A 144,179-nucleotide genomic window follows, 5' to 3' on the forward strand; every position below is an offset into this window, starting at 1 on the left:
AGAGCAGCAGGGGTTAGTATGATTGAGGAATACAGAATTGCCCAGTCTGAGAGTCTGGATGATGGGAAGAATGGAAGGGCTAGTAGTAGGGAAGATGAGAAGGGAGATCAAAATTATGAATTTTGGTTTGGACTTGGGAGTTTAAGAAAACTATGAAACATCTAGTTGGTGCTAAGGGTCTATGGAGACTAGAAATGGGAATCATAGGGACTATAGATCTGGGAGTAATTTTCATAGACCTGATAATTGAACCCATCTGGGCTGATGAAATCACCAAATGAGATAGTATAAAAAGAGAAGATTAAATAAGCCCAGAAGAGAGCTTTGAAGGCTACAGATGATTTGTTGTTGTTGCTATTCAGTCATCTCAATTGTCTCCAACTCTTCATGACCATATTTGGGGATTTCTTGCAAAAGATGCTGAAGTGGTTCATCGATTCCTTCTCAAGCTCATTTTACAGATAAGGAAATTGAGGCAAACAAGGTTAAGTGATTTGCCCAGAATCACTAGTAAGTGTGTGAGGTCATATTTGTACTCAGGAAGATGAGTCCTCCTGATTCCAGGTGAGGTCCTCTCTACATTTTGCCATTTAGTGGTCCTATATACCGGATTAGTGTGTTGGGGGAAACCTTGAAAGAAGACAGCAATGTAGAAGATGATGAATCAGTGGTATTGTAGAAACTTTAAGGATGAAGAATGAGAAAAATCTATCAGATCTGGCAATAAAGAGATAATTAGTAACAGGAGAAATTTGTTTCAAATGAATGATGAAGTCAGAAAACAGATATCTTTCCTCAGTATATGTTATTTGTACTTAGCTCCTGATGTAAACAGATAAACTACCAATCACTATTATCCCAGAGATACTGTTGAAAAAATCCAACTCTCTGACCTTTGGAAGTGCATGAATGAGATCTTCTGGTCAAGAAGGTAGGTGAAAAGACTATGGTTCCTCTCCCCTCCCTTCCCCATTCCAGATTCCTTCCAAGGGACTTGGCTGAAAAATGCTCTTTCATCTCTACCTACTCTTTTGCACAAGAGACAGGTCCACAAGTATGGTAGTGTATTCAGATCTTTTTGAATGCACTGATCAGTTTTGCTTATTTTTTCCTCCCCTTTCTCTCTTTCTTTTTAGAATTCGTATTTTATAGGAGTCTTCAGTGATTAAAAAAAATACAGGGGAAAATTTAGGTGATGACTTTCAGGAAGTCCCCTTGCCTGAGAGGAAGGACTTTGAGAAAAAAGGATTTCAAGGAACTGTGAATCATCACCTCTGTCACAAGTATGCTGTAAGCTTGTGCTCACTTTGTCTTGGACTCTCATTATGCCTATGGGAGAGTGAGCCTCCCAGTTTGATGTAATGGTGGTATTAATTGTTTTTACTAAATCACCTTAAAATACTTTTCTAAAAAAACTAATTAGGCTTGTCAAATTAGTTGATATTAATTGATAATCAGTAGGGGAAGCACATCCATAGAAAATCATGAACTATAACACTACAAAATTTACACATAACCCCCCCCCCAACACCTACCTAATTGTTACCCATAAAACCCTGAGGAAATAGGAGTGGAGAGCAGAAACAGTTGGCCTTTGGGGATCAGACCTTCCAGGGACAGTAGGACTTTGGAGAGTAGCACAAAAACACCAGACACCAAATCCAGGAGGGGCGGGGAGAGAGTTGCCTCTTAGAGAAAGGAAGCAAAGAAATAACTCTGGAATAGTTTATAATCTGAAGTGTGGGAGTGAAAAAAGAGGAGGTGGAGGGGGAGGAGGAGGACAAAGAAAAACAACTCAAAGCAGTTGACAAAAGATATTTAATATTTCAGATGTGTGAGGAATATCATAATGTTTTCAAATAAATCTTCTAATTGTCCAGGTCATATTAGATACAATCAAAAAAGGCTTCACTGATAGGTACAAGAAACAAGTCTGTGTTTGAAGACCTACCAATAATCATTACAATTCTCTTATCTCTTATACAGTTTGTACAGTCTTTATCTCTTGAATCATAGACAATACAAGCATACAGTTCCAAACTCCTTACAAGAGACATTGGTAAGTCTCATTTCAGCACCAACTTCATATCAAAATAAAAAGAAAATTGATAGAATTTATAAGCTCATGTCAGGTATTGAATGTAGACTATAGATTTTCTGATGTTGGGCATTTTTTATGAACTCTATAGTCCACTCAGTTTCTCTAGAGCACATTTATGAAACAAGATTTTCTTCAAAGGCAATTTCCCTTAAAATATTTGTAAAGGTTTAATAATATGTGTTGTTTTACTTGATTTTTCATCTACTCAGACTCTTTTATAGGTCCAATTAGCACAAGAACACACTGCCTGCCAATACCCATGGTATTTTCTAACCCTCCACTATTCTTTTCAACTGTCAGTAGGCTTATATGTTTTTTTATTAATGGCCTTTATGTGTTTAGCTTTGTTTTCATTTTTGTTGTTGTTCAGTAGTTTTAGTTGTATCTGAATTGTTGTAATTTCATTTGCCGTTTCCTTGGTAAAGATACCAGAAGGTTTGCTATTGCTTTCTCCAATTCATTTTACAGATGAGGAAACAGAGGCAAATAGAATTAAGTGATTTGTCCAGGGTCACAAAGCTAGTAAATGTTTGAGAAGAGATTTAAATTTAGGAAGCTGAAACTTCTTACCCCAGGCCTAGCCCTCTATCCATTGCAGCACATTGCTGCTCCTTTTATGGTTTGTATATGTAAAGTTTGGCATTCTATATATAATTCTCACTTTTTTGGCTGAACTTAAACCTTTTTCAATTTGCCTCATCATCTCGTAGTCATTTTTGTATGTAATTATTTTTGATCAATGATTTTTAAGGAAAAAGTACATTACAATCTTAGGTGATGAAGAAACAAAATTGCCTTGCACTAAGATATACAGTCAGATGACAAAAAGCTTATTATTATCTACCCATTGTTCAGTAATCTCTCTTGGTAGCTGACCAAAGCCTCTTACACTTCTTGCCTTTAAACAAATAAAACAGATATAGGCCAAAAAGGTAATGGAGTAACCAATTTTATCTTTATGTCCTTTAGTGACTAGGTTGTGTTAAATTAAGAAATAGAGATAAGCTTTGGATTAGAGCTGTGTTGTCCTGGAATGGAGAAGGAAAGTAGGGATATCTTCATTTTCATTATCAGCAAGTAGCCATCCTCTACTGGCCACTACTGATTCTACATTAAGCAACTATTGAAGTCTTATCTCTTTTTGTCCCACCCCTAATCAGGTTATTGGTAGGAGTAATGGAGTGGCCACTGAGTGGCATTGTGTGTTGATCAACTATAATATAATCAACAATGCAATGATCAAAAGGCTCATGACAGAACATGCTAACCACATCCAGAAGAAAGAACTACAGAGTCTGAATGCAGATCTAAGCATACCATTCTTAATTTTTTTGTTTTTTTTTCTCATGCTTTCCCCTTTTTGATCTGATTCTTCTTTCACAACATGACTAATATGGACATATGTTTAACATGCATAACCTTATATCAGATTGTTTGCTTCCCTCAGGAAGGGAAAGGGGAAGGAGGGAAAGAGAAAAATTGGGAACTCAAAATCTTACAAAAATGAGTATTTACTTGTAATTGGAAAAAAATAAAATAAAACTATGACCTTTGTAAATAGAGAAAAAAGAATGCACTTACTTGGCATTTATTAAAGTGAAGTAGAAATAAAATTACTAAATTAACATCTGAGGATTTTTTTTTTTAAAAGGTGGAACTGAATACCAGTGTTCTCTGAGATGAAGCTGCTGGCTATCACCAAGATCATCATGGTGGAAGCTGTTTGGGTGCAGTGGCAGTGACTGGGATCAACATAAACTCCCTTATCTGCACACTCCGGTGTGGCTATGATTTTGGACATTCCATGAATTCTGAGGGCTCCTTACAACCTCTCTCCAAGAGCATATTTTAGCCTTCCACTTATCCTTAGGGAGAGGAGATCTCCATGGCTCAAGCAGATGAACCTCCATTTACATAAGCAATTATTCTGATTACAAAGCATTTGTTAAAGTACAAATCAAGAATATGATGTTTTTCTAACAAAAATGAGGAAACAAGTCAAAAACAACATTTTGTGATATAATTTTGTGACAATCAGTAACACAGTTCCAGGACTTTATGATGAGATAAAGGAATTGTAAATTGCAAAGATTCAAATGGAGTTAATTTTGAGAACAATCTCAATTATACCTGGTCTCAAAATAGAAATCATTCATGTTTTCTGGTACCTTATAGCCTATGGAATAGATTTGTTCTACTTGGTTACAGAGGGTAGAAATTTGAGAAATGGGTATAAGTTGCAAAGATATGCATTTAGGCTTATTATTAGAAAAAATTTCCTGACAAGTTAAATTATGTAATTGATACCTTGGGAGGTGGTGACTCCCTTATCACTAAATGTCTTTAAGTAAAGGTTAGATGGCCACTTTTCAGGGATATTATAGGCAGGATTCTTCTGTTCTTTTTGATATTCAGAGTCTGTCAAAATCTAAGGCCCTCCTACCTTTTTCAGTTTTCTTACCCATATACTCAGTCTGTGATCCAGTGGTTGCCTCTTAGATCTGGAACTCTCTCCCTCCTATTCTCTTCCTACTGATTTCCTTTAAGTTCCCTCCTATACCCTATCTTTCATAGGAAACCTTTCCCAAGCCCTCTTAATTCAAATGCCTTTTCTCTTTTAATTTATTATTTCCTATTTTACCTTGTATGTAACTTTCATTGAATGTATTTTTTTTTTGCATTTTGTAAGGTCCTTGAAGGCACACTATTTATGCTTTTGTTCTTGTTTTTTATAACTTTATGTCCCTAGAGCTTAGTACAGTGTCTGATACATAGTAGACACACTTTAATAAATGTTTATTGATTATTGATTGGCAGAGGATGTGTGTGTTTGTGTCTGTGTGAGTATGTATATATGTGTACCAGGCAGCTAAGTAATGTAGTGGGCATAGTGCTCAATCTGGAGTCAGGAAGATCCATCTTTCTGACTTCAAATCTGGCCTCAGATACTTACTAACTGTGGGACTCAGGGCAAGGCACTTATCACTGATTGCCTCAGTGTTTTATTTGTAAAAATGAATTAGAGAAAGAAATTGTAAAACACTTCTGTTGGGGGCCCTGCTGACCTGCGAGGAAAGAGTTACATGGCTGAAGGCTGTCTGATAAATGAAGAGATGGGACTTTGAAGTGATGGAAAAGAGAGTCTGCTTTATTGGGCCTGCACAAGCTTTATATAATCACAAAAAACCCACAAGGTCCTTTCTTTATCTAATCCCGAGAACACTGAGTACTTCCCTTGTTCCCAGGCCATGTTGTATGTTCTGGCATTTCAAGTGCATCATAACTGCATAATTGCTTATCTTCCTGGAACCATAGTATGCTTAGTAAGTAACTGCTTTAGCTTCCTGGGGGGGTCGAGAACTGATCCAGGCATAGAGAGCAGGCTCCTTCCTGCTGAGAGGGTCTGTTCAACCATCAGGGTCAGAGTTCCACTCACCTATGGTCCTCAACATCTCCCCCTTTCATTTGTTAAAGCTTAAGAAAGTGCAGCTCTGTTCCTATGGCAGTCAAGGCATGGCCCCAGCAACGGCAACATAGAAGAACGAAGGAACATGTGAGTACTAAAATGATCAAAGGGATCAGAGGTGAAACAAGAGTATAAAGCCAATTCCCAGGAGTCAAGGAATTCCAGAGATTCTCAACAATTTCATCTATATTTATATTATTTAAAGATCTATTATTCATTTGTCCAATGATATTATAGAATGCTCATATATCTAAAGCTATAGAGCTATTATATATAATATATATTATTATATAATATATAATAATAAAATACACAATATATAATAATATATAATATATTATTATATAATATATAATGCTCCCAGCGAATGGTTTTTAACTTTATCCCAACAATAATCTGAAGTATTATATCTTACTGGGGTAACACAAAGAAGTGCATATCTATAATTACATTTCATCTTTAATCTGTGTTCTAACAGAACAGGTTCATTCCCTTCTGCAAGCACTATTTCCTTCACACTATCAATCAATGCGAGGAAGTCCTTATTAATTCTGTCTTGTTTTTGTAATGCTTTAGATACATTTCTTTGCAATTCCATAACAAAGTCAGCAGTTTTTGCTCCCACCTGCAAAGATGTGACTGATACTGCAGCAAACATAGTTTCAGGTGTGTTTGATCACTCATGTATTTTTGGTCTCCTGCTTCTCCTTACAGGGCATCTTCTTCTCTGTCTCCACTGTAGCTGTAGTTGTCAGAGGTGCTCAGTACAGGTGAACCACTTTCTGTGGGACACATACTGCTGATTCTCCATTATCTGGGGAAACCCAAACAAATCCTTGCCCCCATGTTATTATTGTTCCTGGCCCCTGCTAGGCATTAGTGGCCAAATTTTTCCACATAGCGTGCTTGTTCCCAGGATCCTCAGGGTCATTTTTGATTCATAGGTTTGTTTCTTGTTCTCTACTCCTTGTTTTTTAACTACAAAGTGCCTCTCAGTAGGTGTAACTCCCAAAGCGTTACATGAAAGAAAATTTAAAGTAAATAATGCCGGATTCAACTTGTTGGTAGGAGTTACCCTTATCTCCTCCTTTCTTTTGTTTTTGGAGGAGTGTTTTAATATCTCTATGCTTCTAAGACATAGCTTGTCCTGTCGGATTATATGGAATGCTGGTGGTGTGAGTTATGTTGTAAGTTCGATAGAACATAACGAAAGCCCTTGAGGTATAATCTGGGCCATTATCTGTTTTTTTTGTGTGTGTAATAGGATTCCAACAGAAGAGAAGCAGTGTAATAAGCGTGTGACAACATGTTTAGTGGTTTCTCCATTGAGTGCTGTGGCAACAGTAAAGGACAAGAAGATGTCTACCAAGACATGAATGTATTGAGAGTGGCCAAACTTTGGTATATGAGTGACATCCATTTGCCAGATGTGATTGGGATGAAATCCTCAAGGATTAATAGATGATGCTGGTGTGGAGCAGAAGTAAATGGAACACATTCTATGCATTCCCTAACAATGTCTCTGGCTTCTTTCCTGGTGATTTGAAATTGTCTGTGCAAGTATTTAGCCAACTGGTGAAATTTACTGTGTGAGTGATGGGCTTCCCATGCTGTAAGTGTTGAGGAAGAATCTGCTAAGAGATTGCCATCAGTGAGTGGGCCTGGTAGATCAGTGTAAGACTCTACATGAAGGATGTACATAGGATGTGACCTCTGCCAAATAGTTTCTCGAACAAACTGGAATAATTGAGTAATATCATTGGATTGATTCTTTTTGATAGTTGTCTCTATCCTCTCACCTACACCCACCGCATGCTGGTTATCATTACAAAAGTCATTGGTTCTTGGTATCTTTGAGTAGCCAAAGCTAGAACATACAGTTCATTCTTCTTCGAGGAATTAAAGGGTATTTAAAACAAAAGTTTGATTGTGTTCTGGGCAAACAATTGAAGCCCTGTGATTCTTTGTGGCATCTGTGAACACAACCACCACCCCTTGAATGGGGATCCTCCTTATCACAGACTGATTAATCCATTGCCATTTGGTCAAAAATCAGGTTAATAGTATTGTGAGGTTATGAGAAAAGAATATGGGATAACTAAGTAATATCTGCCACTCAGTATCATATTGAAATAAATCATTAAGCTGAACCTGGGTGTATGGCACATGAATAGAAAGACATGTGCCTGAAAGGAAAAGACAGTGGTTCATAGTTTTTCTTGAGAGTGGTCACTGTGGCAGGGTAGGTAAGTAATGATTGTACTAGGTTGGGCAGGGGGGAAACACCATTTAAGAATGGTGTTTTCCTGGTGAATTGATGCAGAAGACACGAGTGTCTAGCAAATAAATTATTATAGCCTTTTGAGGTGAGAACCTCCCAGTAGTGGTATTGGTGATGGCATCTTCTATTCCCCTGAGCTGTTTTTCAGCTGCTTCTGTGAGCTGGTAGGGAGAAACAAGATCGATAGGACCTCTAAGAATATTGTAGAATTCAGTGAGGGTAGAAGTGGGAATACCCACATGACCCCTGACCCATTGAATGTCTCCAATCAATTTTTGAAAACCATTTAAGGTCTTCAATTGATCTCTTCTAATTTGTAACTTTTGTAGTCTTACTTGTCTTGAAGGGTATATCCTAGGTACTGATATGAGTCTGATTTTTGTACCTTATCACTGGCAATTTTGAGGCCAACTGAGTTAAGACACTGTACTGTCAATATTAGTGAAGCCTTGAGCTCCTTCTTAGAAGGAGTAGCTCCTGGAATATCACACACATAATGAATAATGAACACACATCCCTGGGAAGTGGTCTCTGATAGGCTGAAGAGCTTTATCTACACAGAGTTGACACAGTTGGGCTATTTTTTATACCTGGTGGGAGTACTTTCCACTGATATCTTTTTATAAGGACATTGTAGATTGGTAGATGGTAAGGAAAAGGCAAAACAATGGACATCTTGATGGGTGACAGGAATGGAATGAAAGCAATCCTTAATATCAGTAATTCAAATTTTCTATCCCTTGGGGGATCACATTTGGAGATGGAAGTCCAGGTTGAAGAGTACCCATAGGCTCTATTTGTGCATTGACCTGTCTCAGGTCATGGAGAATTCCAAGGGCTATTTGATTTCTCAATGTGTCCTTGTCCAAGCTATTCTTGGATTATATTAGTAAGGGCCACTGCTCCACCCATGTGAGTTGGTCATTTTTCCATGTTATTGATATTGGTGTGATTGATATGGGTATAAGATGTTGAGGCCGTAAGTCAGTGGCCCCCATCAGAACTCCTGTGTAGTGAGTGTTAACTTAATTGCCTTAGTATGTCAATGAACCCATAAATTAATAGGCAGGGTTGGTAACACATAAGGTTGTATAGTTCCTCTTTTTCCTTCATACTTTCATGGTAACTTCCAAGTGCTTATCTCAGAAGAAGGAGCTGTACCCTCCCCACTCATTTGTACATTATGGTGAAATGGTCAATTTTTTGACCATTGTGTCTTTCAAATGACTGTTTTGTCAGCCCCTGTATCAATAAAGCCAATGAAGGGCCTGCCCTGAATGTTAATGGGAATAGAGTCCGAGAATTTTTTACAACTAGAGTCCAATATATGTTGCTGTTTAAGGCATCTGTTCCTACTAATTCTTCCTTCTCTATCTTTCTTTCTAATCTAATCTGTTTCTTTTGGCAAATTACTGAGAAGACCAACGCTACAGAGTCATCTATACTTATTGTTAATTCTTTTTCTAATGGGTTGATAACCATTACTCTATGGATAGTTTCTCCATTCTTCCAAATCTGGGGGAACACAGTGAATCCTTCATATGCCACTGCAAGTGGAGGTAACAAAATTCCCATTGTATGTAAGGGAAGTGGAGTTATGACCTGCATGGGAGTACACACATACATCTTGAGTGGCATAAATGGGGACAGTTACCACATGGAAGGTGGTATTGGATCCCCCCATCTCTTGTCCTTCCAGGCTTTGTTGTTGGGAGTATTGCTGTTGTAAAGTAGGAAGAGTGCCTAGAACAGCTGCCGTTCCCCAATGTTGTAGGCAAGGCCTGGGGAAGGGGCCCTATATTCTGTTTGCCGACCTATACTCTGAAGCCCAGTGGTATCCCTTCCCACATTTAGCACAGGGAGTCTTAGGGCATGAAGTTCCTTTTCTAATAGCTTCCTCCTTGCCTCTTTTCTTTTATCTACAAAATGCCTGAAGGTATCCTGGCTTGCTGCAATTATAACATTTTCAGTCTTTCTTATTTCCACTTCCCCTTTGCCTTATATCAAGGTTCATAGCCCTGATATTTTCTCCTAATAAATCCACATAAAAGAAATTGGTGCCCACAGAGGAACAATTCTGAATCATGTCTTCTACTGTGATATCCTTTTTACTGCCTGCTAATGCCCTTTTGCAATTGTTGCACTTCTCTCTAGCTGTCTAATCAAAATGTCTGCAGCTGGTTCCTCCCTTATTGCTCTAAGAACAGCCTGTGTGAGTCAGGCAAGGAAGTCTGTAAAAAATTTTTTGTGCTCCTTGTGTTATTTTCATTAAAAAACTGCCCTTTATCCCCCTTCCCTGGAAAAGCTGCCCAAGCCTTAGTTGCACATAGAGCCACTTGTTGGTATCCAGCCACCTCATAGTACAATTGCCTGCCCACTGCCTGATACTGTCTTGTGCTGGATAATTGCTCAAAATTTACCACTCCAAACTGCTTGTTGTCTACACTGTTCTTGAAATTAGGAACACCAGAACATGTAATCTCCTGGTTCCAAACATGTCCCAGCAACCTGCCAACAGTCATAAGGATGTAAAATAGAATAAGCTATTTGGTCTGGGAGAGTTCTAACATATGTGGAGGCAGGACCATAATCAACAGAAGCCTTTTCTTTAATCTCCTGGAGCATTCTGATATCAAGAGGCTCATAACTCCTCAACCATTGTCCTGGATTGTTAGGGTTATCTATCTCTAAGACCAGATATATGTGGAGCCCTAGATCTTTGTTCTCTTCTCCCTTCTCCTGGGCTTGTCTAAGAATCCTTTCTATATTTTGTCTTGGCTTTTCCAGTGGAGATGCAGAGGGCTGTATGATGCTGTAAGAGGGGCAGCATGACAAAAGAGGAGCAGTAGGGCAAATAAGTTCAGTCTCTTTGTCACTATCTCCTATATCTTCTCTTTTGCCCTTTTTATTTGTCTCTGAGGCCACTTCTCTTGACTCTCCTCCTCCCTTTCTACCCGTATCCCTGCAGTGAATCTATGGACTTCTTTATAATGCGAAGGATCCACTAATTCATAGTTTTATGACATTATATAATTGGAAACAATGAACAGGGAAATTGTCAGATCCTACTCACAAGAAATATTCTGAGAGCTGTTCCCCAACTGCCTTCCACTTTTCTGGGTTCAAGTTTCCCTCCTTGGGTAGCCAGGAGGATGTGATCTCTATCAAATTTAAGAATTCTTTTATCTGGTCTCTTGTGACTATAAGTCCTCAGTGTCTCATCCATTTCAAAAGGACTCTCTTCTGTGTCTCTCCACTGGGCTTCTTAATATACACTTGCTCCATGTTTGCTACTTCCTTGCTTGGGAGGAAGGGAAAGTAACCAAAAAACTGCTTGTCCAAACCTCTTTACCTTATCTTGAGATCCTGGGTCATCTTCAGCCAAAATCAAGTCTAGCTCGTTACTCCCCACTCAGTCTTCTCTCAGTGTTCTCAGGGCCCCATGTTTGGCGCCAGAATGTTGCCCCCACCCCACCCATGGCAGAGAGAGGAAGGAATTATGTGATGAAGGCTGTCTGATAAACAAAGAGATAGGACTCTGAAGTGATAGAAAAGAGTCTCCTTTACTAAGATGTACACAAGCCTTATATATCCCAAAAATCAAGGTCCCTTCTTTATATGATCCCCTGACAACATTGAGTACTTCCCTTGTTCCCAGGTCATGCTGTATGTTCTGGCATATCAAGTGCATCATAACCACACAGCCACTTATTTTCCTGGAATATTGTATACTTAGAAAGTAACTGCTTTAGCTTCCTGGTGGGGGGGGGGGACTGATCCAGGCATAGAGAGCAGGCTCCTTCCACTGAGAGGGTCTGTTCAATCATCAGGGTCAGAGTTCCACTCACCTGTGGTCCTCAACAACTTCAATATCTTTGCCAAGAAAACCCCAAATGGGATCATGAGGAATTGCACAAATTAAACACCTACATACATGTGTGTAGTTTGGATGTAAACCCATATGCCAGGTGCTACAAGTGCTGGGAATAAAAAGAAAGACAAAAATAATCTAATTTCAGGGAGCTCAGAATCTAATGGAAAGTTCACAGTTTGAGATTATATATGAAATTATAGATAATGAGATTTTAATCCTGAGTGAATCTACATCTTGACTCAGATTTCCTAATTTACAATCATTGTATCTGATTAAAAGACTTGGTAAAATATTTACCAATGTTTTAGTAAATTTTAGTCTCAGGATTAGGAGTCCTTAAATTTTTCTTTTTCGGTTTTTCTTTTGGCAATGGAGTTAAGTGACTTGCCTAAGGTCACACAACTAGGTAATTATTAAGTGTCTGAGGCTGCATTTGAACTCAGGTCCTCTTGATTCACTGAGCCACCTAGCTGCCCCTTTAAATTTTTTAATGGATGTTATTGCTTCACTATATTTAGAAACAAACTCAACATTCATGCTTCTTGGTATTGACATTTTGCAGATTTTTGCATCATGATTATAATGATCACATTCTTATACATCACCTTTTTCTTTGCTTGGTCCCGAGAACTAAATGCAGTGGTGAAGGAATAGATGACACAGATGCAAGTGGAAATTGTGTCATTCATAGGAACCTTCTAGTGTTCCTCAGAGGACAGACTGTCTGGTGGTAGGGAGTTGAATGTCTGTGTGATTTAACTGACTGAGGGTTAATGGACACCTACCATGCCTCCCACATTCATTTAATGGATTTTATTTAGGCTTAGCTCATTCTGACTCCAGGTCTATTCTTACTTTAAGGAGATGGGTGGAAAAAAAATGGGTTCTAGGATGCATTAAGAAAGGAGGACATTCTGATTTGTCCTTGCAAATCCTCCAGGGAGACATGATTTCGGTAGTATGGAGGCTGATTTAGGTAGGATCTTAGGGTCCGTACCAAGCTCAGTAAGCTTTTGCCTTTCTGATTTTTCTAATCCTTTGGTGTTTGTGGGAGTCTCAGATCATTCCTTTGTTGCTTCTATCTAACTAGTGGGAAAGAGTCATCTGACCTTTCATCTGAGGGCAGGTACTAAAAGAAGGAATTCATTCTTGAGAGTTATCATCTCCCTGTACTCAGAAGACAATATGTTCTTGCAATGAATCTTGCCTTGCAAGATTATCTGAAAAGAATGATCTGATTATTTGAAAGAACTACAAGATCTCAGAGATACTATCTCACTGGATATGATTGACCACTTGACCTCTCTTTCTTTGTTCATGTAAGTTTTATGTCTTTATTTATGAGAGTCCAGGGTCAGGTGCTTTGCCTTGGTTACTGAACCAGAATAAGTTTTCTTGTCATTCCTGTTTTTAAGAAAAGTAAGACCCTATTGTCTGTGTTGTTAGGCAATAGTGGCTCATGGAGAACCAGCCATGATTCTGAACATTCACCCTGCTGTAATAAAAATGAATGAAATTTAATGACAATGGAGAGTTAAAAAGCAAAGTTTTAAGATTATAATAAAGTGAAAATAATGTATGGGAAGGATGTGCAGTATTCCAAACAGTGTACGTGTTGTTTCACCTTAACATAATATAAACTTTTATGGGTAAGCATTGTTTCATGAATGAATGACAAAACATTTTTTAAACCTGTACCATGTGTTAAGATGCTAGGTGTTGGTAATACAAATAGGAAAGGTGTTTCCTTAAGGAATTTACATTCTGATGAGGGGATTAACAAATAGAAGGGAGTGGTGGCCAGAAAACATGTTAAGTTTGGGGAGTCACAGGGATGGCCTATTCCCATGCCCTTTCCCTGAAGCAATTAACAGTGTTTGTTTTTATTTTTATTATGGAGGAAAAGAGTCAGGTATGACCATGTGGCATCAGTCAAGATAACCTGGGTGAACAGTTGGATTGGATGTGAAATATTATTTGGTCTGAGGTGAATTAGATATAGTGGGTTAGGTAAGCTTTGCCTCTGTCTTTGTGTCTTTGATATTTACACAATTCATAGTAGGGACTTCCTTAATAAATATTTGCTGATTGATTATCAGTTTCAGTTATTAGACTAATGTTCCATGACTTTTAGCCAAACCACATTATCAGAAGAAAAGTAATTATATCTTTGGAAGTAATTACATGGAGCCAGCAAGCACACAAATGAGTACAACTCCAAAGTTTCCCCAGATTAGGAGCTATTATTCCACACCTCTTCTCATTTAATTCAATTATCCAGAAGAGTTCCAGTACTATTAGTTTAAAGATTTTGTATTATCCATGGAGGAGTGATTTACAAAATCAGTAATTAATTATATCCTAAAAAAGTTAAAGACCAGTTCTTTTTTGCTTCTAGCAATGTCACCCCTCAGGGAATTTTCTGAAAGAATATCAGCATAATAGAGTATAGGAAGAAAGAAACATTCTCAGTTTTGGAGCTAACACAGGAAAAAGTAAAGATAATAAAAACTCTTGAAACAAGTATGCTGAGAAACTATTGAAATGCAGAGTTAATAAATGACTTTCTGACATTCCTCTTTAAAACAGCATTAAGTTGACCAACCTGTGATTTCATACCTTGTTTAGTAAGATTAAAACTTCAGGAGCTTCAAGATAAATTTCAGCCAGATGGTTGAAAGCTAACCTCATTTTTTATGGTGTAGCTTAACAAACGATGACAGTAGGTTCTGAAAATTGATGGTGTTCAAGAAACACAGTTTCACAAATTATAGCCTTCTAAAAGTCCTATTAACATGTTGTCTATGGTATTTAAACTAAGAAAATGGATATTTTATGGAAACTCCTTGCAAAAGTGTGATTTAACACTAGAAAGTGCTGCTGAGGCAATGCCTAAGCATTTTGATTTGTCACTTTGCTTTCACTGACTTCTTTTCCAAATTAGTAGTACAATTTTAGATTTCTGAAGTTAGAGTTCACTCAGAAATTACTTACTATCCTCTTATAGCATTCAATCTTTTATTTGTGGAGTTATACTTTCTTGCCATTTAATATGTTGCAAAAATGATACCACATACTTGAGTTATTTTCTAGCAGTGATGATAAGGTGTAAGAATGTCACAATGCAAACTTCCAGGGACATGTAATACAACTTATAAATAGATAAGAATCACCTTTATAACATACTTGACATAGCATAAAGATCTCTAATGAGAAGTTGATTATATTTCCATATAGAGAGAGATAATTGGTAGTGGTTAGAGCACTGGACTAAAGTAAAAAAGACCTGAGTTCAAATCCCACCTCAGATACTCCCTAGCTGTGAGCTGTGTGACTCTGGACAAGTCATTTAAGCTTTGTTTACCTCAGTTTCCTCAACTGTAAAATTCGGATAAGAATAGTACCTGTTAGGGTGGTTGTAAAGATTAAATAAGATAATATTTGAAAAAGAGCTTAGCAAAGCCTGTAGCACATAGTAGGCTTTAAAGAAATGATTCTTTCCATCCCTCTGGTTATTCACCCTTTTCCAGGTTGCCTTCTAGAATTTTAGGCACAGAATCTTAGATATATTTTCTCTGAACTCTTTGAAATCTGGTCTCTCAAAATCTCAAAATTTCATTTTCATTCTCTTTTTGTAAGAGTTGCTAGACTCTTTATCTAGTATTTCTTGACTGAAGTGAGATTAGCAGAGATTTAGAGTGTAATTGTCAGATATGAGGTCATCATAGCCCTAATAAAGAGAATTAATTTCTCTAGAACTTGATGGTTCTCAAGGCATTTTCCACATACCAATCTTGTGCATCAGCTAGACATTCAGCAATCAATAAGCATTTAATAGAAAGTGTTTACAATATGCCAGTTAGTTTTTGTGCTAAGTACTAGAAACCCAAAATACATGCAAAAAGAAAAAGAAAGAGCTCCTGAAGCCGCTGCCTTCACTGAACTAACATTCTAAAGGGTAAGACAATACACAAATGCTAATGCAAGTAAGATCACCCCCATTTTACAACTGAAAGAACAGAGGCTCAGGGAGTGAGTTGCTCAGGATCACATAGCTAGTTAGTATTGAAGTTAAAATTCAACCCTGAATCCTTCGGATTTGCTTCTTTATGACATTCAACTATGATTTCTTCAATAATATATAACTGGGATCTTGTGGTATTCTGATTCTTTGGTTAGAGTTATACAGTGGAGAAATCCTATATGATCGAGGGGGAAAGTACTTGTCTTTGGAATCAGATTAGAAGGAGCCCCAGACTCCAGGGCTAGCTCTGTCACACTTTTATGGGACAATTTAAGATTTAAGAGCACTTAAGTGCTTATGTAATAGCCACCCCATGAGCTAGGTAGTGCAGATAATATTCCTTATTTGATAGATGACAGAACAGTCTCCAAGAAACTAGATGACCTGTGTAAATAGTCACAGGGCTAGTAATTATTGGAGCTGGAGATCAAAACCAAATCTAGTAGACTCTCTAATGCACCCCTCTTGGTACAGGAAAACTCTCTAGTTGGTACTATGTTGCCAGATATATATGTGTGTAACAAAGATTTTCTCACTAAATAATTTTTGTAATACATATTTTTGCTTCAAAGGAAGATATATTAACTATCTTTAAACTATAAATTGTGCAAAGCTAAATGGAGACATATTTTGCTGGGCAAATATGAAAAAATAGGGAAATAAGAAACCAATGGATAGGATCAAAAAGGAAACTGGTTTGAAAATTCAACTGTAGGTATGACTCCAAAAAACTTTTGGCTCAGGCATGATAAAGACATTAAGCTTAGGAAATGTACTTTGAGTTTCTATTTTAATCTCAGAATAATGTCATTTATTTTTTACCACTGAAATAAATCTTTAGAGTAACATGATATAAAGGAAACTAAAATGCTTTTGTCTTTCCTTTTAAAATCAATAAATTTCAGTTTTTAGTACCCAAATATAGAATGTTATTATTTCATTCTTCCAGGAGAGGAAGAAAAAATAACATCTACATTATTAAGTGATGAGTAATTGCAAAAAGGACATTTTTGTATATCCTAAACTCAATATATAGACATATTTTTAATTATATCAGGACTGAAATATTTTTAAAATGATGATGTGTATGGGAAAAGCAAATAAGGGAAGGATGATATAACAAATAAATAAATACAAAATTTATCAGGTGCAAATGATGAGATATGAATTTCATATATACTGTAATGGACAACCCCCTACCCTCACAAAATTAAGGAAAATATTTAAATATATAAAACCATCAGGCCCATCTTACTTATAGGTCCATAGAACCCGACCATAACCTCTTAGATTGTGAATCAGAATATTCTCCAAATTTTAGTAATCAGTCAGAGAAGACAGTTTAGTACAGTGGCATTTAATAAACTAGTATGGTTATATGATAATAAAACATTCTCCCCATATGTCTGAAGCTCCTTTCCTCCCAAATGCATCCAATCTCCAAGCAAAAAGACTAGGCATGCAAATGGCTCATTTATGGGTCATATGCAGATGGTTACATGTGTAGCCAGGGCACTCACATGGAAGGACACACAAGCAGACTGAATGCATAGGCCAAGTCCCATGGGTTGAGAGGCAACTCAAGCTTCTGTGGTTCCAAGCCATTTTTGTTGTTGACCAAGATGTTGTCTATGCAGTCCAGACCTTGCCTTTGCAGAGATTTGTTTCCTCCTTTATGTTCAGGTTCTGATTTAACAGATGATTGTCCCTGACCCAGTCTTCTTTTTTCCCAACCCAGTCTTGTCTTTTACTCTAGTGCTCTCAGGGTTCAGACTTTATTTGGGGTTGGGATTCTCCCCGCTGGCTTGCTAGCTAGCTGCTGGTACCTCTTTTATTAATAAGTGTTGGGACCTGGATTGCACTGTGTCTAAAAACCTCCTGCTGGCATTCCCCACTCTCCTGCCTCCTGGACTTTACTTCCCCTTTCCTCCCAAAGAGACAGACCTTTACTGAAGCCCCTTCACAACGTCTACAATTGAAAACTTATTTGAATCTTCTCTTTTTCTTGGTGGGATCTGTAACGTGAGTGTCAGAGTAGGCTTCACTTATCTTTGGTAGGGTTAGGCTCTGGGAGCAGGCTAGCTTTGTGCTGCCATCTTGGCTCCACCCTGCAACCAGAGCCATTTTTAATGAATTTACAAAATCCACAAGGGCAAATGCAGCTTTACTTGGAAAAAATAAAAATATAGTGATTACATTGATTATATCCAACTACTCTGAGGTCCCCAGAGATACTTATTCAAATCAATTCAATAAATACATTCTAGGCACTGAAAAGTTCTGGAAATACAAATTAGAAAAAGAAAGAAAGGAGTTTATGATCTAATGAGGGAAGATAGTACACAGAAGGAAACTGGAAGGGGGAGAGGTCACCTCAGGTTCATTCTGTTCCTTGGAATTCAAACCAACCAGAGCTGTTGATGGAAAGTGGAAAGTTAACAGATCAAACCCCCTATAAAGGAAAGTTTTGGGAGGAGCTTAGTATTCCACCTAGAGACCTTCAGTCAAGAGGAGAGGAGGCTGAAGGAATTGGGTAGGTCATGAGTAGTCAAAGCTGAGTTAAACAGCATGATGAGGAGATATAAGGGGGTCAGCTTATCCTGGGAGGGAGCATTTATAATTTTTTTGTCAACATCTTTTACCATTCTTATAGGCACAAGTTGGAAAATCAGAATTCCAGTGTTAGTTTGCTTTTTAAATTAGTATTGAGTTTTGTCCAACTCTTCCTAACCCAATCTGAGGTTTTCTTGGCAAAGATACTGGACTGGTTTGCTATTTCCTTCTTCGGATTATTTTACATTTGAGGTTACAGAAGCAAGAAGGGTTAACTGAGTTGCCCAGGGTCACACATGTCTGAGACCAGAGTTGAACTCCAGTCTTCCTAATATGAGAATTTACCCTCTTTCCACTGCCACAGATTCTGTTCCCTAAATAAATACCCTTATTATCTATGCACCCAACCAAAAGCACAGGGGTTTCTGGGTAAATACCAAGCTTTCTCTGATTCTCAGAGAGCTGGCTTCTTCTCTTCCCTTAACTATGTATTACCCTCTCATGCTTTTCATCTCAAAGTTGAATAGAGTATTAAGTTCTTATCTGAGTTAAAACTGAGTACACTTCCTCTACATAAAAGAGCATTAATCATAAGATCATGTGAGAGCTCTTCTAATTTAAGTCACAGCACTAGAGAAAAATTCTATCCCTTAAATTCATGTTTCAAAATTAAAACAGCAGTAAATATTTATATTGTGAACTATTTTAGTTAATAAGACAAAATTGTTGCTTACCTCTACAAATGATCTATAGGTTTTTTAAAACAAATAATTATTAATAAAAATATATAGTAAACAAAACACTCTAGTCACAATTCCAGGATCGAGTGTGGCAGATTTGCAGCCAAACTAGATTAGGTAACACATCGTTTCTTCTTTCAACTTGGGACATAAATACTCTGTGTCTATTAACTTGTGTTTTGGCTTCCTCTCAGCAATGTGGAAACTTCAGCCTTCACATTTCATGCTCACAGATGAGGATTACTTTAAAATTCATCCTAACTTTTCCATTATGCAGTTAATTGAGTGACAATTCTGAATTAGTTAGTGTATTTTTCAAAGGCAAAACCAATAATAAAAATGATAGTGCTAACATGTACATTTATCTGATTCTAGGGTATCCTATTGGAGATGATACATTGCTTACACTGCCCATTCATGTCTCCTGCCTCACAAGGAATGTATTCTAACTAAGGACACTGAAAAGTCTTGATACAGTAGTACAATTTAGCTTAGGAACAAAAGGGGTCAAGACTAAAAGTAAACAGAAAGGATAGAGTGAGTGGAAGAAAGTATGTTTTAGAAATGAAGGTGTCAAAACTGAAGTAAATAGAAAGGGAGAGGAAGTAGGAGGAAGTACTTCAGCAAGGTTTCCTTTTTAAAAAAATTTTTTTTAGTACTGTTACTTTATATTTAATGGCATCAGTGTTTCCCCATTATCTTCCTTCCCCAACCACCTACCCCAAATACCTCTCTAAAGAAGAGAGGGTGAGGACATGAGGACAGATTTGTGGTAGTGCAAGAGTGAAGGTGTGAATCCTTGGAGACTTAGCACTGAAAATATAATTGTCATTCTGGGAGGCTTAAAGTAATCCTCTCGAGTTAATAAGAATGCTAAAGAGTAATATGAGGCACTGTGCCTTACTCAAAGTAAATGCTTAATAATGTTGATTTGGACAATCAGTCAACAATCATTTAATTAGCACTTGCAATGTATTGGGTCCCCATGCTGCTGGGAATAGAAATACAAAGAAAAAGAAAGATGATCGCTGTCTAGGAGGTTATCTTCCAATGAGGGAAGACAATACAGAATAGGAAGTTTAAGGAGGGAGAGGGGAAGGGAGAAGATAGCTAGCTGAGGATATGTTGGAGAAATCCAAATCTAAAAGAGTAACTCAGTGGGAAATGAGATGGTTGGTCTGGGTGCCCCCCTTATGTGGAGGTTCTGCGAAGAACCTTCCATTTTCCAATCAGAGGGACTGACTGAATGCCTGACAAAGGTTACCTCTAACTTTTGAAAAAATGCCATGATTATATTATGATTAGAAGAGTTGGGACAAAATTAATATAGAAGAGAATGACTGAGAAGTCAGTGGCAAGGAAGAACCGAGAAGGCTAAAAGTAAGTGAGCACTTCAGAATAGTAAGGGTCAGAGCAAAACTGCATCCAAGAGTCAGTTAGTCAAATTGGAGTCAGGACATCTACAAATAGCTGGTATCAGAGATGTGGCAAAAATCAGAAAGATGTAAACATATAAGGAAGTTGGAATCAAATGTCTGAGGGCAAAGCAAGATGAATCATCCAAAAACCAAAGGAAAAATTAGGAACCCGGAGGCCTCCAGTAGCTGCCAATGCAGGTTAAAGCAGACAGAAGAACAGATATGAGGTTTGAGTTTCAAGAATCAGTATAGAATTATAGTGTCTCAGAGATGAAAGTCAGTTTCTGTTGCCAGGCCTGGATGTCTGGTCTTTGAGGAAGAATTAGATGAATCACTTAATGCTGAAAGCAATGGGTCTTTTTTTTCTTGATGTTTAATGAAAAGTCCCCCCAAAAGAAGGCCATTTAGTTCAACTGAAATAAGATCCAAGGTTGTAGGAATGAGCAAGCAAGTAGCAAGACTCTTACATTCCTTTAAGGAACTTAAATTCTAATGGGAGAAACAACACATAAAGGGATGTTGGAAGGTGGTGAGAACTATGGGGACATGTTTTGGAAATGTCTAGAAAGTGATGTAGAGGTCTGGTGGGGTAAGATAAAGCAAAGGTTCACCTATCCAAGCCCATGATCCCTGGGTCTTACTCCCTGGGGAACTGGAAAAAATATTTCAAAGAGAACACACACACACAGACACACACACACACACACACACACACACACAAACATGCGGGAGTCCAGCCTCCGTGGGGTCCTTGGAACCTGATAGGAGGGATAGAGTCAGTGAAATGATTTGAGTCAACAGGGATTAAAGGCAGGAGCAGGTTGACTGACTATCAGCTGCTTGGATTTATTTTTATAGTCTCAGAATCATGTATACATCAAGCAAGCAAACTAAGATCATTTCCTTGGTTACAAAAGCATACAATTTTCATCATCAATCATATAATTCATGTGGTTACAAGTTTAATCATGTGATTACAAGTTTAATTAACAATCATATAGTTAATTGATTTTTTTATCCCTACTCAGACCATGATGACCTCAACCTATCTGTTACCTAGTTTATTACTATGTTGTATAATTGTTAATTCATTTAAAGTTATTAATTAAGCAATTCTTTTAATGGAAAGTTTTTTATATATTCTGTGTAAGTAATGTTCTTCAATACACTCTCTTGACAATCTATAGTGAGGGTCTTTATGCTTGTCCACCCATCCATTAACTCTTACAATAACCAATTTTCCTTTCAGGCCTTGTTGGTAGAAACCACGGTTACTGTGACTTTTTTATTCTTTCCCACGAAACTAAGGCTGTTAGAGTTCACATATGGGTCACCTATACTAACTATTCTCTCACCATCTTTTTCATATATTACTGTGTATGGTAAGGGGGGCAAAACTGTTAATCTCCCTGGAATTCTATCTGACCCATCTTGTATCTCTTTTCCCTGTACATATTCTGACATCTCCTTGGAATTCCCAGTGTTGGGTTTTCTGGAGATTTCATAATGTTAAAGCCTTTTGTATGCCTCAGGGAGACTCAGTCCTGTTAAATTTGGACAGAGTGTACAATCTGTTTTCTTCAAGGAATTTCTCTGAAATCCTTCCTTTATGGTCATTCCACTATTAGGGTAAGTATTGCAATCAATAATAGACCTATAAATATTAGTATGCTTGGAATCCCTATATATATATTGAAGAAGGAAATGTTCCATGAGGCGGTGTGACCCCCTTGAGTCTTCTTGCTGCAGCTGTGTCAAGCATCTTAGAGACCCTGGCTCCCAACACACACACACACACACACACACACACACACACACACACACACACACACACACAGGCACAGACACAGACACACAATTTTGAGTAGCAAAACAAAAAACAAACAAACAAGAATCCTTAGCAAAGGGGAGGCCTAATCTTTGTGAGGAGGTTGAAGAAAGACCAATGAATCTTTGGAGCTTTGGATGAAGTTTCTTTTTGATTGTATAGCAACAATCAGCATGGTGGATGGAGTACTGAATTTGAAGTAAGGAAGATCTAAACTCAAATCCTATTTCAGATGCTTATATATGCCAATCTGGGAAAATTATTTTACTTTTCTCAGTCTCAGTTTTCTCATCTGTAAAATGGGGACAATGAGAGCCCCTACCCCCCCCCAAGGTTGTGAGGAGGAAAAGAAGTAATACTTTGCAAATCTTAAAGTAGTATATAAATGCTAGCTATTATTATCATTGGGCATCTAGATGGTATAGTGTATAGAACACTTAGGCTTGGGATCAGAAAGACTCATCTTCATGAGTTCAAATCCAGCTTTAGATATTTATTAGTGTGACCCTGGGCAAGTCACTTAACCCTTGTTTGTCTTAGTTTTCCATCTGTAAAATGAGCTGGAGAAGGAAATGGCAAGTTACTTAACTATCCTTTCAAAAAAAAATGCCAAGTGGGGTCATGAAGAGTCAGACGTGACTGAACAACAACAAATTATTATCATTATTATTAGATGGGCTAGACTCTTTTAGGACAAAATAATAACATAACCCAAAGAAAGAAGATGAAGCTCCACAAGTGGTAATAGGAAAGAGACTATCCTGCACTGGGCAGAAAGAAGAGATGATACTTGGCAAATCCCTGCTGAGGAGTTCTACCTGTAGTCATATATTGGCCTGATGTGAATAATAGGGATGCAAATGTGCTGTAATATGCTGTCAGAGCTGGTGTCTCTACCTCACTTCTGATGATTCATTATGAAATCCTGGGTTCAATTGACTCATGACCTTAGCAGTGTGGCTACTGCCTCCAACGATAGACTTTTTTGTCTGAGTAAGTTTTATCTATGTCTTTTCACAAATTCTCCATTAAAGATCCTTCTAATGTGCCAGCAATTTTCTTTTATGTCTTTTAGCACTTCATGGCTTCCAGTGTTGTTCTTTGGTTATCCTTCACTCTTAAAAGAAAGAAGGGACTTCGAAAATGATTGATTATTTCATCAGTCACTAATTAGTCTTCTGGCCTCTGTTCAATCCATTCTGCATACCTTCACTAGATAATCTTTCCCAAAAAACCTCTCTTTTTAAAAAATAATTTCCTTTGGAAACTTTTTTTATTCCACATCCCTAAATCTCTTCTTATTTCCTACAGAAAAGACATTCAAACTTGACACAAACTGACCTTATACTTTTCCTATTCCCCATCTACAACAAGTTCAAAGAACTTGAGTGGAGGAAAAATACATCTTTATTTCAATAAAATTGGTATCCTTTATACTTCTATGGATTTTGTTTTACACATTTAAAAAGCATAATCCTGAGAAGGGGTTCACAGGGCTTTACCAGAAACCCAGATTGATACAATATAAAAAAAGGCTTAGAACTCCAACTTTTAAGAATTAGAAATTGAGGGCATGCCTATCAAGTGGAGAATGACTTCATAAGTTATGATTTATGAATATGATGGAATACTGTTGCTGTATAAGAAATCATGAATAGGCAGATTTCAGAAAAATCTGGAAAGACTTATATGAACTGATGATGATGATGAATGAAATGAACAGAACCAGGAGAACATTGTACACATTAATATCAACATTATGTGATGATCAACTATGATGGATTTAGCTCATCTCAACAATACCGTGATCAAAGACAATTCTAAAAGACTTGTGATGGAAAAAACATCCATATCCAGAGAAAGAACTATAGGGTCTGAATGCAGATTTAAGTATACTATTTTCCCTTATAATTTTTTTCTTTCTCATTGTTTTTTCCCTTTTGTTCTGATTCTTCTTTTACAACACAACTATTATGGAGATTTTTTTTTTAGGTTTTTGCAAGGCAAATGGGGTTAAGTGGCTTGCCCAAGGCCACACAGCTAGGTAATTATTAAGTGTCTGAGACCGGATATGAACCCAGGTACTCCCGACTCCAAGGCAGGTGCTTTAACCACTGTGCCACCTAGCTGCCCCCTATTATGGAGATATGTTTGACATGATTACATATGTACGTCCTATATCAAATTGATTGGGGGGGAGAGGGGAAAAAAGGAAGGAGGGAGAAAAATTTGAAATGCAAATCTTGCAAGAAAAAAAATGAATGTTGAAAACTATCTTTTCATATCATAAAAAAAATAGGAAAAAAAAGAACTCCAACTCAGACCTAGTCTAAATGCCAGCTGTACCAGAAAGTATTTTTCTGAGCACAACTTCTCTCTTGCTATGTGAAAGTGCATTCTTCCTCCTTAAGTTTTTCAAATTGCTTTACCAGAGGGTCTCCTTTGGAGTTATTTCACTGTCTTGGGCTTATATTACTTTTGATCTGGAAGGCACTGAAAACATCACTTGCCCTTAAGTATGGAGAGCAATAAAGATCAAGAACACTTCTCAAACTTATGGTCTTAGAAATTTTCTTGGGGTACTGAAGAATCAATAAATAATTTGCCCATGGTTACTTAACTAACATGTGAGAATCAGGACTTGAACCGTCTTTCTGCCTCTGACTGGTCTCTTCACTATCCCAGGCTGCATGGCAATGCAAATATGATGATAATTGCTTCAATTTTAGGTAAAAAAATTTTAATTGGGGTTACAATTTTGATAGTCTTTCATGTAACAAATATATTAATTAGATGTACTTGAATATTTTCCAACCAATTATTGCATGTGAATATTTCCTTTTTTTATTTTAATGAAATGAGAAAGGATTATATAAAGACTAAAAGATTCCAGGATAAGAGTCAAAAAAGTTGGAGTTCTAGCCCTGGTTTTGTCACTGTCTTGGGTCATTTTATACCCTGGTTTTCTCATCTAAAAAAGTGAAGACATTGGACTAGATGGAATTCTCAATTCTTTGATTCATTTTCTGTAAGCCTTTCAATCTTAAGATACTAAGAAGAATAAACATATAGCAAGAAATAGAAAAATACGCGACCCTTTCAATTTCTGTCTTTTTTAGAATATAGAAGACTTGAACAAGAAGAGAAATTTAGGCAAACTAAACAGAGAATGATTAAGTTAGGAGAGACATGGGAAATCAAAGGGAGTTTGTGTACCTATGAACATGTGAAGAAACCATTTTATTGTTGAAACCATTTCCATCCAGTTGTGGTGTTTTTTGTTTTATTTTGTTATTACTTTTTAATATATGTGGGAGGAGGTAGGAGAGACATAGACCCTTTGAGAAGTATTTTAGGTTTTGGTTAAATCAAGTAGTAAAAATGCAAATTTTAAAGCAGGGATTGAATTATCCTATTTGGGGAAGGTGCTAGCTTCAGGAGGAACCCCAGTGTGAAAAAGAGATATCCATGGGGACTATAGATCTATGGATTATGCCCCTTTTATATCTTTCCCTGTTTATCATACTCTCAGGAGCTAAGAGTTTAGCATTCAAGAAAGCAGTTATAGAGTAAGAGGATATTTTACCAATAGCAACTGATTAAAGGTTGAGTAAAAAGTTATGAGAACTTTTAATGCAAAGTCATTTTGAAGACTTGGGCCAAGACAAATTGAAGTGGGTGGAATAATAACATTTAAAGCTCTGGGTTCTGGATAAAAGTTGGATCCTCACTCACCTATTGAGCTGGTTATGTATGTGGGATTGTAAACCAAGTCTCCTGACTTCCTTCTGACTGTGTTTTTTCTATGACCTTATGCTGACATTTTCTCCTGGTTAGGAAACTTGGATAATTGGAAACTGTATGACAAACCCTGTCCTTATGAGTATGCTTAGAATACCTCTCTGATGCAATCCCTATGTGGACTTTGGAGCAGTTATAGGCATTTTGTAAGCAGCTTAATCTAGTGAGAGAAGAGAAACATTGTTGTTGGGAAAGGCTGACATTTGGTCTGATTTCTTTGTCCCAGCTTTTAGGTGAAGGAGATTGTAGGTCTCCTGAGTTGCAAAAGATAAGAAAAGTCACCTATTCAGAGGTTTGAGAGTCCATGCCAGAGTTTTTCAGAAAGCTGATTCAACTTTGAAGCTCTGAGAAGCAATCTTCTTTAAGGACACTGGGCCAGTAGTAGCTGAGTTAAAGATTTATTCAGTAGCAGTGTAGTATTTGGATTTGAACTTGGTAAGATAAATCCTTTGTAGAATCTGCTTTAGAACTGAATTTGTTCTCTTTAGAGAGACAGAAGTATTAAGAAGAAAATATTCCCTAAAGTGTTGAGGGAAAGGAAGAGGTTTATAATTTTGTTCGGATGTTTTAAAAATAGGTAATTTTATTTAAAAGCTCAATTGATGTAAAAGTTAGTTAATGTTGTAAAAGAGGGAACTCCTCCAAAATGAGAGGTTTTATTGGGTTCTGACCTGTTGGAAAGAAATATATGTTAACCTTTACAGAGTTTGTCCTAATCAAGGACAAAAGTTAACAAAGGTTTTGATGTTAAGAAAGAGAAAAATAGAATTAGATTAATAAGCATACTTAATGATATTTCTCTAAGTCAAAGACTTCTGAGGGAAGAGGAGGCTATCTTTTGTTCTTCAAATAGCTTTGTCTTTGGGAGGTGTGATCTGAAATGTCACCTCTGGCTTGAGAAGAGACACAAAGGACTGAAAGCAACAAATTACAGGAAAGGAGAAGCTGTTATCACTGTGGATACCCTTTGACTCCATTGTAATAAAGATGATATCAGTGAGATAAAATTTTATCACTGTATATAACCTTTGACCCAGCTATTGAAAAGAATGTTATCACTGGGCATAATCTTTGATCCAATGTACCTTGGAGGTATCTATGAATGACGTTTTCACTCTTCACAGTTGTTGAATTTCCCCTGAAATATTTTTTGAACTTGAACACTTTCCTTTATTGTTGTGACTGTTTTTCCAGACTATTCTAGACATTACATAAGCAGAATCTCCAAATACTCCAAAGTGTGTGCTTTTTTCTACAATAACTTCTATTTTATTTGCAAATTGTATTTTATTTTTTCCAGTTACATGTAAAGAGAATTTTCAATATTCATTTTTTATAAAACTTTGGGTTTCAAGTTTTTTTTCCCCTCCCTTAATTCCCTCCCATTCTTTCTCCTCAAATGGCAAGCAATCTGATATTGGTTATAGATGTGCATTCATGTAAACTTATTTCCACACAAATCATGTTGTAAAAGAAGAACAAAAGAAAAAAATGAGGTAAAAAATAGTATTTTTTCAATCTGCATTTGAACTCCATAGTTCTTTCTCTTGATGCGGATAGCATTTTCCACCATGAGTCTTTTGGAATTGTTTTGGATCACTTTATTGGTGAAAAGAGCTAAGTTAATCATCTACTATAGGTATTATGAGAAACTGTCTTTGGATGTTTATCTAGTTGGATAATCCTTGTCCCATTATTTAAATGATCTCAAACTTCTCTTTGAAACTAAGGTTCATTTGCTTTAACACAAATACTCTTCCCTGATAACATCATCATTTATAATATGTACAACCTTTTTATTCTAAATATAGTGTGCCTTCAATTCTTTGGAGACTACAGTGTTCCAAGGCAAAGGCACATTGTAGGTTGAAAGAGTTGTAACATATTACAATTGATGATGTTATCCACTGTGTATAGCTTTTGACTCAGTCATACCACTACTTGGCCTCTACTCCAAAGAGATCAAAGAAAGAAGGAAAAAGCCTATATGTACAAAAATATCTATATCAATTTCTTTAGTAGTAGCAAGGAACTAGAAATTAGGAAGGTGTTGATCTACCATGAAATAGCCAAATAAACTGTGGAATACAAATGTAGTTGATTCTTATGTTATAGTATCATAAGAAATGATGGGAAGATCTAGGAAGATTTGTATGAATTGATATAGAGAAGAACCAGGGAAACAGTTTATGTAATAAAAATATTATAAAGAAAAAGCAACTTGCTATCTCTGATTAATGCAATGACCAACTGCAGTTCCAGAAAACATAATGACCTTACAACCACCTCTTGACAAACATGCATTAGACTCAATAAACAGAATAAAATATATATTTTTGACATAGTCAGTGTGGAAATTTGTTTTTCTTGACTTATATTTATTATATGAAGCTTATTTTATTTTTCTTTTCCAGTGTGTGTGTGTGTCTGTGTGTAGGAGGAGTAGGGGGTAGGGCAGGAAGGGATAGGATAGCACCAACAAAAAAAGTAGGAAGAAAAAAGGATCATTAAAAGTTCTTCTTCCTATTTTTTTTTAAATGGAGGAAATAGAACAAAAAGAAGGCCAGAAAGAAAATTAGATGATCAGGACAGCTATGAAAATTATAGGTTGCTCAGAACTGTAAACTAAGTTGGGGTGGGGGGGAAATCAGTTGTGGAATGACTTAATGGATATTAAAGTAATGAAGGTAATATGAAAATAATAAGAAATGATGAAAGATATAGTTTCAGAGAAACCTGAGAAGACCAATGAATTGATAGAGAGTGAAGTAAGGAGAACCAAGAAAATAATTTATATGACAAAACTGTAAAGACAATTTAAGAACTTTGATCAAGGCAATGTCTACCCACAATTCTAAAGATTTCATGATAAAGAATGCTATATCAGCATTCTCCTTATGGAAAGGAGAAGGGAAGGCAGGGTGAAAATATTCTCCCTTGAGAGAGAAAGAGTGAGATTATTGGGCATAATTATATCCTACACGAGTCTGTATATCCTATCTAGGGAGAGTACTATCTCTGATTTAGACAATGAGGTATTAGTAAAGGTAGGAGGAGAATCTAGCTGACAGAAGTCAATGCCCAGTCTTTTAGTGTGACTAACTGTTGGACTTGCAGTAGTCCACAGCAGTTGAGAATTGGCCTTGGGTGCCAGTCTCCCTGGGTCCGGCCTAGATTCTAAGTTCCTAGTCAGAGGTGCACTGTGGCACAGGATTCAGGTCCAGAGGAGAGAAACACCAGTGGCATATGATTGAGTTGGTTCAGTGTGACTATTGTTTACACCAGTCTGGCCAGAATATTTTCCTGGAGAGTAGAAAATGTCTGGACATGTCTAGAATCAGGGTATATATATTCTGGACTGTGCAACTTAAAGAGATAGGTGGCTGAGACTCATGTGAGTTGTAATGATGGGACCTGGATCCCTTGTAAAGATTCACAAACTGGGGGACTTGTTAAGGGAAACTGTGGTTATGATTTAGTGTGGACTTGCAAGGAAAGTGCTGAAATGATCATTTGCAAGAAAAATAATTTAAGGTACATCACTAGGTATATTAGCTATTCTTGGGGTTGGTCCAATGGCACAAAATCAGGGGTTTATTTTGATCAGTTTTGGAGCCAGGAAGACCTATCTAAAGACATTGGTATAAAAACTTGCCAGTGGAAGGAGGTGCAGTAACTTTGGAAATGTACCTATTATCATAATGATTATATGGCCTATTGAAGAGACCACCCCCCCTTTGGAAGTAAGGATGAACAGTATTATCCATTTGTTAGAAACCCAGGAAACTATATTCCTGGAAGACCAACTAGCACTAGAGGGACATTATTGGATTTGTGGGACTACTACCTATACCCAGCTGTCCAAAGAGTTGGTCGGGGAGTTGTTATCTAGACTTAAGCACCTATTACTTGGGCACAAAATGGGAGTTGGAACTATGGAACCCCAAATTATATCCTGAATAGACTAGTAAGACTCCAAGCTATAGTGGAAATAATCACCTAGCAAACAACTAGGGCCTTGGACTTGCTGGTTGACCAAGCCATGCTAACAAGAGAGGCAATCATTCAACATAGGTTGGTATTGGACTACCTGTTGGCTGAAGAAGGAGGAGTCTGTGGTAAACAGAACTTATCATGTAGTTGTCTAAAGATAGATGATAATGAGCAGGTGGTAAAGGAGATAACCAGGGATATCTGAAATTGGCACATATTCCAATCCAAAGCTGGACAAGCCTGTTTAGTATCTCTTGGCTAAATTGGTTCATGGTGGAGACAGTTTCTGAGTATTTTATTATTGGCCCTAAGTGAGATAATCCTATTACTCATGTGTGTCTCCCAGTAAGATCCAGTTAATAACCTGAATAGTACAAAATTCTATCAGTAAATTAGGGTGGATGTACATCTCTAAAAATGGAGAGGTAAAAAATATTATAGAAAAAGTCAGTAGTCCTATCAAGGATGAGGATTGTGAATTAATTTGAGGAGGACACTGCTGGTGAAGTATGAAGACCAAGTTCTTATTAAAAAGAAAAGGGGGGGAGTTGGAGGAACATAGGGTGTTGTTGGTCTTCATAGGGTGGAGGCTCCCTTTGAAATCCATTACAAAGGGGGAATGGCCCCAGCCAATCACAAAACAGGAGAGTTCTAATCCCATTCCAAAAGTGACAAGCCCAAGATCAGAAGAATCTAGTCCTTAACTGGTCAAGAGTGATTTAGAGATCTTGACCTAATGCAACTGATTTTGTGTAATTAGGTATTGAATATTATCCCACACATCCTCTGTGATGATTGAGGTTCATGAATATAACATGTGTCATGTGATGGGGGATCATATTAGGGGCATGTCATGGGATGGGCAGACCTCTTAGTCTCTAATTTAAAATCTGAAAGCCTATGAAAATCCAGGTGGGAGGAAAAAGAGTTTCTAAAGACTACATATTACTTGATGTAATTACCCCACCTTGTGCCTCACACTAAGTAAGGCACCCAATATCCTGCAGGATTAGTGAATAAAGTGTTCAATTTTTCTCTCATTCTAAATAAAAAAAAAGAATGCTATTGAGGTGAGAGACTCAGACTGCATATTTGAGGCATATAGTTTTTGGAAATGGACAATGTGGAAATTTGTTTTGCTTGATTATAAATATTTCTTATAATATTTCTTATAACCCCTTATAAGGGGTTAATTTTTCTTTTTAGATTAAAAAGAAGGTGGGAAGGAGTAAATATAGGTTTTTATTAATTTTAAAAACAATGCTAAAGTTCAACTTGATATATAATTTTTTTAAAAGGGCAAGTATTACATTATATACACCCTAGCCCATCCCCTGTTACACTGCAAATGCCTATTCTATCTGGTGTTTGGAATTAGAATAAAACTTAATAAAAAATAAAGGATATTATTAGAGAAATTTAAAACATGATTTAGTCAAGAAGTGAAAGTGAGGGATTGTTGATGAATAGTCACTTGTTTCAATGATATCTGTGCATTGTCAAGAGAATGGCCTCCAGGATGTTGGATGGTTACCCTGTGATGAACTGAGTGGTAGGGCATGGGTGAAGGACACATAGGTTTGGGTAGTCCTAGACTCAATATGTTCTGAATTGTTGGAGGAACGTCCCAAATTAATGAGATCACAACTTCTTAAAAGCATTGACTGATCCTATTTGGTAGAAAATGAAAGTATTTCCCCCCCCCCCCCTTGAGACTATATAATCAAACATTTATAGAAATATATAAAAATATGTACAATGTTGTCACCCAAAAGGCATGTCAAGGACGAAGCTCTTGAAAAGAGTACGGTAAGTAGCAATGAGAAATCTGAAACTTTTCTTCTTGAGCTCTGGAGAAACATGTTTGGAGAAAGAATGTATAGCTAGTGTTGCTCTATCAAATCCTATAATGTTTAAAGAATATTAAGAGAGTGAAAGGAAAAGAGGAAAAAGATCTTGATTTCCAATTTAATAATAAGAGATATGAAAGCTATGTTGTAACTGCAGAAATTCATTCCATATTTAAATATTTAGCATTTTCAGAGTCTGTGAATACAAGAAAATTTATTGCATTAAGGTTGAATTTAGATCTTTGACATGTGGCTGATATTTTTATAGTATGAGAAATATCAAGCTGACATTATACTGTCTCTGTGATGATTACTTCCAAATGTCAGAGTGCAGTAACTTATTCATGGGGACTTCAATGTCTTGTGATAGTGTCAATTTAAAAGACATTTACATTGACTTCTTTTTAAAAATTTAAACATGTAAAATGGAATATGCAAAACAGGTTAGGAAATCCAGGGAGAAAGAACGAGTGAAGAAGAAACCTATTGACAAGAAAATTTTTAATAATAGATTGAAGCACTCTTAAGACTAATTTCCCTGGCTACCTTGCTGACAGCAAGCTTCAGGAACTGCCTTGTAAAATTTTTGACAGCTGTAGTCCTGCTGTTTTTCCTATAATTTCACTCATTTATGACTGAGGCCCCTAACACATCACTTTAACAGAATGAAGCTGAGCTATTTTCAAAAGGGTAAGGATCATTTGATTGGTTTTGGGAGAGTTAATAAATGATCACCATTCCAGAATTCACCTTTTCTTGAGGAAGTCAACAATAGCATGGGGCTCCATTTGAGAAACTCGCTGGCTAACATTTTAAACAGAGAAGATATCAATTATTAGATTATAAATAGAAAAGACACATCTTGTTCATTTTCCTCAAACTATTTAACAGCTAATTGTGAGCCTTTTGAACCATGGCTTCTCAGGAAATAACTCAAAGAAGATACTTTACAAACTGGCAAAGTCATAGATAGTTATTACTTAAATAAACTATTGTCTTTTTAGTGACACCAAGAATAAGCTTCCTAATTGCTTGGGGTCACTAAGATCCCATGGCATTCTATGAAAAAACATTTCCTCTCCAGTCCATTTTAGTGAACTTCCTTTCTGGCCTTTGAAGCTGATAATCTCACTCTGTCTTTCTGATTCTATCAGTGTGTCTCTGTCTCTGTCTTTGTTTCTCTCTCTCTCTCTCTCTCTCTCTCTCTCTCTCTCTCTCTGTCTGTCTCTCTCCATCTTTCTCTATGCCTTTGTGTCTCTCTGGGTCTCTGTGTCTCTGTCTCTGTCTCTCTGTCTCTCTCTCTCTCTCCTTGGTAATGGTCACGAAAGTAAACTCTGAGCCCATGAATCACAACTTGGGGAGGAATTAGTTTCCTTTTTCTTTTTCTGTTTATAAAAAAACAACAACATGATGTGACAGTTATTATAACTGAGACTTGTTTTTGTTTTAACAATTTTTATTGTTATCTTTTGTTTTCATATCCTTCATTTATTCATCTTCTATCAATTTGTTTTTTTAATATGGATTGCTATGCAGATCTCTTTTGAGTGACTGTGGATCCCATTGAGGAAATCACAGCATACCAGATCTTGAGGTAATTAGCACAGTGTCATCTACACAGGGAGCATCTGGAAAATTTTTTCAGTGAAATGGAAAATTTTCCTTTTGTACAGGACTCTGTCCATGAAACTGGGGAACCACTGTAGTGAGCATATGTGGCTTGTTTTTTTTTTTTTTAATCTCATTTGATGCTGATTCTCTCTGTGAATCATTGAGCAAAATAATCTCTCTGGTTTCCCTGTTGATTTTGGAATCTTTTATATATACTCATACATATAGAGGCATTCTGTTTAAAGGGAGACTTTAAGACTATATTTTGCTCTGTGACCTGAATACTTTTTTGCATTAAGAATAAGTAGATACAGAGAACCTATATTTTCTATACTTCTTAATTAACTTTAATGATGTAGTCTATAAAACCCTACCCACTCCCTTTTATTTCTTCAGTGATATCCTCTCTCTCTCTCTCTCTCTCTCTCTCCTCTCTCTCTCTCTATATATATATATACACACATAGATCATTGTCATAAATGTTTTTTTTGTTTTGTTTTGTTTTGTTTTTGCAAGGCAAATGGGGTTAAGTGGCTTGCCCAAGGCCACACAGCTAGGTAATTATTAAGTGTCTGAGACCGGATTTGAACCCAGGTACTCCTGACTCCAAGGCCAGTGCTTTATCCACTATGCCACCTAGCCGCCCCCTCTCATAAAGGTTTTAAAGAGATGAGAGACATAGGTAATAAATTCACTATTTTGTTTGTTTAACTTTAAAGTATAATCTTTGTTCTTTTCTCTCTCTTTTAGAAAAGCATGACATGACATTGTGGAAAAAAAATCACTAAATTTATAGTCAGAGGGTTCTGAGTTCAAATCTAGTCTCGGTTACTTATTTACCTATATTACTTATTACCAAAACATTTAATCTCTGAGGTCCTAATCTGTAAAATGAAAGAATTGAGTCTTTCTGGTTCTAAATGGAAGTTTTAAGCATCAGGAAAAATCTCCAAATATAGCTCATCTCATTTCCCTCTAAGTTGCTTATTTCTTTCATCCTGTGTGACCTAAGAGTATACACCCATTATGCTTCAGGTGTAGTTATTGCAAGAGACAGAAAGGATAGCTTGGATAGTAGGGCCAGCCAGTAGTTAGTTATTTTGCTTTGAGAGTTTATTTTGCTGTAGCCCTAACTCTCAGGTCTAATCTTAATCCTACCATGTCTACAACACTTGGAATCTGGAGATTCTCAATGTAGTGAAAGGATCAGGAAGGAAGAGAGAAGAGACTCCCTGACATCTCCTTGTGGTTTCATTTCTCCTGGGTTCCCATGAACTACTGTTGTGGATAAACAGGGTGTTGGGATAGTGGCATAGTGAATAGTGGGCTGGTGCTCAAGATAGGAAGACCTGAGTTTAAATCCTGCACCAGATTAGTTGATCTGAGTGAGTCATTTAATCTTTGTCTGCCTCAGTTTCCTCATCAGTTGTTCATTCTTCTCTTTTGAAGAAAACTAATGACATCACAGGATGATGTTGCAATTTGTGAATTGGATTTAAGTAAAATAGAGCTGAATAAAGTTGTCAGCCTCTCTCTTCCTAAGTCATCTACATCCAGTGGTAGTGCAAAAGTCAAGACTACTGACCATGACCCTGGATGCATCACAAACAGGTCTCAAACCAGTCAGTGAATTAGGGGGCTGTCCCCCGCCCGGCCCCGCGCCAGAGCCCAGCCCGAGCCGGAGGAGCAGGCCGCCACTGCCAGCCACCTGCGCCATGGCGGAGCAGACCTACTCGTGGGCCTATTCCCTGGTGGATTCCAGTCAAATATCAACATTTCTGATTTCTATTCTTCTCATCGTCTATGGCAGCTTCAGCTCCCTCAATATGGACTTTGAGAATCAAGATAAGGAAAAAGACAGCAACAGTTCATCTGGGTCCTTCAATGGCAATAGCACCAATAATAGTATCCAAACTATTGACTCCACCCAAGCACTGTTCCTCCCCATTGGAGCATCTGTCTCCCTTCTAGTCATGTTTTTCTTCTTTGATTCTGTTCAAGTAGTCTTTACAATAAGTACAGCAGTTCTTGCAACAATAGCTTTTGCTTTTCTTCTTCTCCCGATGTGCCAGTATTTAACATGACCCTGTTCATCGCAGAACAAGATTTCCTTTGGATGCTGTGGACGTTTCACTGCTGCAGAGCTGCTGTCCTTTTCCCTTTCCATCATGCTTGTCCTCATCTGGGTTCTGACTGGCCACTGGCTCCTCATGGATGCTCTGGCCATGGGTCTCTGTGTGGCCATGATCGCCTTTGTCCGCCTGCCCAGCCTCAAGGTATCCTGTCCGCTCCTTTCTGGCCTTCTCATCTACGACATCTTCTGGGTCTTTTTCTCCGCCTACATCTTTAATAGCAACGTCATGGTCAAGGTGGCCACCCCGCTGACAACCCTCTTGATGTTCTCTCCTGGAAACTTCACCTGGGACCAAATGTGGGCCGAGATGTTCCCTGATTGTCTCCTCCTGGAAAACTGGTCTTTCCCAGCTCCACAGGTAGCCACTTCTCCATGCTGGGCATCGGTGACATCGTGATGCCGGGTCTCCTCCTGAGCTTCGAGCTACAAGAAGCAGGCCAGCAGTGACTCCTGCGGGGTGCCGGGCCCAGGGAACATCTCTGGCCGCATGCAGAAGGTCTCCTACTTCCACTGCACTCTGACCGGCTTACTTTGTAGGTCTGCTGACCATGACAGTGGCATCTCGGATCCATCGGGCTGCCCAGCCTGCCCTTCTCTATTTGGTCCCGTTCACCTTGTTGCCACTCCTCACAATGGCCTATTTAAAGGGTGACCTGCGCCACATGTGGTCTGAACCTTTCCACTCCAAGGCAAGCAGCTCACGGTTCCTGGAAGTACGATGGACCAGCCAGAAAGTGACCAGACCCCATGGTGGTCCTTTTCCCTGACTCATTGGTGGTTGTTTCCTCCCAGAGTGGTCCTGGCCCTCCAAGGTCCCAGCCTGGTTGCTAGTCAGACTTGACTTTGCATTGAAAAGGGGCCTGAGGCTCCAGAGACATCCCCACTTTGGTTCCTTTCTCATGCACATGTGGAATTGGGGCCACTTGGCAAAGCTTCCGTCCTCCCCTTGTCTGCTTTTATGGACCTGCCCGACTGCCCCTCAGTGAGGGAAGTGGGGCCTGGACGGCGGCAAGGGGCCATCCAGGAGCTGTAGACTGGACCTTCTTCAAGGAAGCCTCCCACCGTGGGACAGGGCTCCCAAGGGACCTTCCTTCCAGAGACCTGAGACCGAAGTTCACCTGTCACAAGAATCTTTTTTGAATTGATGAAACCTTTTCTGTGGTGTCAAATGACTTATTAAACCCACAGAGACACATGGAGTGACTTCTTCCAGTATACATATAAGAATTTGTTGTAATGAATTCCATTTCCACCCAGATGTTGTGTTGGCGCTGAACCAGGGCACGGTTTTTATACGTGAACACACATGTGCACACATTGCTGTGTGTGCAGGTGTAGACATATATACATATATACACCCAGATAGAGAGAGATATATATGTATATACAGGACCCAAGAGGAAGAGCTGCCGTGCCTGAGCCGGGAGCAGCCCCCGGGGCCTCAGCAGGGGAGCCCCTTCCCCTGGCCTCAGCAGGGGAGCCCCTTCCCCTGGCGCAGCAGGCTAGGGAAGCGGATGTCTGGAGTCCCCGGGACCCTTCTTGTGTTCCTCGTCACGGACCTCTCCCTAACCTCTCCTGTTTTTTAGTCGTCTCTTCCTAAACCAATGCATGTATCATAGCAGCAGAAGTCTTTGTGCTTTCTGATCAAGTGATGTACCACATGTAAATACATTTTTTCTATTTAAAAAAAAGAATTAAGGGGCTGTCTACCCTAAGCATATGAAGACTTTCTCCTGTGGAATGGACAGATAAGAACAATTTATTCCAATACTCATGGAGCAGGCACTGTGGAGATTTAGAGTTTCCTCATCAGTAAAATGCAGATGACAGTACCTACCTGCCATGATTTGGGGAGGTAAAACTAGATAATATTTGTAAATATAGCAATGCTAGCTATTACTATTATTATTCCTTCTCTAGCTGGTATAGTAAGCTTGGGAGAGATCTGCTGGAATCTGCTACTGAACTATCTGCTGGTCATCTTCCAAAGTGACCTCTTCTCATAGTATGACAATTCACTGTAACTGTCTTCTGGTAGGGATTCCTCTTCTTCATAGATTTAGAACTGTTCTGTGTATCCTGAGAGAGCACATTAGCCTGACTTTTTCAGGTTTCATTCTCATTTGAATAATTCACAACAATATAATGATAATTAGAGGTAGCTAAGTGGCTCACTTGACCATGAATCAGGAAGACCTAAATTCAAATTCTGCCTCAGACAGTAGCTGAGTGACGATGGGCAAGTCCTTTAATCTGCCTGCCTCAGCCTCCTCAAATGTAAAATGGGTACCTACCTCATTGGGCTATTGTGAGGATCAAATGAGTTAAGATTTGTAAAGCACTTAGCACCATGTTATATACTTTCCCTCAACCCTTCCTCAATAATTATTCATATATATTTAAATACATCATATATGTATGTATGTATGTGTATATATATGTATATATATATATATATATATATATATATATACATATTTGCTAAATGCTTTATGTTTGATTCTCACAACAACCTTTTGGGGCAGGATCTCATTGAGAAAATTGAAACTAGGGAGTTAAGTGACTTGCTCAGGATCACACAGCTAGTAAAAGTTGAAGGTAGGTTTTGACCCGACTCTACTATCCCACTTAACATCCTTTACATTTTAAGTGCTATGCATTTCCTTTCAGATCCCTGATTCACTTGAGTTCTCTGTTCCAAGTAGACCAGGGAATGTGAAAGAAAGTTTTATCTATTTTGATATTGATGTTGATGATATTTGTCTTTCATTTTCAAAGACCATGAACATCAGGGAGGAGATGCCGTGATCTGCAAGTACATTGGATTTGAGTGAGGGGTCCTGTGCTACGATGTGAAAAGCATCACAAAGGGAAATGAGATGAACTATATTTGGAGATTTTTCCCTGATGCTTAAAATTTCCTTTTATAGCTGGAAAGACTTTATAATTACAATTCTTTCATTATATAGATGAGGCCTTGAGGGTCAGAAGGGTTAAATGGTTTGTAATAAGTAATATAGGTTAATAAGTGACAGAGACTTGAACTCAGAGCCCCTCTGCCTATAATGTGCTTTCTCTTCTGGAGCCAGATAGTGAATCTAGATAGGTTCAGTAGCAAGATATGGATGTGAGGCAATCAAATTTAAGTGATTTGTCCAAGACTGTACAACTATCAAGGGTCTCATTCTGAGGTCAAATTTGAACTCAGGACCACCTGACTCCGGGGCTAGTACTCTATCCACTGCACTACCTAGCTGTCTATATTTTGATGTTGCATATAGAAAGACAAATGGTGTATTGGTAAGTTCACTAGTCTTAGAGTCAGAAGGTTAAATTCTGCCTCTGGTACTTATTCTTGGAAAGTTTGTTAACTCCTTGAACTTCAGTTTCCTTATTTATAAAACAAGATAATAATGCTATCTATGTTAAGGGTTTATTGTTAGAGAAAGTGAAATTTAAAGTTCATAAAGATTAGCTATGATTATCACACCTTTCCTCCTAAGCTCCACTGCTGTTTTCTTCCACTTTATACAGAGTAATAATGTTGGAAAGTACAAATTTTAGGAAATTCCTTCTTGCTTCTGCTGGGAAGTTCCCTATTGCACACATTACATTAAAAGCTATTTGCTAGGGGGCAGCTAGGTGTCGTAGTGATAAAGCACTGGCCTTGGAGTCAGGAGTACCTGAGTTCAAATCTGGTCTCAGACACTTAATAATTACCTAGCCGTGTGGCCTTGGGCAAGCCACTTAACCCTGTTTGCCTTGCAAAAAAAAAAGCCTTAAAAAAAAGCTATTTGCTGGTTTCAGGCCCTAGAATCTGAGGAACTGGAAACAGTTTTAGCCTTTTCTCCTTAAAGGCTTGGTGCACAGGTGTGTCCTTAATGAAGCAAGTCCAGGATATTTTTGGACCCCATTTTCCCTATCTTTAAAGAGAGGGAGTTAGATTAGACAACTATAAAGCTTCTAACTCTACTTGTGATTTCTAATTTATATAGCCAGAGCAGTTTCATGAATACAAAAGTATCCCTTCCTCTGGTGGGTTAATTATATCAGTCAAAGTCCAGAGAATCATAGTGAAAAGAATCTTAAATTTGGAGCAGGTCAATAAATATTTAGTAAACCCCTACGGTGTGCTTAATAAACATTGAGGATACAAAGATAAGAGAAAGTGCTTGACCTTAGGGAATTTGCAGTCCTAAGAGGGAGGATGATGTGCTCACAACTGTATACAAATGAGAAATAATCAAGGCCTGATTCCCAGGCTCTGACCCTGAACACTTGCAGGACCTTGGGGGTTTCACCCCCCACCCCCACCCCGGGGTCTCTGAAGCTTTGATAAGTTCTTCCCCAGGCTAGATTTAGGATTCCACCCAGTTCAAGAGCCAGAGGCTCTTACTTGGCAAACGGGGCTTTGCCCAGGATTTACCACCAGGCATCTCAACTCCAGGGCCTCTAAAATGTTACTGGAGGTTTGATAGGAGGTTTGGGGCACTCTCAGAAACTTACTGTGAGTCATTCCATCCTGTCTCAGTTTCCTCAACTGTCAAAAGAATTGGCAGATCACTTCAGCCCCTTGGCCAAGAATACCCCCTATGCAATCCTAAAGAGTCTGGTAAGGCTGAACGAGTACGGGATTTGTTTAGCACCTATCATATGCTTGGTGTCATTAAGCCCTTTATAAATATTATCTCACAGTAATGATATTATTATACCCATTTTATAGAACAGGAAACTGGGTCATGGGTCAGAGTTAGGAAGCTTCTGAGGTTGGATAATAATGATTACAACAAGGATAGCTAATACACAGTATTTACTTCATTTGATCCCCATAACAATCTGGGAGGTAGGCATTATTATTGTTATTATTATCATTATTATTCCTTCCCCCTCCCTTCTTTACACTTTTTCTTTTTGCAAGGCAGTGGCGTTAAGTGGCTCGCCCAAGGACACACAGCTAGGTCATTATTATGATCATTATGATCACCATTTGTTTATTTATTTATTTGTTCATTCATTTATTGGTTTTTTTGCAAGGCCAATGGGGTTGAGTGGCTCGCCCAAGGTCACACAGCCAGGTCATTATTATTATTATTTATTTTTTTAGGGTTTTTCCCAAGGCAGTGAGGTTGAGTGGCTCGCCCAAGATCACAGTTAGGTTATTATTATTTTTGGGGGGTTTGCAAGGCAATGGGGTCAGGTGGCTTGCCAAGGTCACACGGCTACGTCATTATTCAGTGTCTGAGGCCGGACTTGAACCCAGGTCCTCCTGACTCCAGGGCCGGTGCTCTGCGCCCTCCCTTTTTTCCACTTGAGGAAACTGAGGCACGCGCAATGGGCTGCTACGCGTCAGTTCTATGGGAACGCCGGGGCTGTCTCCGGTCCGGCGCTCACTGGCGCCACCTAGTCGCCGGGGAGAGCCACAAGCCGGCCCTTCCCCGGGCGCCGGGCACGTGGGCCGCGCGGCCCGGAGGGCGGGGGGAGGCGCTCCCGCGCCCTCCGGCTGCCGCGCAGGCGCCGTGCGTGCCGGCGCGCGGGAGGCGAGAGGGCGGAAGGGGCGGTGCCTGCGTCTGGCGCCGCTTCCGCCCGGCCCGGTCGTGGGCATGGGCGAGTCGGTGCGGGAGGAGCTCTCGGCCCTGGAGGCGATTTTCTGCGGGCCGGACGAGTGGGAGGTGCTGAGCCGCTCAGGTGACCGACGCCCCCTCTTCTCCGAGGCCGCCGCCGGCCCGAGCGGGTCCTGTCCCCCGAGGGGGAGCCGCCCCCCGGGGCATCCGGGACCTTGAACTTGGGTGGGGCAAAAAGTGCCTCCTCCCCCTGGCGCCGTGGACTTGATTGGTAATTATGACTACACCCGCGCTTTGGCGCCTGCAGGATCCCTCACGGCTCCTGGGGGCCAGGGCATCAGCCCCGTGAAGCCCGGCGCGGGTAGAGCCCGAGTCCGCTTCTGTGGCCGCCGAGGCAGAGAGTTGCCGGGAGAGCAGATGGCATAAGGATGGAGGCGGGGCCCGCTGGGCGCTGCCCGGCCCGGCGTGGTGCCCCACGCGCCGGGCTTCTCTGCAGCTGCCCGGCCCCTTCGTGCCCGGGAGCTGGGTCTGCGCCCCCAGCCTAACAGTTGTGCCAAGGGGCATGAGGGGCGGCCGGGTGGCGGGATGGAGCCCCGGGCCCGGTTCAGACCCGGCCTCAGACACTTCATAACGACCTAGCCGCGTGCCTTGGGCAAGCCGCCCACCCCACTGCCTGGCAAAAACCTAAAAAAAGTAATGGTAATAATAATAATAATAATAATAATAATAATAATAATAATAATAATAATAATATCTAGCCATGTGACCTTGGGCAAGCCACTTAACCCCATTGCCTTGCAAAAACCTAAAAAAAGTAATAATAATAATAATAATAAATTATTATTATCTAGCCGTGTGACCTTGGGCAAGCCACTTAACCCCATTGCCTGGCAAAAACTTGAAAAAACCCCAAGAAAAGTGAAATGAGATAATTATATGCAAAATACTTTGTAAAACTTTTTTTTTTTTTTGGCAAGATAGTGCCCAAGGTTATACAACTGTGTAAGTATTAAGTGTCTGACTCCAGGGTGCTCTAACGGGCCACTTAGCTGCCTTTTTTTTTAGTTTTTGCCAGGCAGTGGGGTTAAAGTACTTTGCCCAAGACCACACAGCTAGGTAATTATTAAGTGTCTGAGGTGGCCAATGCTCTATCCACTACACCACCTAGCCACCCCCTACCTCTCCTTTTGTAAATCTTAAATGTGAGGAATGAAGGGCATTATTGGTCTTCACTGGATGTGGAGGAGGGCTCCTTTGAAATCCATTACAGCCAATCACAAAACTGGGAGAGTTGTCCTAATCTCATTCCCAAAATGACAAACTAGAAGAAACTAGTCCTGAACTGGGCAAGAAAGAGGAACCTAGTCTTGACCTCCTTTGCACATGCTCAAAGAGATCAATAGGTTTTTTCAGGGTGGGGAAACTTATAGGAACCAATGTATCAATTAGATTTGTGACACCAGCCTATGATTGGCATGAGTGGGGCAGGAACAAAGTCTTTCAAAGTGCATAAAAACAGCTTGTATGTTTGGATTTCCCCACCCCTCTCTCCAACTGAGAGAGGTGTGCCATTTTTATTAAGATATCTTATATCATTTTAATCACTCCAGCCATTTATAACATTAAAGAATGTAAATGCCCCGTATTAATATTTGGAATAGGAGCAAAATTATGTATTAGGGCTTTTTTTCTATTTGTGTCTGTTTATTATATTATATATATATATATATAATAAACTTATATGCATTATATCTATATCTGCATATCTATATGTATCTATCTATCTTTATTTTTGTGCTGTCAGAACAGTGGTTTTTCATCATCCTGCCTGTCTTATTTCTAGTGTCTTTTCTAGTTCTTCTTTTATGTGGTAGTTGCTTATTCACAAATTCTTATTTGAGCAAAGGCCTGTAAGACTGCCATGAAGATAGTTGTAATTTATTTATCATTATCTACTGGGGAATAGTAAATAGTAAAATAGTAAAAAATAAATCCTCCAAAAATAATAAAGAAAAGAAAAAGATTCTCCAAACCAAGTCAACATCTGTTTTAGTTCCTAGTGATTTCAATGCAAAGAGATGGAGATAGGAAAGAAAACACTGAAAAACATGTTGAAAAATATGGCCCAAGGGTTACCATGGATATGTATAGATTTCTGGGAGAGTTCATGTTTTTATAATATATTTTCTTTATGAAGCTCATTGGAAAAATCATTAGACATGGTGAACACTGAATAACACAAGAATGAAATTTGACTATAAACAGACAGAAAATGGCTAGTTACTGATGTGAATTTCTGAAAAAAGAAAATTTCTGAAAAGAAACAGCTAGCTATCTGTGTTTAATTATACCATAGAATAGAGATAAGGGTTACCATCAGCTTAAAATTAGATGAAAAGCTACAGATTAGAAGACACAGTGTGCATGGGTCCAATAGCTTTAATGTGACCTATTCATTTTAAATGATCTGAAAATTGGGAAATGGAGAATGATAAAGATACTTTTATTAACACCATGTACCATCTCTTGAAAAAGTATAACTTATTTTAAAGAAGTGGGTCCAGTGAGAGAAATAAATTCATCATTCAATAAGCATTTATTAAATTCCTATTAAATTTGAAGCACTGTGAGTAGAAAAACCTATATAAACAATCCTTGTGCACAAACACTTTCATTTTATTGAAGAAGGCATTTAAAAATATCTAAACTATGTAATAAATTAATGGAGAGGGAGATGCTGGGGGAGTTTGAGGAGTATTTTAGAGAAACATTTTTTAATATTTTATTTTTTAACCAATTACATGTGAAGATAGTTTTCAGCATGCATCTTTTTGTAAGCCTTTGAGTTCCATATTTTCCTTCCATTCTCCCCTCCCCCTCCTCATGGCAGTGTGTAATCTGATATAGATTGTACGAGTACAATCATATTTAACATTTCCATTTCAGTCATGTTGTGTAAGAAGAAAAAAAAGGAAAAACCAACATGAGAAAGAAAAAACTTAAAAGAAGTTTTAAAAAGTGAACATAGTATGCTATATCAGACTCCATAGTTTTTCCTTCTTCATGTCTGTTATAAATGGTTCATGAATACTTAGTCCAGAATGATTAAAAAAATTTTTTTTTAAAGACGTCTCAATAAATGGCACACCTCTGTCAAGGTGGGAGAGGGGTGAGGAATCCCAGAATGTTAGGTCTTTTATGCAGTTAGAAAGACTTTGATCCTGTCCCTTATTGCCAGTCATTGACTGGGGTCACAAATCTAATTGATACTTTGGTCCCCATATATTTCCCCTCCCTGCTCATTATACTAATGAGTGAGAACAGCTACCTTCTTGAGTTTGTGCTTAAGGAGAAGGTTAAAAACCCTAGGTTAATTTAGAAATTAGATGGGGTGAGGGGGTGGCTAGGTGTCGAAGTGGATAGAGCACCAGTGTATCTGAGTTCAAATCCTGGTGGCAGACACTTAATGTGTGGCCTTGGGCAAGCCACTTAACCCCATTTGCCTTGCAAAAAAAAAAAAAAGAATTAGATGGGGTGGACTTGGCCTAATCTCAGTTTTTGATCAGATTGAGGCCAAATCTTTTGTTTTTTGCAATACTTTGTAATGTGAACTAACAATTATCCCTTCACATTCTTGTGGAACCCCCCCCCCCCCCATATTCCTCACTGTGTGGATGGTATTTTCTATCACAAACCTAGAATTGCCCTTGATCATTAAATTACTGTGATGATCTAAGTCCATCATCTCACAATGTTCCTCTTAATGTGTGTAATATCCAATGGATTCTGCTCACTTCACTCAGCGTCAGTTCATATATGTCTTTCCAGGTTTTTCTGAAGTTCACCCACTCATGATTTTTTACAGAACAATAGTACTCCATCACATTTGCATACCAAAATTTGTTCAACCATTCTCTAATTGGTGGGCATCCCCTCAATTTCCAATTCTGGAAAAGAGGTATTTTCAAAGGTGAGGTAAAAGTGTATTCCACAGGAAAAGTTAAGAGTAAAGGAAGCCAGTTTGGACTATACAGTTCCAGAAGGAAGTAATTCATAGGAGGCTGGAAAAGTAAGTTGGGGGTCTAGGTTGTAAAAGATTTTGAAAGCTAAATAAAGACATTTCTATTTGATCCTAGAGGCAACTAGAAACTATTGAGATTTGATATCAGAGGTATCTCAGTGGAGAAAGGAGTGGTGGTGGTATTGGGGAATGAAAGCCAAGACTGAACTATTTTCTGAATGGAGAAACCTTTTTCAAAAGAAACAAGTTAAGTGGAAGAGGTTGGCATGGGAAGTAGTGAACAATTAGCAGGTACACTTATTTGAGGAAATTCAGGGACTACAGAAAGTAAGCATGATGGAGAGTATTTGGTGAAAGTTGGTGAAAAAGCAGAAATTGCCACTAGAGTATATTACAGATCACCAGGACAGAAAGAAGAAAGATGGATAAGTTTCAGAAACATCACAAGCACAGATGATGATGATGATGCTGCTGTTTGAACTTCATTCTTGAAGAAGACCATGATATCAGGAGAAGTGATATCATGACAGGCACATGAGTTGGATTTGAGTGGGGGGGTCAGGTATTATGCTAAGTCACCAGCCTCTAGAACCATCTGGGTCCAGCGACCAGTTATGAATCAGGATGTCTGGAGATGATCCTGGATGTAAGGCAATCAGGATTAAGTGACTTATCCAAGGTCACACAGCTATTAAGAGGCTAGAGTCAAACCTCTGTCCTCCCGATTCCAAGACAAGTGCTCTATCCACTGTGCCAGCTAGCTATAGAGGCATGATATACCAGTAATGGAGGACTTAATTTTTTTAGACATCTGTTAGATCTCTTTCAGTCAAAAGCAGACTAATGACTTATTGACTAGTCTTAGTGATACTTGCATTTTCAAAAGAACCGATAAAGGGAAATTCTGTTAGATTTGATTCACACTAGTAAGGAGGAACTAATTGCTGAATTGAAAATAATGGGAACTTTGAGGAGAAGGGACACTCCTTTTGATAATTTGTTATGGAGGAGAGAAAACCTTAGGCATAGTTTAATATGAATTCTACATTTTTTGAGAAAGTAAGTTTTCAGAAAATAGGTAGGATTCCCCTAGAGTAAAATACTTCTTGGAAGGTCACCCCAGGAGTGGTAGGAGAGCCTCAAGAATAAAATTCTGAAGTCATAAAGGGGGATAGTTGTAACGAGAAGAAGAAGAAATGGATTAAGTCTGAAGATACTATGTACATGTACAGGGAACCAACCAGCTCAGAATTTTTTTAAAAAAAAGGTGAACAGAAGATATAAGCAAGGCTGGGATAATAGAAGGTGAATATGCAAGTAAGGCATGTGAGGAATGTTAAATTTGTGTCAGGCATCCTAAAATTCAAAATGAACAGAGGGTAATAATAGAAGCTAAGGACAACAAAGTGAGTTTTTTAAAAAATTTTATATTGGGAGAAAAAAGATTAAAGAAGAAATGGAATATGTGGAATGATAACTGCCAATAGAAATAGCTACTCAATTGGAATGACAAGAGTGACCAACAAGTTGTTGATACTCAAGACAATTAAGGAGATACAAATAGTGTCTCATACTGTTTTTGTGGAGAAGATTTTGGGGAGAGATATAGATTAGACCATAATAGTCAGATGGATTCAGATCATTTGTATGACCAAACTCAGAGTAAATAATTTTATATTAATGTAGTGAGAGGTTTCATTGAAGACCCCAGAGATTTGTGCCTGGTCTTATGATTTTTAAAATCTTTATCAGTTATTTGGATAAAGGCAAAGATGGCATGCTTATCAATTTTGCAGATGACACAAAGCTAAAGGAGCTAATCCTGTGGATGAGTCATGGTTCAAAAGGATCATGAGAGGTAGAGTTGGGTTTTAAACCTTAGTTCTATGAATTATTTTGATATTTTGGTAACTCTCAAATATCAAAAAATATTGTAATACAATGTAATTGTATCTTTTGTAATCCTATTTTTATTTTTTATTTTTAAATTATTGCATTTTAAATTATTCTTTTTTGAATTAGAAAGATTTGATTTATTTTGAGTTTTACAATTTTCCCCCTAATCTTAATTCCCTCCCCCCACCCACTACAGAAGGCAATTTGCCAGTCTTTACATTGTGTAATCCTATTTTTAAAAAGATGCATTTAAAACATTGGAAAAAAGGCCCATAAGGTTCACCAGATTTTTCTACATTATAAATATAAATAAATATATTATAAATATGTACACATTATATGTATATATATATATATTATGTATATATGTATGTCATGTATTTGGAGATGATTTAAACCCTTGGAATTTGGTGAGCATATAGGGACAGAAGAGAAGAGAACCTAGGACAGAGACTATAGTTAGGAGCTATGATAAGAATTATGATAGATGTTTTAGTAAAGGAGAATGAAATAGTTTGATTAGGCAGGTATGAGGAAAATCAAGTCAACAGATTCTTGATTTCCTTTTCCAGGGGAGAGAGATGGCAGCCTAGATCAACTCTGCTTTATATTATAAATTCACTTGTAAAACATGGAGGAAAATGATGATGTTTGACCTTTGTTCTCAAAGAAGACCATGACATCAGAGAGATGATGCTATAACAAGCCCATGAATTGGATTTGAGTGAGAGGGGCTGTGCTAAGTCACTGGCCTCACTTTTTCCTTCAGAGACATCTGGGTCTAGTGGCCAGATATGATTCCAAGGTCAGTGCTCTATTCCTTATACCACCTCGCTACCCTATGGAGGAAATAGCGAAATGTAAGTAGAATTGCTTTTCAAAACAGTGAAAATCAGTGGATATAAAAGGTCTATAAAAGGTTTGGTCAGCATCATTTCTAGTCATGTATTTAAGTCATCTACTGATAATGCAGATGTACAAAGAACCCCTTTGCTCACTCTAAACTATAAGAAAATGAACTATTCAACTTTATGTTATTCTCATTGGTCCTGATAAAGATCTCTTGTCTTTTTCACTTCCTCACTGGCTCCTGAAATGTGAGTGATAGTTCTACTGTCTTGGATGATTAGCATCGATTTATATAGAGATGCTTCCTTTTCTTATTTAATCGTTTTCTTCTAGTTTAGTCTATAAATATTCTTGGGATGATTTAGTTTAGTTGACTTTCATGTAGGCTCATTTTCCTCTCCAGTTTGTTCAGTAGTTTGTGAGAAGCTACTGCTTGTAATCATTTATTATCCTTCATCATATATTTCAAATGAGTTTCTGCACTAAACCAGTATTGCCCTTGTAAGCATGTCTCTTTGTTGGAGTTGTTTTTGGGCTCTTTTGCCTTCCTTGTTGTGTTAACTTTTACGCTGGGGAAAAGGGAAGTGAATAACAATTTATATTACACTTCCTATGTTCTAGGCCCTGTGCTATGGGCTTTACAGATATTTCATTTGATCTTCACAACAACCCTGGGAGATAGATGTTAATATTAACTGTCCCCCCCGCCCTAAACTTTACAGATGAGGAAATGGAGGCAAACAGACAGTGATTTACCCATGGTCACACATTATCAGAAGACCAGTTTGAACTCATTTTTTTTTCTGACAATAGGCCCAATACGAACTAACTGTACCTCCTTGCTCCTAAAAAATGGTGATTAAAATGAAAATTAAAGAGACAAATTAGCAGTGAAATGCTTTATAATACTTGAGAAAAACACTAATGTTAGGTGAAATAGTACAGATAACAATTATCTAGGTTAGTCATTTGTAAAATGTGCATATTGGGATAGTTATTCACGTGATTGCAGAGAGCAGTTTTAGGATTGGATTCACATAGTTATAGCACCTTTCCCTTTATAGTTGAAAAGACAGAAAATTGATTTTTTTTATATTTTTTTGGTAGGGAAGCTATTATGGGGGGTTGGGTCTTTATATATCTGAGTGATTAATGGATTATTAAAATGCATAACTAGGAAAGGGTGATTTTCCAACAAGTAAGAAATACCTTTTATAGACCCTTTTCCCATGACATTTTAGGTTAAAAATTATCTTAACTCACTTGTATAAAAGGAAGAAAAAGGAAAAGTTTTCCACTTAAAAATGATTTTTCCCCTTCTTATTCCCTCAGTTTTTATCCCACTTATTTAACACCAGTAATGCGCAATTATGACCCTGTCATGATGGGTACGTGTGTAGGGGGTTATAAAGAACTGGGCCTTCAAGGAGCTTAGAGTTTTGAAACAATGTTTTTTCATTCCTCTATTATCCTTTCTCTTCTGATTTAGCTTGATTTCCTTATTCTCTACATCCTATTTTCTTCTACAACATTTGTTTATTATATTTTACTGTCTACGTTTTTAAAACTATGGTGCTTTTTGTAGATTGCTTAAAGACAAGCATATTTCCATATTAACCTTTTTATGCCCCTTAAGTTATTTGTTTATGGGAAAATGGGTGCAGTCTCCTAGAATAATCTTTCATTTGTCATGAATAGGGGGAATGTGGTTTCTTAGGTTATAAGTACAAGCCTGAGAAATTGAAAAATGTAGCCTGGGTCAGAGAGAAACAAAGAAAAGAGTCTTTGATTTGGGATACAAATGTAGAAAACAAAAGAACAGTGCCTTAATAATGAGGACACTGTGGACTTTTTATCAGCTGTTAAATTGAGCATGGCTTTAAAGCCATACCTTCTAATTAATTTAATTCAGTATTCTGGCATCAATAAGTAATTGACTTATAAAAGAACCTAGTAATAGCCCTTTTTGTTACCGAAAAGTTGATTGGGAAGGGGGATATTTCACTGAATGTAATAGTAGTGTTTTTAAGTGCTATGCAGAGAGCAAGATAGCCATATAACTTCCATTGTTAATGCCCTAATTACATGTAAAGGTGGGGCAGGGAGCACAAACATGCAGTTTATTAAAAAAAAAAGTTAGCATCTCTTCCTCTTGTCACTGGGATAACATGAATATGAGAGAGAGAGAGAGAGAGAGAGAGAGAGAGAGAGAGAGAGAGAGAGAGAGAGAGAGAGAGGCAGGCCTATTGGGAGAGGGGTGTGTTTGTGTGTGTGTGTGTGTGTGTGTATCAATATGTCACAAATAGATTCTATGTTGCAAAGAATAGTGTGGAATTGTGAAAAGATTGCTGAATGGGGAAACAGTAGGTTATTAGTTTTGTGACCATAAAGAAAGTCATACAACCACTTTGATACTCGTTTTCCTCATCTGTAAAGTGGGAATTATAATACATCACCTACCTCAGTTTATTTAAAGATATAAATCAAATAATACATGTAAAACATTATAATAAAGCACTGTAAACCTTCAAGTACTATATAAATAGATATTATAAGAATGCAGTGATACAGAATCCTGAGTTTGAATCTATTCATTGCATGTTGGTTCAGTTATCTTGTGTGAACTGAGGTTTAATATTTCTTTTTACAAATTAAGTGTTTTTTAATAGATATAGATTTATTTATTACTTAGATTTTCCTGCTATTAAGAGGAAATTACAGAATTTTTTTTAAAGAATTTTTCTACCTCCCAATCTAGGGTAAAATTTTATATTTTTCCTTTTTTTATGACTCCTAGCTTAAAAAAAAACCTAGGCTGTAATTTCATTGCTATATGTCAGGAACTTTCTCTACCAATTCTGACTTGTGCCTTCACTCATTTAACAAGTATTTATTTATAACATACCTACCACATACCAAGTATTGTGCTAGATTCTAGAGAGGCAAAATTGAAGCACTGCTCTTAAGGAATTCTATTGGCATAAGCCACGAGGATGTGCAAATGGTAATTTTTTGTATTGGGAGGGAAGGTACTAGCACCTTGTGGGGATCAGGGTGGGTTCTCTGTAGGATGTACCTGAGTTCAACTTTAAAAGAAACTTGGAGTTTCCAAGAGGCAGAGATGAAGGGCTATCCTGGGACATGGTTTATGCAAAAAGTACAAGTGGGAGATGGAATAATGTTTTCAGGGAACATCTGGGCCAGTTTACCTACAGTAAAAGATCATCACTATAAAACAGGCCCTTGTTTTCTTTCATATAGATAATGCAATAACTTCCCAATTGATCCCCTGCACCTAGTCTTTTCCCTTTCCAAACTTTTCTTCGTACATTTGTAGTGTGAGTGGAGAAAAGAGTATGCATGTGAGATACAATGTAGAGGCGGAATTGATAAAAATTTGCAGTTGATTTTATGTGAAGTGTGAAGGAGATTGGAGTAGAGACTTGAGTTTTGAGGTTATGAACCTGACTGACCAAAAGGAGTGGTGCCTTGAGGACAAAGAGGAAATTTTGGAAGGAAGGTTTTGTTTGCTTTTTGGGGAAAAAATAATTAGTTCTTTGTTGAATTTGAGATGTCTTTGGAATTGACCACTTGACAATTGGTGATAACATTATTGCCATTCAAGAGAGATTGGACCAGATATGTGGATCTAGGAGACATTTGCATGAGATAAAATATGAAAATCATGCTTCCATATGTGTAAAGATGTTGCTTTCCTTCCCAGTTTATTTTTGCTAAAGTCTTTCTCACACTTATTTGAGTCATAATTTACATGAATTTTTGTGAAAATTACTTTCTAAGAATATTTTAAAATTACCATAAATAAAAGCAGTCTGGTTTTTTTTTTTTTTTTTGCCTAATCAGAAACATTGCTGTTTGCATCTATACATAGGACATTGTATATTGGTAGATTATTTTGCTTAAAGTGGTGTGGTCAGTCCTGTGCCTTATTCAAAAACTCATTTTACAGGAATCACATTTTTGGGCTAACTGATCAAAATTTAAAGGAGATCATAAACTCAGGTATATAGGAGAAAACTATTTTTCCTATAATACAGTTGATAGAATTTCAATTTCTTAAGAGAAAGGATTGTTCATTTTTTTTGGCATTTAGCACTTAATAAATGCTTATTGATTGAGTGAATGCAAAATAATTGATTGTATGCAAAATATAGGAGGTAAATAGAATATCAGTATATATCTTCTGTTTAAGAGGTAGTTTGGAGCAATTAGAAAGATCATTGATCCTGGAGTCAAAGCATCTGGCTTCAAATTCTGCCTTTGACATTTATTAATTGTTATGATATTGGGCAAGTCATTTTATCTTCCTATGTCTCATTTTCTTTATTTGTAGAATGAAGGGATTGGACTAGATGGTCTCTGAATCATTTCCAGCTTTAGAATTATGATCTTATGATTCAAATTTTTGTTTTAAAGCTTTTTCTCAACCAGGATTTCTTTACTTTTTTACTTTTTGACAGCAAATGGTGATGTAAATTAAGATAGAGAGTTTGACTTGGAATCATAAGTAATGGAGTTCAAATCTTGCCTCAGACTGTGTAGGTGAATTTTGTGTAGGCAAGTCATTTAATTTCTCTGAACTCAGTTTCCTCATTGTAAAATATGCACAAAAATAACTCTTACTTCACAGGCTTATTGTGAAGTTTAAAATATCACTTTTTAAACCTTAACCTACATCAGCTATTGTTATTATCTTCATGATGGTTTTTTGTTTATGTGCATCATAAAAATTAGAGGGAAAGATGAAAATGGTCTTTCCTTTTACTATTGAGTCACTGATTAGGCCATCTTTACTAATTCCTTTAATTACTTCTTCAAGGAGAACCTGTGAACCTTCCTTCCAGTTGCAATTTCCTTATGTCTTCTGGTTTCATTTGAAGAAGTGTGTCAGTAGTGATATAATTTAGTATCTCCAGCAAAATATTTAGTTGTAGAGATCAGTATTACGTGAGTACTTTTTTAAAAAAAATTGCCTCCCATTAATTAGAATTATACTCTAATTTCTGTCTTACCTCTTTATCCTAAGTTGCTACATTTTCCCATAGTGGATCCTCATATTTGTGCCCAGAAGCAACACTACAGAAACTAGTTTAACATAGGGGAATCTCCGGTGTCTGTCCTTTGTTGCACAGCTTTCCCCTTTGCTTCAGCAATTTCATTTTATTCCATTTTTGGTGCTTAAGAAAGCCTGGACCCCAGTAGACATTCTGACATTTGACTGTTCCCTATATGTGAAATTTCTGCTTGCCTTTTGATGTTAAAAATATACAGAACATTGAGACTTTTGAGCAAATTTTTCAGATTGTCTCCCAACTGGCAAGTTGTCTAATAAAAACTTTGAGCAATCTGAACTGCCAGCCAGAGAGTGATCTTTTATTCTATGACATAGTACCACTAGTTAATTTATTGTTTACAAGTTTTTTACAAACTGCCATTCTTAGAACTCTTAGTCTCTTAAGTTACCTCTCTATAGTGATAGAAGGTGGTTTCATAGAACTGCCTAGTTCATATTTTTTTTTATGTATTGCCATAGCCAAACATTTTATCCATTAGTAGTTAACCTGCTGGTGCTTAATTTACTAGGTTAGTGCTCAGCTAGCAAAACTGTTACTTGCTATCTGAAATTAAATTAAGAAAATATATCTATTCAGAATTTTTTTTTGGGTTCTTGGTAATTTCTTTTCCTACTGTAGGAGTATCAGACTCCAAAATGTACTTTAGAAGTTGTGATTCTTAACATTTATTTTTTGTGCCAAATAGGTACATTTCTAAAATGAGAAGAGAAATGACACCTTTATATAATGCAATAGTATAAAAATGGCTGGTTGAGGAAGAGATATGGAATTAGGTAAGAATGACAGTGAGATTAAAAAGTGAAATTCTTTCACTAGTGCTTTTATGATACTTTTGAAGACTTTTGTAGACATCCTACTCATCTATTAAAAAGTTTCTGGGGTTCTATTTGTAATCCTTAGCTCCAATAATTATAACCTGTACCTTGTCACAGTCTTGGTTCCTGACTCAAATCCTGTATTTCAAGCACAAGACTTGACTCTTCAGCCCCAGTTCAATCCATTCAATTTGGTGTTTGAGGACTAGGAAAAGAGTCTAAAAATCTCTGGAATTAAATGGCCAAAAGTATAGGAAGAAGACACACGCTAAGATCCTTGGTTGTGGACGACCAAATGGGCACATGACTGTTAGAGGTACATTAATGTTTAAAATACTTTTCATTAATTCCTGGTTCAGATGTGTGTGGATATACTTCCTGAGTGGCAATAGTAAGATTTTGGGATTAGAAAGAATAGTTATTTCTATTTGACAGATAATGAAATTATGTCATAAGTGTTGAATGACTAGATCAGACTATGGAACTCTGAGATAAGGTATAACCTGGCTCTAGAACCTAGGTTAGATCCCTAGCCTGAGTCTCTTTCTTCAAGTCTCATCATAAAGTGCAATAGAATTGGTGGGCAGGGAATAGAAGTTTTGCCAAGGATAAGATGGACAGAAAATATTATTTAAAAATAGTTATGTTTGCAGTTGAAAACTTGGCTCATCCTAATATTTTTTGATACTATTCTAAAAATGCTAAGTAAGATGAGGGGAAAATATTAAGGCTGGTAAATGCAATCAAAGAATTGACAGAATCTGCTGATTTGCAGATATCAAGATCACCTAGAAAGCCCCATAGAGTCAGGCTAATTCAAGTTTATTACTAGTTTTTAAAAGAATTAAAATATAAAAACCATTTGAAAAATCATCAGCATTTCTGTATAGTACTAACCAAATTAAAAGGAATTGATAGGAAGAGTTCCATTCAAAATTAATACAAAAAGGGGCAGCTAGGTGGCACAGCAGATAGAGCACCAGCCCTGAAGTCAGGAGGACCTGAGTTCAAAATTAATAGAAAAAAGCATAAAATAGCTAAGTTTTGACTACTCAGGACTTCTGTATGTAAACTGCAAAATACTCTTTACAAAAATGAAAGAAGACAAATAATTGGATAGAGATTCATTATTCATGACTGAGTTTTGATGATTTAAAAATGACAACACTATCTAAATTAGAGCACTGTACAAATTTAGTGCTCTACCAATTAATGTACCAAGGGTTACTTATATAATTAGACTAAACAATAACATAATTCATTTGAAGGAAGAAAAGGAATAGAATATCAAGGGAAATTTTAAAAAAACGGAATGAAGGAGGCATAGTTAGCATCATCAGATCTTAGCTGGAATATAAAGTAGTAATCACTAAAACTACTTAGTTCTATTTAAAAATAGAAAGTAGATCAGTGTAACAGACTAGATAAGCAAGATTCAACAGCAATTGAGCTGGATAGTTTCAATGTTTGATAAATCCACTGAATTGCTATTTCCTTTATTATCTCTTCAAGGAGAACCTGTGAGCCTTCTTCCAGCTGCAATTTCCTTGTGTCTTCTGGTTTCATTTGTAGTTAAGAGTGCAAATAGTGATATAATGAGGCTCCTTGTTTAACGGAAACTACTGAGAAAACTGGAAAGTAGTTTGGCACAAATTCAGTTTAGGTTGGCAGCTGGTGCCATCCTCTGTCCAAGTGCCTCAATGATCTCAATGAACATGGCAGTTCATCCTTGCTGCCCAAGCTGTGTGAACATTGTATGACCTGCCCTCAGCCTCAGCAGACTGGATGGGGCTAGAGACACTGAGGATACCGGCTGTCCCTCCCTCCCTCCCTCCCTCCCTCCCTCCCACCCACCCATCCATCCACCCACCTATCCATCTACCCACCTATCCATCCATCCATCCATCCATCTATCCATCCGTCATCCCTTGACACATGACTATTCCATCTTCTTTATCCTTCATCTTCATAATTCCTCGATTACATTTTTCCTCTTCATATTTATTGAAGAAGATGAAGCCTCATGTGTTCTGTGTTAGTGTCTGCTCACTCTCCTCATGTGTTTTCCATTTTCCTTCTCTGGGATTCATTTTTCATTCTTATGGGGGGGTAGGAGAATGGAGGAACAAACATTTATTTGGAGCTTATCATATGCCAGGTACTGTTAAGGGCTTTACAGCAATACTCATTGGATCGCCTCAATAGCCCTGGGAGATAGATGTTGTTATGTCCATCTTACAGGTGAAGAAACTGAGGGTTTCTCAGGGTTACACAACTGGTATCAGAATCAGAATTTGAACTCAGATCTGCCTGACCACAAGCACTCAGACCTGCTCTGCCTCACTTGTAGCAGTTAGCTCATGACTGTTGTCCTTGTGTTGCTGCTGTACACCCACAGTTGTAGAATGTTAGTATTCAAAAGATAGACCTTTGCTCTCCTGGGTCCTTAAAAGAGCTTTTCATTTTCTTGAAGGCGATCCAGCTCTCTCCTCTTTTCCAACTCTGGGCTAACCTGTTCATATGTATTGTATAGCATATTTCAATCTTCAGTAAACTTCATATGGATATGGGACCTAAAATTGTGGAAGGGAAGCAATAAAAATGATTGCAGCACAAGAACCACAGGACTCGATTTTATATAACCCTTCAAGATTTGCAAAGCACTTTACATGTTTTCCTATTTGATCCTCCTAGCAACCTGGGGAAGGAAAGTGCTTTCATCATCCCAATTTCACAAAAAAATTGAGGTCAAGAGAGGTTAAATGACTTGTTCAGGGTGGCATAGCTACTAAGTGTTTGAAGTGGGATTTGAATTCGGGTCTTACTGACTCCATGTCTAACATTATTATCCATAAGAGAAAAAAGTGTTTAATGAAAAAGGTGACTATTTTTGTTACCTTCCCATGTCATGATTTTCTCAACTTTATCACAATAATATTATTCTACACTCTTCTTTGCTTTTCCACAAATTCTACATCTCTTCTTCAAGGTCCAGTTCAAATTCCATGTCTTTTAGAAAGTTTTTTTTATTTCTGACAACTTCTCCAAACTTTATATTGCTTATAGTATATGCTATATATGCCATTCAATTTTGGCTCAAAGCTATTTTTCATTGGACAACTTCTGATGTAAGAAATCCTGATTTATATAATTTTAGAGTTAACATGGGTCATTTAGAGGTACTTAGATGCAGATCTTTCTGACTCCAAGGCTAGTTTTCTTTCTGTCATATCATGCTGCATTTTTCAAAATCACAGAATAAGAGAGTGAGAAGAAAATTGGTTAGACTCATAGGGTAAAGGAACCTTCACTGTTACATACTTGAAAATTGGGTCTGCAGCCTCTGTTTGAGGGGCTCCTGGGAGGCCATCCACTGCTGCTTCAGGCAGCCCCTTCCATCTATGGGTAGCTCTAATTATTAGCTAAATAGAATAACAAATTTCACTTTGTTCTTCATGACAATTCTTTAGATATTTGATTACAGATTTCATGTCCTCTTTGAGTCTTCTTTTCTCTAGGCTAAGCATGCCCAATTCTTTTTTTTCTTCTGCTACATAAAACATTTTATTTATTTAAAAATTAAAGAAGTTTATTGATGCTTTTAACAGCCATTTCTATAATAAAACATTACATTTTAAGTAATTCTCACTGCTCAACTAATTGTTAAGCCAATTAAATGGTAGCAAGGAAATAAACGTAAAGTCAAAACTCCATTGAAATCAAAAGGTTAAGAAAAGGCAAACTTTAGTCATTGTGTGAATGAATGAAATCAGAGTTCCCATATAACTCTTGTACCTTGACAGCACCATTTTTATTATAAGGAATTAGCATGCCTAATTCAAATCTCAGACTATGAACTCAAGACCCTTCATGATCCTTGTTACTTTTTGGGCATTCCCTAGCTTATCAATAGCCTCCTTAAACCATGTGTTAACAACATCAATAACAACTAGCATTCACAGAACACTTTGGGGTTTGCAAAGTGCTTTACAGTTTATCCTCACAGTAACCTGGGAGATAGGTGCTGTTGTTAGCCCTATTTTATAGTTAATGAAACCGAGGCATAGAGTTTAAATAACTTGCCCACTGTCAGATAGCCAGTAAGTATCTAGGAGGCTACAGCTGAACTTTGATCTTCCATCTTCCTCATTGCAAATCCTGTGCTGATTCTGCTTCACCACTTAGCTAGTAATGAACACAGTATTCTCGATGAGGTCTGATTAGGGCACTATTAGTAGGGTTGTCATTTCAAGTCAGGCATTTATTAGGCACTTAACTATTGTAGCAGACACTGGGAATACATATGTAAGAATGAAAATAACCCCTGCCCTCTTGGAGTATATTCTGGGAAGACAGCCTACAAAGGAACCTGAAAAGCAGTGAGTGGGTGAATGCAGTAGGAGGAGACAAGAAGGGCATGGTGAAGAAAATAGTCAGAAGTGGATCTTGGAAAGAAAGGAAGGCATGGTTGGTCTGAGATATTTCTGTAAAATGGGGGTTCTGGGATGAACAAGCTGCTTAGGAAAGGGTGGCAGAGTTGGTATGAACTTCCATGGTGAGAAACCTGCTGTCGTATGGAAGCTGTCTTTTTCAGTGCAACCCATCATTTCCACTTGTATTTGACAAATTATGTGTCAATTGTATAGTTTTAATTCTCTAATATTTAAAATGATTGTGGTCATTTGAAATTTTTTTCTTTATAGAATTCTTAATAGTAATAGGTAAAGGAGTTAATATTCATCACAGATTTTCATTTACGAATATAAGGAAGCAATTTTGATATCACGTTTCTTAAAATGAAATTATAACTATATTAAATTGTCATTGTAGTAGTCTTAGGGAGTTCTGAAGCTGGTGAACAATGATTTTCAGGTATGAAAATGAGAAAGCATTGAAATAGGTACCAACTTGAACTTAAAAGAAATTCATTTGTGCACCCAGTTCTGTTGTATTCTCTCTTTCTGATCTGTTTGCTTCTGCCCCCTGTAGAATGAATAAATGACATTTTATCAAGTTTTTTGAAAAGTGAGGTGAAATGAAATAGAACACATCAAAGGGGTGAAGCAGAGCAGATCTGAAAGAGAATAGAATTCTTTAATAATTGGTGTCTGCTTTTTTCCTTTTTCTTAAAGAGTTAGAGTGAGTTTGGTTGATATCCTCTCATTTTTACTTCATCTTATTACCTTACTCTGTTGTATTGATTTGGATATATTTAAAGAAAAAAGGTCTATTGGGAACATTGACGTATACTTAACATACTTATCATATTTACTTTAATTACCTTTATCATTTTTTCTATTTCAGTATTCATCAGTCCATTTGTTCCCTGATTTGATATCACTTTATTTTTTGACACATGCACACACACACACACACACACACACACACACACACACGTGTATATATAGTGTGTGCAATTTGTTTGAAAACTCCAAATTTTTGTTAACAATAGTTGATATTTTCACCCTAGTTCAAGAAGAAAAACTTATGAGAATTAGAACCTTCGAACTTTTTGTCAGGACTAGGTATGTTGATTGTAATTGATTGTTATATACTTAAAGGAAATAATCTGTAAGATCTTTCTTAGCAGGCAGTGATACCTGATTTGAGTGATACCTCAAAGTTTGCACCTTGAATTAATGGTAAAACATTTTGGTAAAGCATTTATTAACCCTTCTTAATTCCAGTGATTTCCCTCTGTTAATTATTTCCTCTTTATCATCTGTCTAGCTATATATATATATATATTTTTTTTTTTCTTTTCTTTCTATGTTTTCTCTCCCATTAGATTAAAAGTTCCTTTAGGGCAAAATCTGTCCCCAGTGCTTAGCACACAGTTCCTGAGTCATAATTTGAACTTAAATATTTATTGATTGACAACAGTGTTAAGTTATGAATGTTCTATTTAAATTGAGTCATTATGCACAATTAATGATTGTTTTGGATCTCTTCCAGAAACAGATGGAGTTTCATTCAGAATAAATACAAATGGACAAGGATTTTTGGATGAAAATATACCATTAAAACTGTCATTTCATTTACCAGCTACTTACCCATTTTCTCTACCAGGGATCTCAGTTAACTCTCAGCACCTCACCAGAGCACAGTGCATAGTTATAAAAGAAAACCTACTTGAGCAAGCAAAAAAACTTTTGTCTAAGCCAATGGTACATGAGTTGGTTCTCTGGATTCAACAAAACCTCAAGCACATCATTGGGCAACCAGAAACAATTGTTAGCTCTGAAGTCTGCACTTTGTCAACAAATATATCCATGGATGATGGAACATGGATAACCCTTTTGCATTTAGATCATATGAGAGCAAAGACTAAGTATGTCAAAACTGTGGTGAAGTGGACTTCAAATTTAAAACTTACAGGAAGACTGATGTTTTGGGGCAAAATAATACTCATTCTTCTACAAGGAGACCGAAACAGTATCAAGGTGCCAAAATTGAATATTTAATGAAAGTTTGGTTGTATTGTTACATAAACATAGATGGACAAAATAGTGTTTAATGGCATTTAGTAAGGATAGGCAAATTATTTGAACCAAATCTATAAAATACATCACTGTGTTGTTATAAGCATTTATTTCCTTTGAAAGAATGTCTTTGCCTACTGATTACACACCTTTGAAGAATTTTTATTTTTATTTATACCATTTGAAGTTAGTGGTGATAACAGGTATGAGATGAAGATACATATGTATACCCTGTTTCTATGTCTTGCAGAGTTGGAGAGACTTTGAGTTTTGTCCCAATATTTGATTTTCATTCAAAGATCAGCCTAAATTTAGAAAGACTCATTGCTAAAATGTTAACTTAGATAATTAGTTTTAGGGCCCCAGTGAAATGTGAAAGGGCTTCTGATAGAAGCAGTACTCATGTCAATGAAATAACATCTTTTAATGTATTAGGATTAATTTCTCTATATATTATAAAATATATATATACATATGTATGTGCATAACTCCTCAAAGATAGGCACAGGAAGACCTAGTATATTGTATGTTTGGGATAAACAATTTTTTCTTACCTCTTCATAATTTAAAAAAATCAATGTGACATTTTTTGAGCATCTATATTGCTTGGAAAGAGTGGTTTGTGACTTATAACAGATTTAGTTTCAGAGAGGTAGAACTATTATTACTGTCAGTTTATTTCCTCCTATCTTTTTTTCTTTCTGACTTGTTTCATCAGCAACTTTCTAAATCAGTCCCTTTTTACACTTTATTTATCTCTTGAAATCTGTGTAGCCTATTTGTTTTGGGGACCAGAGGAGAAAAATTAATATCATGAAAATTAAAATATTTAGTAAATATGGTATATTAATAGGTTTTGTTTTTCCAGGTAAATCAAACTAATAACTTTTTGTTTTTATCTAAGATAGACTATAATCACAAAAACTTAAGGACATTGGATTTCTGATTCATTGTGTAATCTTATTAAACATTATCTTGATATTTGTCCAGATTAATATTGAATTATATAGTTAAAACAAATTATCAGATTTTATTTGTATTCTTTTTGGGGGCTATGGAAGGATTACATATATTTCAAGGTAATTTACATTGAATCTAATCTAATTGGAATTTTTTAGGCAAAATATTCAGATAGAGATCTAGATCATTGCTTATTAATATACCATTTAAAGACATCAGGGATTTGTGTTTTCTCAGTGTTGGAATCCTGGTATGGGAATGTTCTCCCTTTTGCACAGATTGCAAAACATCTGTAGATGTAGTCTCAGGCAATTACTGAGATCTAGAGAGGTTAAATGACTTCCCCAGAGTCTCATAGTCAATATTTTTTAGTTTAGATTTGAAACTAAGTTTTCCTAAGTTTCTGAGTTCAGGATGAGACTTCTATAATCACACTGCATCTCAAAAGAAAAGACATGAAGGTTACAATAGACAAATTAATTTGAATTAGTTTGTCAATAAGCATCTATAAGACTTGGAGCACTATCAATGGATATGGACACAACATTGACAAATTTCTCTTTGTATACTGAAATTCTGCAAAATGTTATTTTCAGATTTTTAAAAGATCCTTTATTAATTTGAAGAGAAATAATAAGTTATAGTAGATAGACAGCTGGCCTTAGAGTTAGAAGATCCACATTAGAACAACTCTTTGACTATAAGTTATGGAGCAATTACCAACTGTATTAGAAGAGGAAATTTATTCAATAAGAGTTCTTGCACCAATAAAATCATGGTTTGGGACAAAAAGTTTGACTCTTATTTTAAACCTATTCATTGGGACTATGAATATGGCATGATAATACCTGATTCTTCCTGTCATGTATATGCAAACTCAGGGTAACTATAAAATATGGGTAGGAAATGAATATTTTTTATATGTGTTTAGACTTTCAAAACTAAATCTCATAGTAAGATATGTGTGTAATGTCCTGATTTATCATTTAGGAATACCTGATTCTTCAGAAAACCTCCAAAGTTGATGTGGACTCAAGCGGAAAGAAATGCAAAGAGAAAATGATTAGTATACTCTTTGAAACAAAAGTACAGATGGAACACAAAAGGTATAATTTAGTACTATTGCAGATAGAAAAGCAACTGAATCGATAATTACATTCTGACAAATTGGGCATATTCATGAGTTTCTCTTGTATAATGTAGGTTCCTGGCATTTGAAGTCAAAGAGTATTCATCGTTGGATGAGCTACTAAAGGAATTTGAAGCTGCGGGACTTAAGGAACTGTTCTCTGAGTTTGTACTTCCATTGGTAAAATGAAATAAAAAACACAGGAATCTTTCAGTAAAACAGGAATTTCATGGAGTATTTCTGTGCGGTTAATGTCAAAATACTTTTGGAGAGCAACTTTAATTTTTTGGAATAAAATTTGGAAACATCTCAACTCAAGGAAAAAACGATTTACGTTTTGTTAAAATGTTAGATTTAATTAAGTAAATATTTATTAAGTCCCTGTGTTCAAGTCAGTGTATTAAGCCCTGGGATTAGAAAATCAAAGAAAAATTTTTTTGATTCTACCTTGATATTTACCTACAAAGTTTCAGTTTAATTATTGACACATTTTTGAAATCCAAATTGTGAAGACATGATAAATTCTATATCTTTCCAGGTTATATATTTCTTCTTTCATTCATTTACATATCAGTCTCTTAACTTTAAACTGAGTGAACCTGAGGAAGTTCTTTTTTTTTAATCAGAACGTTTTTCTGGAGACCCATTTCAATCTACATCTGAGCAAATATCATTTATTAAATACCTGCTATGTGATGGGCAGTTTAAAAAAAAGTCCCTGTCCTCAGTGAGCTTACATTTTAAAAGAGAGAGATAGCATCCATGAGAAGGGGGGGGGGGGGACCAGTAGAAGAACTCAGGTTCTGGAAATCACAGGGATTGTGAGTGGAGGTAAAGGAAGCTTCATTCTTTCCAGGAACAGTGACAGTATTGATCGGTTTACCGACCCCAGAAAAAGAGTGGAAATAGGGTGATTAGAAGGACACTCGAGTTCTCTGGGTTGTTTGTGGATAGCTAGGGACAGATGTAAAGGATGTGCTGTTATTAACTAGAGCAAAGGTGGCAGTGTTGGCATGTATCAGACCCATGATCTGGAGCTGCCATGGCAACTGCAGGCAGGACTTGAAATTCAATAAATTGAGGATGGCGCAGCTAGGTGGTACAGTGGATAAAGCACCAGCCCTGGAGTCAGGAGTACCTGGGTTCATATCCAGTCTCAGACACTTAATAATTACCTAGCTGTGTGGCCTTGGGCAAGCCACTTAACCCCATTTGCCTTGCAAAAACCTAAAATAAAAAATAAAAATAAATAAATCGAGGAGCTTTTATGGTGTGATTTAATTAAATGAATTAAATATAGCCCTTGAATGATGTTATAAATATCCAAATGACCCTGGGCAGGAAAAAAAAAAAGGTTTTCCCATTCCTGAACTAGAGTGAGTTTCCTTTGCATTAATCAAGTAGAATATGTAGATACCTCATTCTCTGGGCAGAGTTCTAAAACTTTGATTGATAATATGAAAGGAAAATCTACCAAATTCTAAACTACTTTTGCATTTCCCTGATGGTCAGGACAGCTAGAAGGTTCAGTGAAGATCTAAATTCAAATGTGACCTCAGATACTAGCTCTGTGACCCTGAGTGAATCACTTAACCCTGTTTGCCTCTGCTTCTCGAACTGTAAAATGAGTTGGAAAAGAAAATTGGGATCACAAAGAGTTGGACATGACTGAACAATGACAATAGGAAGTTTTTCTTTATACTATATTTTTATCTGTCTCTTTATAATATCTGTTCATCTTTTTTTGGCTTCTAGGTCTATGTAGAATAAGTATTGACTTTTGTTCATGATAGCCCCCAAATATTTAAAGATTATTTTCATGTTCCTCAAGTCTTCTCTAGTCTAAATATTTTCATATTTAATCCTATGATCTTAATATTTCAAGTTGAAAAAATGATTTTACTCTGGTTGCCTTTTAAAGTTGCTTAAATCAATAGTCTACAAAATATAAATGCTTTTAAAAGATATAGCAGTCATTAAAGTTGCATAGAACCCAGTTTACACTTCCTTTCTTTGGGTTCCCCAAGCAGCTCAACACTTTATTAGCATTAGAATCAGAAATGTCAGTTTTAATTAAAAATCTCATGAAAATACATTTTCTAGTTTTATAAGTGGAGAAGTGCTTTTCATAAAATGACCTTGCTTTGTTGGACAAAGGAAATTGAAAGAGATATAAATATTAGTTTTTATTTCTTCTGAAATCTATTAAGCTCAATATCCTTAAGATACATTTATATCCCATAGGGGAAATAAACCATACCATAAAGTATATATTAAATTTAAAACCTTTGTGAACTTTATATAGTTACAGCAGTCCTATAAGTAGGCAAGTATACCCATGAGGGAATACCTATTAAATACATGAGACCAGTGAGGCTTCTAAGCCAAGGGGCAAACTGGTAGACTTTAATATCTAGTCCTCATAGACAGAGAAGAAAGGCAGTGCTACTACAGTGTGTTCTAGTGAATAGAATAATCCTGGTTTTTTGTTAACATCCAGTTTAGGAAGGAAAGGGGAGTAAAAGATTTTCAGAGCTGAATGGGACTTTAGAAATCATCTTTACCAATTCATGCCTGAAAAAGAAACTTTTTTATAATTTAACCAACAAATATTTATCTAAATCAAGGGGTTCTTAACTTCTGAGGTCTGTGAACTTGTTTTCTTAATATTTTTAAATGAATTTAATTATAGTTGATTTCCTTTGTAACCCAATGTGTTTTATACCTGTAAAAAGAAATTTTGACGTAGGGTGAGTAAGCTTGCTTCGTTGGATTGCCATTTGGTTCCATTACATAACCTTTATCTGAAGACTTCAAGTGAAGAGAAAGACCACTACATCATTGTAAGGCCCTTTCCACTTTTGGGTAGCTCTAATTGTTAGTTCATCTTAATTTTTAAAAAATGTCTACTTATTGCACCTATTCTGCCCTCAGGTCCTTGAAAACAGCTATGTTTAAGTTTCTTTTCTACAGAAAGTTTCTTTTCTACAGATCCACATATAGCATGAACTTGAAGATATTCATTATCCTGGTTATTCTCTATACATGTCCTCACTCCACAGTCTTCCTAAAACATGCTACCTAAAACAGGGCATAGCATTACAGATGTGATCTGATCAGGGCAGAATATTTTAGGACTACAATCTCCTTATTCCTGGAAAATACACTTTGTACAAACAAATTAGTTTTAACTAATTTCTTTTCAGATTTCTCTTTATTAACCCTGCCCCTCATGTTCCCAGGAAAGCAATCCCTTATAAGAAGGGATTTTTTTTAAAAGAGAAAAAATCCAGCAAAAAATGACATTATATTCAATGTTCCACATTTGTAGACCCCAATTTCTGCAAGAATACCTTTATCTCTTATTGGGAGTCAAGCTTGTTCTTCATAATATCACAACATTCAGCTTTTGAGTTTTTTTGATTTGTTTAGTTTTAGTCAATTGTTTTCCTGGCTCTGTTTACTTCATTTTGCATGTGAGTATTCATGCAATTCATGTAAGTATTTCTATACTTCTCTGTATTTCTCATTTCTTAACATCATAGTACTATCTGTTAGAATCATTTAACACAATTTGTTTAGTTATTTCCCAAATAATCGGTATCTATTTTGTTTCTTTTGCCTTGAAAAGTACTAGGACAAATATTTTGCTACATCTGCAGTCTTTTTTGTTGATTACCAGGTTGGAATGTGTGACCCAGCAGATTGTTTAGGTCAAAGAGTCTAGATTTTAGTCACATTATTTGTGTAATTCCAAGTTGCTTTCCAAAATGGTTAAAAATTATGTATTTCTTAACATAGCCTAAGATTGAATTAGTTTTCTCAGTTGTCATTGCACACTGAACTTGTAGTCCACCAAGAATCCCAAGGCTTTTTTTCCCGATGAATAGTTTTCAAGTTATATTCCCACCATCTTAGGTAATGTGGGTTTTTAAATGTAAATTTTAGACTTCACATTTATTTTTATTTAATTAAACGTTTAAATTCTTACAGTCATCCCCTGGATTAGCTTTTCTTTCTCTCTTGGTATCAATTGCATATATTTTAAAGTATTCCATTTATATCTTTTATCCAAGTCATTGTTAAAAATGTGAACACAGGGTCAAACACACACCTTCAGGGCCCTTTACTGGACATCTTCCAAGGTGACATTTAGTCATTCAGTAAGATCTGACCTGCACAGTGTTTGTATAACGAGAATAGAGGAGTCCCTCTATTCTCCAGCTTAGCAGAATGAAGGAATAAAAAGACTACTGTGTTTAGTGTTAAGGATACCAAAATAAGCAAATAGGACAGTCTGCCCTCAAAGATCTTAGAAAGGTGAGGTGAGGGGTGACTAGGTGGTGTAGTGGATAAAGCACCGGCCTTGGAGTCAGGAGTACCTGGGTTCAAATCCAGTCTCAGACACTTAATAATTACTTAGCTGTGTGACCTTGGGCAAGCCACTTAACCCCATTTGCCTTGCAAAAACCTAAAAAAAAAGGTGTGGTGAAGGGATGTGCCTAGTACATAGTTTGGAATTTCCTGGGGAAAGGCAAAGTATGAAAAGGAGAAGGAAATATTTTATAAAAGAATTCAAGATCTGCTTTAAAGGGAGAAGAGAAGGAAAAGGGGAATCTTAACATGTGATGGGGTTGGAAGTTATAACAGAAAAAAAGGAAGAAGTATTTTAGAATCTTTGGAACCATGCAGTGGATATGAAAAGCCCCTCAGAAATGCTGGGTGGACAAAGGGCAATTAAACTGTCCTTTGAGCCAGCATACCACTACTAGGTTTGTCCCCCAAAAAGATAATAAAAAAGGGAAAAGGACCTCTATAGAAGCTCTTTTTGTGGTGGCAGAGAATTGGAAATTGAGGGAGTGCCCATCAACTGAGAAATGGCTCAACAATCTATGGTATGTAAATGAAATGAAATACTATTGTATTATAAGAAATGATGAACAGGTAAATATCAGGAAAAAACCGGAAAGTGATACACAAACCAATGCTGAATGAAGTGAACAGAACCAGGAAGACATTGAACAAATTAACAGCAACATTGTGTGATGATCAAATATTATTTTTTGTCAGTTTGAATATTTCTTCATTTTTTCTAATTACATGCAAAGATAGTTTTTAACATTCATATTTTTACAAGCTTTTGAGTTCTACATTTTTCTTCCACCCTGTTCCTCTTTCCCCATTACAGCAAGTAAGGTTATACATGTATAATCATATTTGACACATTTTTATCTTAGTCATGTTGTAAAAGAAGAAAACATGAAACAAGTATGGCCAACTCTGATTGACTTAGCTCTTCTCAGCAATACAATTCTAAAAGATTGGTGATAGAAACTGCTATTTACATCTAGAGAAAGAACTGTGAAGTCTGAATGTATACTGAAGCACATTAGTTTCACTTTTGTTTTTCTGGCTTTCCCCTTCAATTCTGTTTCATTTTTCACATGACTAATGTGGAAATATGTTTAACATGATTGTCCATGTATAACATATCAGATTGCTTGCCACCTTGAGGGGGGGAAAGGAAGGATGTATCAAGAAAAGAATTTGAAACTCAATCTTATAAAAAAATGAATGTTGAAAACTATCTTTACATGTAATTGGAAAAAATAAAAAAATACTGTTTCAAAAAGCTGGGTTTGAGAAGGGTTAACTCCTTTTGCTACATAGATTCTTGATGATGAGGCTCTATTTGTGTTATCAGAAGAGACAGACACCACTGGTTAGAGGAAGAAGAGATAGTATTTGTGATTGCTGGCTACCTAATGAAATTATGTACAAAGTGATCAAATGTCAATTGAATAGAAACAAATATCTATCTTTGGTGCCCATCCTTGATGTAGCAACTTCCCAAGAATGGTTAAAATTTGTTATCATCTATGGTAATGAATGTATGGAATAAAAATATTTCCTGAAAGAACCATAGAAAGAACTCCTAGAAGTTATGTAGGTCTAGGACAGGAAATTAAAAAACTTAGTAGATTCTTAAGTACTCAATACTGTCAGTTGAGGGTAGGAGACTCCTTGATAAACTGTCTAATTTTTTTGAAACAAAATTGTGAAAGGAAAAAACAAATTTGTTCCAGAGGACCAATGTTAGTAATAATATGTGAATGTTGCAAAGGAGCAGATTTATTCTTGATGCAAAAATAAACTTAAAAATTACCTATTTATATGGCTAAAGTAGAAATTTGTTTTACATTTCTATACATATTTGCAATGGGTTTTATTTTATTTTTTGCCTTCTCAATGAATGGAAAAGGGGGACAATGAAAGGAGAGAATTTGAAAGTGGAAATAAATTTGAATTAATAAAAATAAAAGATAAATTGCTAACCTTTAGGAAAGGGGAAAAAAAAGTTAGCTGTCCAAATGTAGAATGGACTATGGACTATCTTGGGGGTGTGGGTGGGAAAGATAGACTTTTCCTCACTAACAGTCTTCAGATAAAGGCTATATAACCACTTGGTAAGAGTGATAAAAAGGGTATTTTTGCTCACTTATGGATAGATTAGATCAGGTGGTTTCTAAAGTCCCTTTCCAAATTTGAGATTTTGTGATTCTGTGAACTAAGACTAGAGTAGAACCTATTTGATTCCTTCTAGTTCTATGTGATTCACAATTTGATGTCCTATATGAGATTAAAAAGTGCTCCATGGGAACCAAATGAAGGCCCCTGGATTTGTTTTAAGGTCTCTATTTTGGTAACCACTACTATTGAGGTTCATTTTTTTTTTTTTTTTGGCCATGACCAGAGTGGTTCTGAGCTGGACTAAAAAAGATCCCCCTTGCTTCAGTAATTTCTATCTGAGCCAGCATGCACATTTCTCCAGTGAACCATTCTTCATCTCCAAACTTTCCCCTGACCACTCCTCAAGAGTTCTTGAGATAAACAGATAAACAGGTGGATGAGTGCTTTTCTCTTTTCTCATCATAAAGTATTAAAATTATGTAAAAGTATTTTTATGACCTCTTAACAATAGGAAACACAATTTAATCAGAAGAATTAATTGAATTCAGAATTCACCTTTTAGATCAGGGGTTGGCATTCCCCTATATTCAAGCTCTCAAAGCTTCCAAGATATCCATTCTAGACTCTCACCCCCTGCCCCCGCTCCCCCCAGGTTCTTTTTGCCACTGCCTTGTATGATTTACCTCGTGGATTCCCCTTTTCCAATGTGCTTTGTTTCCCCTCATTGCTAGTACTTTGATCCCTATGCATCACTCATTTTTCTCTTTCCTCCTGCTCTTCTCTCTTTTTTTGTACTCTCACTTGTTGTAAGTAGTTCCACAAAAGAAGCATTCACCTATAGTCAGGGTCTTGCCAGGTTCCATCCATGATGCCCTATCTGTCTTTTCACTGTTACTTCTATCAGATTTATATTTTCACCTGTTTCCTGGTATACATTTAGAAAGTCTCTTACTGGGTCTCTGTTGCGAATCTGTTACTGTTATGTGATGTATAAAAAATTGGAGCGACATTCTTCTGGATTATTGATCATTTTATTAATCACATTAAGAATAGTTAATAAAAGGGATCAGTGGAACTCTTGAATGCCAAAGATCAGCTAGGTAATTATTAAGTGTCTGAGGCTGGATTTGAACTCAGATACTCCTGACTCCAGGGCTGGTGCTCTATCCACTGCTCCACCTAGCCACCGCCTCCATCAAGATTCTTGAAAAGAAAGTTAATCTAATCTCACTATCAGCAATGTTCTTCAGATTCTGACTTGGCCTAGCAGATTATGAAGATCCAGGAAGAGCAAAACCTGGATTTTCCCAGTATTTGGCTATATAACAATCATTTATCTTGTCTGCAGCATTTATTTACTCCTATATTTTTGTTTTTTGATATGTTAGAGAGACAAATCCTTTCAGTTCTGGTTTTCTTTCTAAAAATGTTTCAAACTCTTCTTTATTATTGAAAATACATTTTTTGTCTAGATTTGTGGGATAGTTCATTCCGAGCTGCAACCTGAACGCCATTGTTCTTTGGAACACATTATTCCATTCCTTCCTACATTTTCTAGTGGGTGCAGAACAATCTTGTGTTATTTGAATGTCCTTTCCTTTGGATATGAAGGTCTTTCTCCTAATGAGTAGTAGAATTTATTTTTGAACTGAATTGTAAAATTTAACAACTTTGTCTTGGAGTTTGCAGCCTTGTTTTTTGTTTTATCTTTTTTTTCCCCTTGGAAGTAATTTATGAATTCTTTTAATAGGAATTTCATTTTCTATGGGCAGTTCTATTATATTCTTCCTTATGGTGTTAAGACTTTTTTTTACCTTTTGTGTTCTGGGATACCTGTTATCTTTAGGTTGCCACTGGGAAGCCTATGTTGAGTTCAATATGTTTTGCTTACACATTTCCTCTTAATGCTATTTTTATAAAACACTGAGGTTAAGTGACTTGCCCAAGGTCACACAGCTAGGCAATTATTAAGTGTCTGAGGCTGGATTTGAATTCAGGTCCTTCTGACTCCAGGGCTGGTGCCACCTAGATGCCTCAGTGCTGTTGTTTTTTTGCTTCTCTTCTTTTAGATTGTTCTTCATTTTTGTAAATTTACATTCCTAATCTATTGTTCTTTCTTTGGCGAAATTTGCCATTGTAGATTCAAATTTTTCTATCCTGCTCATTATTTTTGCTGTGTAGAACATAAATTCTATTCCCATAATTTTCATTTCTTTTATACCATTCAGGAAGAACTTGTGGTTCCATGTTCTGCTTAAATCCTACAAGGTTCCCTATCTCATCAATTCTTGGATCATTTTCCTTTATATTTTGTGGCAAAGTTTGTCCATAGATACCTGAAATTGAATGCTAGATTTGTAGGTCATATTTTCTTCTATGATTAATATTTTTCCTGTAGATTTATCTGCTTATGTTCAGGATCTTTGAGTTTTTTTCCTTTCTAAAGTCTTCAGTGTTTTCATTCTTCCCTCCCCACCCCTTTATTTTTTTTATTCTTTACTTTCTGATTTCCCCCCTCTTCTGATTGTGGTTTCCTCAGGAGCTCCTCCTTCACTGGGCAATTCATGGTCCACAAGCCTAGGTCTATGCTCCTACTGAGCACTGCTCAGAACTGATGAATGCCTCATGGTTCTCTGAGTGCCCTCAGACTTTTTGGAGTGCTGCTTGGCCCTCCACAAATGCAGTGTCCTTTTTTTCCCATTCTCTCTGTTCCTCAACTCTCTGACCTGGGCCAAACAGTTTAGATTCTTGCAGTTCCAGGTTGTACTCCCTCCCCACTTCTTTTGCTTTTTTGGGAGTGTGACCCAGCTGGCAATAGAGGCCTAAGAAAATTCCCCAGCCAGGAGCTAGGGTTTATGTAGCACAGGAAAGAGGGAGGGGGGGACCAGGGTCCAGGGATGATTCTGGATGTAAGCCTGTGTCCTGTCCTTGGGTCTGTTAGTGGAATCATGGTGCCAGTAGCATGGAATTTTGTGGAATGAATGTGGAGTATCAGTTCCTGGGTTTGGGGGCATTTTTAAAAATGCTTCTTTTGGATTTGGATTCTGGATATCCTGGACCATGGAAACAGCTGATATTACTTTTATCTTTGGCTTATAATTTCTATTTTGGAGAGGTTTTATACAGAGGGGAATGGAGAATAAGAGAAAATGCTAAGTCTACCATTTTATTGCTCACATGACCTGAAAGTCTCTAGATGGGGGCTCTTAATTTTTTTTTGTGTGTGTTATGGAACCTTTTAGGAATTTGGTTAAGTCTTTCTATGAATCTCTTCTCAGAGAGATAATAAAATTTTTAAATGTACAAAATAAGATGCATAGGATTATAAAGGAAAATAGCATTTCAAAATATGGTTATCAAATATAAAGAAGTCATGGATCCCAGATATATATCACTTAAAGCAGTAAGCCCAAGCAACAAAAGTCTATTTGGTTATTAATTGAATCTTCATTTTATTTCTTTAACGTCTAAATCAGGAAGGACCAGGATCAAATCCCAGTCCTTGAGAGTGAGATCTTTATCTTTAACTTAATATATCTCTTCAATTCAATGTTTTAAAAATTTTTTAGAAGTAGATCACAAATTTAAGAAATAATTTTCTCCCTTAAAATGTACTAGATCTATTTTAAAAATTTGGGTCAGTGAGCAAATTTTTTAAAAATATAATCTAACAAAATCTAAGACTTTTATAATAGTTTTTGATCAAGTTATTACATAAGTCAACTTTAAGCAAAATCATGAAGTAGGTCAAATGTTTCTTACTCATTTCCCATTTCCCTTATTTGATTTTTATTCCCCCTTCACAACTGCATAAAATATTTTTTCTGTAGCTTGACTTTTTGAAGAAAGAAAAATGACTTTTTTTAGTCAATTACTGGAAGCAGTTCTGACTATAAGAAGCTGAAATAATCACTGATAGTATAGAATAAAGTTTTGAGCTCAGCTTCATATTTTAGGTACCAGATTACTTACGGGTTTCTAAATGTAACTATGAACTTGACATTTTAAGCTTTGATATTTTTTGGAGGGGTGGGGGGAGAAAAATACTAAGATGGTGACTGGGAAAAAATCCAGGGGATGAACTCAAACCTGATTCATTCCTCCTGCTTTTTTTCACTGCTATCCTTTTAAGCATAATAGGATTATTATCAAATGCAACAATTGATCCTAATCCAAAGAGTTTCTCAGTCAAGGGGAGAATTGTCTTTTCAAGTAGAATGGGGATAGTAGAAGTAACTAAATAAAAGATCTCTTGATTCTCCCTTATCTCTCTAGTCCTCTTCAATTCTGGCCTTTGGTAATATTAATTTCTTGGACAGAAATCTTTTAGGATGTTTCATAGCATCTTGGAGATAGATTAAAAGACATGTTACGTGAGCAAATAAATGTTCAATTCAGCCTAAATATTTGCATTAGCTGTATTTATATTTAATAGGTTTAGCTACTCCCCTATCTTCATTTCTTCCTTCTGCTTTCTATATTATTCAGGAAAAATCTATTGCATATACTTTATGGACATGATACTATTCTAGGCACGGTTCAGAACAAGCATACATATAAAGCAGTTTCTTCTCTGACAGTTTATAATCTATTGGAGAGAGATTTTGAATTTAAAACATAAATCATTATTAGTCACCTAGAAGACCTTTTGACTAGTCTGAAACCGGTAATTATTAAGAAATAAAAGTTGTTAATGGGTAACAGAAGTAAGATGTGGTTCAGTTTAACATATTTGTATGAAGTGCTATAGTGAAAAGAGTGATGGACATGGGTCAGGAAGATATGGGTTAAAATCCTGTTTTTGATACCACCTGTGTGAGATAGGACAAGTCCTTTAAACCTCTCAGCCTGTTTTTTCCTGCAATATTATCTGTAGTGACTACTTCAGGTAGTAGTTTTGAGTATTCAAGATAAAATATATGCAAAGGCACCTTTTGAAAAGTGCCAATGTTTATACTTAAAGGATTTATTTTATCAGTTGAGTACTCCTATTAATAATTAAACTTAAAGTCCCTTTGAAACTTAATGGTCAAAAATTTATTACTCTTCTGCCAACCACTGATGAGTCTTTCCAAGAACTTGTGATATGTTTAACTCTATGAACATAGCCTGAAAGAAACCAGGATAACTACCATATTCATGCGATAACAATATTGATAGGTTATGCAAAATAGCCAGATTAATGTGCTAAAAGCAAATTAATCATAATTAACAAATTATACAACATGATACATGATGCTAATTTGAATGTATAAAAAGCAAAACAAAAGAAGCATGAAGCAACGAATACATGCATCATTGAATACATGTCATGTATTCATGCATGTCATGCAAAGCATACATTACCTTACTAAGAGTTGCTATTGTGTAACTATTTAAATAATTTCACCTGAGATATTAGAAGTTAGTCTGATCGTGCCTTTATTTTTCTGTGATCTATTGATGACTGTCTCTGAACCAGTGCTAGTTGATGGTATTGGTTGAGCATCAGGAACTATAATCCCTACTTTCCAATACCTTAGGGTAGGCTTCCTCATAGTGTCTGTAGTTCTTGAGGTACAGTCTTCTTTGTAGGAAAATTTTCATTTGAAATGACTTTTTTGACTCATTGCCTAGATCAGGCAGATTTTGTAATAAGTAGCAAGGGCTCTGTGATTTAGAGTCTGCTAAGATCAAAGTCTTCAATCTCAACTTTCTTGGTAGAGTTCAGCTAATTCACCAGTTGGCAATAAATGCTTGCAGTAGATTATCTTTGCAAGTTACCTTCCATACTTGAGTATTTTGTAATTAGGCCAGTTGCCCATTATCTCCACTATTAAGTATGGAGGGCTTTTCCATTGATCTAATAACTTGTGCATGCTCTGAATATCGGTATTTCTCATCAATCTGTCACCTTGTTGAAGGAATTACCAATAGATTTGAGCCATTGTATTTTTTATTTCTTTCAGTGTTCTTATGGGCTAAAGTTGTAGGTAGATGGTAAACTTCTTTTAGCTTCTCAGCTGAGAGATACATCTATTTCTGCAATCTCTCAATTTTCAGAGACTCCCAAACACAAAGCAAGAGATAGGTATGACTTATGGCCCCAAATCAGTAAATTGGGTATTAAGTCAGGGGCACCATTCATGGTGAAGGTATATATATATATATATATATATATATATATATATATATATATATATATATATCTACCTAGGTATATATCTAGATATATATATCTACAGAAAAGTGAGGTGCTAACTCTGCTGAGATTTTTAGTTATACGTTATGATGAAAATGTACATAGTGAATTTCCTTTAGGATAGTAAGGCATTTTTCTAGACTTTGTAATGTTAGCCAAAATTCATGATGAAACATATCTATTTCTATGTAAAGAGCTCAGAGTGCAAATTGAGGTATATTTTCTTTTCTCCTTTCCTCCCTCCCCCCCCCCCCCCCACTTTGAACATGGGGCATGTTTTCTAAGACTTTTCTAAGACTTGACCTATTTGTTATGGGTTTTGTTTTTCTTGCCTTCTCAATATGTGGGGGAAAGAAAAAGGGAAAATAATTTGGAATGAAAAATAAATGAAATTGTAATCAAATCAGTCAATCAATGCTAACATTTCTTTGAACAGTGTACTATAAAGATCTCTCTTTGCCTAAGTCTGAATAGGTCCTGGCAAGAAGTCCATATACTGAAAAATTTCTTCCACTTTATATTAGCATCTGTAGAAGCTTTCTATTTCTAGGTTGAGTTTAAATTTGTGAGGTGGTCAGTTACCACTAATATGTTATTTTTACTTTTGCTATCTACTTCAAGAAATGTAAATGCAGACAAGTTCTAGAGTTTTGTTGGTCCTAACAGTGTCCAAATATGCAGTGTGAGTTGGTAGTGCTTTTTCTTTGCAGACTGGGCATAAGTCTTACACTTTTTGGTGACCCCTGTCACTTTCTTGAGTAGGAAAAATGTTTTTTTATAGCTCTGGGATTATTTCTTGATCTATAGTTCCAACTTGAGCCTTTATATAAAGTTTTTGATTATGGAGTAATATGCCCAGTTATTATCAAATGCTTTTGGTTATCATACATAGGATCAGTGATGTTCCAGTAGAATATTCCCGATCATAGCTCCAACTTTTGTTATTCTCTTAATAATAATAATAATAATGTACCTTTGAGGAATTGGCATATGAACCCTCTGACATTACTATCTTGCTTCTTAGGTACTCCTACAGTCTTTCATCAGCATTAGCCATCCATTCTTTTCTCTGTCATCCACAGACGAGATAAATTGGATTAATGGAGCAAGACTCACATGTACTATTAGCATGGTATCTAGTGGAACTTTGCAGCTGTTCTAATTTTTGTCTTCCTTTTTTCTTGGCTGTTTCTTCTATAAAGCTTTATTTCTTCAGTTATTAAAATATAGTTTAATTGCCACATTCCTTTCTCTATCCATATCTTTTCCAGTTGATAGTAGATATTGAATTTATAGTTGGCTAGTGCTGCCATCCATTTCTGGTTGACAGAATCCAAGAAGACTCCAGTCAGAATATGTCAGTGGATTTTTGTCAGTACAGACCTGAACAGCAATTTATACAAATAGAAAAACTCTTAACTAGTAGTTTGGATAAATGATTGTTCATCCATGATAGGAACTGGTTGGTGGTTCCCTTCTTAACTGAATTTTACCCCTGTTCCTACTCAGTACCATTGCCACTGTTTGGCCATAATCATAGAATACTTTGGATTTATGTATGCATTCTAAGTATTAGTTCAGGATTTCATTTTCTTTTCCCCAATCCTCCCAGGGACTCAGAAACTAGCCTTTAAGGCTTTCCATTAACTAGCAGATCTTGTTATTAATAGAATCCTACCAGTATTGTAATAGTTCTATTGCATATCTGACCCTATTCTCTAAAAGTTTTCCTCAGAACAAGTGGGATTATTTCCTGAAAATGTTCCCAGATTTGATTTATCTTTGCTGTCTTTAACAATGTGTACAGTTTTCACTTTAAAGAATTTTCAATCGACTAGTAAAAACAGAGAGTATCTCCTTCAAAGATGCTCGTAATCTCACTCCCATATGTACTTTTGATAGTTTATTCATTAATTTACTCTGATCTTCATGAAGTCTGTGACATCCTTTTAAATGAAAAAAAATAGTCTCTGCCTTCAAGGTATTTATATTTGTTGAGGGATATAATTGGTGGATTTAATAAATACAAGAAAATTTGAGGAAGGAAGAGAGGATTGCGAACTAGGGTAATCACAAAGAATCACAGGATAAAGAACTGGAAGATACCCCAGAGGTCATTTAATTCAATCCCTTAATTTTATAGATGAGAAAATTGATGTTTAGAGAGGTTAAAAGACTTGCCCAAGGTGACTCAGGGAGACAGTTAAAGAGCAGTGATTTTTACCTGAGGCCACGAAGTATCAAGGCAACTCTTCCTTCTCGAAGCAATTTTTAGGAGAAAATTTATATTGCTAAATTTCTTCCTCACAAGATTAGTGACAGTTTATATAATATGGCTCATTTTCAAGAGTTGAGTTGGAGTAATAGCCAAGAGCTTAATAGGAGAAATTGTTTTTCCTTTAACTGCCATTTATATTTAAAAAAAATTTACAAAAATAGATTTTTCTTTTTCCCACCTCATCCACCCCTTGGGAAAAAAAAGGAAAACAAAATATTTGTTAACAAATGTGACAAATTAGTTAGACAGAATTGTAGCATTGTCATGTCCAAAAACATATGTCTTAGTCTGTACTTTGAGTCTATATCACCTCTGTCAAGATGTAGTCAGGACATGGCATTCTTTGAAATTGTGGTTGATTGTTGCATTGATTAGATTCCTCAAGCCTTAAAAATTCTTTTTATATCATTGTTCTGTTCCTACATTATGGAAATTATAAATTATTCTTCTGTTTCTTCTTAATTTACTCTTCATCCATTCAAGTTTTCCCCGTTTTCTCTACAATTATTCCCTTTATCATTCCATATAGAACAATAGTAATACGCTGCATTCCTAGACTATCATTTGTTCAGCCATTCTCCAATTGATAGATACCCCCTTAGTTTCAGGTTTTTATCAGTACAAAAAGAACTTACATAAATATCTTGGTACACATGAATTCAATTTAAAAATAGATCACTCTGGGTCACAGACTTATTAAAGGTATTGCTGGATCAAATTTTGTATCTTTTGAGCTGTAGTTCCAAATTGCTTTCCAGGATGACTGGACAAATTCACAGTTCTATCAATAGTGCATTATGTTCCTCTTTTCCTACAGCTTTTCAACATTTGTTTTCTTTGTTTATTTCTTAAAAAATCAACTTTGCCAGTCTGTTGAAGATGAGTTAGAACCTCAGAGCTGTTTTAATTTGCATTTATCTAATTATCAATGACTTGGAAATTTTTTTCATCTGACTATTCAGTGTGGATTTCTTATTCTGAAAACTACTTGTTCATATCCTTTGATTATTTGTCAGTTGTCAAATAAGACTTCTGTAATAATTCTCCTTTGAACAGAGGTATATGCTATGCCAATATACCACTTGATACTTAATTAGATTTTAACTGTTTTTAGGAAAGTGGAAGTCAATTCATTACAAGCTTTAAATTATCTTTCCGTACATTGTAGATGTATAAAAAGCAGTTAGATGTTGTAGTGGATGGAGCAGGAGTTAGAAGACCTTAATTCAAATGTTCATATGTGACAACTCACTTAACTCAATTTGTCTTAATTTCCTCATCACTAAAACTTACTGGAGAATGGACTCGAGACTCTTCTGAAGAACAGGTCTGACCATGTCACCATCCTTTTTTTAGTAAGTTCCAGGAACTCCTTAATACTTCTAGAATCAAATATAGAATTCTTTAATTGCCTTTCACAATTTTTTTAGGTTTTTGCAAAGCAAATGGGGTCAAGTGGCTTGCCCAGGGCCACACAGCTAGGTAATTATTAAGTGTCTGAGACCGGATTTGAACCCAGGTACTCCTGACTCCAGGGCCGTTGGTTTATCCACTACGCCACCTAGCCGCCCCTTGCCTTTCATAATCTTACCCCTTCTTATCTTTTGAGTTGTCTTATACTTTATTTCCCTCTCCTTCCTATATGTTCCATTTAAGCAACACCTGTCTTCTTGCATTTCCTTGTTCATGACACCTTATCTACTTGCTTTTTACCTTTTCTTTTTTCTTTAAAAATTTTTTATTATATATTTTTAGTTTTCAGATTACATACAATAATAGTTTCTACCAAAAATATGGAATGTATCACGAATTTGTGTGTCATCCTTGCTCAGGGGCCATGCTAATCTTCTCTATATCTTTCCAATTTTAGTATATGTGCTACTGAAGTGAGCACTGCTTTTTGCTATTTCAATGGCCTCTCCAAAGTCTAGTGTTCTCCTCACTCAATTCTATATTCTGGATTCCTAGACTGACTTCAAGACTAAGGTTAAGGGGCAGCTAGGTGGCGCAGTGGATAAAGCACTGGCCCTGGAGTCAGGAGTAGCTGGGTTCAAATCCGGTCTCAGACACTTAATAATTACCTAGCTGTGTGGCCCTGGGCAAGCCACGTGACCCCATTTGCCTTGCAAAAACCTAAAGAAGACTAAGGTTAAGGTATTTTGTATGTTGTATACCTCAAGAATGAGAATGACTTGAGAGTTTGGACAATGTTGTTGATTTGCTTTGTATCCCTAGTTCAGTGTCTGGCACATAATAAACATAACAAAGACTTCTTAAATGACTGAGTAAATTTAAAAAAATAAATATTTTTTGTTTTTACATCAGTTTTATTTCTGAATATATCTTCCCTTACATATGGAGAAATCCTATGTATCAAAAAATAAAGAAAGGAAGGTGGGGGAAGTCTAGAAAAAGAAGCCAAGATGTCAACAGAGTGTCTGACAGTATGTAGTGGCCCCTACTCCTCTGCTAAGTCTCTGCAAGGAAGATAGGAAGGTAAAGTGCATTTTCTCATATCTTTTCAAGGTCAAACTTGAGCATTATAATTACAGAGAGTTCAGTTTTTTTTTTTTATTTTGTCATTTCTTTCCAATTCCATTATTTTGTGGTCAATTGTTTGAATTGTTTCCCCTGTTTCTACTTATTTAACTCTGTATCAGTTCATATATTTCTTTTCACACTTCTCCAAATTTTTCATATTCACTGTTTCTTACTGGACCATTGGATTCTTACTATAAAATTACATTTAAGTATCATTCTTTGTTTAGTCATTCCTCATTTGATGGACATCTAAAATTTTTTAAGTTTTATAAAGAGTTTTTTCTTTTTAATTATAGACCTATTGTCAATAATCATTTACAAATACATTTCAAAATAAAAAGATTAAGAGGATTCTATTAGAAACTGTGATATTTTATCATGCATAATTTTTTAATAAATATGATATATTAAATATTACATTTAACAAAATTGCTCTATTTGTGACTTGCATTTTTTGTTTTCTGTGCATTTAAAAATCTTTTATAGATGATTCCCTTTCTAAAAAGTTATAAACCTTTAAAGCGGTTTTAAGGATTATACTTTTTGAGGTGGCAAAAATAATAAAGGAGATACGTTGCTATTCATCCTAATATCAACAGAAGGGAACTGGATTGTTTTTTTTTCTTACTTTCATTTTTATTTTCATTTGATCCCTTTTTACCAGTCCATTTTTAACTTGGCAAGGCTTCTAGATACCTTAGTTCTTTTATATAAAATCTTCCATAATCATTAACTCTGGTTGTGACAGGCTAAGGTATATAGTAGTCTTTCCCTTTCCAACCCTGTGAAATCCTTTGCCTAGGCTTACTTAGCTGGGCTACAAAACCATTTATTCCCCTCATCCTAGACCCTCAGGCCCCAGACCTAGGGAAGTCCAATTCTCTTCCACTTGGTGCCATGGCTAAGAATGATGCTTCCCTGGCTAATCTTTGAGGTATTGGGTTATAAGTGTTACCTATGGGTCTCTCAGCTATCTCAGCATAATCACTTTGTAAAAAGTTCTGTTCTACCTACTAAACTAATCCCTTACGACTTGAGGAAAAGAAGAATAATATTCTTGCAGTAATGTAGATAATGTGCCCAGGAAAAATATTGTAAAGGTCTTAAATTATTCTTACATTTCCTTAAGGATTTGAAATTTTATTGGCAAGCTTGATTCACTGTTGAGGTTAATTCCTTGTTAACAAGATTAACTAGAGAAGGTCTTGGAGAATCTTGCCCCAACCTAGGGTTTCCTTTAAGATTTTAATTTATTAAATTAATTAAATTTCCATGAGCATCCTTAACTTTCCTGCTCACAATTCATAGTTGCAGAATAAACTTCATGTAATCTGACAAAGAATCCAAAAGGTTCACTGAGAGCCTCCAAATAATCTAAGTACCTATCTGTCCCTCTTTCAGCTGTTTCACCTGTTTCTCTTTAATTTCTGGTCTTTAGCAGTATTGGTTCTTAGCTGTTAAAATTATCATTTTCCAAGAAGAATACTTTTTGAGAGTTTTAAAAAATATTTTCAGAATTTCTAACTATTCTTGATAATAGAGGGTACACATATCCGAGCTTTATATCATTGTACGTGATCACTTGTGAATCTCATAATTCAAATATCCTGCTAAAGTAGAATAAAAGTGTCTCTTTAATTCTAATGACTCAGGTAATACTGAAGGAGCAGGACCAACAGATGTTGATTAGCAATTTGTCACTCTCTCTGATTTTCTCCAGGGAAAAATAGGCTCTACATTTTGTTCAGGTACGTTTGTATAGGTTGAAAAAAAAGCACTTTTTTTCTTGAATTCTGAATGCATTCCTAAATTTATATTCAGGTAAACTTTTAGAATTTCCTCTTTCTCAAAAGTCCGAATGCTATCTCACTATAGTTTTTTTTAAAAATTTATTTATGTTTGGAATAGCATGGCACCTGTGTCCTAGGATCTGCAATTATTTCATTAATTTCATAAATACTATGTTATTAGTCACTGACTTCTAAAAAAGTAAAATTTGGACATCTTCCCCTCCATACTTAAGAACACTGTCTTCTATTTTAATCCATTCTCTATTTTTAAAACTAGCTTATTTTCAAAATAATAAATCATTCATTATAATTATAGTGAATATACAGTGAAATCTTTTATAATATAAGCTTGTGCTTTTCCTTTAATTAAGAATAGGAATTTAAAAAGGAATTTAGAAATCTTCTACTATAATCTTTCTTTTTTTTTGACAAAGCAGTAGGGTTAAGTGGCTTGCCCAAGGCCACACAGCTAGGTAATTATTAAGTGTCTGAGGGTGGATTTGAACTCAGGTACTCCTGACTCCAGGGCTGGTGTTCTATCTGCTGTGCCACCTAGCCACCCCTGTCTACTATAATCTTGAACCGAATGCATGACTCTTTTTCCTATGGCATCCCTGACAGGGAATCATCTAGAATATTCCTGAATATCTTCACTTGTGGTAACATCACAATCTTATGAGGTAACGTTCTCCTTTGTTGGTTAGCTCTAGTTATATTGAGCTGAAATCTGGTTCCCTAAAACTTTCACCTTGGTGCCCTCTTAGTGTCACAGAATAAGCCTGCATTCTCTTTTACATTATGGCTATTCATAAAATGGTAAAAGTAATAATATTTTTAAGCATTCCCAGTTACATATTCCTCATATGATATGATTATAATTCTAGTCACATTTCTCTTGAAAATATGACTTCTAATGCTAGGTACAATATTACTGGAATGTGGAAGGACTTTAACTTCCCTGGTTTTTGTCTTCCTTGAAATTTTATCTCTTGACAACAGATACTCCAGGTCAACCTATTCTGAACTTTTGCAACTCCCCCAAAGAAAGCAGGCTTTTCAGCTAGTCTTTAAACAAACAAACAAACTATTAAGTCATGAGATTTTCTTTGCTGAGAGAATAAATATAAACTTAGGGATCAGCAGTTAGCTAAAGGACCAACTTGGACAAGAGAAAAATCTCTTCCTAACTAACCATTATGGGAAGAGACCAGGCCACTTCTAAGTTAATCGAGCCTTAAATAATGTAGTGATTTTTCTAACATGTGCTTTTTACTGGAACATATGGTAGATGTCATTTTTATCCACACATGCTTATTTAATGAGGCAATAGCAGAATCTCTTATTAACAAGACTTTTTTTAGCTGGTAGCACTTTTTATATGGTATGTACTTTTCAATCTGGATCCTAAAAAGATTTTTAAAATATACTTTAAACCATCTTCACTTTAAATTATTTTTGCATAAAATGGTAATGCAGTTTGTATTTGAGTTGATAATACTGCTTTCAATTTTAATCCGGAGGTAAGTAGGAATGTAAAATGGTAGGGTATGAATAAGAGACTTGAGATGGTACAATATAGAGAATTTTTTCTCTACTTAAATAGCAATAAACATGATCATAGTGCTAAATGAAGGTCCCCTATGTAGTTGGATATGTTTTGTTTAAGGGGGACACAAAACAACTGAATTGAGCAATGAAGACTGAAAAACATTAGACTGCCCTTTGTAAGAATACATTCCTCAGCTTTTGTCCAACTTAAAATATAAAGATATTGTACCAATTACAGTGTTATTGTAGCTATATTTATAGATATAAAAGAATCAATTACCTTATAAAAATAAAAAAAGTAAATGTAAAAGTGATAGAATAAGGTTATCTGCTCAGCATCCTTCATTGGCAAGTTTTTTAATTCCTTAAATTTCACTCAGGGAAAAAAAATGAAATCTAGGCAAGATTTCTTTAGATCAGTTTTTGCTGTTGGGATTTGTACAGATAATAGATGAAAGAGGACCAGGATTTTGGAGACAACAGAAGTTTATTAATTAGAGGGGATTTAAAAAATTTTAAATTTGATTTTTCTTTTCCTTTCTCTAAAGGTAATGTGAACTCAAAAGTGGTAGCTTTGTAAGGTTTTATTTTGGAGTTAGAATTTAAACCTTTCCTTGGTAATCATATGTATCCTTTTTTAGTATTGTCTTTAACAATTTTGAAGTCTGAAAGAATGTTGATCAGTAAAATGACCATCAGTAATTTCAGAGGACTGATGACAAAGCATACTATCTATCTCTTGTTACTAATGGATTAAGGCAGAAATGAATTGATTTGCCTAGGATCATACAGCTAGTATCTCAGACCAGATTTGAACTTGAGTCTTGACTGACTTGAGGCCCAGCACTTTATCCATTGAGCCACATAGCTTCCTTACATATAAATATACATGTATTGACCTCTCTACTCTTCCCCCTTCCCTCTTCCCCAACCCCCGTGAAGTGGGAGATGGTAGGAAGAGGAGAAAATAGATTTCTATTAAATAAAGCATTTAAAAATAAGAGAAGCAGGGGAGGAGGTACTACATATGTATAGTATTTCATGCTATTTTAGATGGTGACACTATATTGTTAGTTTTTCTTGTTTTGTAATAAGAGATCTCTGTAAATGTAACATAAAAGCAAAAAGATTATCCTTTTTTTTCAACTTTTACATAATATCCTGAAAGGTAAGGGTGTTTAGAATAATTTTGTATTATCTTTTCCATTATGTAAATTTAGTTTTTGTGAGCAAAGTATTGAATATATTTAATTTGCATCAACCATAGCAATATTATAGGAAGTATAAACATCTTACTAGCAGCCTATTGTTATTGTTTTTGATCATTTAGTATCCATTTATTAGTTGATATTGACTAAATCATATGGTATTCTCTTCTAGGAAATACTCAGCATATACATATACACACAGTTACACAACTGATACTTTTCTAAAAACACAGTTACACAACTAATACTTTTCTGAAATCAAAGGGAAAAAATTCTTGCCTAGAATATAAAAACATTTTGCACATGAACTTAAGAAGTCTTTGAACTTCAAGAAAAAGAAATACCTTAATATTTTGGGTATGGAACAATTATCTATTCAAGGACTTTAATTTTATGCTAATCATACAGCACACTTTATATTGTCCTTTGTTTTGCTTGCATTTCTTAAAAATAATTTAATGCAAATAACCTCTTCATATACTGCATTAGAGCATTTCAGATGGTGGCACTATAGTTAAGATTTTATCAGTAGTTCCATTATAAATCTCTATTACTTGTAGTTTATAATTTAATTGCAGAAATTTGCTGCTGGCTGAAACGAGATAGTTAGGTTTCAGGCCAGAAGCAGTGTTTTTCTTTTTAGAATTTCCTCCCCTCCGCATGTAATTACATATTAGTGCAAGTACAGGGAGGAACTGATTCAACAAAGTACTGATTCTGAAAAATGTCAAGCAGATCATTGTCAGTAAAATAAGTCTTGCTTAAAAATAACTGATAGCTAATCAATGTACCATTGATACAGTTTAACCATATCAAAAGTATTAAAACTAAAATTGCCTCCTCTTTATTATATAAAACAAACAAAAATACATATGAGAAATAGGACAGGAAACTTTCAGAGGAACCAAACATGTCAAAATTTATACTTGACAATGCAAGTATCATTCTAAGGGGTAGTCACTTGTAAAACCCTTAAACTAGAACTTAGTTTAAACTAGAACTTAGACTTGCTTTTGTGGAATTTGGATTCTCATTTCTTTTACACAAATTTTGATAATTCAAGGGGAAAGGAGGGAAAAGTGGAAGAAATGCATGTTCTGTGATTCTTTACCTTCTCTGACATATAAATCATGCTTCTAAGTTTATGCTTCAGTTGTTATGACAGGCTTCAGAGGTTAATTAGTATGCACAGGAATCTTAATGTCTTCCCATAGTAGAGTTCAGAAGATCAGTTTTAGAACATGTGGTTTTGCTATCAGATTTTCAACTAGACCCTTGTTGAAAAAGGTTAACCCATCAGGGGACAAGTAGTGTCTAATCAACCATATTCAATTTTTTTTTTTATCAAACTCAGAAAAAAAAGAAACAGATGGAGAGAACAGGATGCTCTATTTCATCCAACCACATTGACCTTAGTCCATTTAATTCAACCTGTTATACTGAATGTATGGGGATGACTATGTGTATGACTGAATTTTCACCTATATATGGTGACAAATCTATTTCCTTAAAAACTGTGTGACCCCGAATGTAGGCCACCACTTTGGGAGAAATGTCTTGACTCTTGCATTTTCAAGTTGGGGGGGGGGGAGGGAGGAGGGGGTGAGAGAGGAAGAAAACAATTTGAAAGCAAGTAGGAAAACGTTTTCTTTTTATATAAGTAAATAATATATGACAGATATTTATTCATATATTACATAATTAAAAATTTCTAAAGACTCAAAGCAATTATGAAAACATTAGCTTTTTATTCAGATTTAAAACAATACATAACTATATTAGATTGTTTTTCTCCAAGGGGTGGGATGGAAGTGAGGGAGAAAAATGTAAAACTCAAACCCTTGGGGAAAAAAAATGTTTTCTGAAAACTGCCATGGCATGTAGTTGGAAAAACAATTAAATAAAAATATTTAAATTGAAAAAGAACCCCAATAATTATAGATAAAAATAATTTGAAATGAAAATTTGCAAGGTTGATTACTTTTGGGACACAGAAAAAATGATCTAAACTTTTAAAATTTGAGAAATAGATTCTAGAAATATTGTGTTTATCTATAGCCTTGCAGGCTTTCATCATGCCCTTAACTTGGGGGTAATCATATCCCTTTTCAGGTTCTTTTTGTCTTGATAGATTGTGAGTTACTTAGTATATCTTGATATTGATATTGATACTGCACCTAGTAAGAGGAAGATAATCAATAGTGTCAGATAACTGTAGAGATAAACTTGAGAGAAGGCCATTAGATTTAGTAATTGGTAGATCAATGTGCCCTCCAGTTCTAGCAAACCCTGTTGCCCCATCCCCTTTGTAGGAAGAATCAGAGTCAACAAAACTGGATCTTAGTGGCCTGCATATTGCTCCCTCATGTCCTATATGGGATTAAGGTGGCAATGTAAAAATTATAGATGCACTCATTCCAACCAAAACAAAACAAAACAAGCAAAGAATAACAGAAGTTGCCCAACTGTCTGTTGGCTTGCATGTGGTTGAGTTTCAGGAGTTTGCTGCTGGACTCAGGCAAGTTCTCTCAATGGGAGGTTCTACAGGTCCAGAGTGACTAAATCCTTTGGTTTGGGACCTGTGCCCTGGCCTAGGCTTATGTGCTGAACTAAAGGCTAGAATTGGGTCATTGCTCTACTTCTGAGCTGTCAGCCACAGAACTTCATTTCCAGAACTTGTTCTTTTTTCAGTATTGATGTAGTGCCCCTCCCCCCACTCACAAACAACTGCTTCTCTCACCTCTGGATCTGTGGCCTGCAACTGGGTAATGGGAGAGAGACAGGGCTGTCAGATTGGGCCCATCTCTTTCTGCCTGGTGCTTTGTCTTGACCCCCTTTCCTTCCCTGGGTGCTAGAATGCTCCCTCTACAAGCCTCTCCTGGCCAGCCCCTCCCTCAATGATACAAATTCTTTATCTCTCTAAGCTGCTCTGGCAGAAAAATGACTCAGTGAGACTTGGCTTCTTGATTTCTCTGATTGGAATTTAGTTTCCTGCATTTTTTATAAGTTGATAGGGAGAAGGTACATTGGGAGAACTAGACAAAAATGCTTCCTCTAACTGCTGTTTTATCTTTGTCCCCTTGTTCTCTGCAAAGCGGGGAGGGGTAGAAGAGAATTATGAGAGGATATAATGAAGGAAAGTATACAAATAATAATCATAACTGCAGATAAAAGTGGGATAAAATCATCATTAAACAGAGAAGGTAGGAGAATGGAAAAGAAAGTAGTATTTGAAAATGTATTATTTATAAGAATAGCTGAAACAAAGATTCATTCAGAGTTAAAATAAGGGACTGGAGCAAAATTTATTTTACTCCAGGCTAATTTCTTTCTTTTTTTTTTTTTAAAGGTTTTCGTAAGACAAATGGGGTTAAGTGGCCACACAGCTAGGTAATTATTAAGTGTCTGAGGTCAGATTTGAATTTAGGTACTCCTGGCTCCAGGGCTGGTGCTCTATGCACTGCCACCTAGCCACCCCTCCAGGCTAATTTCAAAAAGCAAAAGTAGCAATCATGCTTTCAGAATGGGCAATAGTTAAAATGAGATTAGAATAATTACATTATGCTTAAGTGTACCATAGATAGTGACAATGTAAACATTCAATATATTAAGTATATACTAATATATGTATCAGAATGTATATATTAAGCTCCAAAAGTAATAGTAATCTATGCACCCAAATAATATATCATTAAGCACTTAAAGTTAACCGAATAAAAGAGAGAAATAATAAAAGTGTAGTAATTGGGGACTTCAACATGTACATTTTAGAGCTAGGCAATTCTGATGACAAAAAAGATAAACAAGAAATGTATTAAGGATCAGAATAGAATTGTAGAAAACTTAAATATGATAGATCTCTGGCAATAACAAAATAGGAATGAAAAGGAATATGTATATGTATGTGTATATATATATATATATATATATATATATATGCAGAAAAACTTTACAAAAATTGATCAGGTTCCAGGCATAAAAACCCTATAAGTGAAAGTAAAAAAGAGACATATTAAATATTCTTTTACTATTCTCAGCACAATAAAAATAATAAATGACATTTGAAACAAGAATTAAAACAAAATAGAAACTAAATAATTTAATATCAAGAAATTAGTGAGTAAAAGGACAATTATAGAAATAAAAATTTCTAAAAGAAAATCACAGTAATGTGACATCCCCAAAATTTGAGATGCAGCCTTAATAGACTTTAGGTGAAAATCTATATTTCCAAATGCCTTCATTAATAAAAAATATGAAGTAACAGAAAAATTAATTGTATATTCATTCAACTCAAAAATTAGAAAATCAAGAAATTTAAAAACCTAATTAAATACAAAATAGAAATGAGTAATTTGCTTGATAAATAAAACTAGCATTTAATTTTTAAAGAAAATTGAAAATGTAAATTAAATGATTTGCTAATCAGATAAAAAAGAGAACAAGTGTTGATATAAAAATGAAAAAGAAGAAAGTATAACAAATGAAGAAGAAACATAGGAAATCATAGAAATATTATACCAAATTAGATGCCAACAAAACTGATAACAAATGAAATAAATATTTACCCCCCCAAAAACCCCCTATTCAGGTTAAGAAAAGAAGAGAAAATTTAAATACTCTAATCTCTAAAAAAAGATATTAAACAAGCCTTAAAGGATTTCCAAAGAAAAAGATCTTAGAACTAGTTAGATTTACAATTGAATACAATAAAATATTCACAGAATAATTATAGTCTAATGATAGAGGATATGGTTGGATAGTGGAATTTCAGAATTCTTGAGTATGGAAGTAGAATGTGGATGATGGAAAGAACCATAGTACAATCATCCTTAAATATAACTGAGGTAAAAAGCATGTCATAAGGATTGAATAAATTGAAGAACAAGAAAATTAGGAATATGTGTAGGAGTGTGTTTTTGTGTGTGTGTGTGTGTGTGTGTGTGTGTGTGTGTGTGTGTGTGTGTATTTTTATAAGCATATAAGCATGACTTTCTAAGACAGTCTACTTAAATGTTAGACAATATTAATTCTTAGGAAGATCTTCACTATTTTGTTTCAAAGTATTCTTGTAACTTCCACCCCTTGGGTTTCATCTTCTCTTTAAAAAAAAATCAATTAATTGACAAGCATTTACTAGGCACAGCATTAGTTTCTGGAGATACAAGCAAAAAATGGAACAAATCTCTGCCTTCAAGTGGTTTATAGGTTGTTGGGGATAAACTACACTTACATATGTACATATACATAAAGTAAAAATATTTTTTGGGATGGGAAACATTAGCAGCGAAGGGATCAAAAACAGTTTCATGGAAGAAGTGTCACCTGAGCTGAACTTTGAAGGAAGCATGTTCACTCACATACTACTTGTAATATGAATTGTGTGAACACAATTTTAATTTGACTCTCCTTGCTTTATGGTCCTTACAGAATTGTGAGGATCAAATGATATAATGTATATAAACTACTTTGCAAATCTTAAGGAATTTTATAAATGAACAGTATTACAATAATTGCTTCATTTTTAAGCCCAGAGGGAAATATAATAATTTCTAAACTTGACTTGGTTTTTTCTCTTCAGATTTAAGAAATTAATTTATATGAAAAGTTCTGAGTTTAGTGATATTTGCTCCAAGGCTTCAGTTAAGAAAATTCCCAACACTAGATAAAATATTGATTCTCTACCTAACTTTAACAGTCTCTTTGTGGTTGAGACAAAAATTCAGTTTCCTGGAAATTATATTATTGTGTCTGGATGGACAGGCATTGGGAGAGGAAGTTGCTGCAAGATGATATTTCTTAGGACTTCCCTCAGTTTAGGTTCTCCATTCTTGAGATGCTTATAGAACCAATGGCATTCCTTGATATCTCCATTCTCTGCCATAGGTTAGTCCTGTTTGTTCCTCAAAGCTATGCTGGAGATGCCATGCTTGTTCTTGACCTCTTGAATCCAGACCCTTAGAATCTCTCATTCCTGTCTGAGATAAAGTCTTTCTTGTTTGGGAATAACCAAACCATTGTTTGGAGGAAGTCTACTGGTCCTATTTACTCTGTTTTGAGTGATTTAGTTAAAAAACATTTTCACCTAGTTTAGGTATCAGATTTAGTCCCATCCTACCTTAGGATGAAATTTCCTTTACTTAATTAAAAGGGAACAAGAGGTAATACTAGAATATGGGAAGTCTTAATTTTAGGGGGGGGGTAGGTTTGGTCATAGATTAATACACATACGCATACATACATACATAGTAAATACATGTGTATTACTCAAAGTCAATATTGTGCAAATGAACTTCAACCACAATTTTAAATGGCAGAATTTAATCACAGACATGTAACAAGGCTTTTTAGGTTCATTGTTTCTGTACTATACTGTTTTAATGCTTAAGTTTTTTTTCACTCAAATCAGTAGCTTTAATTTCTGAAGAGTTGATTTCCAGTATTTAAAAGACTTCATGTTAAATTGAATGTAGTGCTGGAACACTTTTAGTTATGGCAAAGTGCCTTTCCATTAAATAGATCTGTAGGGGGAAAAAAAGATTTATCATGGTTAATGAATTCAGGGATTTCAGTTCTGAAAGTAGTCTCATGATGCATAATATACATAGCATTACTCACCCATAACATTGTCAGGCTTGCCGCATAAGAACTGCTAAATACATTTTGAGTATAATAAAAACTTGGCTTATTGAAAAGAGCATGATGCTTGCCACCTTCTCATTTCTGCATCTACTGCTATTGACTAGGGGTGGTGAATCTGAATAAAATCTATGAATTGCATTGGCCTTAAAGATTACTTGCTAAACCAGTGTTATCACAGGTAATATCAACAATATATGTATGAAGCCCTGAAATTCAGATTGTATTTTCTTGTGTATGATTGCTTTCAGAACTCTGGTGGTGAATTTTATGAACCATATTATCAGCTTCATAGTTTTGCACAGACTTTGAGTCAAAGGGAAAAGGGAAAAAAACCCTTCTGTGGTGATATGAATTAAGCAATTCTTATTTTCTGAAAATCTCTTACTGCATCACTTTTATATTGAGAAAACATATTAATAAAAGGATTATTACATTTCTTTCAAAAGAATAAGTATTTATTACATCTATGTGATGGAATAGATAGATTTGATTTCAGGAAAGACCTGAGTACAGATCCTTCCTAGCCATATGACCCCGGGCAAGTCACTCTCATTCTTAGTTTCTTCATTTGTAAAAAGAGGATAATAATAGTATCTTCTCCATGGGGTTGTTTTGATATTCCAGGAATAATATACTTAAAGCATTGTATAAATTCTGGCTATAATAACAATAATATATTTTATAATATTTTAAATATTAAACATTTCAAGTCAGATGTGAAAACTTTTAAATGACTTCATTGAACATCATTTAAAAAGACAATTTAGGAACATGCTAATTTCAAATACATACCATTTCTTCTTCTTTTAATAGAATTATCTATTGTTATATTTTTGAGACCATCAGTTAATGCTAAATTCCTTTTGAGGGTATCAGGAGGTATTTTAATTAAGTTTTCAAAATTGCTTTTGGATCATCTTTAAAAGTCTTTACTGCTTTATTTCTATTAACAAATTAGTAATTAAAATTTAAAAGAAATAATCACAGTAGGTCATATTTTTATTAACTTGAGGTAGATAATGAACCTGCCCTATATAAAGACTGAGCTAAATCTGCTGAGAGACCAGGGATGGTGTGTTTTAATTAAGGTAATCCTTATTTGCATCTAACAAACAGCATTGCTACTTAGAAATTTAAGACCTTAGTGATGCATATTAGTACATTACCTCAACAAATCTAATAGAGATTTAATACTTGTATTTGAAGTAGCAATCTGTCATAAATTAGGAGCATTTGCATAGTAAATTTCAAGGATGTTATTCTTTGCAGTTTTATATAATTAAGGAACACATTAAACATTAAAATTTCATAATTTTTGTAGTGCTAGGGAAGCATGCTTTGTTATTAAACTAAGCCTCATTTTCATCTTCACATAACCCTATGGAAAAGTACAGGTTTAATAAAGATATAATTAATGAACAGTCACTGAGTTTTTTCCTCTTAAATTTTGATGGCTTATGCATTTAAAAAATTATTTTGTCACACACAATGAAATGGAAGAAATCCATTTGATTGTATGGAGAGCACTTTTTCAAAAGAAAAAAGGGAGGCCAAGAGAGAGACCATGAGAAACATTGCTAAACGGTTATAAGCTGCATTAGCTATAAACCAAATGTTCTCCAAATAGAGGTGGGGGCAGAATCTTCCTTTATTAGTGTAATGTTTTAACAGTATTAATATATACCTGAAGGCAGTTATATTAAAGAAATAAAAGACTTCTTTTAATTAAGAATGACAACTCTTCCCTCCAGATACCATTTATTTTGATGTTTAACAAGTAACTTTGTTACTTTATTGGTCCAAAGAGAATGATTTTAGAAAATACAGTTTTAGATAATACAGAACAGCTAAGCTTATTTGTGGTCACTTGAAATTTAATTGAAGTGAGTTTCTCTGTTACTTAGACTATATCACTAGTAACGTGACCTAGGGTATGAATAAGCAGGTAGGTAAAGGAGGAATGGAAAATATATTCTTTATTCTTTTTTCCTCAACTGATATATATCATATTTATACACATGTGTATATATTTGATATATATCAATTTTCTTTTTGTTGTCTTCCAAAAACTACTTGGGTACAAGGAGAATACCCTTCCTAGAATATTCTAGGAAAAAAAGGAAGGGTACTGTGATTTTCCTTCTACGTTGAAACACCGTTTAGTAATAAAGAGAACGGTCCTTAGAGTCAAAGGCTCTCTTTGATTTCACTTGTAACTTGATTGAGGGATGAGGAGTGTTTTGCTTGACTCAAGAGGACCAAACTCAGAAAAATTGGTGAAAGTTCTAAGAAAGGAAATTTATTCTTGAAGCAATGAAAAAAATTCTCCAACCATCAGAGTTATCCAAAAGTGGAAAGAAATTTATTAGGAGGGAGCAGGTTTTCCTTTCTTCAAGTAAAAGATGGATGATTAGTTGTCAGATGTGTTGGAGAAGAAATCCTTTGGATTAGGATTCAGGGGTTCCTATTCTTTTTTCATGTCATGGACCCATTTGGAAGTCTGATGAAACCTATAGACTCTTTAGAATAACTTTTTTTTTAGGTTTTTGCAAGGCAAATATGGTTAAGTGGCTTGCCCAAGGCCACACAGCTAGGTAATTATTAAGTGTCTGAGGTCAGATTTGAACTCGGGTACTCCTGACTCCAGGGCCGGTGCTCTATCCACTGTGCCACCTAGCCACCCCTAGAATAACTTTTAAAAATTAACAAAAGGGTAATTAAGTGGCTCAGTTGATAGAGTTGAGTTTAAATCTACCCACGCTTACTAGTTGTGTGATCCAAGGCAAGTCACTTAACCTTGTTTGCCTCCAAAAAACAAAACAAAAAATTAAAAAAGAAGGAAATGCTAAATTCCAGTTAGAAGTTAGTTCATATACCTTCTGAAATTTATCCAGGGGAACAAGATTAACAAACCCTGTTAAAGAACTTGTCCAAACCAAAAACAAAATAGAGCTTGTCCATCAGAATACAAATCAGGGACAGGTAATCTATATGGACATGGATTTGGGGGAGAAAGGCAGGCAGAATTGTTTTCAGGAAACTGCAAATCTTTAAGAGATGATATAAAAAAGTCATAGGAAACACCACAGGAATCTTGCAACTAACCAGAAGTGCTAGGAAGGTCAAATATCTAGACCCTAAGCAAGAAAGTCTTCTTGATGAGAACCATGAAGAACTTGTTTCTCTTTCTTCTATGTATATGCCTAGAAATTTATCTCTCAGTGCCTTCAAAGTTTTCTTTATCTTGGATTTCTTCTGTGCATCTTTGGTTAGCTACCTTCACTTCTTGACTTCAACTTAAAATAGATGCTTAAGGTGTTAGAGTTCAAAAATTCCTGTAAAATCACCAGTAAGTCTGTTGCATCTATTCATAGTCTAACTTCTTTTTTCACTGACAAATATTCTCAGGATGAAAAAGCCTAGTTATGCCTTCCACCAAGTTCTACAGCCTTGTTGACTGATTTTTACCATTTTGTGCAGCAATTCAGCTCATAATTTTCTGTGTCATTTTGTAAATGACTTCATATTCTAAACTGGAGATGTTCTTGACAGTCATATCTTACCACTTGGGGAGGAGGTCAAATATTCCTGACAGATAATTTCTGGGCTCCTTTGACCCCTTGATTGTGATGACTGATTAGCACTGGTTAAACTTTTCTAAAGGAATTGGTGATAAAGTCAATGTTTCTGCTTTTATACATTCCCCGTTTGTCAGAGTTGACAGCCTATTTAAACAGTTCAAGTTGGGGTTGCTATAATTGCATATTATGTCTTTTCAGCTTTACCTTTTTAATCTTACCTTTTCTGTAAGTAGTCAATGATTTGATTTGACTGTTCTAAAATATTTCCTTTCTCTTAATATATAGTCTATTTTAGTGTGTTACTATTCAATATACTCTTTGCCTCTATATTTGAAAAATTCAATTTAATAAATATTTATTAAGCACCTACTATGTGCCAGACATGAATTAAAAATATATTGGCATGGGAATTATGAGCAGTCTATAAAGCTACTTGTTGAAAATCCCTTTTCACTTTTTTGTTTTCCAGTGTAATATTCATTGTCTTCCTCTTCACTTCCCAGTGCACTCAAGTTACTGAATTTCAGGGTGTATAGTAATTTAGTTTGGAGTAGCTTCTCAAGTTTTCCATAGAATTTCTCTGCTTCATTCTCTTCATCATATATTGATGCATAGGATGCATTAATATTTTTGTTTATGCTCACTATGAATATTGCATAGCAAACTGAGACCCCCAAAATATCATTTGTTATCTTTGTATTCTATAAAACCAATCCTCCAATTTCCTTTATTTCCCCTTTCTTCTTTCCATTTAAAGAGAAAATTTCAATACAGATATGATTCAGTAGTATGTCAACTTGTAATTCAGTCATTGAATGAAGACGAACATCAAGAACATAGGTAGTTAAATTTTTAAATATTTTATTGTTTTCATTAGTCAAGATCCACTTTCTTACCTTTCTATATCAATCCCCCCCCAAATGAGAAAACAAGAAAACAATGTCCCTTACAAAACCCGTATTAAGCAAATTTCCCACTGGTCATGTCAAAACAACCCCAAACCACCTGTCTTGGGGAGCAGCTAGGTAGTGCAGTGAATAGAGCATGGGCCCTGGAGGACCTGAGTTCAAATCCAATCTCAGGCACTTAATAATTATCTAGCTGTGTGACCTTGGGCAAGTCACTTAATCCATTTGTCTTGCAAAAAAAAATCTGTCTCAATCTATATTCTGAATCTTTTATCTTTCTATCAGGAATTGGGTAGCATGCATCATCATTGTTAGGTCTTTGGAATCCTGGATGGTCATTATGCTTCTTTAAAAGGTCCATTTGGTCCCAATAGCATTATGTTCAGATTTACAGGGTAAGTTATTCTTGGCTATAGGCCCATATACTTTGTCTTCCACAATATCATATTCCAACTTTAATGTGTTTTTTAGAATTGCAGCAGCTAAATTGTGGCTTGATTCTTGATCATTAGTACTTGATTCATTCTTTCTGGTTGCCTATAGCAATTTTCTTTGATCTGAGAACTCTAGATTTTGACTATAACGATCCTGATAGATTTTATTTTGGAGTTTTTTTTTCAGGAGATGACCAGGATTATTTTCTATTTTTACTTTGTCTTCTAGTTTAAGAGATCTAGGCAATTTTAATATTTTTTTGAAAATATGATGGTCAGGTTCTTTTTTGGGGAGTGGTGGTGTCATGGCATTCAAATAGCCCAATGACTTAACTTTTTTCTTTTTAATTTCTTTTCCAGATTAGTTATGAGATACCTCATATTTTCTTCTATTTTTTTTTTACCTTTTGATTTTATTTTTGGATTTTTTGTTACTTTTTTGGAATCATTGCTTCTGTGTGGTCTTTTCTAATTTTCAAGGAGTTTATTTCTTGGCCCAGGCTTTATACCTGTTGTAGTAGACTTAATTGCCTTTCCAGTTCTTTCTTCAATAGTTCTCAGTTCTGTTCCAATTTTTCCTCAAGTACTTTCAATCCATTTAAAAAAAACCCCTACATTTTGAAACTTTTTTTTAAAGTCTCACTTCATTTCTTCCAGGAATTCTAGTTGAGTTTATTCCCAAGATGTTTCTCTCTGAGGCTCTCCTTATAGAAGCTTTGTAGTCATTCTCTTCTGTTTATGTCTGGATCTTCCCTGCCCCAGAATAGCTCATTATAGTGGGCTTCTTTTTAGTTTGTTTCTTTGGCCTTTCTTCTAGCCAACTCTCTGACTTTGGACTTGATGTTAGGGCTAGACTCTGCTTCATTCCTGGATATGAACTGGCCCCTACTGCTGTTTTCTTGGGATTCCAGGATCTCAGGGACAAGTTTGGGACCTGAAAGCTTTTGGGTTCCCAAAACAGTCAAACCCAGAACAAGTATGATTGCTGCCCCAAGTCTGGACTCTGCAAGCTACTACTGACCTGGGTGCAAGTGGTAGATTCAGTCCCTTTCAGCCAGCTAGAAAGTTCTGTTCGTTCAGAGTGGCAGAATCTGTCGGCTCCCCTTTAGTATGGGATTCCTATCATGGTTATTCTTCTGCAAACTGGGCTAGTTGCTTCAGTTGGAACCCTGCTCTGTGCTTGGAATCTAAACCATCCCGTGGCTGTTGCTGAACTCCCTTCTTGCTATACTGTTACAAGCCCTCCTACTTCCAGTATAGATTCCCTGGAACTGAGTAATGGGTCTAAACTGCATTAGAACCCATCCTTACTTCAGTGCCCAGGTATGGATCTAGTAGTGCTTCTGTTTGGTTCTGAGAGCTCCTCTTTTTCTAAAGCACCACCTCTCCCAAGGCTGCTGCAGTTCTCTCCAGGGTATGCTTCGGTGTCTGAACACCTCTTTATCTATCTCCCTAGGTTAAGCTGACTGGATAGTGTTAACCTTTTCTGGAATTCTCACTCAGATTCAGTATGATGCATTTTCTGGCTCTGTCTGGAGAACTTTGGGGATGGGAGCTCACTGAACTGTTTGCAATTACTCCACTATCTTAATCAATAGTTAAATTAATGTTCATAGATTCTCTAAGTGCTTTGTGATTCTCAGTACTGAGGAAATTAAAATTATGCTGTATCATTTAGTAATTGATTCTACTCTATACTTGACCCTATTTACCATTTTGTTAAGCCTCATTTCTTAGTTAAGCTACAAATGCATTTGAATAGGCTTAAAGGGAGAAGTGCAGCTAGCCCTGGGATATCTGCAATCTTGTCACCCCACCTCCCTAAACCAGTATAATTTTGGACTTCTGATTTTTTTGCCTGTAAACAAAAGCCAGTTTAGGCTGAACCTCTCCCCCAAAGATATTTTTTTTTGGCCCTTGGTTTAATCTCCCCCAAAGTGGGACAACTAACTGGGTGATTCTGATTGAGATAGGTCTGATTTTTCTAGACAAGATTACAAGAGGCAGTTGAGTTCCATAAAGAAATGAGCATTTCTTAATTGTCAGAGAGGGGCTTGATCATCCATACCTGAAGGCTAACCTACCTTTCCCAGCTACAGTGACCTGTGGCACTCCTTGTCCATTCCCCCTACCCCTCTCCATCCCACCAGGGTTGCTGACCTGACTGAGGGACTAGTCTGACCCACTTTTCTTAACAGCTATAGGTATCATTGTTAAACTTTTATCTTGCTTGGAAAAAAGGTGTCTCAGTTTGTGTTTGTTGCCATTTAGTCTCCACTCTACCTCTGCCCTCTTTCCTATCCTGGCTGTTGGTATTATGGAATTGGAAGGGAGTAGTGAAGGTCTGAGGCTTGATTAATATTTTTATCTATTTCACGGATCAATGTAGTCAAAAAATTCATTGCTTGATATCCAGCCTTCTGTTGCTGTACTTATCTAGGTTGACTTGTATACTTCAATACAAGCTGCATTCTAGTCCTGCACCTGTAGAAAATTTATTTCAGAATATGTGGCTTAGAAAGTGAGAGAGGCTTCAACACATTGGGTACAAACTTTGGGAGGGTAGGCAGAGAAATCAGGCATGAATTGTGTTTATCATTGGAAGGAATTCCTGAATTGATGAGAACACAGACCCATTTGAGAGAACTTTGGGGTTTCTGTGGGTCCTAATGGCCTATCAAATATTATAGGGGCTCATTAAAGATAAATTATTAGGCACCTACAAATATAGGTTCAGAGCTTGCTTCATTGGCAAACATATAGTCTGAAACAGTACTGATTTAAACAAAGGAAAAATAACAAATGGGTATAGAAATTAGTGTTGTATAGGACTTGGAAAAGCAAAAAAAAAATCAATTTTTATAGTGATGTAGCTACTTGTTTTTTTTGTAAAAGAGAAATATTTTCACAACCATTCAGGAATATTAAACAACAGCACCCCCCCCCCAAATTGGCCTTTCATATTTATGTCTTTTATTTTTCTCTGCTTTGCGATGGTATCAGTCTATCTTTTTCTCTTAAACTTCTTTTTGAAGAACCAACCAAATTGGCTATTATTTGGAGCTTTCCAAAAATTTATGAGTCTATGGGGGTCCCAGTGCTTAAATTTTCTGAATAGAAAGAAAAATTAGAAGCAACATTTACCTCCTTCAAAGCCCCCACCCCCACCCCAGGAAGACTGCCCCCCCCCTTTTTTTTGTTTTTTGAGGGCAACGAGGTCAAGTAACTTGCCCAAGGTCACACAGCTAGGTAATTATTAAGTGTCTGAGGTTGTATTTGAATTTAGATCCTTCTGACTCCAGGGCTGGTGCTCTATCCACTGTCCCTTAAACTTTTTTTTCCCCCATAAGCAAACACTCATTGTAGAGAGAAAAGATTAGGAAATTTTGGGGGAAAGAATTCAGAGATGTACTTTACTGAGTGTTGTGAGCAATAGTGAATCTAAGACCCTATGATGGGTATAAGTGTCTGAGTATTATGTTTAAAACTCCAAAATAAACAAGCAAAAAAAAAGGTGTGAGCTGACAGCTTTTAAAAGCATCCATGGTTTCCCATGAATAGTGAGTTATAGCAGTTAATTTCATTAATTTCTTCACCTCAGTCAAGATATGTTAGTATAAGTTGCTTAACTAAACATTAGAAGACCTATCTCATTTAACCTTTGGTCTTTTACTCTGTAACCAGGAATAGTGAAGAAATAAATTAGTGTAACATTCCTTTTTATAAAAAAACCTGAAGATAAGCAGTGGATGTAATTCTTTTCCTGTTTTTAATTTAATAGCAAGTTTATGATTTTATGCAAAACCATTTGCATTACATCTGACCCTCCGGGAGCTAGGTTTCCCCCCCTTTTTTGTGGGTATAATTTTGTGTCTTTAATAATCTGCTGTTAAATCCAGCCTGAGCTTGATTAATGAATTGTGATGAGCTATTGCATTAATTTTCAGGTTTGGTCTAATACCCTAAAAGGCTGCAGCAGAGCTTGCAGTTATTAATGTTAATAAACTCTCTAAGAAAAGCCATGGGAGGATAGTGTGAAAAAATAATGTGGAAAAAACCCCTCTGTCTTGGGCGGGGGAGGGATGCTGCACTTTGCTGGAACCAGGGCAATCTCTATTTCTTATTGCAGAATGGGTTACAGAGCCACTAAATACAAGATAGTATTGAATGAGAAAAACCAGGCTTGAGCTTCATTGTGTAATAATGTCCTCCTAGAAAGATTACATTCCCTTGCTACAGTCTGCCCCTCTGGCAAGTCAATATTCAGCCTACCCTTCAGTGTTCTATTTTCAGACACTGACCCCAACATGGACCTGACATCTACTGGTACCAGTGTGACTGAATCATAGCAAGGCTCGAGTGGGACTGAAGATAAAAATCTTTGTTCAAGAACATATCTAGCTTTAAGAGGCAAAAGCAAACAAATGGACAAAAAAAAAATCCAAACCTCCAAAAAGCCTCACCCTTTTCTACCAGTTGCATGGGATTAGAGATAAAACAAAGCAAAACAAAACAAAACAAAAAAGAAAAATCAGTGTTATAGAGATGCAAAGTAAATTTCCCACATTTTTCTAAAGTTAGTTGTCTTTATGGAGTATTTTCATAAAATGTTATGACTGTTTATAGTTAACTGACATTCAACTTTTATTCCATCCAGTAGCTCAACTCAGTAGGGTGTAAGCTATTAGAACTGACTTCTTTTTTTTAAGCACTGCCTTAATAGAACAAAGGGAATTGTAATTCTCTTAGGGCAAATGCAGTTGTAGAGAGGTATGAAAGAGATGTTAAATTAGCATGGGTGGAGGGAAAACCTGAGGAAAGGTATATTAGATAGACTTCACATTTAGAGTTGAGGGATATCTGAAACAGACCAAAGAAAGCCCAAAAGGAAATTTTATGTGTTCAACACAGATATATACTTACATTATATATATATATATATATATCATTATATATATATATATATATATATATTATGTGTATAACAGATATATACTTACATTTATATATATTTTATGTATATAACACAGATATATACTTACATTATATATATGTATATACACATTAGTTGATGATATTGCTGATAGCAACTAGAATATGAAAGAAGGTCATTGATGGATTCAGAGGACATCTATGTGGGATTGGTGGTATATTTTAAACTCAATGTTTATATAATATCAGGGAACCAAAAAAAAGTCTAGGTCAATCAATCAATCATTTATTTAGTTTCTAATATGTACAAGATATATTCTTCATTTCCCACTAGTTCAACTGCAGTTTCTAGGGGCAAGAGCTCTTATGGAAAGAGGTTTCTTGGAACTGATGCATTCCTTTTGTGATGCCACACATCAGAGCTTTGAATAACAGGTCTAAACCTAATTGGATGTGTAATTTTTGGTGAATTACTTATTCTCTTTGGGTTGTCTGTGAAATGAGGGTGTTGAATTAATTGATCCATGTGTCCTTCTATGAATCCTTCAGTGAAGTTCCAAAATTCATCAACATTTCTTTTCTCCTTTGGCTGACCCAAAGAGGAGTAGATCACTTCTGCAGATTTTTTTTCTAACTAGAAATCCTCAAGACAAGACTGGGTGAACATGTGTTGGGGATGTTGTTGTTGGGATTCTCAGATAGCTTTTAAAGGTCCTTCTGTCTCTAGGAAAGTGTGGGTTAACTTTCAGCTTAGCTTTCACAAGTTATCACTCATCCTAAAAGCTTTTTAACTACTGGTCTAGTCTTATTTACTGAGGTTCTAGAAAAAGTATTTTATTCTTCCTCCTGCCCCACAAAATTCAAGGATGAGATGATCATGTTAAAACAGCTCTAAACCACTATTTTTCTTTCTTGGGTTTTAGAAGAATAATTCCAGTGGGATATTTCCAGTTTGATAGGATTCTAGGTACATGATTATGCCACAGATACTGTACTTGAAGCAATCTGTGTTTTGACGTGATAAACTGATAATCACTTTACAGCCAAGTTGGTCTGCAGATAGGCAGTTAATATTGTGAAACTTCAATAAAGTCAGCTGTCAATGTAATAGATATTGCATGTGAACTTTTTGATCCTTCATTGTAATCCTTCGAATCTCCCTTATCCATCATTCCATAATACGTTTGTTTAGTAGGGAAACAGGCTTCTCAAATCTCACCATCAAAGGTAAGCCTAGACAATAGCACTTCCAAATCTGACATACAGGTCTCAACAACACTGTCAGAAGTCTATTTAGCTATCAAATTTAGTAAAGTGATGTAAATTTACCAAAGAATGTCAAGAGCCTGAAAAGTTTTTTTTCTTTTGCTTTTCTGACCAAGAAAAAGTTTTAGATGCAGAATCATGGAATGTCAAAGCCCCAGAAGTGATGTTGGGGAACATCTAGTCTCACTTTTTTTTGTTTTAGAGATAGTGACATTGAGTCTCAGAGAGGGAAAAGGCTTCTCCAAGGGCACCAGGATATCTGATCAGAATCTAAGCATCCTAACTCCTTCTCAGTTCAAGCAGGGTGCCTTAGTGGATAGCTTTGATGGATGTGAAGTCAGATGTTCTGGGTGCAAATCCTGCTTCATACTCTTAGCTCTATGACCCTGGGTGAATTATATCAGAAGTCACCAAATTTTGAAGAGAAATTGGAAGAAACTCAGATAGCTATCTAGACTAACCCATACACAAAAGGAACTCCCAATATAATATGCCTGACAAAATGCCATTTATCCTCTTTTGAAGATATCTAGTGAGGATGTAGTCATTAGTTCCCAAGGCAGATGCATTATATTTTGGACATCTCTAATTCTTGAGAAGTTTTTTCCTGATATCAACCCTTAATTAGACTCTTTGCAAATCTTGTCTCTCTTCTTTGATACCAGTCAGAAAAAACTAAGATCCTCTTTTCAATGAGAGATCTTCCAATACTTGAACCATTGTCCAGAGCTGTCTCTTATTTAAAGTTAACAAAAATGGACTCAATGCCTTTTACCAACTTGGTTCCTTTCTTCTGTATACTTATGAGATTATTCATTGTTCTCCCTAAATTGTGTCAACCAGAACTGGATTTAGTAGTCTGGAGGTGAGCTGACATGGTCAGTCTTATCACCTTATTCCTGGGAGCCAAATCTTAAGCTTTCTCAAGATCATATGTCTTTTTGAACATTAGCACACTACTGACTCATATTGAATTTACATTCCACTAAAATCTGTTCCTCTATGCTATACTTATAAATTTTTAAAAATTTGAGTGTAAGGCTTAACATTGATCCCTATTGATTTTCTTTTTAATAGATTCAGTTCAATATTTTTGAATCCTGACTCTGCCTTTCAGAGTCAGGATTCAGACTCTTCCTTCCCTCTCCTCCCCTCCCATGCTTTTACCCAAGTTATTTATGAAAATGTTAAACAGCACAGGGCCAAGTACAAATTATGGAGTTACTCCACAGGAGACCTTTTGTCAAGTTGACTGAACCATTAATGACTATTTTTTGAGTCTGGACATGCAGCAGTTTTAAAAAACATCTGATTGTATTATTGTGTCTACATATCTTCATTTTTTTCTATAAAAATAATATGACACATTTTATCAGGATTTATCGTCCCTGGCATGATGCTTAATAATAGGGCATTAGACTTGTAGTCAGGAAGATCAGAGTTGAAATTCTGCCTCACACACTTTTTTAGCTATGTTGACTATGGAAAAGTCACTTAATCACTCTTTGCCTTAATTTCCTTAGCTTTAACAATGAGGATAATAAGAACAAATGTTTCCGGTAGTTGTTAATCTAAAATGTGATATTTATAAAGTGTTTTGTAAACCTCAAAGTGCTGCATAATTGCTTACATTATATTATTAAGAACTATATAAAGATTATCACTAATATTACTATTATTAATAAAAAAGGCTCAGCGATCATATAGTCTTGCTTTTTTAGTGCATGCATATATAGCTATTCTAGGCTAGGTGACTTGAATTTATCAAAGGCAATTAAATTATCTGAATTATTATCTACTTTATTTTTCTGTCATTTTAATAAAAAGGTCATTTTCCTTTGTAGATAAAAGAGAAGGCAAGTACAAACTGAAAAGCTTTGCCTTCTCTCTTTTGTTTGTTTCCTCATTTGTAAAATGGGGATAACAACAGTACCTACATCATAGGGTATGATTATGAATCAGTACTCCTTTGTTAAGGACTTTGCAAAGATTAATACATTACAGAAATGTTTTTATTTACATATCTCTCCCACCCATCCCTTTAAACATTCAAAGCAGTTTATTTAATCTATCATCCATCTATCCCTCCCTCCATCTATCTATTTCTCTATCATTTCTCTATAAGTTTGCACTATATTTCACTGATTTGTCATAATGCATAATTTCCAAGGGATAGGAGTTTTTCTACAAAAAGAGAATTGAACCTATGGATGGAAAATTTAATTCTGATGGTTGTTAGTCTAAAAGAACTATGGTTTTAACATTAATGGCTAAATATTTGAAAAAAGTAATTATAACCCAAAGAAATTCACCTTTAAAAAAAATTGGAGTGATTTACTATTAACTATACTTGGTTATCTTGCCAAAATGGATTATCTTCCCAGTAATACCACAGGGAGGTACCTATGTGACCTAAGGGCCTAAACTCCAGGGAGAAATCAATAATAAACCAGCTTAGCTTTTCCAAGTTGTCACCATTTTAAAAAGTGACTTTCACTCTGTTCTCTTACTCCCCAGGGTATACCCTGGTTTATCCACAGGGTAAATGGATTTTACACAGTGTGGATTCAGTTCTGGGAGTAGAAATTTTCTTCATTTAGTTCTAGAAAATGGAGATAACTCTGCCAATAGATTGTAGAACCAAAGCAAACTCTTCTCCTGCTTAAATTAAGCAGTTCTATAAAATTGCTAAAAGGAGGTTCACAAACTAGAACAGTTGAGGTCAAAGTTTGGGTTGTATTCAGAAAGCAGCCTATTCTATTCCTGGTGGAAATTCTGAAGGATTCTGATGATTTAGAGCTAAATTATGTATTTCTTTGCCTAACAGTCCTGTAATTCATTATTCTCATATTCAAACATGTGAAATTAGGTGCTTTTCCCAGTCATGATATGAGACGTATTTTAGTTAAATATTTACAGTTTATGGGGAAAATGGTATTTTCTTTCCTTCTTAAAGATGATCTAAGACAGATTAAGACCTAAAAGAATTGTGGAAACTACCAGCTTGAGGTACATGAGCTTTTCCTAAATATATGGATTTAGAATTACTTTGAAAAATTCTTCTATTCAAAGAAAAACTTAAGAAAACTAGATAATTACATTATATCAGAAAATATTCTTCCCCAAGCATACATTATAAACAATTATTGTCAACTTGTTCATAGTATAATTCTTATATCAACTTGTTCATAGCATAGTTCTTTTACAGTTCAGGTTAGGAGAACATTTAAAAATTTTTTTTTTATCTTACTAAAGAACCCTTGATAGTACCTTGTTTTCCTTTTTTTAGGGATGAGGGGTAGTGTGTGTGTCCAGAAGGTAGGGAGGAGGCAATCTGTGTCCTACTCATAGGATATCAGTTCCTTCAATTATTCAATTTGGGAAATATTTGTTAAATTCTTATTGTGTCTTGAGTTAGGCTTGGGAGAGAGGGAGATATAAGACATTTAAATTAGAAGAAAATATACTATCACTGTAATACAGGATTTAGAGACATAATTATAACATGAAATAACGCATAGTGAGTATCTGAGAAATTTTATCAAAGTGCTATTTGGGGAACTGGCATTTGATGCTACCTTTTAAAGTACAGATGCTATTTCAGGATGTTGGAGGTGGAGTGGAAAGGAAATTCTAGGCACTGTGCAATGGTGGAGCATTTCAGATTGTGAATGGGTGGTGGGGAGAGGGTATGGAAGCCCATATTTGGAAGGAATGTAGAGTATGTGGGCTGAAGTACTCTGATACAAGAGTAGAAAGGAGGAATAGCATCAGATTGTGGAGAGCCTTGAATGCCAGGATAAGAAATTGAAACTTTATCTAATATACAATAGGATTTTGAGCAAAAGAGTGACAAAGCTAGATCTGAGCTTAAAGAAGATGAGAATGGAGGTGAAAACTCAATTGAACTTGACATATTTATTAAAAGTGCTGGAGAAGAAAATAGCAAATCATTTCAATATCTTTACCAAGAAAACCCCAAATGGGATTATCAACGAGTCAGATATGACTGAGACTCTTGAGCAACAATATAAGATTTCAGATCCAGTAGTATGGAAGCTAAGAGGTCAAATAGTCCCAGTTCCCTCATTTTACTGATTGGGAAATTGAAGCCTAGTGAGATTAAATTAGATTTAATTGGATTCCAGTTCATTATATTGCAAGCTCCTTTAAGTCTTTTGTTGTTGTTGAATCAGTTCTATCCCCTCTAACTCTCTTGACCCCATTTGGGGCAAAGATACTGGAGTGATTTGTCATTTCCTCTTCCAGCTCCTTTTAAAGATAATTAAAAAACAATGCAAACAAGGTTAGGGGACCTTCCCAGAGTCACACAGCTAGTGTGTCTGAAGCAGGATTTGAAATCAGGTCTTCCTGACTCCAGGTCTGATACTCTCTCCACCTGACCACCTTGCTTCCTCTTTGAAGGCAGGGGCTGTCTTCTTTTTGTATATCTAGCATAGGACTGGCTTAATAAAAAGTTAATTGATTACCCAAGCTCATGAAAGTAAGAAATAGATTAGCTGGGATGTGAATTCAGGGCCTGTGACTCTACTTGTAAACTATGGAGACGATTATATTTGATCCCTGGGGCTGGTTTTAGATTTTAGAGTAGGTGAAGCCTGCACCTTGACATTGGCAGCTAGGTGGAGAGGGCAGAGACTGCAGTCAGGGAGGCCCATTTTCAAGATCATTATATAATTACAGGAAAGAGATAATGAAGGTCTGAATGAGGGGAGTGCTGTGAGAGAGGGAGAGAAGGAGTTCAGGACAACAGGTATTGTTGAGTTTAAACTGGCAAGACTTGTCACTGATGGGATAATGGGGAGATGGTAAGGGAAAGGGAGAGTCATGGATGAATGTGAGGTTTGAAAACTGATGGACTACCAGGATGATGGAATCCTTAACAGAAAGAGGAAAGATTGGATAGGTTATTTTTCCACAGGGGACTAAAATTTTTTTTTATCTACCTTTCTCATTCCATTCAATTTTGTTCAATTTTCTGCTTTTATTATAATCATTTATGTGTAAGTAATTTACTTTTTATTCTGACTTTAATTTTTTTCTTCAGATCCTGGACCTGGTGGACCCTGAGGGATTCCAACAGTTATCTCAGCTATTTTATGAGTAGGATATTTTTAATACCCTCTCATTGGTTATGCCTTACTGCATCAGATTCATCTCTTTACCAAGTGGCCCAAATCCTTTTCATTCTGAGTGAACTTCTTACTTTAGTGAACATTGGACTTAACTCATATAGGTGAGGCAAGTCATCCTAGCTGAAGGAGAGATGGGAGGCAGTGTGTACTGGTCAAGCATCACAGCATCACTTTGACCACCATCTCCCCTCAGACCCTAATGCATAGTCAATGATAGGGAACCCATGAGTTTTGAGACTAGCAATGTTTCCAAACCTCCATCATCATTTTGGGAAGTTTTCCCTGTGTATACACATTAGCTTCAAGAGGAATTATAACAAAAGTTACTGAAGATCCAGAAAAGAAAGTGAAGGACTTTAGAGTCAAGAATTTTAAAGAGGATGTTAAAGAGGAATTGGTGTCTTTTTTTCCATGTTACCCTGAGGACCATGAAACTTTTGCATTTAACTTGTCTCTTTTGTGTTGTTTCCCTATCATCAGAAGGTGAGTGTCTTGAGAACTTGTCTTTTGTATTTGTATTCCCAGAACCTAACTCAGGTCCATGTACACAGTAAGAGTTTAATTAATGCCTCATTCATTCAATATAACCTAATTCAGCAAGGTGCTTCATTTTGTTTTATTGATTCCAGTGGGAATTGAATGATAAGACATCCTCTGCTCTCTCATTATTCTGAATTTCCAGGTTATTTCTTTTTTTCCTCCCTTTTTTCTTTTTTCCCAAGGTTACCCAGCTAGGTAATTTTTAAGTGTCTGAGAGTGGATTTGAACTCAGGTATTTCTGACTCCAAAGTTGGTGCTCTATCCACTTTACCACTTAGCTGTTCCCTGGACATTTCACAGAGCCAAGGATGATCAGATGATAATGAGAGGAGCTATTTGAAAGTGTGGAATTAGAATGCACAAAAAATAGAGGAAATAGTCAAAAATTGTTGTCAGGTACAGAGAGGGCAAATTTGAAGAATTTGATATATTTTTATAAACCTCTTTTTGCTTGTAAAATATAAGACTTGGGGGTGGAGAACATGAAGATATGTGGAAGAAAGAGTATATTTCTTCTGCATGGCCCCCTAAGGACAAAACTAAGAATAATGGAATAAAGTGATGGAGATGTTTATTTAGGTTGATGTAAAGAAAAGCTACCTGAGAAACACAATCATCCCAGCCTAAAATGGGCTGTCTGCTGTTAGTTTATTCCTTTTCATTAAGTTTTCTCTTTCCTATTTATTTATTTAGAATTCCACAACCTTTCCCCCAATCTTGCTTCCCCCTCCCCCCCCATAGAAGGCAGTCCTAGTTTTTACATTGTTTCCATGATATACATTGATCCAAGTTGTATGTGATAAGAGAGAAATCATATCCTAAAGGTAATAGTCTTTGGTCTCTGTTCAAACTCCACAATTCTTTATACATTGCTAAAATATAGAACTTCATGAGAAATAAAGTAAAAGAAAGAGAAAAAAATGTGTTTCAGTCTGTGTTCTGATACCATCAGCTCTGTCTCGGGTGCATCGCATTCTTCATCATAAGTCCATCACAGAAATCAACTCCTTATTTTTCCACAGTTGCTGCCACTGACTGTAACTCCCTCCATCCATTCCTCTCCACTACCATATAGTATATTCTCTCTCTCCATTCACCCTGTCCCTCTTCCAAAATGTGCTGTAGGGCAACCAAGTGGTGTAATGGACAAAAGCACTGGCCCTGGGACCAAGAGGCCTCCAAACCCACTTACCATCCCAGAGACCCAGCAACTACCTGGCCCTGTGGTCCTGGACAAAAAGTAAAAAAGATAATGTGTTATATCTGACTATTCTATCCTATATTCTACCCTCTCCTCCATCACCCACATCCCCACCTCTTCCACCTGAGCCCTTCTTTCCCCCTTACTCCAGATGTCTATACCCTATTGAGTGTGTATGCTGTTTCCTCTCTGAGCCATTTCTGATAAGAGTGAAGGTTCCCTCATCCCCACTGGCCTCCCCACTTCCATATCATTGCAAAAGCTCAGTGCAAAAAATGTCTTTTATATGAAGTATCTTAGCTTATTCCACCTCTCCTTTCTCTTATTCCCCGTACATTTTCCTTTTAGTCATTGACTCCATTTTTACAATATATATCTTCAAATTCAGCTTTCTCCTGTGCTTCATCCATAAAAGCTCCTTCTACCTGCTCTATTAAACGAGAAGATTCATATGAGTATTATTAGTATCATTTTTCTATGCAGGAATACATGCAGTTAATCATCATTAAATCCCTCATAATTTACCTTTCTCCTCCACTCTCTATGCTCCACCTGAGTCCTGTATTTGAAGGTTAAACTTTCTGTTTAGCTCTGGTTATTTCAACATTTGAAATTCCCCTGGTTCATTCAAAGTCCATCTTTTCCCCCTGGAAGAGGATGTTCAGTTTTGCTGGGTAGTTGATTCTCAGTTGCATTCCAGGCTCTTTTGCTTTCTGGAATATTATATTCCAAACCCTATGGGCCTTTAATGTAGTTGCTGCTAAATCCTGTTTGATTCTGACTACAGCTCCACGATATTTGAATTGTGTCCTTCTGGCTGCATGTAATATTTTCTCTTTGACTTGGGAGTTCTGGAATTTGGCTATAATATTCCTGGGGGTTGGTTTTTTATCTCTTTCCAGGGCAGATTGGTGGATTCTCTCAATTTCTATTTTGCTCTCTGCTTTTAAGATATTAGGGCAACTTTCCTATAGGAATTCTTTAAAAATGAGGTCAAGGCTCTTTTCCTGATTATGACTTTCAGTTATCCCAATAATTTTTAAATTATCTTTCCTGAATCTGTTTTCCAGACCAGTTGTTTTTTCAATGAGATGTTTTACATTTTTGTCTAATTTTTCATTCTTTCGATGTTGAAGTATTGTCTCTTGATATCTTGTAAAGTTATCAGCTTCCTTTAGCTCCATTCTACATCTGAAGGATTTGTTTTCTCAGAGAGCTTTCTTATCTCCTTTTCCATCTGGCCAATTCTGCTTTTTAAAGCATTCTTCTTCTCAATAACTTTTTGAACTATTTTTATCCATTTGACCTATGCTGGTTTTTAACATATTGTTTTCTTCAACATTTATTTTGGATCTCCTTGACTAAGCTGCTGACCTTCGTTTTCATGTTTTTCTTGCATCTTTTTCTTTTCCCAGTTTTTCTTCTATCTCCCTTACTTGATTTTCAAAATCTTTTTTGAGCTCTCTCATGTCCTGAGTCCAGCCTCTATATTTCTTGGAGTCTTTAGATGCAGAAGCTTGTCTCATCTTTAGATTGAGTATTTTGATCCTCCTTGGGATCATAGACAAAGTATTTGTTCATGGTCCGGTTCCTCTTTTTTCTCTGATTACTCATTTCCCCAACCTGTACCTGGTTTTGGGGTGTTTCCTGAGCTTTTGAGTATTATTGGGAACCCCTCCCCCAAGGACCTCAGTGTTTGAGGTTCTGACTGCTCTCCTGGTCTGTGAATGACTACAAACGCACCCTTCTGCCACAGGGCTGGGGGGGGGGTTCCCTGTTCTATGGGGGTCCTAGATTGAGCCCAGGATCTGAATGTGGTTGGAGCCCCAGAATCCTGTTCCAGGGACAGAGGACAAACTTTGGCAGTCTCTCTCCCCTACCTTTGGAGGGCTGAGCACTCAGGGTATAGTTGCCCAGAGGCTCCTGCTTGCTGGCTCCTGCTTCCATTTCCTGGATCTGGGCATACTAACTGCCACAACCAACCTGAGGACCTGGGCTTCAGGCTTGCTCTGGCAGAGGTCTCCCCACTAATCCTCCAAGTTGTGCCTGATGCTCCCCAGAGTGCAGATCAGGAATCTGCTTCTGCTGCTGAGAGCTTCCCAGGTGTTCTGGGGCTGTTCCTGGGAGGCTGAAGTTTCTTCACTCTGGTGGGCTGCCCCTCTAATCCCATGGAACGGAGTTTTCCCCCACTATTTTCCAGGTCATCTTGGGCTGGAGAATTGCCTCACTGGACCTTTCTGTGGGTTCTGTCTCTCAAAAATTTAGAGTCATATTTTTAAGATTTTTGAAATATTTTGTAGAGAGCATCTAGGAGAGGCTCTTCTCCTGCTGCCAACTTGGCTCCACCCCAGTGACTGATTAACATTTTTCTAATAAAGATTAGGTAAACCACTTCTAAGAGCTTTAGTAAAGAAGAGTCCTTTTTCAGCAGAGGTTGAACTGAATGACCTCTGAGATTCCTTCCCCTTGTGAATGCTTTTGATAACAAAATACAGTTCCTGAACTAGGAATTTAGTGGCTTATACTTCATGGAACTTGTTTCTAGATTTGCAAGGAGATAATTGCTATTCTTAGTCCACCTGTTCCACTAGCCAAGAGTACAGTTGTTGTTAATTGTTTTTCAGTCACCTCTGTCTTTTTGTGACCCCCCATATAGGTTTTTCTTGGCAAAGATACTGGAGCGATTTGCCATTTCCTTCTCCTCAGACATATTTGACACAGAGTAGTTGCTTAATAAAAGCTATTTAACTGATTGACTCACCCTGTCCTCTCAATAAAGGACATTAAAACTATAAATGACACAGAGTACAGATGGAGACAAGTAGAGATAGAATTCAGTTAAATCCTTCAAAGTTGTTCAGTTCTCCTGTTCTTTTCCTCTTTGCCAAGGGTCAAGTGTGAAATTATTTTAAGTTAACACAACTCATTTCAGGAGGAGCCTGGGCATTTTGAGTGCTTTTTTGGTCCTGTCCACTACATACATGCTGGTGTGAGATACTAAGAAAGGCAAGCTAATAATCCTTGAGAAAGAAGATAACAGGTCTCTTTAAACCTTGCATTGTTTTCAATCTATTTATTTTCCCACATAGGCTTATAGAACAAATGGTCATCTAGTTTTGCTTAATGATTTCTGAAGGTAAAACCATTCTTTTCTAAACCAGCTCATTCTACTTTTGGATGGCTCTAAATGTTAGGAAGATTTTCCTTATATTTAACCTAAACCTTGCCCTTATTCTTATTCAGGCAAAAATCTTTTCCCCACATGACAGAGCTTCAAATATTTGACACTGTTTCCCTTCTCACAAGTCTTTTCTACTCCAGGCTGAACATTTCCATTTCCTTCAATTGATTCTAATATGTTATGATTTCAAGACTTCTCACCATCCTCATGACCTCAGTGAAATAGGTAGGTGATAATTCAGAACCGATAATACTGTACTGATATAAAAAAAATGAAATCTCATGGAAACATAGTGGGGAAACAGCTAAGATAACTTGGAACTACAAATTATCCTAGATCCATTTATATTTCTTGGAGACATGGTCGGAGAACAGCTAAGATAACCTGGAACTAGAAATTATCCTAGATCCATTTATACTTCTTAGAGACATAGTGGGGGAGAAACTGAGATAAATTGGAAGTAGAAATTATCTTAGTTTCATTTATATTTCTTGGATCATGCTACATCCTAGTCTTTTTGATGAGTTTACTAGTTCTTTCTGTGAGGGGGAAAATTAAGTTGAGTCATTCTGCTTTCTCTGTCACTTACTAGCATTGTGTCTATCCTTCCTTCTCCACCACTGGTCAATCACATCTTGGTGCATCATTTTTATCCGGAACAAAAATTCAAATATCCCTTTATATGTTTAGTATTTTTGAAGATTTCAGTTTATTCTGAACTTTAGTCTTCCTCAATTTGTTTAACATTTTAGGTCATTCTTTTGTATTCTTTCTTGAAATGTTTTACTGCTTCCATTTTTTTGGGGGTATATGAATTAAAAAAAGCCCCAAACATCTAAACTCATCAGAGTTCCTTATGAAGTCATAAGAGGTTGCCTTCCTCCACCCATTTTCTTCTAAAATTCAATCAGCATTTATTAGGGCCTGTGAGATGTTGGGTTTACAAAGACAAAAATAAAAGCAGTCCTTTGTCTTAAAGGGGAGTTTAAATTCTTCTGGAGGGGATGTAGCATGTCCATATATATAAGACATTGAAAAAGTCTATGAAGAGGGAGGGAACAGTAATAACTGATTGGGGAGGGGTTGTTAGGTGAGAATTTTTTAGGAGGTAGCATCTCAAACCTTGAAGGATGTTAAATATTCTAAGAGGCAGAAGTGGGAAAGGAGAGTATTCTAGACTGGGGATCAATCTGTAGCTAGGTAGTGCACAGTGGATAGAGTTCTGGACCTGAAATCAGGAAGACCAGAGTTCAAATCTAACCTGAGACACTTAATAGTTGTGTGACCTATGGCAAGTCATTTTAACCTCTCTTTGCCTCAGTTTCCTCATTTGTAAAAATGGAATAATAATAACATCTACCCCACAGGTTTGTTGTATCAAATGAGATAGCATTTGTAAAGCACAGTGTCTAGAACATACTAAGATCTATATATTACAGCTACTATTATTCTTGTCACACAGTTGAAAGATGGGCTACCAAGTGTGGGGAACTTTTACCTTGGTTTGGTTGTATGGTAGAGGAAATAAAAAAAAGTTATATGAAATAAATCTGGAGAGGTGGGTGGGAGTCTGACTGTATGTAGAGACTTTTTATAATACCAGAACAAGGAAATGGTGTTTTTTTCTCACCATTGATTTTTCAATAGGGGAATAAGATGGTCAGATGTATTTTAGGAATACCAATTTGAGAGTTGTATGGAGGATGAATCGGAAAGGGAAGACTGGCTGCAGAAAGACAAATCAGGAGGTTATTGCAGTAGTGTAGGTGAGGAGTGGGTGTGTGAGTGGAGAGACATATTGTGGAGGTAAAACTGACAAGATTTGGCAGCTCCTTTGGTATGGGAAATGAGGGAAAAGACAGCCTCAAGAATGGAACTGAGGTTAAAAATCTGGGTCATGAACTCAGTGTAGTAGTGTCCTCCATGGGAATATGGAACCTGGGAGAAGTGGTGGTTTAGAGGCATGAAGGGAAGATAATGCATTGCATATTGAGTTAATTCAAATTTTAGAATTGAATGGGACTCCTAGGTGGAGATATTTAGCTAGTAGTGAAAACTAGAATTCAAGATGCAGATTAGTATTGTTATACTATAAACATATATACACAAATATAGGTTTATCACCTATGAAAACATAATTAACATCCATATACATACATATATATATATATATATATATGTATATACTACCTTTGAAAACAATTAACATAATGGAATGAAAGGATAATAACTGAGTGGGGAGGGATTATCAGGAGAGAATTTTTTAGGAGGCAGACCCTGGGCCAAGCCATGAAGGAAGCTAAATATTCTAAGAGGCAGAGGTAGGAAGGGAGGACATTCTAGACCCGAGGGACAACCTGCAGCTAGGTAGTATAATGGTTAGAGAATTTAAATAGAGAGAAGATGACTCAGTTCAGAACAATGTCTTGGGGAATTTCATGATCTGGGGGGGAAAAGCATTAGGAGAAGTTAGATGCCTAGGAGGAGAATCAGAAGAAGACATTGTCATAGAAGTTAAAAGAAAATAGAATTTTCCATAGAAGAGAGTATGGTCAATAGCTGCAGAAATTTGCAGTGGTCAGGTAGAATGAAGACTGAGAAAAGGTCCTCAGATTTGCCACTTAGATCATTGGTACCTTTGGGAAGAGAGGTTTTGTTTGAACAAAATAATGAGACCTTGCACTCATTCCTTCCAAATCCAGTGTATTTTTCTACATACAAGGCTGGGACAAGGGGTTGAGGAGTGAATGGAAGATGATAAAACTGGAGCTATAATGATTTAAATTGAATGAATTAAATTTAAATTAAAGTAGATGTGATTTAAAAATTTTTTTAAGTTTATTTAAGTCAATGGGGTTAAATGACTTTCCCAAGGTCATACTGCTAGGCAATGATTAATCTGAGGTCAGATTTGAATTCAGGTTTTCCTGACTCCAGGGCCCATGCTTTCTCCACTGTGCCACCTTGCTGCCCTATAGATGATTTTTCTAGGCATTTGACTATGAAAGAAGAGATTCAGGGGTAATGGAGTGATTGAATGATAGAGTCAAATTAAGGTTTTTTAAGGAGGGGAAGAGATGGTTATATCTGTAGGCAGTGGGGAAAGATTCAGTATCTAAAGAGAGATTGAAGATGAGAGAGGTGGAGTTTAAAGGGATAAACTTCCAGAAGGTCATCCATTCATCAGGGGGCTATTAGGAAGCACATAAATAGAGGGTGGGTTGTTGGCAAGGAAATAGACCCTCTCTCTCTGAGATTGATGCAAAGCAGCAGGGAGAGTTTAGAAGTATGGAACACTAGAGAAGATGGAGGCCATGGCAAATGGCCAGTAGTGTAGGAGGCAAAGTCTTTTGCTGAGAGGAAGGGCACAGAAATAAAAGGAATTTAAAGAAATTAATATTGGGAAATGCTGCAGTGATGAGTGTGATATAATTAATTAGGGAATAATAAAAAGTATTGCCTGTTCCCTCCCTGATTAATCAATTAGCAGGCATTCATTGAAGTATTCTATGTTCCAGATACATCACTAAGGTGCAGAAGTGTAAAGACAAGCTTGAAGCAGTCCCTGTTCTAGAGGAGTTTATGCTATTATAGAGGAAACAGTTTTAACAATGAGTCTGTGCCTACTTTAAATGAGATTTTGTACTTTTGCTTATTTCAAACCCATACCAGCCCACGAGTCTCTTGACAACCTTTCCATCTATCTTTCCTCCACTTTCTATCTGTTTCTCTGTTTCTATCTTTCTGTCTTTCTGTCACTCTGTTCCTCTTTTTCCTGAAAGTAAGAGAAAATAAAAGTAACTCAGTTTAGTCATATCTAAAGACATATTCAATTTAAAAAATGGATAAAGCATTGGCCCTGGAATCAGGAGAATCTGTGTTCAAATCCAGCCTCAGACACTTAACGTGTCCTAGCTGTGTGACTGTGGGCAAGTCACTTAACTTTGATTGCTTCTCAAAAAAAAATGAGGTAATCTTTGAAGGGAAGACATCAGTAGCTGGGGAAATGAGGAAAGGCCTTTTGTGGAAAGTGAATCTTGAACTGAGTATTGAAGGAAGCCAGGGATTCTTGGTATATAAACAATAGTGTTATTAGAAACCAGGCCATGGACCATCTGGAAGATGATTGAATAATAAAGTTCACTTTAAGAACTACTATCTAAAAGTTGACATTAATAGATTGTTTTAAGGTTTTTCAAAGCACTTTACATACATTATTCCATTTCAGCCTTTCCTCCCCTTAATTTTATGTTTGCTGACCTCACTTCAGTTTTTTAGTATGTTATCAGTCAAGTGTTGAGTATATTAATTTACTAATAAAAATGCCATTTAATTAGAGAAACTGCTTTGAATAAAGAAGATAACCATTTTGAGATATACTTTTCCTTTTTAAGAATATCTCAAAAAGGAAAACTTGTAACACAATAGAAGTGTGAAGCATGGCGAGTAGTCTTTGACTAGGTATCCAACAGTTCTTTTCCCCCTTTGAGTCTAATTTATGGGACTTTTCAAGAGATCTAATCATGTTCCAGGTGCTTAATGTATACCACTTTCCTCACTGTCCTGGTTTATTGTGGTATTCCAGTCAGGAAAATTGAGTTCTTCAGTCTGTTACTCCTTGCTCTATCTTGCTCACTAGTAGCAGAAAAAATTTCCGCTTCCAAACAAGGATTCCTATCTATTAGTTGAAATTATAGAATAACAAAAGCAACATTAGACCTGAAAAACATGTTGGTTCAAAGCCTTCAATGATATTCTTATTTTTTTTTTTTAAAAAGGTCTTTTTCTGCAGGGTGGGCTTGGGGCTTGAAGGCAGCAATGGGTTATGGTCTGGGCTGAGACACAGTGACCTCCCTTCTTTGCACAGAATTGTGTTTGGGGTTTTCCATTTGCTAAGTTGCCATGCTTCACCAGTCACAATAGGCCTCCAATAGAATAATGATCACCACCTTGTGTTTTGTGAAGTCATGCTCTGGGTAAGTATTATTCACAAGTGTATCCCTGCATATTATTTAGCAGTTAATTATTGGTCTTCATGCATAAAATGAATGTGACATTTGAGACAGATGTTTGTTGTTGACTACATATATAGTCCTCCCCCCCTCCATCCCCACCCCTAAGCTTTAGTTCTTGAAATGAGCTCCAATTATCATCACAAAGGACTGCATTTGTACATTGGGGAGGTCACATTCTGAACACTGACACACACAGCGATGGGGCTTTGGTGTGGTTCTGAGCACACAAACAATAATTTCCTTTTTTTTAATACACAGTATGGAATGAGGTATCTCAAACAATTGAGTTAAACCCAAAAGAGAATCAATGATACCCACTAGGGGCCGCTGTTGAACTTCTAAAGAAACAGATTTAGTTGAAAAGAAAGAAGAGTGGGGGGTGGGGAAAGAGGGGAAAGAAATAGAAGAGGGGAAAAAAAACTGAAGCTGGAGGAAAATCTGACATTTCTCTCTGACTTTGAGCATCCTTTTCTGATGCCACCCATGGAATGTTTCGGAAGTGTCACTAATAAATACTTCTATCAGAAATCTTCATATTCTATATATCTGTATAGCGTACCCTAAGGAGAGTCAGTCATACAAGAGAGACATAGCTGTCAGAGCCTAATTTTGACTCTGAAAACTATGGAGGTTGTCAGACTTCTTTTCCCATGTGTGATATTTATCTAGCCTCACAAACAAATGAATCTTGGGTTTTAATTAATTTCCAAGTGCTTCCTGTGATAATTTTTTTTTTGCCTTAATATATTAATACAGTGATTCAAACTTTTGTTCAGTGGCAGAATTTTTGTTAGAAAATCACTAAAGGCTTGGAGGGTATTTAGTGTTATCAATAAGTGACAATGTTCCTTGGTTTGCTGTGAATCAATAATGGTGCTCTTTCCTTATGTTTATTTTTAAAGGCATCAATGTGATTTTAGATTCTTAAAGTATTAGGGAGATTCTGGGTAAACTGATTGGAGGAAGCTTTGAAGTACTTTGTCCTTATTACCTTAAGAAGACTCACTTGGAAAAGTTCATGATTCGATGATGAAGGAGTGCATTTTCTCCTTAAAAATCCCCCTTCAGAAGGACTTAATTCTTCATAAAGGAGGGAGAAATAGCCTGTTGAAAAAATGTGCCATTGAAATTGATAAAGCAATGGGTCATCAAGTGAGTTCATTTTTTTTCACTAGACCAATAGTCCTTTCAATGATTAATAAGAAATGTAGAATCCACAAGATGATAAGAAAAATTTGCAGAGGAATGGTTGGAAGTATTATGCATGTTTCATTAGAATTAATAAACAACAGTCTGGAAGCAAATGTTCTGTGGTGATTTTTTAAAATAGGAATGAGATCTTGGGTAATGTTGCTACCATGGACAAAGGTTTATTTACCTCATTGCTTTATGATGTTTAATCTCTAGTCTATACTATTGTTGCGGCTAGAAGATTGTCTGAAAATTAACACCCATTTCTAAATTCCAGTTTTAGCTTTTTGGTTACTGAGAGGATCAGAGAATTGTGAAAAAAAAAGATTTCTGTGAAAAAGATAGCCACACCACGTAGGGAAATGGCACCAAAAGGTAACTTACAATTTCATTTAAAAAGCTATTAATTATTATTAACAAAGAGATTTTTAAAAATTCTTGAAAAAATACATGAAAATATTTCTTCTTGTACTCTGGAGACTATATTAAGATCAATATGATTTTTCCCTTTGACATTCTCATTGCCCCTTTCACTAAAACAGCTTTTTTCCTATCTCCATTAGGGAATTTTAGGAAAATATAACTAGTGAGTTTTTAAAAGTTCATTTTTTTCAATGCTAATGATGTGTATTTTTCTATTCTGCATGGTATTTGTAAGTATAACAGAACCAACCTTTTAAACACAGATTGTGTCTGACAGGCTTTGTTTTATGTGATTTACAAGAACTATTGTAGAAATGCTTCTTAATTGAAATAGTTCTCCTCTTTGGTTTTTCTTTCATTGTCCTTTCCTTTTTTGACATCTCATACATTAAATCAGAGACTGTTTTGGAGACATGAAATGACAGCTTTTTCAGAGCATGATTCTGGATACTGATAGATTCGCACCTCTCAAAGCAGACAGGTTGCTATTGCCAGCCTCTGAAGAACCTTATTGTACGATGGCACGTCCGTCATCTGGAAACACAACCATAAACGGCAGGTTAATCACTGAGGAAAGACCTATGTCATTTCTCCACTACCCTGCTTCCTATGCAAGAGGTGTAAAGCCAAGTAATATCTTTTTCTACTGTTTACTTTAATAAAACCTGGAATCTACTTTAGTTTGAGATGTTATTTTCTTTTGGCTAGAGTGGGTGGGGGCATAGACTCCTCACATAATTTACTCCTGTGTTGTTAGAAAAAAATTGAAGCATCCTCTCAGAATATTTTCCCCCCTTATTCTACCCTCTCATGATGAGAGAACACATAAAGTGAATGAGATGTGACATCGGCATGCATAGAGAACCCATTTGTTACGTGGAAATTCAGAGACTTCCAGTGATGTTTTGAAGTTAGAAATTAGATTTTATATATACATATATGTATGTATGTATGTATTTAAAAATTTGTAATTATATCTGGCTTTGAAAATAAAAGTGAGGTGTGATGCAAAGATATGATATCCTGGAACAGAAGAGAGCAGCAGTCAGACCCTGGCTGATTCTAGGTGGAAAGCTATCCTCTGACAATGGGGAAGCTAACAAGCTAGGTATTCTAGGTATTCTGGGTATTCTAGGCTTTTCAGTTCTACCTAACTCTTTGTAACTTTACAATGTAAGATTCAGAAATTGGAGCCAATTACCATAATATGTGGTGGTTTGGTAGGAGCATGCTCTACAGCAGACAGTTAAAAGGTTTTATTGCTATTAGGAGCGTGTTAATGTCCTTGATAATGTCTCTACTTGCTTTGTAATGTCTCTTGTTGAAGTATAGAATTCTTTTATCTTCTTATTACATTATGCAAAAACTTGAATTGAAAAGATATTTGCAGGAACATTTAAAGTAGTGCATCAATCAGTTTCAAAGAAGAGAAAATGTTCTCAGAATAGCTTATAAAAGGATAAGTGTCAGTTTTACTTTGGATGAACAAAGGAACCAACGTAGAAAGCACTTTATTGTAAAAGCATACTGTGCAATTCAATAAATATGCCATATAAATATAAAGGAGAAGAAAGTTCATAATTATCTGATGACTTAAATGTAATTTAAGTAATACTTTTAAAATGCATCCACTACTGAAGTACTCCTCTTCTTTCCACTGTGTTCTTGGTCCTAGCCTATAAGCTTCTATTAGGTTATAACTTAACTCTCACTGATAACTTAAGGATTTGAATGGATAAAAACCCAGGCCTATTTTAATATGTCTTTGGCAGATGCCGAGATGAGTGAATGCAGGAATTAATAGCAAAAATTTTAGCAATGACTTAATTATGCTTAGAAACAAAGTCTACCCTCCCACCCCCCATTGATCAGTTCTTATCTTTACTGTATTCATTTGTCCTTTGTTCTGTCATTCTTTACCATCCTTAGGGATGCTGTATTTTTTGAACTCGAATATAAATGCATTGTGACCAGAATTAACATTTGTTAGTGCTTTATGTTTGTGAAGAAAATCCATTCTCCGAGTCATTTCTGGGCTTTCTAACTCAGGGAATTTTTTTTTTTTTACTTTTCACCCAGTACATTGCATGCCTTTTCTTATAACTAGAGACATTTTTCTTATGTCAGAAATTTGGACTTACCTCTTAAATGTTACATGTATGATTTTATTATTAAAATTTTTTTTCTAGGAAAGTAAACCTCAACCTATAAAAATCATCTGGTATTGTCACAGGGAATGAATTATGGATTTTAAATGATCATTGTGTTTCAGGATATACAATGGGTGGCAGTAATCTTACTGAAAATGAAGTTAAGGTATGTGAACATTATCTTATTTCTTGAAATCTCTATGATATATACTTTTTGTACAAATAACATACATAAAAGGACACATTTTTAGCTTACTGAGCACAGTACTTTTTATATAAGAAATGTTTAAGAATATTATGCTGATAATTGACAAAAACCTAAAGAGCAAAATATTTCAATATATGACACTTTAGCTTCTGTTTTGTACTCAGGTTATTTTAAAAAAAATGATATGCCTATTTAACTGAAATAGATGAAAATTATTTTTCTTCCTATAAAGACAAGCCTTTCTAAGATTCAGTAAACTTTCATCCAAGCACTATTTTATTTGTTCTCATTGCTTCTGTTGGTGAAATTATATTTGTGATAACATTTTTTCCTAGAAAATAATTTTTGTTTATTTCAAAACTATGAGTCTGATACATTTTATATTAAGAATCAATAAATAGTTTTATGGGAAACATTATTTGCTGGCATCTTCTTTTCCTAGCACTTTTGTTGTCTGGGAGGCCTAATTCATTAAAATAATTTCCTGCTCATTTCAGTAAATTTTTCTATGAAATCTTTATAGAAACAACACAGACCCTGCATCTACTCTATGATGCACTACATTTTCTCATTGCATTCTCTTGGCCCATTTGAGAACATGCTCATTTGTAAAATACAAAGAAAATTACATTGTAAAGGACTTATTTAGCAATAGCAAAACTTCTCAGATTTCCAAAAAAGAGGATTTTTAAGTTATTGAACCCCTGGGAAAGCAGTAATTTACTACCAGCAAGTTAGTATGTTGTACACATCTGTGTACTGTGCTTCAGAAAATAAAGGTTGTTACCATAGCAACCGCCACATAATATGGAACATACGTTACTTGTGAGATTCTAAGCTTCGTGTTAAAAAAAAATCTTCCTTTCATGGCTGCTTGCTGATGTTTCAAGAACTGCTATCTTCCTTTCATCTTTTTACTGGTGTCTATGTTATAACTAGTATTCTATACTTTAATTTCCCTTCCTTCCCCCCCTCATTTCTTTTTGCCTAGAATACTTCTCTCAACATTTTGTTTCCTCTTTTGATAACTTTGTCATGCTACTGTCCTGAACTGGTGAACATGTATGTATGACTTCTACTCTTATCCTCTCTTAATTTATTAATCTTTAAAGATTTTTAAATGAAGTTTCCCGATGTAACAGCATGTGTTTTGGAAAACAAACAAGAAAAATGCGATAACTGAGCTTGATAATGAAACAAAATTGGTAACAGATTTGCCTGAATCTTTTAGAAAAGTAGGTCCCTTTCAAGACTATGTCTCTATCAGTGTGATGTTTGCTTTTCTTAATCATTTGTCTCATGTAATACTCTTTTGCTAGAATCAGGCCCCTCCAAAGGAAGCTAGAATCCTCTTTATTCTCTGAATAAAAGACTTCATTTTTGTATTGACATTTTTTTTGTTTTTTTATGATGATGGAAATTTTAGATCAATTTAATTGATTTAAAAATGGACGATTTCTAGTTTTTCTTGGCAAGCAAACCTACACCTGCAATAAAACTGAAGTAATTTTTTGAGCCACTTTTTGATGGTAGATTAAACCTTAGTATCAACAAAGAAAGCAGAAGGTAATTTTGTGAGTTTTTTTATTTGATAAGTAGAGTATCGATAGGTGAATAAAGGAAGTTGAATTAATTGTATGAAATATAGAGAACCGGTTAAAGTTGCTTGAGCAAATCCTCATGCTTAGAATGTACTGCCTCCCTTCCTGCCCTGATCTCTTAGAATTTAGAACTTTCTTCAGAGTTCAGTTCAAAAGCCACCTTCAACACGATCCTTCCTGCTCCTACCAGCTATCTATAGTGCCTAATTTTTTGCATAAAATTGTATGTTTCCATAATGTTTCCTACAATGGAGTGTAAGCTCCTTGAGGTCAGGGACTTCTTTATAGTCTTTATGTTTGTATCCCTAATAAATAAATGATTTCATTGATAAGGAATGAATATGTTTAAATGGCTTGGAAAACCCTTGGACTTCCAGAGGTCAGTTCAGTTGAATAGATTTATGACATAGATTTATTGGACTCCACTGACTTTCCTACAAGATATGACTTCAGTAAATCGATAAGGATATCATGGCACTTTTGTCTTGCTAAGAGATGTTTTGGGGAGCATGAATTTCTTAATTTACCCTTTCTCCTGAAAGTATCCTCTTCACTGATAGTTTTCTTTGAAGGTTCAGAATGGTTTCATGTCATCACACAATCTGTACAAATGTTCACTTCAGAAAGAAAAACATGGCAACAGAAATGGAAGCATATGTAATATCCATTCTGTTTTTATTTTGTAGAGTAGTTAATGGTTCTAAACTGAACAATGGGCTTCTCCAGTGTCCCAGTAGATCTGTACTTCCCCAAGTGAGTTCCTTAAGATTCTTCTAGGTAGTCTGTGGGCTACTTTTTGTATTCCTGATTTGATATGTTCTTCAACATTTCTGTTTCTTGAATAAGTTATTTTTTGGGATATTCGTCATAAAAAGCAGCACTTGTTCTCCTTATTAATTGGAGTTCCTTCCTTCCTTCCTTCCTTCCTTCCTTCCTTCCTTCCTTCCTTCCTTCCTTCCTTCCTCCCTCCCTCCCTTCCTCCCTCCCTCCATTCCTTTCTCACTGTCTCTTTCTTTTGCCCTTCTTTTTCTCTTTCATTTTTTCTTCCTTTCTTTTTGATCAGTGACAAGTTAGTCATACGAATGGAATGCCAGTTGATTCTTCCAAGTTAAGATGACAATTAATATAGGTGGAGTGACACACTGCATTTTGACCAGCCTAGCTGAGGCTCATCACAACTAATGATTCTTTTTTTTTTTTTTTTGGTCACAGCAACACATGAAAATAATTTAAAATTCATTTCAGGAAACATTTGTTAAGTACCAAATGTATTCAGAACACTATACTAAGCATTGAAAGAAATATAAACCTTTAATAGAACACATTTCCTGTCTTTTTAGAATTATTGCCAGAAATTTGGATGGAATTTCTACATTGATCATCATAGTGCAAACAAATATGCAAAATATGCATTAGAGAATTAAAGAAAAAAGTTTTTTAGTAGGGCCAAGGTAGAAAGATTTGTGTGTGTGTGTGTGTGTGTGTGTGTGTGTGTGTATGTGTTTTCACCAATGTGAAAGAGAGGAAGGCTCTTGGAAGATAACAATTGAATTTAAATGAATGTATAAAGAATTTAGTGGTTGAAGAGTGGGAAGGAAAAATTCCAAGTTTTGACATCTGCATAATAAAGTCAGGTATCTTTTGAAGTATCTAATTAAGAAGATAAATGGGAGTGGTTGGGGTAAGTAGTCAATGAGATATTTTGCCTTTTTGTAATGGTTCAAAAAGCTTGAAAACTATTAGTTTAGATAGAGAAACCTAGTAATGATGACATGGTGCCAGGGGTCTTGATGTAAGAAATGCTTTTATATTCTAAGACTCTTTTGATGTACTTCAATTGTGGAAACTTTCTGTGATTTCTCAATTGTGAAGGTAGTGAATACACTAAGCTTCCCGTAGTCTCCTTATCAACCTAGCTGCCATGGATGGACATTTCTGATGACTTTGGAGAGGCTCCAGTTTTTAGTATACAACTAATTAGGCAGTTATTTACATTTCACATTAGTTACTTTCATTACTCCTTTCTAATTGGCACACTAATGAAGTTCTGCTGTGACATCACAACCCTCCAATTGAAGCATGTCTCCCCTTTGGGAATCAAACACTCTTTTAAAATTAATGAGTTTATTTTACACAGGATATTTCTGGATTTTGTCAGCTGTTTATGTAAAGGAATATTTGGAATTACTAGACTCCTAAAAGATCCTAGATCTTGTTCCTTTGTCAAAGTTATGAAAAACTGAGGAAAGGAAGGAAAAAAAGCAAGAAAAACCAGTGGTCCTACTCTTTAACTCTCCTTCAGGGTTATCTTAGAAAATATAGGAGTAATTATGGAAAAAAATTTAAGGATGGAGTATAGTGTACTACATGGGGGATTCTCATATAACTAATAAGAGTTGTATGACTCATTAGGTAAAGTTCTGGATTTGGAATTGAGAAGAGCAAAGTTCAAATTCAACATTGAACATTTCTTAGCTATATGACCTTGGACAAGCTCCTTCCTCTCTTTCAGTCTCAGTTGTCTCATCTGTAAACTGGGAATAATAGTATTTATATTACATAGTTGCAAAAAGTAGATGAGATAACATGTAAAAAACTCTTTGTAAATCTGAAGGTTTGTATAAACACTACATATTACTGCAAACTTGGAAATGTATAAAGAGGATTCTGTAACCTGAAAAAAAATGTTCATTTTTCTTTGCATAATGTGTACTTTCTAGAGTCATACTTTTTTCATTTTTTATTCTTGAGTATATTCCAAGAGAACCTTTTCTGTTTTCTAAATCCCCTTGAAGACAGGAATCATAAATATTTGTTGAATTTGAACTGGAATCCCTTTTGGAAGTACATTGGAGGGTAATGATAAGTAACCCTTTTGCTCTTGTGTATCTTTCCCCTATGCTCTTCTATTTCCATTAATCTTCTTTGCTTTACTTCTCTACCATTTAAAAAAAGAGAGATACTTTAACTTTAGTAGTGCCATTTAGCATGAATTTGGAGTCAGAAGTTATGCTTACTATCCATGTGACCTTGAGTAAGTTGCTTAAGCTTGGTCTAAATTATTTTAAAATCTCATTCATTTTTAACCTAGGCTTCTCTGGTGAGGAATTCTTACCTGCAGGGGGAGCAAAAGCAAACACTTGAAAGCTAGGGGGTGTAGACGGTGTTCTAACTATTTGGGGACCTTTAAAATACTCAGGTTCAATGAGGGGATTTTTCAGTGGTGTAATTTCTCTCGCTTGTTCCCACATAGTTAAACATACACACACACACACACACACACACACACACACACACACACACACCACCCAACACAACAATAACCAAAAAATTAAAAGCAAAACCAGTAACCCCAAAATAATAAATCAACTACAAATCATGGATATTCAATGGATCATCCTACTAATAATACCTTGTAACTTTGGAACTGTAAGATCTTCTAAAGATTCATACATCCAGAATAAGTATGGGGTCTGAAACCTTAGTGCTGAAAGACTTGGAGTTCCTGCTTGTCTATGTATTTGCTCTCAGATTCTATGCAGTTCCTTGTTTGGTATAAAGTATTCTTTATCATCCCAGTTGTGGTCATCTCTATACTTTTATTAACTCCTAATTATGAACACAAGTAGCATCTAACATTCTTTTCTTCCATTAGAAGTTTCCTTCAATGTGATTGACTTGAATCATGGGCTCACACACCTCGTGGAAAATGGCTCTCTTATTTTATTTATTTATTTATTTATTTATTTATTTATTTGTTTATTTATTTGTTTATTTATTTATTTTTGCAGTGAGAGTTTCCTCTTCATCCAGATATATTGAAAACAGTAGTCCTTTCTTCTACCTGCAACTTTTCTGTTACACAGAATGGTTCAGGGTATATAATTATATTTTAAATTAAGCAGAAGGAGAGTTGTGAACATTTCAGAACTAAATTTTTGTTGTTGGAAGGGAAGGGGAAAGCAAAGGGAGGGAGGAGAGATGAAGAAGGCAAGGAAGGATAAAAGGTCAGAGAATAGGGAAATTAGAAAAAGAAGGAAATTGGGGAAAGACTGAACTTGATCTTAAAGTAAAAAGGTCAAAGAGAGCAGGTGCACCAATATTTCTTTTCCTCTGGTTCCTGCTTTCTCACTCCACCTACGCTCCTTCTTTCCCTGGGAATACAGGTCTAATCTCTTAGTACTGTTTACCATTCTATCTTCCATTTTGTCATTTTTTTTGTCTCTTTGTGTAAGTATGCAGAATTCCCACAGATTCCCCCAAATCTGTCCTGATTTTGGGGACATCCTATAGTTAAAAGAAACCTCTTCCTTCTTCCAACTGATGTCTGAAATCCCACCATTTATTCCTTTGGTCTAAGGCATTAATGAAATGCCTTTCAGGAGCAGCTGAACATTAAGCTTTAGGTTTAGATGAGTATATCATAGTATTTTGTAGAATCAGAGGACTGGAAAGATCTTTATTGACCAATTACTTTATTTGACAAAGTAGGAAACTGAGGCCCAGAAAGGATAAAGATTAGCCCCAGGTTATATACTAGTATGTGGCATACGCACAATATAAAAGGAAATCTTTTCATTCTTAGTTCAGTTCTCTTCCTGCTACACCACTATTTTTCAATTAAGTGTGAGCATATTTATCAGATTCTTTTCTTCATTTGTTTTTTCAAGAGAAAATAGAGAAAGCATAAATGCATGAGGACTTTAACCAACAGAGGAGGATGATATTGAAAGGAGGGGAAGAAAATTCAGAACTGGGTTAGCAAAGATAAGATTTTCACACGTTCCAGTTTTTCTGAAGGAAGTAAACTAAGGATTCAAGAAAAATCTAAGACCAGGTCCTGAGAACTTCCCAACAGACTGTCCATCGTTTTCTTTAACTATGAGATTTGAATGAGAATTTGAGCTCTGATTATATTTAGCAACTCCCTGAAAGAGAGGGAGTTTTTTTTTATAGTGATATGTATGTGGGACCTGAGTCTTTCTATTACATGTTTTCAAACAAAAAACAAGAAAATAGATATCCCAAATGGCTTCTAACTTGAAATTTAATTTTACTGATTTTAAATGAATTTTAACAAGGGTGTGTGTGCGTGTGTGTGTGTGTGTGTGTGTGCTCGTGCTCGTGCACATGTGTATATGAAAGACATGACTTTTCACTGGGTTAGCATTGGATTGAAACCAATTAAGATTAGTCATTTTTGAGATGAAGCCTATCTCTTTCATTTTTGCAATTAATAAATACATTGTATTTCAGGGTAACAAGACAAAGAGACAATCCTTAGGTTATTATTATGTGTAAATCTTCTAGGAATGAACTTTAAAATTTTTGTTATTGATTGTGATTGTGATAGTGATAAAAGAAAGAATTAGTTTAGGAAGAAAGTCTATATTTCTTATTTAGCATTTTATTTTCTCTACCCTCTATTACATAAATCAAAGAAAATCTAGTTTCTCCTTTCTTCAAACTCTGTAAAATTTTGGGTCACATATTTTCCTGGCAGGGATTTGAATACAGTCAAATTTCTTTTCCATGTTTCCGCTTTCCAAACCAACTGACAATCATACTGGTTGCTTTCTAATAACAGAATGTAAAGAATATTGGGATCAGGAAATATTTCAGGACATTTCCCATATTTAGATTTCAAATAGCATACACACGTGTTATTTTTATTGTACTTCCCTTTATTGTGCTTCAAAGATATCAAATTTTTTTTGGGGGGGTAAGGGGAGGGAGGTAATGGAGTTAGGTGATTTGCCCAGGGTCACATAGCTAATTAAATGCTTGAGGTCTCATTTGAACTCAGATCCTTCTGACTTCAGGACAAGCGCTCTATTCACTTTGCCACCTAGCTGCCCCTGCAATTATTACATTATCTTATTTTTTTATAAATTGAGGATTTGTGGTAACCCTGTGGTCAAGCAAGTCTATTGGTGCCATTTTCCCAACAGCATGTGCTGCTGACATTGTGTCTCTGTGTCACATTTTCATAATTCTTGAAATATTTCGAGCTTTTTCATCATTGTTATATCTGTTACAGTGATCAGTGATCTTTGATGATACTATTATAATTGTTTTGAAATGTCATAAACTGTGCTCATAAGAGACTGAACTCAATCAATAAATTGTGTGTGTGTGTGTGTGTGTGTGTGTGTGTGTGTGTGTGTTCTGACTACTCCAGCGACTGGCCATTGCTCATCCCTCTTCCTTTGATTGGGTGTTCTTATTTCCTGAGACACAATATTATTGAAGAATATTACATAAACTTAGTTGATAAAACTGCAGCAGTGTTTGAGAGGATTGACTCCAATTCTGAAAGAAGTTCTACTGTGGAAAAAATTCCATCAAATAAGCATCTCATGCTGCAGAGAAATCTTTTCTAAAAGGAAGAGTTAATTGATGCAGCAAACTTCATTGTTGTTTTATTTTAAGAAATTGCCACAGTCATCCCAACCTTCAATACCCACCACCATGATCATTCAGAAATCAACATCGAGGCAAAACTCACCATCCACAAAAAGATTATAATGTACTGAAGTCTCAAAGGATGGTTAGCAGTTTTTAGCAATAGAATATTTTAATATATATAATTTTTAGATGTAATACTATTTTAAAAAATTTCTTTATTTATTTTTGAATTTTACAATTTTCCTTTAATCTCATTTCCCTCTCCTCACCCCCACAGAAGGTTGCATGATAGTCTTTACATTGTTTTCATGCTATATGTTGATCTAAATTGAATGTGTTAAGAGAGAAATCATATCCTTAAGGAAAAAAATATAAGAGATAGAAAAATTACATAATAAGATAACAGTAATAAGATAATACATATACTATATATAATATATAATAATATAATAACAATAAGATAACATTTTTTACAATTAAAGGTAATAGTCGGTTCAAACTCCATAATTCCCTCTCTGGACACAGATGGCATTCTGCATTGCAGATACCCTGAAATTGTCCCTGATTGTTGCACTGATGGAATGAGCAAGTCTATCAAGATTGATCATCAACCCCATGTTACTGTTAGGGTATACAATGTTCTTCTGGTTCTGCTCATTGCACTCAGCATCAGTTTATGCAAATCCATCCAGGTTTCTCTGAATTTGATCCCTCCTGGTTTCTACTAGAACAATAGTGTTCCATAATGTACACATACTACAATTTGTTCATCCATTCCCCAACTGATGGGCATTCACTCAATTTTCCAATTCTTTGCCACCACAAACAGAGCTGCTATGAATATTTTTGTACAAGTGATGCTTTGACTCTTTTTCATGATTTCTTTAGGGCATAGACCCAGTAGTGGTGTTGCTGGATCAACATTTTTATTGCCCTTTGGGTGTAATTCCAAATTGCTCTCCAGAAAGGTTGGATGAGTTCACAGCTTCACCAACAATGCATTAGTGTCCCAGATTTCCCACAACCCTTCTAGCATTGATCATTGTCCTTTCTGGTCATATTGGCCAGTCTGAGAGGTGTGAGGTGGTACCTCAGAGATGCTTTAATTTGCATTTATCTAATAAGCAATGATTTAGAGCAATTTTTCATATGACTATGGATTGTTTTGATTTCCTCATTGGTAAATTGCCTCTCCATATCCTTTGACCATTTGTCAATTGGGGAATGGCTTGTTTCTTTTGTTTTATAAATTTGACTCAGTTCTCTATATATTTTAGAAATGAGTCCTTTGTCAGAAATACTAGTTATAAAAATTGTTTCCCAACTTACTACATTTCTCTCGATCTTGGTAACAGTGGTTTTGTCTGTGCAAAAACTTTTTAACTAAATGTAATCAAAATTATCTAGTTTTTTTTTTTTTGCAAAGCAATGGAGTTAAATGACTTGCCCAAGATCACACAGCTAGGTAATTATTAAGTGTCTGAGGTAAAATTTGAACTCAGGTCATCCTGACTCCAGGGCTGCTGCTCTATCCAATGTGCCATCTAGCTGCCCTTAGTTTGTTTTTAATGATGGTCTCCATCTCTTTCTTGGTCATAAGCTCCTTCCCTTTCCATAGATCTGCAGGTAAACTATTCCTTGATCTCCTAGTTTGCTTGTAATATTGTCTTATGTGTCCAAACCCTGTATCCATTTTCATTTTATCTTGGTATAGGGTGTGAGGTGTTGGTCTAATCCAAATTTCTTCCAATTTTCCCAATAGTCTTTAATGAAAAGAAAGTTTTTATCCCAAAAGCTGGACTCTTTGGGTTTATCAAACAGCAGATTACCATAATCATTTCCTGTTATCTCTTTTGTACCTAGTCTGTTCCACTGATCCACCACTCTATTTCTTAGCCAATACTAGAGAATTTTGATGACTGATGCTTTATAATATAGTTTTAGATCTTGTGGGGCTAAGCCACCTTCTTTTGCACTTTTTTCATTAAATCCCTGGAAATTCTTGACTTTTTATTTCTTCATGTGAATTTTCTTATAATTTTTTCTATTTCATTAAAATACATTTTTTTGAGAATTTTGATTGGTAGGGCACTAAATTAGTAGTTTAATTTAGATAGAATTGTCATTTTTATTATATTAGTTAGGCCTTTCCATGAGCAGTTGATATTTATCCAGTTATTTAAATCTGATTTTATTTGAATGAGAAGTGTTTTGTAATTGTTTTCATAAAGTTTCTGAGTCTTCCTTGGCGTGTTGACTCCCAAGTATTTTATATTGTCTGAAGTTACTTTGAATGAGATTTATCTTTCTAGTTCTTTCTGCTGCTATATCTTGCTAGTCATATATAGAAATGTTGAGGATTTATTAGGATTTATTTTATATCCTGTGACTTCGCTAAAGTTACTAATTGTTTCCAGTAGTTTTTAGATGATTTTTAGGATTCTCTAGGTATATCATCATGCTGTCTGCAAAGAGTGAGTTTTTGTCTCTTCCTCCCCAATTCTAATTCCTTCAACTTCTTTTTTTTTCTCTTATTGCTGAAGCTAACATTTCTAACACAATATTGAATAGTAGTGATGATATTGGGCATCCTTGTTTCTCTCCTGATCTTATTGGGAATGCCTCTAAGCTTATCTGCATTGCATATAATGCTTGTTGATGGTTTCAGATAGATACTGCTTATTATTCTAAGGAACAATTCATTTATTCCTAAGCTCTCTAGTGTTTTTGGTAGGAATGGATGCTGTATTTTGTCAAAGGCTTTTTTAGTATCTATTGATATAATCAAATGATTTCTGATAGGTCTGTTATTTAGTTAGTTAGTTATACTTAGTTATTTAGTTAGTTAGTTAGTTATACTAACAGTTTTCCTAATATTGAACCAACCCTGAATTCCTGGAATAAATCCTGCTTGATCATAATGTATTACCCTAGTGATAACTTGCTGTAATTGTTTTGCTCAGGTTTTATTTAAGATTTTTGCATCTGTATTCATTAGGGAGATAGGTCTATAATTTTCTTTCTCTGTTTTGACTCTTCCTGGTTTACGTATCAGGAACATATTGATGTCATAGAAAGAGTTAGGCAGAGCTCTGTCTTAGATGTAATACTATTGCACACTTAATGGTACAATGTAAATATAACTTTTATATGCCCTGGAAAATCAAAATATTTCTGTGATTTGCCTTACTGTAATATTGTCTATTATTATTGAAACCAAACCTGTATTATCTCTATTTGTTTGCAAATGGTTATTTTCTCTGACCAAAAAAAAAAAAATTCTAAAAATAAGTGAAGAACTGATACTTCATATTCTTTGAATCTTTCTTTGGGAAGAAAGCTGTGTCCCTAGCCTGGAGAAGCTGCAAGGGTGGGAAGAGGTTGTTGAAAGGCATTTAATTAAGTAGGGGTGGTGAGGGGCTGAGGGGGGGAAGACTCAGAAATCGAAGTTCTCAAAGAGCTGGGATATGAAGTAAACATTGTACTGTAGATGTGGTCTCAGATCTCAGAACATGGGATGGCTGCGGAAGATGATAGATGCTAGTTAAAATTCCTCTGCTCAACCTCTTCACAGGAGAAATCACGTTTCTGTGTGATTCTACTTGTTCTTCATTTTTAGAAACAATTATGAGATGCAAATATTTATGAATCAATTTATGTTGTAATCCTATTTGGAAAACAAACATTACCTTATACCCCAGGTCCTCACTTCTGCCTCATGGGGGGATTTCCAGTATATGGATTTCCTAATCCATCAGCTCCCATCATCCTAACCCCCAGTTTATCCCGGGCACTTTATGGGATGCAGGGGTTAACCACACAGAGAAACAGCCACAGTGCTGCTGCCCAGACAAAGGGAACAGATAAAACTCCTGGTGGGTCTTGTGTTTTCCTGCAAGCTGTTGCCTATGCCAAACAGGCATTTTAAAAGCTATTCAAATTAAGTTGAAAATTTGTAATTATATTTTTCCCTTTTAATTGTAACTTATGCAAATGTTATATTCCAGCTGTAAAATTAATATTCACTTCAGACTACAACATTCTCATTAAATCTAGTCATGTAGCACCCTGCTACAAGATTCTGGCCAAGTCATAGATTTGGAAGGTGGGAGTTTGCTCTGTGATTTAGGGCTTGTTATCGCTGTTACCCTGTACTTAAGTATAGATCATAAAATGTCAATAGAGAAGGAAGATACCTTTGTTATAGTTTGCCATAGACCATTTGTGAATAGCAGACACAAACACATTGAAGGGAGATGAGAAAGCAAAACAAACCATAAATGGACTAAGATAGGGAAGCCTGTATTATGCATATCACAGTCTCTCAGGAATTGAACCCTTGGAGCTAGTAGCCAGAACCTGCTAATTGTTGTATGTTTTAAATTTCCAGAGTCAAAAAGGAGAGCTTGTTGTTGGTCTTAATGGCAATTTAGCCATAAAAGCAAATGGGAACCTTAGAAATTGTCTGATTCAGCCCTTCATTTCACTTGGTTGCACAGCATTGATGTTTTTCCCTTGTCCAGGCTGAATTGTTTGCAGCTTTTATTCTATCCCCAAACCGGAATTCCCTCTTTTGCATTCTCAACAAATGGTCATCTAGCCTCAGTGATGGCTCATTACCTTCTGGTGCTTTATAAACATTAACTTGCCATAATTTTTTTAATCAATATTATGAGTCAATGTAGTGGACAGAGTAATGGATTTAAGGTCAAGGAGATTTGGGATCAAATCTTACCCATGGAAATTATTAGCTGTGTGACCCTAGGAAAGTCACTCTTCTTTTCTGAAACTCCATTAATTCTTTTTTTTTTTTTTTAGGTTTTTGCAAGGCAAACAGGGTTAAGTGGCTTGCCCAAGGCCATGCAGCTAGGTAATTATTAAGTGTCTGAGACTGGATTTGAACCCAGGTACTCCTGACTCCAGGGCCAGTGCTTTATCCACTATGCCTCCTAGCCTCCCCATCCATTAATTCTTTAAGACTTATTTACTAAGTTATAGCTGGGGTTATGATCTGCATGATGGAAAGCCCAGCAAAATTCCACAGATAAATGTAGCCACAGATAAATGTCCTCATCAACTCATCAGTCAACAAAGATTTATTAAATAAATGTGCCAGACAACTCTGAAGTGACACAAAAAACACAAATGAAATAGTCTACACTCCAAAGTAGCTTGCATTCTATCAGAAAGACAAGTGTACACACAGGTAACTGCAAGATAAATACTAGATAATTTTCTTTGGGGATGGGAGAGGCAATAGGTTCTGGGAAGGGATAAATCAGGGAAAACAACAGCATAAGTTCAGTTTAGAATTATATGAAGCCTTTCTTCAATTTCCATCTACCATTTCTAGTTCTGCCTTTTATATCCTTAGGTGTAATGGAAAAAAGTTTATTGATGACCATGTTTTGTATTTGGTGAATTGTGTATGTTTCGATAAAAATGTAAGCAACATAAAAATAGAAGCAATATTTTCTTAGATGTAAGATTAAACAAATGGTAGGAAACTGACCACAACCATTATTGATTAACTTAATTTAGTTAGTGTGTATATCTGTGTTAGGAGCAATGGGCCTTAAAAGACATATATAACATGGCTCCTGTCCTCAGAGAGCTCACAGTTTAGTTAGGGATATAAAGAGATGAATAGGCACAGATTTGGATCAAGTCTTTGAAATCAACTAGTACAACTAGACCTCTTCAGTTTAGAATGAAGAAGTAGAGCTCCATGAAGGTCTTATAGATCCAACTAGGTAGTAGATCTGAGACAAACATAATTGGATCTTAAAGCTGGAAAGGAAATTAGACTTCATTTGCTCTAAAGACCTCATTCTACAGAGGATGTAAACTGAGGTCAAGAGACTTGTTTGGGGTCACATAGATGGTAAGAAGAAGACCTGGGATTTGAACTTTGGTTTTCTTACATTAGAACCATTATATTTTTCATCATACTACCCTTGTTTCTAGAATTATTAATTCATTTCTCTTTCCATCATACCATACATGTGTCAATTGCAAGCTTCAAAACTGAATGTTTGGATGTAGTTGTATCATATCTCAGTTTCCAAGTAAACAGAATCATTGGAAATCACTCTTTAAAAAAATCAACATTAATATGCTTTAGAAAGAGATTGAAAAGTTTATCTGATTTCTAATTAGCACTAATTAGCTAAAATGGATCTTTGATCCATGGAAAATCCAAAGGAAAATCCCTAAGTCCCCCAAAGTATGCTCTGAATCCATATGCTTCAAGTCACAAGGCAAAAGAGTAAATAGTCCAATTAATTTGAAAATAAAGGGCAACACAGGAAAATGCTGGCAAATGGGAAAAGACAAACTGGTCGTGATGGAGACTTCAGTTTGGGAATTCTCTTGGTGAGAAATGTCATCATCTTCTCCTATGAACTCTTTTTTTGCTCTGGACTCTAGCACTAAAGTTCTGTGCCAGAGCAGAAGAAACTAGCATTTTTTTTTCATTCTGAGCAAACATCACCAGCATGCCTGGGGCAAGAAGTACCAAAAAACACCTGCAAATCAACTTTTAACACAAATTAATTAGGTGGGGAGAGGAGGAGTCAGAAATCCTGGAACATAATGAAGCCACTTTTGCCAAAGGGAGGTGATGGAAGAAGCTCCTTTAGGGTTCAACTGACAAGGAGAACTATATACCATCTGGTAGCCTCCTATTTTAATTAATTAGCACCAAGAAAACATTAAACTCAATTGTTTCCATATAGCACTAAGTGGCCTCTGGAAAATTTTGGCAGAGTAGGGTATTTGTTGCCCATCCCTAGTTATAGCTTTGATCTGTGGGAAGGGGTGGAGGAAAGGTCTGTTAGATGTTGCCTAAATTTGGGAGTCAGGGACCCAGATGGTCACCTGACAAAAGACAATCTTAGTTTCCTCTGTTTACCAATGATTTTAAAATAGCCTTGCTAGGGTTAGACTCATAACTGCAGAATCTATACTTCAATATTGAATTCTCAGGAATACAACAATGCACTCATACCTTGTTTATCTCTCCATCTCTGTATTTCTTTTTTTGTATGTTTTTCCCTATCTTTTTCTGTGTATATGTTTATGTATATATGTATTTATGTTTGTTATATTTGTATATATGTATTTATGTTTATTTGTTTACACACACACAAACATATATATATATATATATGTTACATAGTTCCTAAACATCGCACTATAATTCTATTACCATCCAATGATTTCAGTATATTTGAATTAAGGACCTCTTCAGATCTCCATGACATAGTCAACCGTTGATTTGTTTAGTCTTCCCCTTTGATGAAATGTAGATAAATTAAAAATACTTCTAAGAATTGTCCTTAGGATACTGGGAAACAGCCTCTTTCACAGTTAATTGTGTGTGTATGTTTAATTGTGGTCTAATAAACTGATTTTTCTATTCCTTTTAGTTTGCTCTTAGAAGAGTCATTTAGGATATTTACACTTACACAAGAAAGTCACACAAGAAAAGCATGCACTAGATACAGAGGGAGCACTCTATCCTGAACTACACCCCCCCAAAACCACAAACCCCACAAAATAGTAGTGGATCTCTATATAGCACTTTAAAGTTTGGAAGGTACTTTATCTTGGTAAAAATCATTTGATTCCGTTGGTAACCCAGTGAGCTAGATATTATGAGCATTATTATTCATATTTTACAAGTGAAAAAACAGCTTCATTCAGAGTAGTTAGTATTAATAATAATAGCATTTAGTTGTGAAATGTTTTACCAATTTTATCTCATTTGATCCTTGCAACAACTCTGGGAGCTATTATCTTCATTTTACAGACGAGGAAACTGAGGAAAACTAAGCAGACTTCCAGAACTGGAACTAGGCTGACTTGCCCATGGTCACATAGGTAATAATTATTAGGGTCCTGGAATTATACAATTTCAGAGTTGGAAGGGATTTCAATATTGATTTTGTCTTAGATATACCTGAAAAAGGAATCCTCTTTATAGACTACTTGACAACTAGTCAGAGGCGAGATTTGAACTCAGGTCTCTCCTGATTCCAAATCTAACACTATTTCTCCTGGATCACAAGAGTGGAATTTTTAATATTTTAAAAGTAGGAAAAATTGTTCAAAGACAATGGCTTCTTTTTTTGGCTTGATGATGGTCAGGTCAATCAACCAACCAACCAACCAATCAGTAACTAAGTATTTAGGACCTTGTGTCAAGTACGGCTAGAGTACAAAGAAGAAAATGATTCCCACTAGAAATTAGTTTCCATTCTAAAGATGGAGACAACCAGAACATATTATAAACATATACCAAGTATATATATCCAATGAATGCAAACACATACATAAAAATAGTTAAATACAAAGTAGTTTTGGACATATAGTCCTAGCATTTGGGGGGGGTGCTTCTTGCAAAAGCTAGTTCTTGAGTTGTATCTTAAGGAAAGAGACATGGGAGTAAGTAGAGAGTGCCTTCGACAGAGAAGGAAAAATAACACAGACACAGGGATAGTAGTAAAATCTCTCATGTGATGAATAGGAAAAAGACCAGTTTTGCTCTATCAGAGAGTGCAAGAGTGACAATCTTGCTCAACAAGGTTGGAAGGATAGATTGGTTTTAGATTTCATCAGGTTTTTAGATCCCAAGATCAGCTAGCATCAGGGACATTTTAATAATAAAAAGATATTAATTGAAACTTCTCAGTTTCCATTTAGCTCTCTGGATGAGGAGAAGCTGAACACCTCTCTGAGTCATTCTGCTTTCACCCATAAGAGCACAAGATTTAGAAGAATAAATAGAACTTTGTCCTTTTCATTGATTTATGGCACAAAGCCAAGGCTGATATACAGTTCTGGCAGGCTGCTGCTTAGGGAGCCACCTATGATTCCATTAATTATTTAGGGAGCTAAACTAGCCACCATTAATGAATCTGAATGTATTACAATGAGCCTAATCAGAGTAACAGATGCAAAATGACAATAGGATACGCACAATTTTCCCCCAGTGAGTTAGACACGATTAAGGTCTGTTGCAGTCAATGAATCCAGATGCTTCAGCTCTGTTACTGACCATGAAAGGTACTGGGTTAGCTCCATGAAAGAACACAAGTTCATCTAGGATTCTTGCAGAGTTAAAACTGGGATTGATTAGGTGATGGATGATGCACTCTGATTTAGTTAGCGGGAAACCTCTCATTGCAGGAATATAATATCTGAATGGGAGAGTTCTGCCACATGTGAGATTACTATTTATATATATTATTTTTTCATCTGTCTCCAAAGGATTGCTTTCTCAATAATCTGATTATAGGTAGTAGAACTTTGTAACGTGGCCTCAAGGGACTAAAAACATCTTTAAGCAAAAGCTGCATTAAAAAAAATTAACCACTCTTACAAAGCTCCAATTAGTTTAAAAAAGATTGACTAAAATCAAGAAAAAACAGAAATCTAGTAGAAATCATTAAGTGTCCTAAAAGCATTTTCTAAAAATGTTGTCAGTTCTACTGGCATTTTTTGTGCAAAGGCTAAGACATTGAGAGAAATTGATTTCTTAAAGTGATGGAATGTAAGAGCTGGAAGGAACTTTAGAGCCTACTGATTCCAAATTCACCATGCCTGTGGATGAGAATATTATGCCCCAGAAAGGGAAAGTAACTTGCTTAAGGTAACACTGCAAATGAGTGGCATAAGCATCACACCATTCTATCCTCTTGGAATTTTGCTTTTTGCAGTAGATTCTATTCTAGAAGTTTTCAAGCCCAAGGTAGAAATGTCATAATGTAATAGTTGTGGTTACTCATTACTCAGGTATGGGAGTGGGGGTGGGGGGTAACCTTGCCACTTTTGTTGTCTTGCTTGATTCTTATTCCTATCTTCTTGTTAAATCCCATATAGAGCATCTGTTCAATGTGCTGGAGGCATCCTCCTTGCTCTCTTAGCATCTCATGGATTACTAGGACAAGATTTGAGCTGTTCATCTGTTATACCTTACTCAAATAAAACCAAATCCACAAACATTTATTAGATGTTTATTAAATTCAAGGTATTATTTCAGCACTGGACATGCAAAGACAACAAAACAATTCTTGTAGTTCTTTTCTCATTGAAATTTATTTTATGGGGGGAGATACAACATGTACATAAATAAATAGATTCAAAGCAAATAGGCAGTAATTTCAAGGGGGACGAGAGAGCACTTAAAATCGGAAAGATCATGTAAGATGGAGCACTATAAGGAAGAAAGCTACAAATCCTTTTCAAATCCTCGATAAAGACTTTTACAACAGTTTCTGGATATGTCATGGTTTGTAGTCTGCCATCAATAAGTATTAGTTAAGAGCTTACTGTATATTAGATACTGTGTTTGATTTCTCTGTGTATTAAAAAAATCCAAACTAATAAAAACCAAAAAAAAAAAAACCCTCAATGATAAAAAACATAGTCCTTGTCTCAAGGAGCATGCATTCCAATGAGGGAGATAACATGTAAATATCGAGGTAAATATCTAGGTATGTACAAGTTCTTCAACTGAGTAGTTGAAGTTAATCTGAAAGAAGAAGAGGCATTTGAAGTTAGGGAATAATAAGCTGCATTCTACTTATGCCTGCCTTTTAGTCAATTGTGTGAATATTAAGATGATGCTCTTATTTAGAAAATCACCTGTGAAAGCTTGCTTGCTCCTTTGCCACATTTTCAGAAGGATATTATTGACGTGAACATGGATCATTCTCATAAAGATTTTAGTGAGATGAGAGAAAAAATATTCTAAAATAATTGCTGACAGTGACTGCATTGTCTCTCTCCTTAGGAGGTCAAGTGTTTGGGAGACTTTTGTGCCTTGTCAGCATTTTTTATTTTAGCAACTATTTTGCCTCTGTTCATCATAAGAAATGTTGATGTGTCAATATTTTTACATTGTCTACTCTTCATTTATTTCCTTCCCCAATCCTTTTTAATATGCCTAATTATTTAAACAGATTTATTTAAAAAGTTTTAGTCATCTGAGACAGGTCAAATCAGCAATTATTTATTAAGACTTAATCTGTGTAAGATATGGGGATTCAAAGAAAGGCCCAGAGTCCCTGATCTAAAGGGATTCACATTCTAATGAGAGATAATATGCAAGTTATTAGGTACATTCAAGATACATATTGAATACTTGGGAGGTAAAATCAGAGGTGAAGGCACCAACTAGCAGTTGGAGGTGGGTAAGAGGGAACAGTCTCCTGTAGAAAGTGGGATTTGAATTGAGTCTTACTGGAAGCTATTCACTTTTGGGGATTACTTCTCACTCAGTTCACGCTTGTGGTTCCAAGAAGTTGTAGCAGGCAGAATCTACACTTGTAAATCAACTCAACAGAATGGCTAGACCAGGTTAAGAATAACCAATTGGTTAATCACTCACCTGTCAGTGAGTTAAGGAGTGATTACCCCAAGCATGTAAAGATTCACCCCTGAAGGGAAATGGGAAGATGAGAATAATTTTTTTTTCTAATGGACATGAAGGCAGCAGAAGCTGGCACTGTGGGTCACTTAGGCTCTTGGGGCTTGGTCAGACATCAAAGATGCCAAGGTCATCCACAACATACTGGGTCTTCAACAATCAGTCTGACATTTTGTTTTGCCACTGGATGTCAATGACCCTGGAAGAGAGACTGAGGCTGATGACTTTTCATAACTCTGTCTTACTTCAATCCAATTAATGGTCATGTCAAGACATTATTCCATAGTACCATTGGTCCTCTTTGAAAAATGAAAAATGAATAACAAAAACAACAATAGGAAGCCAAGAGGCAGAGATGAGGAGGGAGAATGTTCTAGTTATGGGGAAAAGAGTGCAAAGTCATGAAATGGGGAGATGGAACTCTGTGTTATGAACAAGTCAGTGTTTTTCGCATCTGGATCCTTTTGGTTTCATATCAATTTTGACTATCACTATATCCAATTGATGATATGAGTATAAAAAATTACTGATTCTGAAAGTAACTGTTTTGTTAATAATAATCATTTTTTCTTTTTATTTAAATATTTATGAGTCAATTTAATTTTTGTTGTTGTTGGGGACTCATCATATTCAATGCCTGCTGGCTGTCTTCTTAAAGAATATTTTCTTTTCCAGGCAAAAAAGTCTCTGAATAGTCTATAAGCCTTTGGCCTCTTGAATTTTTTGATTCTAAGCACAATTTTCCAAAATAGTTTTCTCTGTCCTTCCTTATGCCTAACTTTGTATTTAAGTTACCTGCTGTTCATTCTTCTGGAAGATCCTGTCAAGCTCTTCATAGTATTTTTCAGTTTCTCCATCCTCTGAAATAGATATTGGCCTGATATCTTTAATTGTCTTCATGGTTATTGATTTTCTTAATCTCATCTTGAGGATTGCATGATGAGATAATTAAACATCCTATGAAATGATGCCTCATCTCTTTGAGGAAACTAATTTTGCCATATCCTTTACTCAGCATTTGAAGGAGAACTTGTTAAGTTATATAGGTCCAGCTTTTTACTGTTCTCTATTTAATTTCATTGGGTTGTCTGGCAACTATTGAGGACCTGTCTACTAAGTAAGAGATGGCTATCTGTATTGGTGGAAGGACTTCCCACACTGAAATTCTCTAAGCTAATGAAATTATGTTAATTCTAGTAATCATATTTCTACTAATATATCCATGATTCGTTTTACCCACTTGTATATCATCTTTTTGGTTTCTGGTTAAATGTTATACATACAGTCTCAATACCTAAATTATCTTTTGGAAATAGTTCAAGAATTGTGTAATTCTTTTCCCTTTTTCTGTCACTCCATCATTGCCACTGTAGAAGTAGAAGGAACTGACTAGAACTGAGGGATATTTTTATTTTTATTTGATTCAAAGGTTGATGCAGTGAAAAATTTTACCTAATGGTCAACCTTCAGTCCTTTCCAGCTTGATTTTTGAAAGGTAGATACATTCTATCACTAGGCTGTACAGTCATCAAGGCCAAAGTTGAAGCATGACCTGTGACTTCACAGAAGAATGTAAACTACTTTGAGTAAATATAAATAGCAAAAAAAGCTCCAGTCATCTCATAGGAAAACTTGAACATGATCCTGGGTCCTCCCTGGCAATTTGCCTTCTCTGTTTGGTTTTTATATATAATAGCCAAAATGTCTTGGGGTTGATAAGAGGATTCATTATACCTTTCCATCTTCCTGCTTCCAAGGAATGTGTCTTGGAAGTAAATTCCCTTAAATAACTCAATTAACAAATCCTAATAAAATATATTAATACTCAGTTGGACAAGAATCCTTTTTGTTCATCTTATTATTCTCTTGAAGATTATACTACCCAACAATGGATGTAATTAGGTAAGAACAGATTGGCCCCTTACATTTGGCTGCAAGATTGCCATAGTTGGCAGGATAGTCTTCCCTCTAACAAATCTTGTGTCTTTATATAAATCCATATCCCAAGACTTTTCCCTTAGAATATAAGTTCCTTAAGAGCAGGATTATGCTTTTTGTCTTGCTATCACTGGTACCTATTTAGCCTGACTAAATATTTGTTGAATTGAATTTCCTCCTCGAAAACATATGATCTCACATGCTGAGAGAGGAGTGATAAGTAACACTGTCTATGTCATATCAAAGCATCAGTGAAAGTTGAGTTTGAAGAGTACAAGTATTCATTAAAGCTTTTGAGAGACCAGATACCCAGGTAATCTATTTGCTGGCATGTATTCTGCCTCCTGATCTAATAAAAGCTTTGTGATCTGAAGATTTTCTCTTGTACATGATTTTCCTATTTGTCTGTACCATTTGGATTTCTTTGTTCCAAAATTCCAAAGACACTTTAGTACTGGGACTAGTACTATGGACTTTTAGTTTACACTAGCTAATAATAATAACAATATGATATTTAATATACTATTTATCCAGAGAGTTAAGGATTGTAGAATTTTTTTTTTACAAATACTATTATTTCATTTTACTCTCACTACCACCTTGGTGGGTAGGTGGTGTTGTTTTACCCATTTTATAGATGAAGAAAATGAGGCAGACAAAAATTGAATTATTTCCCAAGGATACACAGTTCTAAGGTCTAAGGTTGAATTCAAACTCAGGTCTTCCTGACTCCAAGTCCAGAATTCTGTCCACTGTGTCACCTAGCTGCCTATCTCCTTATTTAGATGCTGTTCTGCTGGAAGGATTTTGCTCTTCTTCTGCCCGAGGGAAAGGTTTATTTAATTTTAGTCTAACTGTCCTTGAATGGTGTGCCCTCTATTTATAAAAACATTGCATAAGGCTAGAATAATGGTAAAGTCCTATGACTTTCCATTGGATATTTCCCTACAATTTGATCTGTCAATCAGTACTCTTTTGGTTTATATTTAACTAACTGTGAATCTCCCCAACTTCATTATTATTAAATTCATATTTCTTCCTCATGGAATATTAGATCTGCAAGGGATTTTAGTGATGACTGCCTAAATGCTTAATTTTAAAGATTAAGAAATGAGAACTCTCAGAGGTGAAGGATCCTATTTGGATCTTAATATATGTTACTCTGGATTTTCTATTTCTTTTTCAAAACATACATGCTGTCTTCCAAAATAGATTATAAGATTCTGGAAGCAATGAGTATGTCTTATGGTTCAGCTCCTAAGGTGATGCCTTACTCATAGTTAATGAAAGTTTAGTATTTATTTATACATTCATTTTTTTATAAAAGCTTATAGAACTTCATACACAATTTAAAAAATTTATTCTCACACCATTCATGGAGGGAGGCAGAGGTCATCCTTGTCCTACTTAATTTTGGTAATTTCAGAAAACTTAGGGAGTGGTTATGCATGAATTAATGGCCCACAAGCA

At 35.9% G+C, this 144,179-nt stretch overlaps 1 protein-coding gene, 1 long non-coding RNA gene, 1 other non-coding gene and 1 pseudogene across 5 annotated transcripts in view; 3 read left to right on the plus strand and 1 right to left on the minus strand.

Annotated features, from left to right (window-relative positions):
- LOC141488274 (uncharacterized) overlaps positions 1-11,604 on the plus strand; it is an 11,744-nt gene extending 140 nt beyond the window's left edge. The window contains exons 1-6 of the long non-coding RNA XR_012468623.1: positions 1-12; positions 820-931; positions 1,137-1,290; positions 1,987-2,059; positions 3,753-5,654; positions 6,832-11,604. The exon at positions 1-12 is cut by the window's left edge and continues 140 nt beyond it. This is a non-coding gene — a long non-coding RNA (uncharacterized LOC141488274). The remainder of the gene's footprint in view (positions 13-819; positions 932-1,136; positions 1,291-1,986; positions 2,060-3,752; positions 5,655-6,831) is intronic.
- A 23,651-nt stretch (positions 11,605-35,255) lies between these two features.
- Positions 35,256-37,117, plus strand: LOC141488271 (signal peptide peptidase-like 3; annotated as a pseudogene).
- A 302-nt stretch (positions 37,118-37,419) lies between these two features.
- RWDD3 (RWD domain containing 3) lies at positions 37,420-75,078 on the plus strand. 3 transcript variants are annotated; one of them, XM_074188227.1, is made up of 4 exons: positions 37,420-37,529; positions 59,868-60,355; positions 62,345-62,460; positions 62,558-75,078. In XM_074188227.1, exons 1-4 carry the CDS (start codon positions 37,517-37,519, stop codon positions 62,670-62,672), a joined length of 732 nt encoding a protein of 243 aa, XP_074044328.1. In that variant the 5' UTR covers positions 37,420-37,516; the 3' UTR covers positions 62,673-75,078. The 3 variants fall into 3 exon arrangements, with proteins under 3 accessions (XP_074044328.1, XP_074044327.1, XP_074044329.1); XM_074188226.1 differs by lacking the exon at positions 37,420-37,529 and adding an exon at positions 41,208-41,359; XM_074188228.1 differs by lacking the exon at positions 37,420-37,529 and adding an exon at positions 48,027-54,228.
- A 4,122-nt stretch (positions 75,079-79,200) lies between these two features.
- LOC141490370 (U6 spliceosomal RNA) lies at positions 79,201-79,307 on the minus strand. Its single transcript, XR_012469197.1, has one exon. It is a non-coding gene; the product is annotated as a U6 spliceosomal RNA (small nuclear RNA).
- Between the last annotated feature and the right edge of the window lie 64,872 nt (positions 79,308-144,179).

This window comes from Macrotis lagotis, chromosome 5 (genome assembly GCF_037893015.1).
Source record: "Macrotis lagotis isolate mMagLag1 chromosome 5, bilby.v1.9.chrom.fasta, whole genome shotgun sequence".
NCBI lineage: Eukaryota > Metazoa > Chordata > Mammalia > Peramelemorphia > Peramelidae > Macrotis > Macrotis lagotis.

Coding starts and splice junctions, on each gene's coding strand:
- RWDD3 (XM_074188226.1), top strand. CDS start 41,275: ATGGGCGAGTCGGTGCGGGAGGAGCTCTCGGCCCTGGAGGCGATTTTC. Junction 41,360..59,867: donor GGAGGTGCTGAGCCGCTCAG/GTGACCGACGCC, acceptor GATCTCTTCCAG/AAACAGATGGAGTTTCATTC. Junction 62,461..62,557: donor GTACAGATGGAACACAAAAG/GTATAATTTAGT, acceptor TGTATAATGTAG/GTTCCTGGCATTTGAAGTCA.